Here is a 138,699-nt window from a genome sequence, read left to right as displayed (position 1 = left end):
GAAAATGATCCCAGAATCAATCAGCTAAGTGTATGTAAATACCTGATTTTGTGGCTTGAACTCTGGGCCTGAGCTCTATCCCTGAGCTGTTCAACTCAAGGTGAGCTCTACACCACCTGAGCCACAAAGACACTTCCGTATTTCTGGTGGTTATTTGGAGAGAAAGCTCAGGAACTTGCCTGCCCAAGCTGGCTTTGGACCAGCATCCTCAGATCTCAGCCTCCTGAGTATGTAGGATTACAGGCAGGAGCTACTGGCACCCAGATGCAAATACCTTTTTAAACTGAGAGGAGAGATATTCACATTTTTAAGGCAAAACAGCGACATAATTTATATTCAGAAGAACATACTTTTTGAACAAAAACAAAAGCAATAACCATGGAGTCTCATAACCTCAATTACATTAATAAAACTAAGAATTAAAAAGCCAAATTATCTAATGCTCCTAATACAATTCTTTGTGTTGGTTGATCTCACAATGTTTCAGGAGGTAAACTGATTGTTCAAGAAGAAACTCACCTTAGTTTCCCACAGCTGGGAGAGAAAGGTCCCCATGCATCCATGCACACTTAGGACCCAGTGTCTGGTGCCAGTCCAAACCCTGTAACAAGCCCACTTCCTCTAGTTGAATGCATCCTGTTATGGGGCACAGATTCTTTGAAAGACTGCAGGGGGGCTGAGGTAAAGCACTTGATTCTCCTTGGCTGCCACTGTTGGTGGTTTTAGTTTGCAAATTTGGGTTTCTTTCCTTTTGCCTTGCTGCTGGAAGTGCTCTGAAGTACAGCTTTGCACTCCATAGTCAGAGCCAAAAGGTAGAAGCCCAGTGTCTCTTCTTCGGGGGAACTTGGGAGCTGAAACTTGAAGCGATCTGAGTCACCAGCCAGACTCTGCCTTTAGCATCTTTCCCAGGCTCAGAGTTCAGGCCCCACAACAGACAAAGAGAGAGAGAGAGAGAGAGAGAGAGAGAGAGAGAGAGAGAGAGAGAGAGAGAGAGAGAGAGAGAGAGAGAGAGAGAGAGAGAGAGAGAGAGAGAGAGAGAGAGAGAGAGAGAGAGAGAGAGAGAGAGAGAGAGAGAGAGAGAGAGAGAGATCTCCTATATACGTATTCCAATTCAATTGTTAAAATATAATTTGAATACAATACAATGACCTTGATATATGTGTGCTTGTCCTGATTCTTCAATTCAAGGTCTGGAAACGGACCATGAAATTATTTGGTTCAATGATAATGTTGTACCAATTAAGCCACACCTCCATTTCCAGCTTCTTTGGCTATTTTATTCGAGATAAGACTCTCTGACATTCTTTTACCAATGGCTTCATTTTGTGATCCTTGTAGGGATCCTTCAGGTGCATCCCAGGGGACCACAAGTAGGCATAGGAGAAATTATAAGGTTTACTAGAAGGACCATATTTCCCAGGAGAGGGAGCACATGCGTGTGTCTGTCTTCAGGTAGCAACAGGAGCTGGGGAGCAGGAAGTTAGGTAGATACATGCTCAGGTAGGTGTGGGTAGAGGGAGGGAGTGGTCAGCAGTATGGAGGGAACTGTAGGTCTGGGAGGAGCTCAGGTCTGGGTGGAGCTGAGGAGCAAAGGTGGGGATAATACTAACTTTCCTCAGATCTCAGCCTTCTGAGTACCTAAGATTACAACCATTAGACATGAGAGCCCAGTTACAATGTTCTCTTTAAAATTCAGACCATATTCTAAAAAAATAATATGAAACAGAAAACTTGACAATTTTAAGGCAGGATGTTCAGTCACTAATGTGGATAAGGACAGTGCAAATCCCAAAACAAGCAGAAAATATCCCACTTTGAAATTTGTAACACTCCTCATCTTAAGTATTGTGAATATGAACACTTAGCCTATAATAAATTTACTTAGATTTCTCTCTTTTTGTGGAGGGGTCTAATCGTGGGGCCTGAATTCTGGGCCTAGGTGCTGTCCCACAGTTCTTCAGCTCAAGGTTAGCCATCTAATCAATTGAGCCACAGTGCCACTTCTGGGTTTTTCTTTTTGCTATGTGGTGCGGAGGAATCCAACCCAAGGCCTCAGGTATGCACGGCAAGTGCTCTAGTACTGAGCCACCTTCTGAGCCCCGCTTTAATTTTTAAAAGAAAGAAAACATTCTTATGATGTACAAAAACCCAGTACTTATGTGCAAACACTGCTTTCAAAAGATTCATATTGTGTTTCCTATCAAAAACAACCTCACTGAAGTAAACAGAATAAATTTTTCCCTTTTTGTAAATGTCACTGCAAAGTTCATGCATTTTATATTAACAATTACAATTGTAGGTACATGGAAAAAAAAAAACAGAATGCTGGATAAAAGAATTTCCTGTGTCATCAACCAACAAGTATAAGCAAAAGCACATCCCTATATAAGTTGTTTCGTTTACATTTTATGGATCTACATTTTGGAGTGTATTTTCTGTTAATATTGTTTAGTAACACCTAAGACTTTACTATTCTGTGGATTTGTCATTACTGGATACTTTAAAGCTCTACTTGATTCAGGAATGTTTCTTCTCCCATAAGAAGGCTTCATGCTTTTCCAGCCCACCTATCATGTTCTGACCAGGAACTTCTAGGATAAAATCACACAGGTTCTTTTCTGACTCTCTCATTTGGCTTCTCTCCAAGCCATGGTTCCAGAATCTTTATTCATTGTCAACAGCAAGAATTAATGAAAGGATCTCTGATGAGATTCTTTTATTTCTCACTCTGTTTGACATTCCATTTTATGAACCGATGTCAAAGATTGAAAAACAGAAGAAAAGAAAAAGATTCAGCTTCAGGAACATGTTTCTAAAAAAGCTAAAGATGGCTTGGAGATTTAGCAGATGATCAAAACTTGCCTTCTAAGTTAAGTGCAGGTTTGCTTTTGTTTGTTTTTCAGCTTTTAATGTGAGGACAAAGTTGTCTCCCTTGTTATGTGATTCAATGACACCTAGGAGGTAACTTCTCATGGAAGGCAAAGGTTGGCTAGAAACTGGTCAGACATCATATCCTCATACACACATTAGACTATCCTAATGAAGTTTTCCTAGATTTGCTGAAATAGTGTGGTCAAACATAATTTTGATTGTTGTACAGGACTGAGTGTGTTATAAGTACTTCAATTAGTCTCTGTATATACTCTTGGACTGCTTTGTGATATTTGTCTTTCTTGAAACTTAGGCTGTATTTTTGATGGTATTTATAGAAATCTCTGTTTTTCTCTAAGGTAAGTACAAGTGTAAAAGTGCTGGACCATATTTTTATGTAATTCTATATTAATTTATTTTTAGGACTCTGTCCCATCTTTAATACTTTTACATACCTGAGAGAAATGCAGCAAGGTTCACATTGTTGTCACATCTTTCCTAGCTTTTGTTGAAATTTGGAAGGATTTTTATTCTTTTGTTTAAAACTATGGCCATACTAACATGTGTAAAATAGTTATTTTATTGTACTTTTGATTTGAATTTTACTCATGACTATTGATACTACTTTTATATTTTAATCAGCTATTTGTATATGTCCTTTTTAGAAAAGTCTCTTGAATCTTTTTCCTATTTTAAAATTAGATTTTGTTGTGTGGGGCTTACTTGTAGGATTTTCTTTATATTTTCTAATTCAGATTTGTTAGGAATCTATTTAAAGACATATGCAAATATTTTCTCCTACCATGCTTTTGCTTCTTCGCTGATAGTTCTTTTCATTATACAAGGTTTGGATTATGTGCACTTAATCTTGTTTGGCTTTGTATTTATTTTTTAAGTTTTACGTATTATTCATTACCTTGCTTTTGTTTTGTTTTTGTGGTCGGTTGTAGCGCCTGAATGCTGGGCCTGGGCACTATCCCTCAGCTATTCAGCTCAAGGCTCGCATCCTACCAATTAAGCCACAGCACCCACTTCTGACTTTTCTTGCTTATGTGGTGCTGAGTAATGGAACCCAGGGCCTCATGCATGCAAGTCGAGTACTCTACCACTGAGCCACCTTGCCAGCCCTTATTCACTAATTTATTTATTGTGGGTCATGGGGCTTGAAGTCTGGATCTGAGCTTGTGCCTCAGACCATCAGTTCAAGCCTAGCAATCTACCACTTGGGCAACTGCTTCATTGGAGATAAGAGTTTCACAGGTTTTCTTGCTCAGGCTGGCTTTGAACCATGATCATGAGATCTGACTCTCCTGAGTAGTTAGGTTTACAGGTGTGATCCACCAGAGCCTGGCTTTTGTTTGTTTGTTTGTTTGTTTTTTGCATGAGTCACGTTTGGTGTCTGATTTAAGGATTTACTGTCAAATCTAATGCCATAAGGCTTTTTTCCTTTCCTGTCTTCTTCTCCTCCTTTCCCTCTCACCTTTTTCCCTTCTCTCTACTACTCTTTTGTCTCCTCTTCTTCCTTCTTTTCCCTGACCTTTGGATTCCCTTCTCTCCCTCCTCCATATATTTTCTTTTCTATTTATGTCTGACATGAAGACTTGCTAGTATCACTACTAGTTTAAAATAAAATGAGATCTCCTTACTATATTTCTTATTGTCTTTTTCTCTCTATGAATGACTTCTCTACAGACAAAAAGAATTGCTAACATTAACTACACTGGAACATCAAATTCAGTTTGTCTCCACGAGAATTCTGGATTGACAATCCCTTGAGACAAAGGATCACCTAGTTCTCTTCCATACATGACTCAGGGCACTAGGAATACTATTGCTCTGTAGAGCTCAAGATAAACAGACCCACTGGGCTCTGGACCCAACATCACTATTCAAGATGCTTTAACTCACCTGTGAAATTCTCTTCTGAGTCTTCTCTCATCCATGGTTCTGCACCTTGCACCAGCTTCACAATCAATATAGGTTTAGGCACACAGTGCCCTGTGAATAAGAAACAGTGGAGAACTATTGCTCTTGCTGGGTCATCATTAATGTAATGTTGCACACATCCTGTTCACTGGGTTGCTCCTAAATCTGGTTTCTCAATTGTTCTATTTTTGGGTGGAGGGATCGGTTGTGGGACCTGAACTCTGAGCCTGGGAGCTGTATCACACCTCCTAAACTCAAGGCTAGCATTTTACCACTTGAGCCACAACCGCAATTCTGGCTTTTTTTTTTCTGCTTTTTTCAGGCTGAGGAATCGAGCACAGGGCCACAAGCATGCAAGGCAAGCGCTCTACCACTGAGCCACCTTCCCAGCCCATGGTTTCTCAATTCTTAACAGCTCCATGGTGTACTTTCCCGCAGCTTTGTGTTTATTTTGCCAATGTGTGGCTTGAACTCAGCTCTTTTGCTCAAATCTAGCATTCTACTAGTTTGTGTCTTGGCTACATTTCTAGTTTTTGAATGGTTAATTGGAGATAAGAGTCTCATGTTCATTTTTCTACAGTTGCTGGCTTCAAACCAAAATCTTCAGATTTCAGCCTACAGAGTATCTAGGATTCCAAGCTTGAAGCAATGCAACCTATGTCAGGTTTGGCTTACAAATACACACTTTCACACTTTCAACTACTGATTTTCAGATAATACTGACAGTAGTAATGTATATTCTATCTAGACTGTAGATCCACCTATAATAATCACCCCCAAGACTGGGAAGTCAGTTTCCTGTTAGTGGATCATAGTTTAGAACTTTTGTCCAACAACTAATTTGCCTTCTTAATGAATGAGAATAAAATTAGCTCTTGAGTTACATATAATGAGTTGAAGTTTCCCTTAGAAAGAAATGACACTTCCTATGGACTGGAATCTTTTTTTTTTTTTTAACAAAATGTAATGGTCCAAAGGCTTACACTTGTAACACTACATTTAGGAGGTAAGATCAGAAGAGGCAGGCTTGAAACCAACCTGGGCACAGAAACACAGAATATACCCCAAAACAAAATCCAAAATGGAGTTGTGGCTCAAGCAGTAGTGTGAAAGGCAAACAACATCAAGCTCCCAGACCTGAATTTGCCTGGATTTTATACTAGTAGTTCTTTACCTGGGAATGCACAGGAATCTTATACCTAAATAACATAGTCAAATGTCTACAAAAATAAAAGCACTTGACCTTCCAAATAAAAGTGACCTTTGCTCACCCATGGATATTAGGTTGCTATAGGTCTCCAGCATCACTTCTCTATGAAGGGTCCTCTGACCAGGATCCAGATACTGCCACTCCTTCCAGGTGAAGTCCACAGCCACATCATCAAATGATATCAGCTTCTGTAATGGCACATTTCCATCAAGAAATTAGGCCTGGGTCATGAGAATTCCAATCTGGAATTCCATTATGCTGCAGGTATGCTTTTGTCTTACATAAAATGTTTGCAGCTGGCTATGTTATTTTTTCACAGGGAAAATTAAATAGCAAATTAGAAATATTGACAATACATAAACCTGGTCATTAAAATACACAGATTTGCAGGGCACTGGTAGCTTATGCCTGTAATCCTAGCTATTGAGGAGGCTGAGGTCTGAGGATCAAGGTTCAAGGCCACCCCAGGCAGGAAAGTCCATGAGACACTTATCTCCAGTAAACCACCAAAAAACTGAAAGTAGCACTGTGACTCAAGTGGTAGTAGAGCACTCACCTTGACCTGAAGACCTGAGGGACAATAACCAGGCCTAGAATTCAAGCCCCAAGACCAATAAAAAGTTACAGATTCCCTAATGAATGCAAACACATTTCTGCTGCTAGCAATAAAGACAAGATAAAAATTCTAAGGGGATAATAATCTGGCATGATGACATTAAGTCTAAGGTGGTGTCTAAAAATTATATTATTATTTTTGATAAAATTTTAGTACATATAAGGGTAACAATGAATTAAAAAATATTTTCTCTGCATTTACATTTACTGCTTCACCATAAATTCTATTTAGACCTTCTATTAGCAAGTACTCCCATAAGCAAGCAGAACACGTTCAGGATATCACATGGTATACAGAACATAGAACATTACTAGATCAAAGAAAAGCAGTGTCCACATGAATGCTCAAAAAACAGTAACAGTACTCCAGAACGTAGCTAATGATTTATTGAGCCCTTATAAGATTTGATTTAGTTCCCACATAAAAATATGCTAGGTTAACCATGTTTGGTTTAAATACTAAATATTGAAATGTGGTCATAGACAACCTGATATTTCCTTCCTATGTAAATAAGAACTGCTACCATGAAGTTTTGTGAACTTTCTCTATATTCTACAATACAAAATATAGGTGGGAGGGGAATAAAATGTTCCTTAAGAAGATTTTCATTTTAATAGGCCTTCATGGAAGGTGGAGGCAAATTGATAGAGACTCAGGGAACACTCAAAATGACAAAAATGATAAATATGACCAAATGCTCAAATGTGTTAAATATTCCTGAGTCATTTCTCCAGTAGATCTCTAAAGACATATTTCCACTTTTATTAGTTAATAGCAAAATTCCTCAGAGATCAAAATCAATTCCTGAGCAAACTTCTGTGAGATTTTGCAACAAATGATATTTCTAATAGAGAAATCCTCATCACTGTATTAATTTTTTTAAATCAAAACTACCTATCTTATACTGGCAGTGAATGAAAATATTTAAAAGTAGTGGTATGGAAAAAAAAAACTGAGTACCATGACAAATGAAGTTAGAGCAAAGATAACAGAATCAGGTGAAATCAAATTTTCTTGTAGTTTATCAATTGGAGGAAAGACGTCCTTTTCTGTATGGAACTCTGAAGTTGAGCTGAAGGGGGAAAAAGGTTTGAGAGGTTGGAATTCCAGCCTGACAGCATTGCGAGCACTGAGAGCTGGCTGCAGAAGGCTTAAAAGAGAATTCTGGAGAGGGTTAAGAGACTGGAGTGCAGGCCTTTTCCTTACGGTGGGAAAGATAGCATCTGAAAATGAGCTGCTGTTCACCTTGAAGGCTAGGTAAGGTGAACTTCATGTCTGCATTTTCTCTGGGCGCCAGGCTTCTGTCTCAGGAGAATAAGGAAACATGTTTGCCTAACAACCTGTTGTGGCTCAGATTGTAAAATTAATATAGATACTTCGATTTTGCATGTTATCAATGGGAATCTTCCCTGTGTGAACTCAAGGAACTATGCTTGCTTACTGACAACCAGAGACCAAGTGCCAGAGAGGCTTCAGAACCCTGGTTTCCCCTAAGTCTATCTGTTTATGTTTTTGTGTTTCTCTAATTTTCTTTGTTTCTGGATTCCTGTAGAACTCTCTAGGCAACAATTTTCCTATACAGTGGGTAAGAAAAATGTCAATCCTAAGAGCCATGTCAGCAAACTAAAAATAATCATTAAGAAAAACTAATTTCCAGATAGATCATTGAAGAAATGAAAAAACTGAGAGACATATGGAGGAAAGAGAGAATGAGAAAAGTAAGAAAAAATGATTCAAAGATAGATACAAAGAGAGAGAAAGAGAAAAATAACCAACACAAGTGAGTAGAAAACCAAAAGTAGAGAGAGATTATAGAGGAAAGAAATCTTGTGAGGATACTTTAGAAAACAAACAAGATTTTGTACAACGACCATAAAGTTTAGCAACAAATATAGCCTCAGCTTCAAGTAAGACCAAGACCATGAAGTAGTCCAAGAAGTATATATGGAGAGTAATTTAAATACATATAGGATAATCATTCCTTAAGAACACACGAAGGTACGTATGACCACACTATTTCAGCAATTCCAGCAAAATTTCATTGAGATAGTTTAATGTTACTCATGAGGATGAGATCTGGTTGCAATCTACCCTTCACCTTCCATGAGATTTATCCTGCTCGGTGTCACTACATCACATAACAGGTGTGACTACATGTTATGACAAGATGAAACCTAGACATTCTGAAGCCAATCTGAATTCAACTTAGAAAGAATATAACCATTTAATCTGCTAAACCTACAAGAAATCTTTATCTCCTAATCTACAAGCTGTCTTTATCTGATTTATGAATATGTTCTTGAGGCTAAATCTTTGTGGTTTGTAGGATTTTTAATTCTTGGTCATCTTTAGGTGCATATAATGGAATGGAAAACAAATGAGAAATATAAATAACTCACCAGAGATCCATTCATTCTGTCTTGCTGCTGACAATGAACAGAAGACTCTGGAAGCATGGCTGGGATATAAGGCAAATGACGTATTCAGAAATGAATGCGTGAGAATTTGGGTCCAGAATTTTCTCTTGCAAACATAATACATGAGCTGCAAAACCATAAAGCTGTCTTAAAAGAATCTTTCATATCTCAGACAAAGCATTAAAGTCTACAAGAAACACAAATCCAATCCATTTCCTGACAGATAGATATTATTAAACCAACTAATTTCTATGTTTATGTACACATTAAATTCGAAAAAATGAATGTTCCCACAAATATTATTGAATACTTGAAAGCAAAAACATATCACATTTCCACAAAAAGTATTTATTACTGAATATACTTCGGGATGTAGGAACTGCTTTTTTTAATGCAAAGGTATCCTAGGAATCCACTGGAATTTGTGTTCTGCCTCATTCACTTATATATTTAAACACCAGGGAAAGCATATATGATGTAACTCAGTAGTTTTCACCCAAAGTTAGAGAAAAATTGTATACAGAATAGATTTCTTGTGTTATAATATTTCAACAACAGTTGTCAAATGGCACATTTCACTGTACCCATTGCACATCTATGCAATAACTTGCAATTTACATTTAACATGCTTTGGCCAAAGGGACATGAGTAAAGATGAGGTAAACCCAGGTTTGATAAGTCCCTAATGTTCATTTCCCTAAACAGTCATGGGAAGAACCTTGACCATCCTAAAGATACAACATAAAATACTGCATATGGGAGTGACATACCTGAACATAAGCAACACCTACAAAGCATACAACCTTGAGTAAGACATATAACCTCAAGTTTTCTTCTGTGATTTTTCTTTTAAGGCCAAATGTCCCTGACCAATACTTTCTGTACTACCAGGCACAACCAAGCGATAAGAGCTAGCATTAGCAAATCCTTAGATGGGACATTTAACATGAGTTGGCATGATGACATACTAAAAATCATAGTGGTAACAGGCTGAATAAATTAGCAAGAAGAGGATTAGGGATTACTACATGAATAGATACTTTCAGTCATAACAATTACCCCACCATCCCAAACCACAGCCTCAGGTACCCTCTGATAACTATGCACTGGCTTATTCCTCAATACAGCGCATCACAATTCCTGGGAATTAGTTTAAATCTTGCAACAACACACAGTGATTGAGAGTGCTGTAGGAAAGAGTACCACGTGAATCTGGTGCTCAGGGAAGTAGCAACAATTTTTGCATAAGGCAAGGGAAGCTAGTAACATCTTTCTCTTCCTGTGCTTTTCTGCTTCTTCCCTTTAGGGCTTCTCAGAATTGACAAGGTCTGTCCATTTAGGATGGAAATTCCTATTCATAGGGTGCTCTGCTTCAAACATGGGTAGGCTTCATTCCTAAAAATACAGGACCAACACTCACTACTCCAATATCCCATGTACAACTGTCTCTAGAAACAGAGTCATGTACAAACGCTTGTGAACTCAAGCCAAGAGATTAAAAACTCAAGCCAAACAGATTAACTTATCCCTAGGAAAAACAACACAGAAGCCACAAATACAAGTGCAATGTAAGAGGACTCAAGGCAGTCATATTTGTCACAATTTCAATAGAATTCTTCCTGTACTCCTCTTATACCTGGGCAAAGCAAATAAAGTCACATGGGTTAATAGAAGAATTCCTTGGCCTTGGAGTACAAATGCAGGGCTCTTGGGCTCTCCTGGTCTGGAAAATCACCCAGCTTGCTCTCAGATATTTGGGACCAGGTTCTTGCATCTGAAGGCCCAGAGGCTAATGACAGCACAAACTCCTGAACCTCAAGCAAATTATCAAACCCCAGACTGGAGTAAAGTGTGGAAAGGGAAGTAGCAAGGAGTGTCACAGTAGCAATAATGAGGGCAACCAATATTCCTCAAAATCTGCAGCAATGGCTAAGAGTTCTCTGAACCTCAATAGAAAACAGAGACCCAAACTTATTATACCATTGTTCTATCAACTGAACATACAATGTAAGTTATGGGGATTGCATAGTAAGCTAGGATTACTCATGCAGTTAGTGAGAACACAATTGTTCCTGCAAGAGGCAGGAAAAACCACCCCACCTTAGAAAACCATAGCCAGCCCAACTACTAGCATGTATGGATACATAACACAAGCTTGCACAGTAAATGATACAAAACCATGAAACAGGACAGGTCTCTGAAACAGAGGTATGGGATGGTGAGAGGCATTATGAACTAATAGGCCTCATGGCAGCAGCCAGGCTCAAGATGTCAGGGTGAGCTTGTCCACATAAACTGAAAAACATCGGAGCCAGCAAGGTACCACTGATCACATCACTCCTCTGAGACCAGTCCTACCTTACATACTGGGAGACTCCTACCACCAGAACTGTGGACAAGGTGTGAAATCCACAGGCCCTCCAGGGCTATGATCATCACAACCATTGGAATCACTGGGCATAGTGGAACCCAAGAGGGATGCACCACATCTCCTGCCTAAGGAATTCTACAAGTGTTATGCATAAGCTCCATCTTTTTCTATTGGTTCACCTTTTCCTCCAGAGGAAGTCAGAACCCTAATCTATCCCTGAATACCTTACCATAGTTGTACCTTCTACCTCAGGATCAGCAATTGTCAATAACTGTGATCAATGAAGTAAGAGGATATAATATTTGTATAATAATGAGACTTACATCTGTGAGCAATGAACAATTCAAAAATAATGTACAAAGTAAATTCTATTTAAACTACTATAATAAACATAATGCTTAGAAATAAATGTTTGAAAAATGTAACCAAGAACAATGACAACTACGGGACGCAGCTAGTCCAGGAAGCACCCATTTTTACCTGATCCTTATGTCCTTGCTTCTCAGGAACTTACTTTTAACTTTTACACAAAGAAATAATTATTTTTCCTTCATATTTTATAGGTGCTCCAATGTTGCCGTCTATTCATCCAAAAGTGTCTCACGATCTCCATTTTCATGAGGAAAAGCTCAGGTCCACTAAAAGAGGGATGGAAAACCCTTACGCTGGAGGAATGAATATCAGGCATGAAAATTTCCTACACAATCCTTCCAAATCATGATGTGGGGAAAGGATCATCAACAATCACAAAAAACCCTTAAGAGACAAGCTTAGAATGTCTGATATGAGGGAGGGAGGCAAAAGATTTATTCCATAGTGTAATGGATGCAGTCTGGGAAGACAAGTCTGAGGACCCCTAGATATGTGGCCTAGAGTTGCTGACAAGAGCTTCTAGGTTTCGAGAAGAGGTAGAAAATCAAAACAAAATAGGATATGCAAAACAGAAAAGTAAAAACAGACTGGTTTGGAGCAAGTAATCAAGCTTCACATGAACATAGACCTGCCCTGAACTCTACCTCCTCCCACATTCATCCTGATCTACCTAGACAACCATTTTTTTGAAGAGTCTTGGAGGAGGAGTACCATTTTCTAAGAAAGCCTTGGGAGGAAAGTTTTCACTAGTCCCCTGAAGCAATTAATAAAAGAAAGCCAAGTACAGCACAGCAAATGCTCACAGACAGTGCCCAAGCTCTGAGGTCAAGCCACAGGACCAACAACAAAAGGGGGGAAAAACTTTATAAGGAAAGACAAATTTCAGACACAAATAACCAAAAACTCCTTAAAATTTCATAGATGGAATTTGGGAGTTTCTTGGAAAGTAATGAGTAGAATTTGACAAATCAATTTAATTCAAAGATTATAAAGTATATCTGTCTTCCAATTTTGTTATTTTATTCCAGTATACATATTACAGCAGGGTAAGATGGTGCCAGAATCAATCAGTTTACTGTCGGCAAGTACCTTTTTTTTTTTTTTTTTTTGGTCGATCTTGTGGCTTGAACCCAGCCTGAGCGCTGTCCCTTCATTTTTAGCTCAAAGTGAGCTCTCTACCACTTGAGCCACAAGGCCACTTCCTTTTTTTTTTTTTTTTTGGTAGTTAGTTGGAGATAGGACTTATGAACTTTCCAGGCTGGCTTTGAACTGGGATCCTCATATCTCAGGTTCCTGAGACCTAAGATTACAAGCATGAGCCATTGGCACCCAGCTGCAAATACTGTTGTAAAATGAGAGGGGAGATATTCAAAACTTTAAGGAAAAACAGAGACATAATTTATATTCAGCAGAACGTACTTTTTGAACAAAAACAAAAACAAAAACTACGTAGTTTCATAACCTCAATTATATTAAAAGAACTAAGAATTAAAAAGCCAAATTATGCAGTGCTTCTAATACATTTGTGTTTTTAATTGGTCTCACAATATTTATGTTGGTAAACTGAATTTTCAAGAAGAAACTCACCTAAGATTCCACAGCTGGAAGAGAAAGGTCCCCATGCATCCTTGCACACTTAGGACCAAGTGCCTTGTGCCAATCAAAACCCTGTAACAAGCCCACTTCCTCTAGGTGAATTGTGCATGCATTCTGGGAATTGTAGTTTCTATGGGGGTACAGATCCTTTGAAAGTGTGTGGGCGGGGGAGGGGGGAGGTTGTGAGGGGGGAGGGAGCGTTTGGGGGGGGGGAATCAGGGAGGCAGGGGTGGGGGGAAGAGGCACCAGTCCCTCCTTGCCCACTGTTGGTGTTTTTAGTTTGCAAATTCGGGTTACTTTGCTTTTCCCTTGCTGCTGGAAGTGCTCTGAAGTAGAGCTTTGCACTCCATAGTCAGAGCCAAGAGGTAGAAGCCCAGCTTCTCTTTTTCAGGGGATCTTGGGAGCTGTAACTGGAAGCGATCTGAGGCTCCTAGCCAGAGTCTGCCCTTCCCATCTTTCCCCAGTCTGGGGTGGATGATATTTTATGAGCTCATAGGTTTGTGCTGCCATTAGCACTTGTTCCTCCAGGTGCCAGAAAGTGGCTACAAACCTCTGATTTTCGAGACAAGGAGAGTCAGGAGTTGTGCGTTTATACTCCTGAACCTAGAGATTCTGGTATGCACACATGTGACTTTATGAACTTGGTTTTTTGAATTGAAGCCAATGAATGGTAAACATTCCTTGAAAATGTCTTATATAAACGTATTGATCCTCTTTTAATTCTATGAACTTTCTAGGGCTTTTGAAACTTTCAAAATGCTGCTGGCACCAATATACTCCAATTAATGTGTCTGTTCTTGACAAATTACAATTTCTCCACTAATTTAATTAGCCTATATTACATCACTTAAAATGAGAGAGCCTGGCTGGGCAGGGGGTTCAGTGGTAGAGTGCTTGCATTGCGTGAATGAAGTCCTGGGTTTGATTCCTCAGAACCACATAAGCAGAAAAAGCCAGCAGTGTACTGTGGCTCAAGTAGTAGAGTGCTAGCTTTGAGCTGAAGTTCAGAGGGACAGTGCCCAGGCTCAGAGTTCAGGCCCCACACCGACAAAAAAAAATCAGAGAGATTTCCTATACATGTACACCAAAAACAATTGTTAAAATATAATTTGAATACAATACAATGCACTTGATATGTGTGTGCCTGTCCTGATTCTTGAACTCAGGGTCTGAAAATGACCTTGAAATTATTTGGTTCCATGATAATGTTCTACCACTTAAGCCACATTCCCACTTCCCACTACTTTGGTAGTTTATTGGAAATAAGTCTCTCAGACTTTCATATCCCCTGGCTTCAATCTGTGATCCTTGCAGGGTTCCTTCATGTCCATCCCAGGGGAACACAAGCAGGCACAGGAGAAAAATTATTATAAGGTTTATTACAAGAACCATATTTCCCAGGACAGGGAGCACAAGCATTTGTCCCTCTTCTGGTTGCAATAGGATCTGGGGGGCAGGAATTGAGTTAAGTACATGCTCAGGTGAGTCTGAGATGAGAGAGGGAGTGGCCAGCTGTACTGAGGGAACTCTAGGTCTGGGAGGAGCTCAGATCTTGGTGGAGCTGAGGACTAAAGGTGAGAATAATACTAACTTTCCTCGGATCTCAGCCTTCTGAATACCTAAGATTAAAGCTATTAGACATGATAGCCCAGTTACAATGCTCTTTTTTAAATTCACATTCTATTCTAATGCAATAATATGAAATAGAAAACTTGACATTTTCAAGGCAGGATGATCAGTCACTAAGGTGTATGAGGAAATTTGTAACACTCCTCAGCTTAAGTATTGTGAATGTGAACACTTAGACTATAATAAATTCACTTTAAGTTTTTCAAAGTAAGAAAACTTTCTTGTGATGTAGGAAAACCCATTACTAATGTGCAAAACCTGCTTTTAAAGGATTCATATGGTCTTTCCTATCAAAAACTACCTCACTGAAGTAAACAGAATAGATTTTCTCTTTTTGTAAATGTCACTGCAAAGTTTATGTATTTTATGTTATCAATTACCATTGTGGGTAAGTGTAAGAAAAACCAGGATGCTGGATAAAAGAATTTCCTGTATACCAACAATTATGAGCAAAAGCACATCCCTATATAAGTTGTTTCTTTTAAATTTTATGGATCTACATTTTGGGTTGTATTTTCTGTTAATATTGTTTAGTAAAACATAAGACTTCACTCTTCTGTGGATTTGTCTTTAGTGGAGACTTTAATGCTCTACTTGATTCAGGAATGTTTCTTCTCCCATAAGAAGGCTTTATGCTTTTCCAGTCCACTATCATGTTCTGACCAGAAACTTCGAGGGTAAAATCACACAGGTTCTTTTCTGACTCTCTCATTTGGCTTCTCTCAAAGCCATGGCTCCAGAATCTTTACTCATTGTCAAAAGCAAGAAAGAATGAAAGGATCTCTGATGAGATTCTTTTATTTCTCACTCTGTTTGACATTCCATGTTATGAACCTAACTGTGTCCAAAATTGAAAAACAGAAAGAAAAAAAAAAGATTCAGCTTTAGGAACATGTTTCTAAAAAAGCTAAGGATGGCTTGTAGATTTAGTAGATGATCAAATCTTGCCTTCTAAGTTAAGTGCAGATTTGCTTTAGTTTGTTTCTCATTTTTTAATGTGAGGACAAAGTTACCTCACTTTTTTGTGATTCAATGACACCTAGGAGGTAACTTCTCATGGATGGTAAAGGTTGGCTAGAATCTGGTCAGCCATCACATCCACAAAAATAACATTAGACTATCGTAATGAAGTTTTAATAGATTTGCTGAAAAAGTGTGGTCAAACATAATTTTGACTGCTGTACAGGACTGAGTGTGCTATAAGTAGTTCAATTAATCTCTGTAAATACTTTTGGACTCCTTTGTGGTATTTGTCTTTCTTGAAACTTAGTCCTTATTTGATGGTATTTATAGAAATCTTTATTTTTCTCTAAGGTACGTAGAAGTGTAGAAGTGCTGGATCATATTTCTATGTAATTCTATATTCAGTTCTTTTTAGGACTTTTTGTCCCTTATATGATAGTTTTAGATACCTGAGAGAAATGCACCAAGTTCACATTGTTGTCACATCTCTCCTAGCTTTTGTTAGACTTTGGAAGGATTTTTGTTGTTTTGTTTAAAACTATGGCCACATTAACATGTATAAAATGGTTATTTTATTGTACCTTTGATTTGAATTTTCTCATGACTATTGATACTTTTGTATTTTAATCTTCACAATAAAATTTTTAAAAATGCAAAAACAAGAGAAACACAGAGTAAGTTCTCCAGTGGATGTAGGTAGCAGTTGGTGCAGGGAGGGTGAGCAGACATGGTAAAGGAGAGGAATATGGTTTGATAAAAGTCTATTTGTGTGTGTGCGTGTGTGTCTATGTGTGCGTTTGTGTGTTGTGTTTATCAATGAAACTTGCTGACATTGGGTTTTTTGTTTCATTTGCTCATTTCATCTTGTTTTTGTTGTTCTTGTTTGACATTCCTGGGGTTAAAACTCAGGGCTTGAAAACTGTTCCTGAATTTCATTATGCTGAAGGTTACCACTCTACCATTTCAGCTACAGCACCAGTGCTTTTAGGGTTATTTGGGGGCTGTTCTTGTTTATTAGCTACTGAGATATCAAACTTAGTATTCCATGCATGCTAGGCAAGCATTTTATCACTCGCCAGCATTGCCAGCCCCAACCACACTGTTTTAAGAATGGAGGCAGGGCGGGGAGTGTGGCTCAGTGGTAGAGTGCTTGCCTTGCATACATGAGGCACTGGGTTCCATTCCTCAGCACCACATCAGCAGAAAATTCATTGTGACTTATCACCAATTAAATGCCAGAAAACTACAAGTGACAGTATGGCTAGAAGTGGTAGCCTGCCAGCCTTTAGTAAGAAGATTAGGGAATATACCAGGCCCTCCCTTAGTTTAAACCCCACAGCTAACAATTGAAAGAAAAAAGAAACAATCCCAAACAAACAAAAACCTAATTACTTGCTCATTGCCTTTGTTTTACTTTTCTTTGTAGTTATAACAAAATACTTCCTGTCATTCCATTTTCTACATTCTTCCTTTCACTTTGAGGGGTTGAACCTTTGGAAATGCACATGGAAAGTGGATACTACATACCAACCTATTCTTTCTTCTTTTAACATAAAAAGTGTGCATATAGGACAGGGAAGGTAGCTAAGTAGTACAGTGCTTGCATCCCAGGAATGAGGAACTGGTTCCTCAGGTTCTCATACACAGAAAAAGCCAGAAGTGGTGCTGTGGCTCAAGTGGTAGAATGCTACCCTTAAGCAAAAGCAGCTCAGGGACAGCACCTGACCCCTGAGTTCAAGCCTAAAGACCAGCAAAAAAAAAAAAGTCTACTCATTTAAATTAGTCAGTGCTTCCTCTGGAATTTAAACGACAAACTTACAAGTGACATAACTTCACTTTCAATAGTATAGTCCTCCTTTCCAGAGAGTTCAGGGACCGCACACAGAAGAGACCTTAGGCCTCTGCTGTCATTTATAAACTAGCTGTTGTACAACATTAAGCATCAACACATACATTTCTATTCTTATTATTTTGAACACAATGGGATTTGTAAGGGTAGGTAAAAATAAGTGAAGGAAGCCCTTCCTTTTCACCTTTTTGTTGTGATAGTAATGGATCTATTTTGCTGTGCACCTAAGTCCCACACTTGTCATTGAAGTTCTCTCTGGGCTGGGAAGGTGGCTCAGTGGTAGAGCTCTTGCCTTGCATGCCTGAGGTCCTGGGTTCGATTCCTCAGCACCACATAAGCAAAAAGAAAAAAGCCAGAAGTGGCGCTGTGGCTCAAGTGGTAAAGTGCTAGCCTTGAGCTGAAGAGCTGAGGGACAGCGCCCAGGCCCAGAGTTCAGGCCTCATGACCGGACCCCGCCCCCCCCAAAAAAACAAAAAAACAAAAAAACATGGCTGTCTAAGTTCTGGGGCTGGGAAGGTGGCTCAGTGGTACAGCGCTTGCCTTGCATGCTCAAGGCCCTGGGTTCGATTCATCAGCACCACATAAGAAAAAAGCCGGAAGTGGTGCTGTGGCTCAAGTGGTAGAGTGCTAGTCTTGAGCTGAAGAGCTGAGGGATAGCGCCCAGGGCCAGAGTTCAGGCTCCACGACCGGACCCAAAAATAAATAAATAAATAAATGAAGTTCTCTCTGAACTACTTTTCAATTTGTTTTCTTCTTAGGACACACACATTCACACACATCCTGAAGAATTTTTACTAGTTCATCTAACAATGTTTTACTACCAATTCTCTAGTCCACAAGTAATTGTATCATCTACATAGGACAAGACTATTACATTAGGCCACTGACTTCTCTGACAGGTCCCTGTGTCAACAGTCAGCTCTGCAGGAAACACGTGTACGCCTTGGCCCATGCTGCACGTGCCATACTGTGCTGGTGGTGGACTGATGGGGAGCACATACCCTGCTCTGGGCTTCTCACTCCTGTCCCAAGGGGCTTGCCAAGTTTGCCTATTGCATGAAGACTTTTGCACTGTCCTCCTCTCCTCACCTGGCTCCTTACCAAACTTTTCTTTTGTCTACCTTCCATTTTGAGTTCTGGCATAGACCAGGAGCCCAACCAACTTCCACCACATCAGATGAAGTCTCCACATCAAACTTTTGATAACAAACATTTAAGTTAGAATGCACATATAAAATTTTGGCTGGGTTTGGTTCAGACCCCATATACAAGTGAGGCAAAGATGGTTGGCTGTGGATGCTACAGGTAGTCATCTACTCAAAGTACTGAGACCTCTATAACAGGGACTTCAAACAAGGGTGTAAGTGATCCAGAAAAATGAAAGAGAGAATTTCAAAAGAATTTCTTAATTCAAATTCATTGAGGGAACAGAAAAAATGTATACTTCATGTTAAGCTAATTATGGGAGGAAAAATTACCTAGAGCTGGACAAACATAAAGATATAAGTGTTCCAGGTAACACAAGGGGGCCTTTGTTGGTCACTGGGAGTCTAATGAAAATCCTATGATAGCCTTGTTCAGTACCCACTGTGCTCAGTATCCCAGCTTCTGCTCCTTTCAGTCATTCTGAGGTGCATCATTCCAGGTTAACCTGAGGAAGAAACAAGGGTTCACCTAACATTGGGGTCAAGAGTGCTTGGGAATTGGAGGTTGTTGGTTAAATACTTAGATCTCTGGAGAGCAGACTCTTCAGGGTCCTGACTGAATCATATTAACTGCCCCTACTGATGATATCAGAATTTTCTCTAAAATAAATATGACTTTATTTGTTTACTTTATCCAGTAACATTCACTGAATGGCTATTGAAAATAATCTAATTTAGAGCTGAAATCTTCATACAAAAGCAGAATTCTTCTAAAGCCTAATTTTGAAAAGGGCTACAGGATGAACTGTGTGGTAGGACCCTTGACATTCTGAAAACTTTTGTAACTTAACCCACTCTTAGTGATTGTGTCCATGGTGAATATGTACCCGTCATGGTTGACCACTTCTCTTCTGAACATAGCTTTTAGAATGAGCTGAAACTAGATATCCTGTCAATCACCCCTGGGAGTGGCCTTGAAATAAAGTGCAATCAGAAAGGGAAAAACAACCAAAATGCTTCAACACATCTGAACAGCTCAAACTGAAATGCGTATTTCTCCTACATCTATGTGCACACAGCACAAGACCACAGCCGTCTCGTTCAAATATATTGGTATTCTGGGACCTTAAATCATCACCACTTGATTCCTTCTTTTCTTATATTACTGTTTCAAGTATACTGAAATATTTGGCCACATTTTATATGTTGAGATCTCTCTTTGAAGGACTCATTCTGTACTTTACAAACATGGACCACATTGTCCTGCATAGTAACTTGATCTTCTGCAAGGACCTATGGACCTGACAGAAACATAAAGGTATGTGCATGTGCATTCACATGAAAAAAGATACGAAACTATTCGTGACAATCTACCATTACCCTGGCTTATAAGATATTTCTTTTTTTTTTTAAATTTTATTTTATTTTATTTGAGAGCATACTGTACAGAGGGGTTACAATTACATGGGCAGGATAATGCATACATTTCTTACCAAGAATTGCAGCCTCCTCCTTTGTTTACCCTTCACCTCCCTTCCCAGCCTTCCCCCTCCCCCCCACCCAATCATACCCCCCTCCCCCCCACACACCAACATTGTAAAGCTGGTTTTGACATGACATTTTGTACTTCTCATTGTTGCAACAGGTCCACCTGAATCCTTAAACGACTTGTTTGTCCCCATCTCCTCCACATGTTATACTGACATCAAATATAGTGAAAGCCGGGGTTACACTGTGGGGGAAGGACATAGAAAGCAACAAAGAAATAATCTTATAAATGCGTTAGAAACACATGCATGAAAGAAACAAAAACATTAAAATACATATTTAAGGGTTCATTTTCCTAACATCATATTATCTGACATTTTCCGCTTGACTCATACCTATACTAGATATTGCAAATAAGGGAAACCATGGGACCTATGTTTCTTTGGGCCTGGCTTACTTCACTTAACCTTTCCATTCCTAACCTTTTCCATTTCCTAACAAATGGGGAAATGTCATTCTTTCTGATGGAGGCATAGAATTCCATTGTGTATATATACCACATTTTCTTGATCCATTCATCTACTGAGGGGCATCTGGATTGGTTCCATATCTTAGCTATGGTAAATAATGCTGCAATAAACATAGTTGTGCTGGTAGCTTTAGTGTGGTCTTGTTTGTAAACATTTGGGTAAATGCCCAAAAGTGGGATTGCTGGATCATAGGGGAGATCTATGTGAAGTCTTTTGAGGAACCTCCATACTGCTTTCCAAAGTGGTTGAACAAGTTTACATTCCCACCAACAATGAAGTAAGGTTCCTTTCTGTCCACATCCCCTCCAGCATCTGTTGTTGTTAGAGTTCTTGATTTTTGCTGTTCTAACTGGAGTGAGGTGATATCTCAATGTTGTTTTGATTTGCATTTCTTTTATGGCTAGGGATGTTGAACATTTCTTCATGTGTCTATTGGCCATCCTTCTTTCTTCTTCAGAGAAGCTTCTCTTTAAGTCTTTCGCCCACTTATTTATTGGGCAGTTGTTTCTTTGAGGATTTGTTGTTGGGGGGTTTAATTTTTTGAGTTCCAAGTATATTTTAGATATGAGACCCTTGTCTGTTGTATGGCTAGTAAAGATCTTCTCCCAATCCGTGGGCTTTCTATTGATCTTGCTAGCTATGTCATTTGCCCTGCAGAAGATCTGCAACCTTATGCAATCCCATTTGTCCAACCTTTCTTTGATTTGTTGTGCTTCCGGGTCTCTATTCAGAAAATTTCGGCCTGAGCCAAGGAGACCTAGGGTTTCTCCTATTCCATCCTGTAATGTTTTCAGAATGTCTGCTTTGAGTTCAAGGTCTTTGATCCATTTGGAGTTGATTCTGGTGCAGGGTGATATATAAGGATCTAGCTTTAGTTTTCTACATGTAGTTAACCAATTTTGCCAGCACCATTTACTGAAGAGGCTGTCTTTCTTCCATTCTATTGTTTTAGCTCCCTTATCGAAGACTAGATGGCTATAGGTCTGTAGGTTCATTTCTGGGTTTTCAATTCTATTCCATTGGTCCTGAGGTCTGTTCTTATGCCAATACCAAGCTATTTTGATTACTATGACTTTATAGTAGAGTTTGAAATTTGGTATTGATATTCCTCCAGCAGTGTTCTTTCCGTTGAGGAGCGTTTTTCCTATTCGGGGTCTTTTATTGTTCCATATGAATTTTTGGATTGCCTCTTCTATTTCCTTGAAGAATGAGGGTGGAATTTTGATAGGTATTGCGTTGAATTTGTAGATAGCCTTGGGAAGTATTGCCATTTTCACGATGTTAATCTTGCCAATCCAGGAGCATGGGAGGTTTTGCCATTTTTTAAGTTCTGTGTTGATTTCCTTTTTCAAGATTTTAAAGTTTTCATCATAGAGGTCCTTCACTTCTTTAGTTAAGTTAATTCCTAGGTATTTTATTTTTTGTGGGGCTATTACAAATGGAGTTGCTTTCCTAATTTCAGCCACACTTTTCTCATTGTTGGCATACAGAAAAGCCATTGATTTTTGGGGGTTAATTTTATAACCTGCTACTTTGCCAAAGTTTTGAATCAGCTTGAGTAATTTGGGAGTGGAGTCTATGGGATTCTTTAAATACAAGATCATGTCATCTGCAAAGAGGGAGAGTTTTATTTCTTCTTTCCCTATTTGGATCCCCTTTATGTCTGCATCTTGTCTTATTGCTGTAGCTAGGCATTCTAATACTAGATTGAAGAGAAGTGGAGAGAGTGGGCATCCTTGTCTTGTTCCTGAGTTAAGAGGAAATGGCTTTAGTTTTTCACCATTGAGTATAATGCTGGCTGTAGGTTTGTCATATACAGCCTTTATTGTATTGAGGAATGTTCCATGGATTCCTAATTTTTCCAAAACCTTCATCATAAAGGGGTGTTGGATCTTGTCAAATGCTTTTTCTGCATCTATTGAGATAACCATGTGGTTCTTATTCTTGCTCCTGTTGATGTGATGAATAATATTAATTGATTTGCGTATATTGAACCAGCTTTGCATCCCTGAAATGAATCCTGTTTGATCATGGTGTATGATTTTTTGGATGAATTGTTGAAGTCGATTGGCCAAAATTTTGTTGAGAAGTTTTGCATCAATGTTCATCAAAGAAATGGGTCTATAGTTCTCTTTCTTTGATGAGTCCCTGCCTGGTTTTGGGATGAGGGTTATGATGGCTTCATAGAATGTGTTCGGTAGTGAGCTTTCTCTTTCAATTTCATTGAAGAGTTGGAGGAGTATTGGTGTGAGCTCTGCTTTGAAGGCCTTGTAAAATTCCGCTGTAAAACCATCTGGTCCTGGACTTTTCTTAGCTGGGAGGTCTCTTATTGCTGTTTCTATTTCAATGCTTGATATGGGCCTGTTAAGCTGGTTTAACTCATCTTGGTTTAGTTTTGGCATGTCAATATTTGCTAGGAAAAGGTCCATTTCTGTCAAGTTCTCAAATTTATTAGCATAAAGTTTTGAGAAGTATTCCCTTATAATGTTCTGAATCTTAGTTGTTTCCGTGGTGATGTTTCCATTCTCATCTCTGAGTTTATTAATTTGGGTGTGTTCTCTCCTTTTTCTGATAAGGTTTGCTAAGGGTCTGTCAATTTTGTTAAGTTTTTCGAAGAACCAACTCTTTGTTTTGTTGATTCTTTCTATAGTTTTTTTGGATTCTAATTCATTTAATTCTGATTTAATTTTGATTATTTCTTTCCGTCTACTGGATTGGGGTTTATCTTGCTGCTCTTTTTCAAGGAGGTTTAGATGTGTCATTAAATTGTTTGTTTCAGATCTCTCCAATTTGTTGATGTAGGAGCTCAGAGCTATAAACTTGCCTCTGAGTACTGCCTTTGCTGTGTCCCAGAGGAGCTGGTAATTTGTGTGTTCATTTTTGTTGAATAGCATGAACATTTGAATTTCCTTTCTAATCTCTTCCATGACCCACTCATGATTCAGCAGTGTGTTGTTCAGCCTCCATGTGATACCGGACTTTCTTTGGTGGCTTTTGGTGTTGAGTTCTAATTTTATTTCCTTGTGGTCAGAGAGAATGCAAGGTATAACTTCAATGTTTCTGAATTTAGACAAGTTTGCTTTGTGGCCTAGAATGTGGTCTATTTTAGAAAACGTTCTGTGTGGTGCTGAGAAGAACGTGTATTCTGATGCTGCTGGGTGAAATGTTCAGTAAATGTCTGTTAAGTCTAGTTGATCTATGCAGCTGTTTAGATCTGCGGTTTCTCTGTTGAGTTTTTGTCGAGTTGATCTGTCTAGTGGGGACAGTGGTGTGTTAAAATCCCCAACAATTAATGTATTTGGATCTATATGGGATTTGAGGGAAAGTAGTGTTTCTTTGATAAATTTGGGTGCTCCATTGTTTGGCGAATAGATATTTAGAATTGTAATATCCTCCTGAAGGAGAGATCCTTTAATTAGTATGTAGCAACCTTCTTTATCTCTTCTCACGAATTTTAATTTGAAGTCTATTTTATCTGATATTAGGATTGCAACTCCCGCCTGTTTATGAGGGCCGTTTGCTTGGTAGATTTTGTTCCAGCCTTTAACATTGAAAATGTGTTTGTTTTTATGGGGAAGATGTGACTCCTGCAGGCAGCAGATAGAAGGGTCTTGTTTTTTAATCCAACTAGACATTCTATGTCGCTTAATTGGAGAGTTCAGTCCGTTAACGTTAAGAGATAGGACTGAGAGGTATTTGGGAGTTCCTGCCATGTTATCCACCTTCTTGGGGGCTGCGAAAACTGGGTTCTTCCTAAGGTTCTTGGATTCTCAGTTTGGGTGCAGTTTCTTGGCCTTTGTTGTGTTCTTGTTGGTTTTCTATGTGTAGGACATCTTTAAGAATCTTTTGTAGGGCTGGTTTGGTGGAGATGTATTGTTTCAATTTTTCTTTGCTATGGAAGGTTTTTATTTGGCCTTCAGTTATGAAGGAGAGTTTAGCTGGGTACAGTATTCTTGGTTGATAGTTGTTTGTTTTTAGGGCATGGCATACGTCATTCCAGGCTCTTCTTGCTTTGATTGTCTCTGCTGAGAAATCTGAGGTAATTCTAATTGGTTTCCCTTTATAGGTGATTAACCTTTTCTCCTTGACAGCTTTAAGGATCTTTTCCTTGGTCTGGGTTGATCCTGTGTGGATTATAATGTGACGGTGGGATGTCCTATTCTGGTCTGGTCTATTTGGGGTTCTAAAAGCTTCTTGTATCTGAATAGGCCTATCTTTTTGTATGTTTGGGAAGTTCTCTGCTAGGATCCTGTTAAACAAATTTCCTAGACCATTAACTTCTGTTTCTAGGTGCTCCTCTACACCCATTATTCTTAGATTGGGCCTTCTGATGGTGTCTTCCAGGTGTTGGATAGACCTATCATATTTCTTGGACTTGTCTTGGATGGTTGAATGTTCTTTCTCTATAATATCTAGGCTGTCTTCAATCCCTGAGATTCGATCTTCTGCATGGTCTAACCTGCTGTCAAGACTCTCTACTTTGTTTTTTATCTCTTTTCCTTCTAATTGGTTAGCTTTGATGGCTTCAAGTTCTTTGTTGAAGCTTATAAGATATTTCAATATCAACTTCAATTGAGGACAATGACTATACCCTATGGAAGAGTTTATGCTTATACAAGACTGGTAACTTTTCTGCACGAGGGCCAAAAACCCATTTTAGAAAATATCTTCTCTGGCCTTGGAGTGCTTTCTACTCAGGGCCTGGGTACTGTCCCTGTGCTTTGGTAATAAAGGGACAAAAGTGTTGACAGTCTATCAACTTCATTCACAGCACTACTTGTGGGAAATTTGGTGATAATTGGCCATAACACTCTCACAGCAATTCCTACCTAGTTTGCCTTTCAATTGTGATCTTTAAACCTCATACTCTTGAGCAACTAATAATTCACATGTGAAGTACCAGTGCCCTGTTAGATCAGGAGATCTTAATTACTTGATCCAAGCAGGACTCATGGTGTCCACATAACAGCATATAAAATTCATAACATCATATAGCCCTATGCAAAGGTCCTTTTGCAATCACTTAGTAAAGGACTGTTTACCTATCATTGGGTAAACCACATCCATATTCTTCCATTAAATATTTGGAAGAATGTATTGGTTACACGTATTTTATTATGGCTCCTCAGGTTGAATTCAGGGGCAAAAATTTGTGAGGGTTCCTTAACCTTCTATACCAGATGCCCTTTTGTATCACTGATTTTTCACCTTAGGGTCTTGCTTCTCTGCCTGGGCCTTTCAACACACTAATTTTATAATTACATATCACAAGTAGCAAACAAGATAGGCACATATGACCAGAGCCATGCTTTTATTGGCTAAGATACCATTTTCATGAAGCATTTCCATGGGATGGCCTACAAATACTATCTAATTTCAGCTTCCTGAATAGCAAGGATTCAACACATGAGGGAGTGTAATTGCTCATTTTTAATTGCTAGTCTTAAATTAAAAGAAGGAAAGGGTATTTTACCAATTCAGTGAGCATTTAGTCCTTTAAATTCTGAGTTCAAGCAAAGTGTTGGCCAAATGATAACAGAAATAATAAAAAAATTAATTAAATAAGTTATCATCAGGCATACTTTGAATGAATGTGGCACATTGGTTCATAATTTGAGCTATATAACAAGCCTAGGTAGGACTCTGATCTGTGAACCATCCCTTTTCAGAAAGTATCCAGTCTGTAAATATGGGAGAATGAACTATTTCCAAATGGATGTGGTGTGTGTGTGTGTGTGTGTGTGTGTGTGTGTGTGTGTGTGTGTTTGTGTGTGTGTGTGTATGTGTGGTACAAGTAGGAAGGCCAAGGGCACAGGTGCCTCCGAATACCCCTATTTTTTTAAACTAGGCCTCTGTAGATAAGCAGAAGGGTTGGGCTGGGAAGGTGGGAAGGCAAGTTAGAGCACTTGCCTTGCATGTACTAGGCCCTGTGTTTGATTCCCCAGCACCACATAAGCAAAAAGAAAAAAAAGCTGGAAATGGCACTGTGGCTCAAGTGGTAGAGTTCTAGCCTTGAGCCGAAGAGCTGAGGGACCGCACCCAGGCCTAGAGTTCAGGCCCCACAACTGGACCCCCCCCCCAAAAAAGGAGAAGGGTGAACAATGTGAGGGAAGGGGTTAAAGAGCAACTACTTAACTCTTGCAATGTGAAGTACTCTGTCCTTACTTGCAAATAGAATCATAGGCAGGATTAAAGGATTCTTTTTTTATTGTGAAAATACTGTAAAGAGTAGTTATTATTTTTGAACAATTGAAATAAATACAGAAATTATTGAAGCCACAGGAAGCCTGAGCTGAAGCACTGAAGCAAACTTCCTGTTACCAGAGAGAGATTTCTTCAGAACAGTCCACAGGGCTCATGCTTTGATTCCTAGCTTTTATGGAGGCCAAGATGAGACAATCTACTTTGAAGCAAGTTCAGGCTGGCTTCAACTCAGATCCTAAGTTCAACAACTTATATTGGCACAAAAACATTCCTTCATGAAAGTGTGAAAGTAGAGCTCTTCATGTAACCAAACAGCTCTGGACATATCTAGAATGACTGGCATTTAAAGGATCTGGAGTCTTGGTCTAGGTTTACTAATTAAGCACTTTCTGATATAACAGATATTTTTTCTAAAGACCTCCAGTATATCTTTAATTACATAACTATACAGTGGCATCTATCTTAGCTCTAGAAATTCTAAATTTAGGTCAACCTTTGTGTTTCTGTAAAAGAAGACAGTATATTTGTTGGAAGCCACATTTTGGAAGATGGAATACTGGAGTCTATTACACAGCTAGCAGTCTGCAAGCAGCCTGTTGTAACAAAGATTGCAGTCCACAAATACACTTAGACAACTTGGAAACAGGACAGAAAGGGGAAAAAAGGATAAAAACAACACCAAGAAACCAATCAGCACCAAGAGAGTGCTGAATTGGGACACTATGATGACCAGAGACAAGCCAGGAGACAGGACAAAGGACATGATTACAGAGACATGTGGCATGGCATCTGGTGCCACTGCTGGTCCAGCCTAAATAGGGCCTAAGCAGGAGACAGCGCTACAGGAAATTCCCAGTCCCAGGCACTGGACTATCAGTTTGAGTAACATATCAGCCAAATGCCCATGCCTGCTTGCAGGGATCCAGCCACACCCATCATTTGAGAGGCAAGTGATGGATGGGGCATTTCCTTCCCCCATCATGAAAACAAGGTACCAGATCCCACCATCTACCATGTGGCCAATAGGGCACCAGCCACACCTGACCTCATTACTTAATATTACTGAATTATTAAATCAATTTATAAAATGTTACATCCTCTTTATCATTTTGTAAACAGTTCAAGAATTTGCTTTTTATAAAAGTCATTTTTCTTGCGCGTGAGCTCTGAAAGAATAATGATCACATTCACCAAAAATTAAACATTCTTCTTTTGAATAGTTTATTTCTTCCTTCGTCCTCATTCCTTCCATTCCTCTTTCCCTCTCTGACTTCCCTCCCTCCTTCCTTCTTTTCTTCCTCTCAGGGCCTAGAAGTGATGCTGTAGCTCAAGTGACAGATGGTTTTATTATTTTGTTAATTTCAATTTTTGTGAGAGATTGGTTGATATCTTTGTGAGATTGATTATTTGCCCTAATGTCATATCTGCATTGGCCCTCTATGAAAAAACAGAGGCGTGACACATCGTCCACACCGGTGTTTTATTATAGCTTACTCAACAGAACAGCTAAATGGGCTAAGAGTGAATCAATCACAAGTTGCTCATCACCAGTGATTAATTAAAGAAAAGAGCAAGAACTGAAGACACTTTGGGGTTCTCCCCCAAGGCAAAATGTAGAGATTCTTGTCTTTATTTATCCACCATATTTTTTAGAATATATATTTTATTTTAAAGATACAGTATAGATTGGTTATCCCATTATATGAGTTAGGTCATGAATATATTTCCTATGGAGCATTGTTACCCCTCTGAGAAAGACTTTACTACTATATATGTACTGCAATAAGGACTAATATCTTCCATTAAAAAACTGAACTGGAATAAGTAAGTCATTTGTACTATAAGGCATGAATCACACATACAGAGGGAGACTTAAGTGAGTAGTAGAAAAAATGGTTGTTCTCATGTTCTTGCCTCCTATCATAACAGTCTTTACTCATCTATTGTACCCATAACCATGTTGCAGATGATCTGAATCCAGTCCCGAAGGGCCAGAGCTAATATTTCTAAGAAGAGTTTTTTAAATTACCCTGACACAAAATTCCTTAGTATAAAAGACACAAGTTAATAACTTCAATCTCTGAATTACTCATTGAGACTGGTTGTTTCTACATGCTTTGGATAATATTGAATGACACCATATACACTCAACACGATGACAGGATGAGGAATGTTGGCTCAACGAGAGCTGAAGAGTGAAGAATGGTTTCCCATCACACCTAGCTTACCTCTGCCATGAAGGATTTCTCTGTATAATTTACAGAGGTTTTCTGACAAAGATTTTCCTACACTGGGTTTCTTCCCGAGGTGAATGTTCTAATACTTGCTGAAGGTTGGCTTCTTGTTGAAGGACTTCCTCACATGTGTATATTTGCAGAGATTCTGTCATGTGTCCAGGTCTCGGATACTTGTCCAGATGTGACTTCTGGCAAAATGTTTTTTATACTAATAATTTCTTTCCTGGCTATGCTCTCACATATGCTGAGGACTCAGCTCTGGTTGAAAGTCATTTCACATATGTTTTATGCACTACTTTCTTTTCTCCTATGTGAGTCAGTTCTCTGATGAACATGAGGTATTCCTTTCTGATCAAAGGATTTCCAAATTTGTAATATTTTTAAGATTACCCCATTGTGTATGTCCTATGAACTTGGATCCATGAATACTTCATAAAGAACTTTCCACATTCTTTACATTTGTATTTTCTCACCTGTGTCTGTTTCCTGATGCAAAGTGAGTTAGGACTTTTCTTGAAAACCTTTCCATTTATTTTTCCTACATAAAAATTTCCCTCCTCTTTCTGTGTGAGGGTGTGTGTGTGTCTGTGTGTCTGTGTTTTGTGTGTTCTGTGATGAACCCTGAGCTATGTGTCTTGTAGTTCGAGGACTCCACATCTGCTATATCATAAGGTCTCTATCCTGTATTGGTTCTTTATTGCAATTTCAATTTTCTTACAGATCAAAGACTTTCCCATTTGGTACAATCCTAAGTTATGTCATTTGTGTGAATCAACTTATGTGTATTAACCTGGGACCTCCAGGTCTTTCAACACTGGAACACTGGTTGCATTCATAAGGTTTCTCTCCTTGTGTTCTGTGATGGATATTAAGGTGTGCCTTCTAGGTGAAAGAATTTCTATACCTGCTACCTACATAACATTTCTCTCTGGTGGGTTTTTTCTGATGGAAAGAAAAGTATATGTTCTGGGTGAAAGACTTTCCACATAGGTTACAATCATAAAATTTCTCTCCTGTGTGTGCTCTCTGGTGGACAGCAAGGTGTAGCTTCTGGCTGAAAATCTTTCCACACATATGACATTCATAAGGTTTCTTTCCTGTGTGTTTTCTGATGGACAGTGAGGTTTGACTTCCAGGTGAAAGACTTTCCACACATGTTACATTCATAAAGTTTCTCTCCTATGTGTGTTCTCTGGTGGCCAGTAAGATAGTACTTCTTGGTGTAAGACTTTCCACACATGTTACATTCAAAATGTTTCTCCTTTGTGTGTGTTCTCTGGTGGACAGTAAGGTTTGATTGGGTGAAAGACTTTCGACACTCATTACATTCATAAGGTTTCTCTCTAGTATGTGTTCTCAGGTGGACAGTAAGGTGTACCTTCTTGGCAAAAGACTTTCCACACATGTTACATTCATAAGGTTTCTCTCCTGTGTGTGTTCTGTGGTGGCTAGTAAGATATGACTTGCAGGAGAAAGACTTTCCACAAATGTTACATTCAAAAGGTTTCTCTTTTGGGTGTGTTCTCTGGTGGCCAGTAAGCTTTGATTTCTGGGTGAAAGTCTTTTGACACATGTTACAGTCATTAGGTTTCTCTCCTGTGTGTGTTCTCTGAGGGACAACAGCGTGTGTCTTCTCAGTGAAAGCCTGTTCACTCTCTTTACATTCTTCAACTACAGAAGACACATGAGGAGTATATGCAGCACACATCTTACCAGGTTCACTGAAAACACCCATGTTCTGACAGCCAGTGACCTTTCCTATCCTCATCCCTATGGAGTTCCCATTATACTTAATCAGTTCTGACTTCTGTATGGAGCTCAAATGAAAACTTCTTATAAGTGTCACTTTTTCCTCCCCTGGGTTACTAGTCAGGACTGCTACTTCAGATAGATACTCATTTTGACTTTCCTGACAGGTGCTAATCACATCCTCCATTTCTGGGACATCTAAAATGAATAATAGATAAATAGACAAAAACATAAATGAGATCCATAGATTCCTTAATGTAAAGATATTTCCTCACATTTCGTTGCAAGATTTTCAAATACGAAAGCATTGCTTTATGCAGAATATATACATTTCTCTGCAATGTAGTAATTAAGAAAGTAGTACTGACATTTTACAATGCAAAATAGCATTTTTCTGTATTTCAGATTTTTATATTTTTCTCCAGGAAATATTGACTCATATTATTCATCTACGTACTCTTAATGCTTCCATTCTGAATCTCCCTCTAAGCCCAGCACCACTGATAAGAAATTGTCCCAATCAGAGGATAGCAGCCCTAGCATACTTCTATTTTCTTCCTACCTGCATAATACTAGTTTAATAGAAAATGAGATTTTCTTTCTACATTTCTTATTGTCTTTTTCTCTTTAAGAATGACTTCTCTACAAACAAAGAGAATTGCTAACAATTACTAAACTGTTATACCAAATTCAGTTTGTCTCTATGAGAATTCTGGATTGACAATTCCTTGAGACAAAGGATCACCTAGTTCTCTGCCACACATGACTCAGGGGCACTAAGAATACTATTGCTCTGTACAGCTCAAGGCAAACAGACAAACTGGGCTCTGGACCCATCATCACCATTCAAGATGCTTTAACTTACCTGTGAAATTCTCTTCTGAGCCATCTCTTATCCATGGTTCTGCACCTTGTTCCAGCTTCACAATCAATTTAGGTTTAGGAAGACAGTGCCCTGTGAATATGAAATAGTGGAGAACTATTGCTCTTGCTGGGTCATCATTAATGTAAGGTCACAGACATCCTGTTCACAAGGTTGCTCCTAAATCTGGTTTCTCAATTGTTTTATTTTTTGGGTGGTGGGTTCTGTTGTGGGGCCTGAACTCTGAACCTGGGAACTGTCTCTCACCTCCTAAGCTCAAGGCTAGCACTCTAACACATGAGCCAGAATGCCAATTCTGGCTTTTTTTTTTCTGCTTTTTTGGTGCTGAGGAATTGAACACAGGGCCACAAGCATGCAAGGCAAGCGCTCTACCACTGAGCCACCTTACCAACTGATGGTTTCTCAATTCTTAACAGCTCCATGGTGGACTTTCCCCCAGCTTTGGGTTTTTTTTTTTTTTTTTTTGCCAATGTGTGGCTTGAACTCAGCTATTTTGCTCAAATCTAGCATTCTACTAGTTTGTGTCTTAGCTACATTTCTAGTTTTTGAATGGTTAGAGATAAGAGTCTCATGTTCATTTTTCTACAGTTGCTGGCTTCAAATCAAAATCTTCAGATTTCAGCCTCCAAGGTATCTAGGATTCCAAGCTTGAAGCAATGTAACCTATGTCAGGTTTGGCTTACAAATATACACTTTCACACTTTCCATTACTGATTTCCAGATCATACTGAGAGTAGTAATGTATATTCTATCTAGACTGTAGATCCACCTATAATAATGGCCCCAAGTCTTGGAAGTCAGTTTCCTGTTAGTGGATCATAGTTTAGAACTTTTGTCCAACTACTGATTTGTCTTCTTAAAGAATGAGAATAAACGACTGGGAAGGTGGCTCAGTGGTAGAGCACTCACCTTGCATTCCTGAGGTCCTGGGTCTGATTTCTCAGCACCACATAAGCAAAAAAAAGCCAGAAGTGGCGCTGTGGCTCAAGTGGTAGAGCACTAGCCTTGAGCTGAAGAGCTGAGGGACAGTGCCCAGGCCCAGAGTTCAGGCCCTATGATGGGACCAAATAACAACAACAAAAAAGAATGAGAATAAAATTAGCTCTTGAGTTACATACAATGCAGTTGAAGTTTCCTTTCAAAAGAAATGACATGTCCCATGGAGTGGAATCCTTTTTTTTTAGAAAATTTAATGGTCCAAAACTTTACACCAATAACCCTACATTTAGGAGGTGAGATCAGAAGAGGCAGGCTTGAAACCAACCTGGGCACAGAAACCCAGAATATACCCCATAATAAAAGCCAAATGGCTCATGCAGTAGCATGAAAGGCAAACAACACCAAGATCCCAGACCTGAATTTGGCTGGCTTTTATACTAGCAGTTCTTTACCTGAGAATGGACTGGAATCTTATACCTAACTAACATAAACAGTCAAATGTCTACTAAAATGAAAACACTTGATCTTCCAAATAAAAGTGACCTTTGCTCACCCAAGGACATGAGGTTGCTATAGGTCTCCAGCATTACATCTCTATGAAGGGTCCTCTGATCAGGATCCAGATCCTGCCACTCCTTCCAGGTGAAGTACACAGCCACATCATCAAATGACATCAGTTTCTGTAATGGCACATTTCCATCAGGAAATTAGACCTTGGTCATGAGAATTCCAATCTGAAACTCATTATACTACAGGTATGCTTTTGTCTTACATAAAATGTTTGCAGCTTGCTGTGTTATCTATTCATTGGGAAAATTAAATAGCAAATTAGAAATATTTGACAATACATAAAGCTGGCCATTAAAATACACAGATTTGCAGGGCGCTGGTGGCTTATGCCTGTAATCCTAGCTATTGAGGAGGCTGAGGTCTGAGGATCAAAGTTCAAAGCCGGCCCAGGCAGGAAAGTCCATGAGACACTTATCTCCAATAAACAACCAGAAAACTGAAAGTAGCACTATGACTTAAGTGGTAGAGCACTTACCTTGATGTGAAGAGCTGAGGGACAACAACTAGGCCCAGAATTCAAGCCAAAAGACCAATAAAAAGTTACAGATTCCCTAATGCATACAAACAAATTTCTGCTGGTAGCAATAGATATAAATTCTAAGGATAGGGGCTGGGAAGGTGGCTCAGTGGTAGAGTGCTTGCCTTGCATGCATGAGGCCCTGGGTTTGATTCCTCATCACCACATAAGCAGAAAAACCCAGCAGTGGGGCCAAGACTCAAGTGGTAGAGTGCTAGCCTTGAGCTGAAAAGCTGAGGGACAGTGCCAAGGCCCAGAGTTCAGGCCCCCATGACAACATTAAGTCTAAGGTGGTGTCTAAAAAATTATGTTATCTGTACAACTCAGTATGCTGAAAAATGAACTTTACAACTTTGGTGGGGAGGACCGGGGCGGAGGGGTGGGGGGGAGGATACGAAAGTATCTGAAGTAGAAACAAAGCAGGAGGCTACAATGCTTGATAAGAAATGTACTCGTTATGTTACCCATGTAATTGTAATCCCTCTGTACAGTATTTTCACAATAAAAATGTATTTAAAAAATTTATAATATCATGTTTGATAAAATTTTACTACATATCAGGGTAACAATGAATTAAACAAATATTTTTTCTACATTTACATTTACTGCTTCACCATAAATCCTATTTAGACCTTCTATTAACAAGTACTCTCATAAGCAAGCATAACACATTCAGGATATCACAACGGATACAAAACATATAACATTACTAGATTGATGAGAAGCAGTGTCCACATGAATGTTAGAAAACAGTAACGGTACTCCAGAAAGTAGCTAATGATTTATTGGGCCCTTATAAGATTTGATTTAGTTATCACATAAAAACATCCTAGGTTAACCATGTTTGGTTTAAATACTAAGTAGTGAAATGTGGTCATAGATACCCTGATACTTTGTTCCTATGTAAAAAAGAACTGCTACCATGAACTTTTGTAAACTTTGCTTACATTCTACAATACAAAATATAGGTAGGAGGGGAATAAAATGTTCCCTGACAAGATTTTCATTTTAATAGGCCTTCACAGAAGGTGGAGGCAAATTTATACAGGCTCAAGGAACACTCAAGATGACAAAAATGATAAATACTTATACTGGCAGTGAATGAAAATATTTAAAAGTTGTGGTATGGAAAAACAAAACAGTACCACAACAAATTAAGTTAGACCAAAGATAACAGAATGAGGTGAAATCAAATTTTCTTGTAGTTTATCAACTAGGAGAAGGACGTATTTTTCTGTAAGGAACTCTGAAGTTGAGCTGAAGGGGAAAAGGTTTGAGAGGTTGGAATTCCAGCCTGACAGCATTGAGAGCACTGAGAGCTGGCTGCAGAAGGCTTAAAAGAGAATTCTGGAGAGGGGTAAGAGACTGGAGTGCAGGCCTTTTCCTTACTGTTGGAAAGATAGCATCTGAAACTGAGCTGCTGTTCACCTTGAAGGCTAGATAAGGTGAATTTCATGTCTGCATTTTCTCTGGGTAGCAGTCTTCTGTCTCAGGAGAATAAGGAAACGTGCACCCCTCAAAAACTGTTGTGGCTCTGATTGTAATATTAATATAGATATTTCAATTTTGCATGTTATCAATGGTAATCTTCCCTGTATGAACTCAAGGTACTATGCTAGCTTGCTGGCAAACAGAGACCAAGTGCCAGAGAGCCTTCAGAACCCTGGTTTCCCCTAAGTCTATCTGTTTATGTTTTTGTGTTTCTCTAATTTTCCTTGTTTCTGGAATCCTGTAGAACTCTCTAGGAAACAATTTTCCTATACTTTGGGTAAGAAAAATGTCAATCCTAAGAGCCATGTCAGCAAAGTAAAACTAATCACTAAGAAAAACTAGTTCCTAGATAGATCATTGAAGAAAAGAAAAAACTGAGAGACATATGGAGGAAAGAGAGAATGAGAAAAGTAAGAAAAAATGATAAAAGATAGATACAAAGAGAGAGAAAGAGAAAAATAACCAATACAAGTGAGTACAAAATCAAAAGTAGAGAGATATTGTAGAAGAAAGAAATCTTGTGAGAATACTTTAGAAGACAACAAGATTTTGTAAAAAGACCATAATGTTTAGGAACAAATATAGCCTAAGCTTCAAGTAAGACCAAGACCATGAAGTAGTCCAACAAGTATATATGGAGAGTAATTTAAGTACATATAGGTTAATCATTCCTTAAGAACACACGAAGGTGCATATGACCACACTATTTCAGCAATTCGAGGAATGTTTCATTGAGATAGTTTAATGTTAATCATAAGGATGAGATCTCGTTGCAATCTACCCTTCACCTTCCATGAGATGTAACCTGCTCTATGTCACTATATCACGTAACAGGTATGACTACATGTTATGACAAGATGAACCTAGACATTCTGAAGCCAATCTGAAATCAACTTAGAAAGAATATAACTATTTAATCTGCTAAACCTACAAGTAATCTTTATCTCCTAATCTATAAGCCATCTTTATCTGATTTATGAATATGTTCCTGAGGCTGAATCTGTGTGGTTGGTATTGTTTTTAATTCTTAGACATCTTTAGGTTCATATAATGGAATGAAAAACAAATGAGAAATAAAAAAACACTCACCAGAGATCCATTCATTCTGTCTTGCTGCTGACAATGAACAGAAGACTCTGGAAGCATGACTGGGATATAAGGCAAATGACGTATTCAGAAATGAATCTGTGAGATTTTGGGTCCAGAATTTTCTCTTGCAAACATGAAACATGGGCAGCAAAACCATAAAGCTGTCTTATAAGAGAAGAATCTTTAATGTCTCAGACAGAGAATTAAAGTGTCCAATAAACAGAAATCCAGTCCATTTCCTGGTAGATAGCTATTATTAAACCAACTAATTTCTATGTTTATGTACACATTAAATTCGAAAAATTGAATGTTCCCAAAAACTATTGAATAATTGAAATCAAAATCATATCACATTTCCACTAAAAGTATTTATTACTGAATATACTTGGGGATGTAGGAACTGATTTTTTTAATACAAAGGTATCCTAGGAATCCATTGGAATCAGTGTTCTACCTCATTCATTTACATATTTAAACACCTGGGAAAGCATGTGTGATGGAACTCAGTAGTTTTCACAAAAGTTAGAGAAAAAATGTATACAGAATATATTTCTTGTGTTATAATATTTCAATAATGATTGTCAAGTGGCACATTTCACTGTACCCATAGCACACCTATGCAATGATTTGCAATTTGCCATTTCACATGCTTTGGCCAAAGGAACATGAGTAAAGATGAGGTAAACCCAGGTTTGAGAAGTCCCTAATGTTCATTTCCCTAAACAGTCTTGGGAAGAACCTTGGCCATCCTAAAGATACAACATAAAATACTCCATATAGGAGTGACACACCTGAAGATAAGAAACACTTACAAAGCATACAACCTTGAGTAAGACATATTACCTCACATTTTCTTCTGTGATTTTTCTTTTAAGGCCAAATGTCCCTGACCAACCCTTTCTGCACTACCAGGCACAACCAAACAATAAGAGCTAGCATTAGCAAATCCTTACATGGGACATTTAACATAAGTTTACATGATTACATACTAAAAATCATAGTGGTAACAGGCTGAGTAAATTAGCAAGAAGAGGATTAGGGATTACAACATGAATAGATACTTTCAGTCATAACAATTACCTCACCATCCCAAACCACAGCCTCAGGTACCCTCTCATAACTATGCTCTGGCTTATTCCTCAATACAGCGCATCACAATTCCTGGAAATTAGTTCAAATCTTCAAACAACACAAAGTAATTGAGAGTGGTGTAGGAAAGAGTACCACCTTAATCTGGAGCTCAGGGAAGTAGCAACAATTTTTGCATAAGGCAAAGGAAGCTAGCAACATCTTCTCCTTCCTGTGCTTTTCTGCTTCTTCCCTTTTGGGCTTCTCAGAATTGACAAGGTCTGTCCATTTAGGATGGAGATTCCTATTCATAGGGTGCTCTGCTTCAAACATTGCTAGGCTCCATTCCTAAAAATACAGGACCAGCACTCACTACTCCAATATCCCATGTACAACTGTCTCTAGAAACAGTGTCGAATACAAACACGTGTGAACTCAAGCCAGGAGATTAAAAACTCAAGAGAGCTGGGCGCAGGGCTCCTGGCTCCCACCTATGGAAGGCCAAACTGTACTTCAGGGCACTTCCAGCAGCAAGGCAAAGGAATAGAATCCGGAAGAGGCAGACTTAAAACGCAGGTGGTGGGCGGGGAGACGCATGCGCAAAAGCATCTTCTGCCCCACCTCCACCCTCCAAAAAACAAAAACAACCCAGGACTTTCAAAGAAAATATCCTCCATGGAGACTACAATTCCCACAATGCTCGGTGCCACCCTACTACATACCTGGGAACAAGTGTGATCTTGTGCATTGGGACTTTTCTCTGCCTTCTGTGGAAGTTAAGCTCAGTTTCTTCTTGAAAACCACTGTTTCCTCTTGAAATACATAAGACCAACCAGAAAATGGATATATATGGAGAGAACTGGATACATTGGATTTTTGATTCTTAGTTCTAATAATGAACTTGAGGTTATGAGACTGCGTTGCTTATACTTTTCTGTTTATTCAATGCCTGCCTTCTGCTGAATGTAAATTATATCTCTGTTTTGTCTTAATTTTTTTTTAATATATCCCCTCTTACTTTACAAAGATGTTGCCAGGCACCGGTGGCTCACGGTTCAAAGCCAGCCTGGGCAGGAGAGACCATGAGACTCCTATCTCCAATAAGCCACTAGAAAACCGGAAGTGGTGCTGTAGCTCAAGTGGGAGAGCGCTCACGTTGAGCTGAAGAGCTGAGGGACAAGCACCCAGGCCCAGAGTTCAAGCCCCACAACCGACAAAAAAACAAAACAAAACAAAGCAAAATATTCCCAACCACTAAACTTATACCTGTGTCATTTCCCATTGCTGTAATGAAAACACTGGCATAAAATAGTGAGATTGTGAGGTAAATATGCAGTATAATACTTCTGGTGATTTGGATTTCACAAAATCTATCAATTAATTTTCCAGAAACTTCCCAATTATATCTATTAAATCAAAAGAGTTTTTGTTTTTTTCTAAATTTTGCATTTCATTTAAGGATTTTATGTTTTGTTTTGTTGTTGGTCCTATGGCTTGAACTCAGAGCTTGGGCACTGTCTGTGAGCATTTGCTGTACTCTATGTGCATTTCCTTTAAAACTTTGTTGAAGTAACTAGTGAAAAGTTTCCTCACAGGGATTCTTATGAACATGGCACATCACCTCTATTTCCCTTCAAAGAGATAGTGGTTTAGGGCGTCAGGAATGAATGCAGGAGGGATAGAAGAGTGAAGTTTAGGCCAGGCTATGTTGATGTGAAGCTTAATCACTTGCAAACCAGTCTGCTTTTGTCTTTTCATTTTGCATGTGAAAATCTCTTTATAATTCTTACCTCTTCTCTGATCCTAACAGTTCTTCTCAGTAGCTTTAGGCTACATATCTAAGGGACCTCAGACTTGTCTTCTCAGACCTTATCCACTAAACTGTGGAATAAATCTTTTGTCTCCTGCCCCAATGCCATCAGAGCACAAGCAAAGCTCTGAGAGCCAATGGGATGATAATTAAGGAGACAGAGACATGGCTGATGACACAGTTCTGCTATATTTCTCAAATGCTTGAGTAATATTGGTCTAGACCCACTGTGCCCAAAAGTGCAAAGAGCACACATCTTTCCTCATTCTATTTCAATACATCTTTTCCACCCAAGCCTCCTGTCAGTTAAAGCCCCAGGACAAAAAGCTAGAACACCCACTTCCTCAAACCAATAAAGGGCAAGTACTTGCAGCCCTGAGGGTGGGAGTCAATGGCCCTGAAGCCTTTGCTCACATTTTGTCTTTTCCTGGCAGGCACCCCAGGGTATACAACAGTCTCCCTCTCTCTTATCAAAGAACCTACCCTTGTCTCTTACATGTTTATTGTGATTTTTTGTAATCCCTTCCATAAAAAATAATTGGGAAAGACTGGATTGGAAACTTTCACGTTTGATTTTAGTGTATGGGTTCTCCATGTCTCTATTGTGGACCAGAACTATTCCTCATGAAAATGGGAATCAAAGAGCATATTTGAATGTATAGACTTCAACTTAAAAGCACCTCTAACAATATAAAGAAAAAATAATTTCATTCTTTAAAACTAAATTCCTGGGAAGTGGCACTGTGGCTCAAGTGGTAGAGTGCTCGCCTTGAGCTGAAGAGCTGAGGGACAAGTGCTCAGGCCCAGAGTTCAAGCCCCACAACCAAAAAAAAAAAAAAAAAATTCCTCCCTAAAACTAAATTCCTGTGAGACAAAGAGATAAATCTGGGGTGCTTCCAAGAGTACCTATGAAATGTAGTTTTCTTTTCTTTTCTTTTCTTTTCTTTTTCTGTTAGTCATGGGGCCTGAAGTCTGGGCCTAGGTACTGTTCCTCGGCTCTTCAGCTCAAGGCTAGTGCTCTACCACTTAAGCCACAGTGCCACTTCTGGCTTATTCTGCTTATGTGGTGCTGAAGAATGGAACACAGGGCCTCATGCATGCATGCAAGGCAAGCACTCTACCACTGAACCACCTTCCCATCCCTGAAATATGGTTTTCATTGTTCAAGCATACCTTTGTGATGAATTTCTTTATTCTTTTATCCTTTTGTTTTGTTTTGTTTTGGGTCATACCACTTAAACTGTGAGCCTAGGAACAATCCCTTAGCCCCTCAGCTCAAGTCAAGTGCTCTTCATTGTGAGCTAAAGCACCAATTCTGGTTTTCTGGTTTTTATTGGAGATAAGTGTATCACAGACATTGCTGCCCTGGCTGACTTTGGATGCAATCCTCAGGTTTCAGCCTTTTGAAGAGCTAGGATTAAAGACATGAGGTACCAGCACCTAGCTTGCATTTCTTTTCTTTTATGTCCCAGCCTTGGGGCTTGAACTCAGTGCCTGGACACTGTCCCTAAAGTTTTGCTCAAAACTAGCACCCTAGTACTGGAGCAACAATTTCACATTTGGCTTTTTCTATGTATGTGGTACTGAGGACCTGAACCAGGGCTTCATGCAGGTTAAGTAAGCACTCTACCACTGTTTCAGGACAGCCACAACACCAACAGTGCTCTGGAAGGACAATGGGATGATAATGGAACAGACTGAGAGAAGGCCAATGATGAATCTCTCTTTATTCCAGCAATAACCTTAGCTATAGGCACTTTCTAGATCTGTCCAGTGCTTGCATCACATTTTTGAAGGACTCACTGTGCCAACAAGTGCAGACCATATGCATCCTTCCTCATTCTATTTCAACCAAGAACAATTCAAAAATAATGTACGAAGTAAATTCTATTTAAACTAGTATAATAAACATAATACTTAGAAATAAATGTTTCAAAAATGTAACCAAGAACAATGACAACTATGGGACACAGCTAGTCCAGGAAGCACCCATTTTTACCTGATCCTTATGTCTTGCTTCTCAGTAACTTACTTTTAACTTTTACAGAAAGAAAGCATTATTTTTACTTCATATTTTATAGGTGCTCCAATGTTGCCGTCTATTCATCCAAAAGTGCCTCACAATCTCCATTTTCATGAGGAAAAGCTCAGGTCCACTAAAAGAGGGATGGAAAACCCATACACTGGAGGAATGAATATCAGGCATGAAAATTTCCTACACAATCCTTCCAAATCATGATATGTGGAAAGGATCATCAACAATCACAACAACCCCTTAAGAGACAAGCTTAGAATGTCTGATATGAGGGAGGGAGGCAAAAGATTTATTCCATAGTGTAATGGATACAGTCTGGGAAGACAAGTCTGAAGACCCCTAGATATGTGGCCTAGACATGCTGACAGGAGCTTCTAGGTTCAGAGAAGAGGTAGAAAATCAAAACAAAATAGGATATGCAAAACAGAAAAGTAAAAACAGACTGGTTTGGAGCAAGTAATCAAGCTTCACATAAACATAGACCTGCCCTGAACTCTACCTCCTCCCACATTCATCCTGATCTACCTAGACAACCATTTTTTTGAAGAGTCTTGGAGGAGAAGTACCATTTTCTAAGAAACCCCTGAGAGGAAAATTTTCACTAATCCCCTGAATCAATTAATAAAAGAAAGGCAAGTACAGCACAGCAAATGCTCACAGACAGTGCCCAAGCTCTGAGTTCAAGCCACAGGACCAACAACAAAATGAGGGATAAACTTTATAAGGAAAGGCAAATTTCAGACACAAATAACCAAAAACTCCGTAAAATTTCATAGATGGAATTTGGGAGTTTCTGGGAAAGTAATGAGTAGAATTTGACAAATCAATTTAATTCAAAGATTATGAAGTATATCTGTCTGTAAATTCTGTTATTTTATTCCAGTATATATGTTAGAGCAGGGCAAGATGATGCCAGAATTAATCAGTTTACTGTCTCTAAGTATTTTTTTTTTTTTGGTGGATCTTGTGGCTTGATCCCAGCCTGAGCACTGTCCCTGCGTTTTTCAGCTCAAAGTGAGCTCTCTATCACTTAAGCCACAAAGCCACTTCCATTTTTTTGGTAGTTAGTTGGAGATAGGATTTATGAACTTTCCTGCCCAGGTTGGCTTTGAACTGGGATCCTCATATCGCAGCTTCCTGAGTACCTAGGATTACAGGCATGAGCCATTGGCACCCAGGTAAAAATATCTTTGAAAAGTAAGAGTAGAGATATTCAAAACTTTAAGGAAAAACAGAGACATAATTTACATTCAGCAGAATATACTGTTTGAACAAAAACAAAAATATAAACTACGTAGTTTCATAACCTCAATTATACTAAATGAACTAAGAATTAAAAAACCAAAATATACAATGCTCCTAATACATTTGTTTTTTTAATTGGTCTCATAATATTTATGTTGGTAAACTGAATTTTCAAGAAGAAACTCACCTAAGTTCCCGCAGCTGGGAGAGAAAGGTTCCCATGCATCCTTGCACACTTAGGATCAAATGGTTCTGTCAGTCAAAACCCTGTAACAAGCCCACTTCCTCTAGGTGAATTGTGCATCGCGTTCTGGGAATTGTAGTTTCTTGTGTGTGGGCGGGGGAGGGAGGGGAGGAGTAATCGGAGTGGGGGGGGGGGAAGAGGCGCCAATGCCACGTTGCCCACCGTTGGTGTTTTTAGTTTGCAAATTCAGGTTTCTTTTCTTTTGCCTTGCTGCTGGAAGTGCTCTGAAGTACAGGTTTGCACTCCATAGTCAGAGCCAAGAGGTAGAAGCCCAGCTTCTCTTTTTCAGGGGAACTTGGAAGCTGAAACTTGAAGCAATCTGAGGCTCCTAGCCAGATTCTGCCCTTCCCATCTTTCCCTGGTCTCGGGTGGATGATATTTTAGGGCTCATGGGTTTGTGCTGCCATTAGCAATTGTTCCTCCAGGTGCCAGAAAGTGGCTACAAACCTCTGATTTTCGAGACAAGGAGAGTCAGGAGTTGTGTGTTTATACTCCTGACCCTAGAGATTCTGGTACTCACCCATGTGATTTTATAAACTTGCCTTTTGTGAATTGAAGCCAATGAATGGTAAACATTCCTTAAAAATGTCTTATATAAACCATACTGATCCTCTTTTTATTATCTGAATTTCCTATGGATTTTGAAACTTTCAAAATGCTGCTGGCACAGATATACTCAAATTGATGTGTCTGTTCTGACAAATTACAATTTCTCCACTAATATATTTAGCCTATTTTACATCACTTAAAATGAGAGAGACTGGCTGGGCAGTTGGTTCAGTGGTAAAGTGCTTGACTTGCTTGAATGAAGCCCTGGGTTTGAGAGCTCAGAACAAAAAAGCCAGAAACAGCCAACAGTGTACTGTGGCTCAAGTAGTAGAGTGATAGCTTTGAGCTGAAGGTCAGAGGGACAGTGCCCAGGCTCAGAGTTCAGGCCCCACAAAGACAAAAAAAATGAGAGAAGTTTCCTCTACATCTACACCAAAAGCAATTGTTAAAATATGATAATTGTTAAATATAACAAATGTTAAAATATGTTAAAATTTAAATACAATACAATGCCCTTGATATGTGTCTGCCTGTCCTGATTCTTGAACTCAAGGTGTGGAAACTGACCTTGAAATTATTTGGTTCAATGATAATGTTCTGCCTATTACGCTGCATTTGCACTTCCCAGTACTGTGGTATTTTATAGGACATAAGACTCTCAGACTTTCTTATCACCCTGGCTTAAATCAGTGATCCTTGTAGGGTTTCTTCATGTCCATCACAGGGGAACACAAGCAGGCACGGGAGAAAGATTATTATAAGGTTTATTAGAAGGACCATATTTCCCAGGACAGGGAGCAGAAGCATTTGTCCCTCTTCAGGTTGCAACACAATCTGAGGGGCAGGAAGTGAGTTAAGTACATGCTCAGGTGTGTCTGAGATGACAGAGGGAGTGGCCAGCTGTAGGGAGGGAACTCTAGGTCTGGGAGGAGCTCAGGTCTGGGTGGAGCTGAGCACTAAAGGTTGGGATAATACTAACTTTCCTCAGATCTCAGCATTCTGAATACCATAGATTGCAGCTATTAGACATGATAGCCCAGTTACAATGCTCTTTTTAAATTCAGATTATATTCTAATGAAATAATATGAAATAGAAAACTTGAAAATTTTAAGGCAGAATGTTCAGTCACTAATGTGTATGAGGACAGTCCAAATCCCAAAAGACAGAAAATGCCCCACCCTTGAAATCTGTAACACTCCTGATCTTAAGTATTGTGAATGTGAACACTTAGTCTATAATAAATTGTTTTAAGTTTTTCAAAATAAGAAAACATTCTTGTGACAGAAAAACCCAGTAGTAATGTGCAAGTATTGCTTTTAAAGGATTCATAGTGTCTTTCTGAGCAAAAACAACCTCAATGATGTATACAGAATAGATTTTCACTTGTTGTATATGTCACTGTAAAGGTGATGTATTTTATATTAACAATTACCATTCTACATAATTGTAAAAACTACATCACTACTCGATAACAGAATATCCTGTGTAATCAACCAATAAGTACAAGCAAAAGCACATCGGGATATAATTTGTTGGTTTTAATTTTGATGGATCTACATTTTGGGGTGTATTTTCTGTTAATGTTGTTTAGTAACACATAAGACTTCAATTTACTAGTGCCTTGGCTGGGGATGGTTGACTGGGATTTTGTCACTCCTCTGACCAGCATTTTATGTTGCATCTTTATTAGGCCCTGTATCTCCAGCAGAATGGACATGATTCGTAACATGACTACTGAGGAAAGTGAGGGACTTCTCAATCTGTGTTTATATCATCATTACTGAGGTACCTTTGGCCAAAGCAGGTTCAAACTCAAATTGCAAGTCATTGTACAAGGTATGCTAATTATTTGCATAAAGGATAATGTGCCATATGACAACCATTACTGAAATATTATAAAACAAAAAAATATGTGTTGTATATATTTTATCTCTAAAACTTTGTGTGAAAATACTGTTCATAACATACATGTGTTTGAATATGTAAATAAATGAGGTAGAGTACAAATAATCAATGGAATCCTAAGATACCTTTACATTAATAGAAAAATAGTATATATCCCCAGATGTATTTCAGTGGTAATTACTTTTAGTGAACAGGTGGCATGTTTTCCTTTTTTGGGTTCAATTTTTCAACAATCTTTTGTAGGAACTTTAGTTTTATTTTCTGTTTTTTTGGGAGGTGCGGGGGTCTGGTGGTGGGGCCTGAACTCTGGGCCTGGGCCCTGTACCTTAGCTCTTCAGCTGAAGCCTAGCGCTCTACTACTTGAGCCACAGTGCCACTTGCAGCTTTTTTCTTTTTGCTTATGTGGTGCTGAGGAATCAAACCCAGGGCCTCAGGCATCCAAGGCAAGTGCTCTACCACTGAACCACCTTCCCAGCCCCCGTGCATATGTCTTTAGTGGACACTTTAATGCTCTTCTTAAGACAGGAATGATTCTTCTCCCATAGGAAGGCTTTTCCAGCCCACATATCATGTTTTGAGCAGGAACATCTAGGGTAAAATCCCACAGGTTCTTTCTGACTCCCTTATTTGCCTTCACTCCTAGCCATGGTTCCAGAATCTTTATTCATTGTCAACAGCAAGAAAGAATGAAAGGATCTCTAGTGAGATTCTTTTATTTCTCACTTTGTTTGACATTCCATTTTATGAATCTAAGGGTGTCCAAGATTGAAGAAAAGAAAAGAAAAGAAAAAAGAATCAGCTTCAGGAACATGTTTCTAAAAATGCTAAAGATGTAGCTGGACACCAGTGGCTCACACCTGTAATCCTAGCTACTCAGGAGGCTGGGAGCTGAGGATCACGGTTCAGAGCCAGCCCAGGCAGGAAAGTCTGTGAGACTGTTATCTCCAATAAACCACTAGAAAACCAGAAGTGGTACTGTGGCTCAAGCTATAGAGCGCTCGCCTTGAGCTGAAGAGCACAGGGACAGAACCAAAGCCCAGAGCTGAAGCCCAGGACCGACAAAAAAAATAAATAAATAAAAGCTGAAGATGGCTTGGAGATTTAGCAGATTATAAAATCTGTCATTCTAAGTTAAGTGCAGATTTGCTTCAATTTGTTTCTACTTTTTCTAGTGTGAGAGAAAGTTGTCCCACTAGTTATGTGATTTAGTGACACCTAGGAGATGACTTCTCATAGAAGGTGAAGGATGGCTAGCAACTGCTCAGACATCACATCCTCATATGTAATATTAAACTATCCTAATGAAATTTTACTGGATTTGCTGAAATAGTGTGGCCAAACATAACTTCAAATATTCTACAGGACTGAGTGAGCTATAAGTACTTCAATTAATCTCTGTAAATACTCTTGGACTGCTTTGTGGTGTTTGTTTTACTTGAAACTTAGGCTGAGCTTGATGGTATTTATAGAAATCTCTGTTTTTCTCTATGGTGTTCTCATAGGAGTTCTCTTTCCTATTTTCCCAATTCATTCTATTTTTCATGTTTATTAGCTTTTTTTCTTTCTTTTGTATTACATTTATTTATTGTGAAAATACCATAAAGGGAGGTTACAATTACATGGGCAAGATAGTGAGTACATTTCTTATCATGCATTGTTGCCTCCTCCTTTGTTTCCCTTTACCATCCTTCTTTCTTCTTTTTTTTTTTTTTCAGTTGTAGGTCTGGAACTCTGGGCCTAGTCGCTATACTTAAACTCTGCAGCTCAAGGCTAGTACTCTACCAGTGGTGCCACATCGCCACTTCCAGGTTTCTAGTGGTTAATTGGAGATAAGAGTCTCACAGATGGTCCTGCCTGGGCTGGCTTTGAACTTCTATGCTCAGATCTCAGCCTCCTGAGTAGCTAGGATTATATGCATGAGCCACCACCATGTGAGTTCACTAGCTTTATTTCTCTCTTCTCTTGTTGTCTATTTTTCTCTGTCTCTTTTTCTCTTTCATTCTCTCTGCTTCTCTTTCCTCCACTTGTCTCTTAATTTTTCTTTTCTTCAAATGTTTTATCTGGGAAGTAGCTTCTCTTACTGATCAGTTTTCTTTTGGTGACATGGCTCTTAGAATTGACATTTTTGTTATTCATTATACAGGAAAATTGTTGCTAAACATAAAATAATTTGAGTTTCCAGATTCTATTATCTTTCTCTGGTTTAATCTCATTTGATGTGGTTCCTGCAGTTTTCCTTTTTCTTCTTGCTCTGCTTGAATATTTGCATTCACTGATATTATAACATAGAAGCTTGTTGTGAAAATAAACATACAGTGAATATATGGTTTTGGTATTGGAAATATCACTAATGGAAAATTCTGACATACATTTGCTAAGTAGTAAACTTTAATCTCAGGAACTTCAATACTAAATAGCATGTGTGGCAATGTATCCTTGAGAATCTAGTGGAAGAAATGGTTCAGGAATATGTGACACACTTGAGCAATAGTCAGTGAAATCATCTGCAAAACCTACACAGATTATAATAATTTGTATTTTTCTCCATGTGTGTTTGCTATTAATGCTATTTGTAGTGTGTATTTCCAACTAAACACTGTTTGAGCATGTGTTCAAACACTTTCAGTTTGTTTATTATTTTAGTAGGTAAAATAGATATGTTTGTCACCCATATGTCTTCACAGAATCCAAAATTTGATTTTTCCATGTTTCTTTGGATGAGAGGTCTAGCTATGTAGTCCAGCAAGCTCTTATTTGTTAAATAAGATTATTTATTGTGAAAATACCATACAGAGGGGTTACACTTACATGAGCAAGATAATGAGTACATTGCTTATTAAGCATTGTTGCCTTCTCCTTTGTTTTTCCCCTACCATCCTGGCCCTCCCATCTCCTGGACTACACTCCCCCACCCACCTCCAAGCAAGCTCTTCATCTTTTTATGTAGCCTAGGCTGGCAAATAATCTTTCTTGAGTTTCCCAAGTCCAGGGAGAATACTTGTGTTTCAGACTGTGTGTGGCTACATTAGCCATTCTTATGTGTAGAGTTCATTAATAAAACACTGGGCCACACTGTTGTGAAGCCATTCCATCCATCCATCTACAACACTTTTCATCTTCCATCTGTGAAGCTATTTGATCATTGAATAGGCAGCCCCTGTTCCTCTCTATCCCAGTCTCTGGAATCATCCTACATTTGGGCTCCACAAGTTTGTTGATCCTTGGAAGCTCAGTAAGGGAAATTATACCATGGCTGCTCCTTTATGATTGGTGTGTTTTATTTAGCTTATTTTACTTAAAGTTCATCCCTGCCATAAAATGTAGTAAAGTTTTCTCCTTTGAACACATTTATTGTTTTACATGCTTCAATGTTTTGCTTATTGTGAGTAGATTTTGAGAAGTGATTCTCCAAGCATTTGTTGTACTCCCTGCTTTATCTGCTGTTGCACACAAGCATAGAAATGCTGGACCATATTCCTATATAATTCTATGTTTAGTTCTTTTTAGGACTCTTCGTACCATCTTTCATAGATTATTTGTTTGTTTGTTTGTTAGGTCGATCAAGGGGCTTGAACTCCGGCCCTGAGCCGTACTCCCTCAGCTCTTTAGCTCAAGGCTAGCGCTCTACCTCTGGAGCCACAGCACCACTTCTGGTTTTCTGGTGGTTTTATTGGAGATAAGAGTTTCACGGATTTTCCTGCCCATGCTGGCTTTGAACTGTGATCCTCAAATCTCAGCCTTCTGAGTAGATATGATTACAGGTGTGAACCACGGGTACCTGGCTTCATCTTTGATATTTTTATATACATGACAGAAATGCACCAAGGTTCACATCCTTTTCACATCTTTCCTAGATTTTTTGAGACTTTGGGAATATTTTGGTTGTTTTTATTTAAAACTATGTCCATACTAGCATGTATCAAGTGTTATTTTATTGGAATTTTGATTTGAATTTTTCTCATGACTACTGATATTAAACTACTTTTATATTTTAATGTACTACATGTGTATGTCGTTTTTAGAAAAATCTCTTCAATCTTTTTCCAACTTTAAAATTAGATTTTGTTGTCTGGGTTACTTGAAGGATTTTCTTTATATTTCCTAATTCATATTGGTTAGCAATCCATTTAGAGATATATGCAAATATTTCTCACATACATGCTTTTTTCCCTTTGTTGGTAGTGTTTTTCAATATACAAGGTTTTCATTTGTATTTATTTATTATTTATTTATTTATATATTGTAGGTCATGGGGCTTGAACTCTGGGCCTGAACACTGTCCCTCAGCTCTTAAATTCAAGACTAGCACTCTACCACTTTGGCCAGAGCACCACTTCTGGTTTTCTGGTGACTTACTGGAAGTAAGAATTTCACAGCCATACCTGCTCAGGCTGACTTTGAGACCCGATCTTCAGATGTCACCCTCTTGAGTACCTAATATTACAGGTGTGATCCACCAGAGACTCACATTGTTTGTTTGTTTCTTTGTTTTTTCCAAGAGGTAGTTTTGGAGTTTTATTTATGGGATTACTGTCAAATCTTGCTTTATTTATTTTTTCTTTTCTTTTCTTTTTTCTCAGCAGTGAGTCCTGAACTGTAGGCCTGGGTGCTGTCACTCAGCTCTTCAGCTCATGGTGAGTACATTACAGATTGAACCAAAGGAACATTTCCAACATTTTACTTATGTGGTACTGAGGAATTAAACCCAGGGCTTTATGCATGATAAGCACGCACTCTACCACTGAGCAATCTTCCCAGACCAGTTACTGTCAAATCTGATACCATGAAACTTTCCTCCCCATCTTTCTTCTCTTCTTTCCCCTTTTCCTCTTTTCCCCTCCACTCCACTACTCTCTTGTCCTCTCTTCTTCCTTCTTTTTCCTGACCTTTTGCTTCCCTTCTCTCCCTCCTCCACTCATCTTCTTTTCCCTTTATATCTGAGATGAAGACTTGCTAGTATCACTACAGTTAGGTTTCTAACTTAGAAACACAGTAATAAACATACCTCATGGTTTTCTTGAGCTACTATTGGAGCTTGAACTGCAGGTCTCATAGTCAGTCAACTTCCTCACTCACTGTTGGCATTATCACTTGAGCTATACCTCTAACCTGTTCATTAGCTGCTTAGTTTGAGTTGTCTATCCAGGCTGGCTTGCAGACCTCAGTTTCCTCCTTAGTAGCTAGGCTAAAATGACAGTCTGAGCAAGAAGTACTTGCCTTGATTTTTCTTACTTCAACATTTAACATTAATACTTTATTGGCTACTACAATGAAATAGTTTATTGTTTCTGGTTTATGTAGAGTTATTTTGCAACCTAAACTGAAATAGTTTATCTTTCAAATTAAGTGTTGTATTGTTTTTCTAACAACTGTACCTTTTCTACCTGTGGTAGATTTTCTTCACTAAGCAGATCGTTTATGCTGGAGGTATTGTTTTATAATTAATGTAATTTAATCTTATTATGGAGGTGATGTATAGAAAGATATGTCATGAGTGAGGTAAAAAATACCCTTCGTTTCATACAGTGTCTTCCATGCCTTCATTCTCTCCCAATCTCTCCTTCTTATCTCTACTCTTGAGTTGTATATTTTACTTTCATCACCCTATTTCCCTTACATTCTATGACTTTGCCACACCCACCAGAAGATATACATGTGAATACACCATACATAATCGAAAGCAATTGTTTTTATTTCACAAGTGAAGTAAGAAAGTAGCTCTCTTTAATAAATCACAATGATAGCATACATACATTTTTACATATTCATTCTTGTTTCCTTCTGTTTATTTTACTGTTGGATTATTAGAAATATATCGTTGGATTTTTTTGTATTTATATCATAGATTTATTTGTCATACTGATTTCTAGACAATTTGTCTTTAGATCTATTGTCAGTGTGTCTGTCTTGGTAAATATAACTGCATAGTGCTTTATAAACAGCATTTAGTAAAGATAATACTATCCCTGTCTGTGTTTCTAGTGACCATTTGTCTAGTTATACAGTCATTAAGAGGAAAATTACTTCTCCAATCATAATGATAGATTAAGGAAATTATCATTCTTTGTCCTTTTAATCATGTCTTTGTAGACTTTACTTTTCAGAATAGAACTTTTGTTATACAGATTTATAATTTGCTTGTTATTATCAATGCTCCGTATCTGTGGTAAAACAATTTGTGCTGAGGTTCCTTTCCTATTATGACTACTTGTATTTTTCAATAATGATTGTTGCTTATGGTATGTTTATATTGATTTAATTTTATTTCTTGATAATTAATGTATGTCTGTTTGGCTTATTGAGTTTTTTGAGTATGTTTTCTTCTGTTCAAATCAGACAGTACCTGATATATTTACTATTTTTATAATATAATATTAACATGGTTTCATTTTAGTGATTACTTTGCTATTTATCATGTTTGTCTCATCTGACATGTATTTATTAGTTTGCTTTCATATAACCTGCACACATCGTTCTATACCATGCAAATCACCTCTCATATAATCTCCAGAGAATCTTCTATACTCTGCAAATCACCTCTGATAGCTATTACAATTTAAATCCTACTAAATAGTTGTTACAATGCATTGTTCATAGGATAATACCATTTTTTTCAAAGATTGCATGTTTACTATAGGTGCCATATTTACTATAGGTGCCATACTTTGTCAAGTCTTTGGGTTTTATGGTTTGTTGAATCTGTGCAACAAACAAATATGTAAGGCCTAATATATTCCTTTAAAAATGCTACTGTAGGGGCTAGAAAGGTGGCTCAGTGGAGAGTGCTTGCCTTGCATGCATGAAGCCCGGGGTTAGGTTGCTCAGCACCACATAAACAGAAGAATCTGAAAGTGGTGCTGTGGGTTTAGTAGTAGAGCAGTAGCCTTGAGCTGAAGAGCTGAGGGACAGAGCCCAGGTCCAGAGATCAAGCTGCATGAATAATGAAAAGAAAAAACATACCACAAATAACATAGTGCATATAATAATATTTAAAGGTGCTGGACACAAGTGTCTCATGGTAGTAAACCTGAGACCTGAGGATTGAGATTTCATCCAGCCCTTTCAGAAAAGTCAATGAGACTCTTATCTACAATTAATCACCTAAAAATCCAGGGTTAGAAATTGATAGATGGCTCCAGTGATAGATCTTTAAGATAAAATGGTCAGGGACAGCACTCAGACAATGAGATCAATACCTAATATTGGTATATTATACTGGGTTATATGGAAATAAATGCTACATTTCAAAAGTGGTTGGAATTGTGCAAAAATGCATATTGTTCAATAAGTAATGAAATCAATTAAATCAATCGAGTAATCAATCAAGTAATGAATTCAATACCTGGCTTATGTAACTTTGACATACATATATGCATCTATGTGTATATATATATATATATACACACATATGTATATGTACATAGATGTATATATGTATATATACATAGATGTATATATACACATATGTATATATGTGTATATATACACATATATATATGTACATATATATGTATATATAGACATACATATGTATGTATGTACAGATGTATATGTGTATATATCACCTTTACAATAATTTTTTTTTTGGGGGGGCTGGTCGTAGGGCTTGAGCTCTGGGCCTGGGCACTGTCCCACAGGTCTTAAGATCAAGGCTACCATTCTACCACTTGAGCCACAGCGCCATTTCCCACTTTTTATTTTCTTTTTGCTTATGTGGTGCAGAGGAATTGAACCCAGGGCCTTAGGCATGCAAGGCAAGTGCTCTACCACTGAGCCACCTTCCCAACCCCCACAATAATTTTTTTTTAAATGAAAAACAACAGAAACATAAAATAAGTTCTCCCATGAATGTAGGTAGCATTTGGAGCCCGGTGGGTGAACACACACAGTAAAGGAGGTGAATATGGTTTAAAAAAAATGTGTGTGTGTGTGTGTGTGTGGTGTTTATCAATGAAACTTGCTGACATTGGGTTTTTTGTTTTCATTTGCTCATTTGTTGTTGTTGTTTGACATTCCTGGGGCTTGAACTCATGGTGTGGGAACTGTTCCTGAATTTCATTATGCTGAAGCCTACCACTCTACCACTTGAGCTACAACACCAGTGCTTCTAGGGGTGTTTGGTAGTTTTTGTTGTTTGTTAGGTATTGAAATATCAAACTTAGTGTTCCATGCATGCTAGGCAAGCACTTTATCACTAAGCCACATTGCCAGCCCCATCCACACTGTTTTAAGAAGGGAGGCAGGGCTGGGAGTGTGGCTCAGTGGTACAGTGCTTGCCTTGTATACATGAGGCACTGGGTTCCACTCCTCAGCACCACATCAGCAGAAAATTCATTGTGACTTCTCACCAATTAAATACCAGAAAACTAGAAGTGACATTCTGGCTGGAAGTGGTAGCATGCCAGCCTTTAGTGAAAAGCCTAGGGAATATGCCAGGCTCTCCCTGAGTTTAAACCCCACAGCTAACAATTAAAAGAAAAAAGAAACAATTAGGAACAAACAAAAACCTAAACACTGGCTCATTGCCTTTGTTCTTCTATTTTTCCTTGTTCTTGTATCTGTATACTTCATATCATTCCATTTTCTACTTTCTTCCTTTCACTTTGGGGGATTGAACCTTGGGACTTGCACATGGAAAGAGGATACTACATACCAACCTATTCTTTCTTCTTTTAACATAAATAGTCAGCTTATAGGACAGGCAAGGTAGCAAAATGGTACAGGGCTTGCATTGCATGAATGAGGAGCTGGGTTCTATTCCTCAGTTCCACATGCACAGAAAAACCTGGCAGTGGTGCTGTGGCTCAAGTGGTAGAATGGTACACTTTAGCAAAAGCAGCTCAGGGACAGCACCTGGCCTCTGAGGTCAAGCCTAAGGACCAGCAAAACAAAAAGTCTGCTCATTTAGGCAATGCTTCCCCTGCAATTTAAAAGACAAACTTAAAAGTAACTTTCATTCCCTTTCAATACTACTGTCCTCCTTTCCAGTGAGTGCAGGGGCCACACACAGAAGAGACTCTATGCCCCTGCTGTCCCTTGTAAACTACTGTTGTACAACAGTAAGCAGCAACACATACATTTCTGTTCTTATTATTTTGAACACAATGGGCTTTGTCAAGGTAGGTAAAAATAAGTGAAGGAAACCTTTCCTTTTCATTTATTGGTTGTGATTGTAATGGATCTATCTTGCTGAGGACTTAAATCTCACACTCCTGTCATTTGAGTTCTCTCTGAACTACTTTTCAATTTGTTTTCTTCTTAGGACACACACACACACACACACACACACACACACACACACACACACACACATATCCTGAAGAATTTTAACTCGTTCATCAGACAATAGTTTTACTACCAATTCTTCTTGTCCACAGCAATTGTATCATCTACATAAGACAAGACAATTACATTAGGCCACTGGCTTAACTTGACTAACAGGTCCCTGTGTCAACAGTCAGCCCTCCTGAAACCTGGGCACACCATGTCCCATGCTGGAGGTGCCACGGGGTGCTGGTGGTGTACTGATGGGTAGCACAGGCCCTGTTCTGGCTCCTCACTCCTCTCCCAAGGGGCTTGCATATTGCATGAAGACTTTGGCACTGTGCTCCTCTCCTCGGCTGGCTCCTCGCCAATCTTTTCTTTCCTGTACCTTCCATTTTGAATTCTGGCTTACACTATGAGCCCAGCCAATTTCCAACACACCTGATGAAGTCTCCACATCAAACTTTTGGTAACAAACATTTAAGTTAGAATGCACATATAAAGATTTGGCTTGGGTTTGCTCAGACCCCATGGACAAGTGAAGAAAAGATGGTTAGCTGTGGATGTTCCAGGTAGTGATCTTCTCAAAGTACTGACAACTCTGTAACAGGGACTTCATACAAGGATGTTTCTGATCAAGAAACCTGAACAAAAATATATTTAAAAGATCTTCACAATTCATTGAGGAAACAGAAAAGAGAGGTTAGGGTAACATGTTTCTCAAAGGAGCAAGAAAAATGTACACCTAATACTATGCTAATTATGGGAGGAAAAACAGTGGCATCTATCTTGGCTCTAGAAATTCTAAATTTAGGTCAGCCTTTGTGTTTCTGTAAAAGAAGACAGTACACTTGTTGGAAGCCACATTATGGAAGATGGAATACTGCAGTGTTTATTACACAGCTAGCAGTCTGCATGCAGCCTGTTGTAAAAATGACTTGTAGTCCACAAATAGACAGCTTGGAAACAGGACAGAAAGGAAAAAAAAAGAAGTAAAACAACACCAAGAAACCAATCAGCACAAAAAGAGTGCTGAATTGGCACATTATGATGACCAGAGACAAGCCAGGAGACAGGACACAGGACATGATCACAGAGACATGTACCATAGCAGCTAGTGCCACTGCTGGTCCAGCCTAAATAGGGCCTAAGCAGGAGGGAGGTCTACAGGAAATTCCCAGTCACTGGACTAAGAGATTGAGTAACATATCAACCAAATTCTCACCCCTGCTTCCAGGGAACCAGCCACACCTATCAGTTGGGTGGCAAGTGATGAAGGAGGTATTCCTTGCCCCTGCATGAAGACAAGATGCCAGACCCCACCATCCACCATGTGTCCAATAGGGCACCAGCCAAACCTGACCTCCTTACTTAATATGATTGAAATATTAAGTCAATTTATAAAATGTTACAGCTTCCTTATAATTTTGTAAACAGTTCAAGAATTACCTTTTGTAAAAGCCATTTTTCTTGAGCCCCATCTCTGAAACAATAATTCTCACATTCACCAAAAATTAAACATTCTTCTTTTGAATAGTTTATTTCTTCCTTCTTCCTCATTCCTTCCCTTCCTCTTTCCCTCTCTCACATCACTCCTTCCTGCCTTCCTTCCTTCCTTCTTTCTTTCCTTCTTTCTATCCTTCCTTCTTTCCTTCCTTCCTCTCAGGGCCTAGAAGTGATGCTGTAACTCAAGTGGCAGATGGTTTTATTTTTTTGTTAACTTCAATTTTTGTGAGAAGTTGATCAATATCTTTGTGTGCTCAATTATTTCCCCTAATATCCTATCCACTTTGGCCCTCTATGAGATAACACAGGTGCGACACATCATCCACACTGGTGTTTTGTAATAGCTTGCTCAGCAGAACAACTAAATAGTCTAAGAGTGAATCAATCACAAGTTGCTCATCACCAATGATTAATTAAAGAAAAGAGCAAGCACTGAAGACACTTTTGGGTTCTCCCCCAAGGCACAATGCAGATTCTAGTCTTTATTAATCTATCATATTTTTAAATATATATTTTATTTTAAACATACTGTACAGATTGGTTATACCATTATGAGTTAGGTCATGAATACAATTCCTTTTGAGCATTGTTACATCTCTGAGAAAGACTTTACTACTATGTATGTACTGCAACAAGGACTAATGTCTTCCTTTAGATCTTTCATTCAAAAACTGAACTGGAATAAGTAAGTCATTTGTACTATAATGCATGGATCACACATACAGAGGAAGACTTAAGGGAGCAGTAGAAATATGGTTGTTCTCATGTTCTTGCCTCCAATCATAACAGTATTTACTTGTCTATTGTTCCCATAAGCATGTTGGAGATGATCTGAATCCAGTCCCAAAGGGCTAGAGCTCATATTTCTAAGTAGAGTTTATCAAATTACCTTGACACACCATTCCTTAGTATAAAAGACACAAATGAATTATTTCAATTTCTTAATTCCTTGTCAAGATAGGTTGTTTCTACATGCTTTGGATAATATTGAAGGACACCATCCACACTCAACATAATGACAAATGTTGGTTCAAAGAGAGCTGAAGAATGAAGAATGGTTTCCCATCACCCATAACTTACCTCTGCCATGAAGAATTTCTCTGTATAATTTACAGAGGTTTTCTGAGAAAGATTTTCCTACATTGGGTTTCTTTCCTGGGTGAATATTTTAATACTTGCTGAAGGTTGGCTACTGGTTGAAAGACTTCCTCTCATGTTTATATTTACAGAAATTCTGTCATGTGTCCAGGTCTCTGATACCGGTACAGATTAGACTTCTGGCAAAATGTTTTCTATACTCATAATTTCTCTCCTGTGTATGATCTCACATATGATGAGGACTCAGTTCTGATTGAAAGTCATTTCACATATGTTCTATGCACTACTTCCTTTTCTCCTATGTGAGTCAGTTCTCTCATGAACACTGAGATATTCCTTTCAGGTCAAAGACCTTCCACATTTGTAATATTTTTAAGATTTCTCTGCTGTGTGTGATATGAACTTGGATCTATGAATACTTAGTATAGGACTTTCCACATTTGATATATTTGTATTTTCTCATCTGTGTCTGTCCTCTGATGCAAACTGAGTTAGGAATTTTTCTTGAAAACCTTTCCATTTTTTCCTACATATTTTTTCTCTCCTCTTTGTGTGTGAGAGTATGTGTCTGTGTTTCTGTGTGTTTTGGGTGTTCTGTGATGCACTCTGAGCTGTGTCTTGTAGTTGGAGGACTCCACATCTGCTATATCATAAGGTCTCTATCCTGTATTAGTTCTGTATTGCAATTTCAATTTTCTTACAGATCAAAGACTTTCCCCATTTGGAACAATCCTAAGTTATTTCATTTGTGTGAATCAACTTCTGTGTGTTAAACTGTGAACTCCAGGTTTTTCCATTGCATTCATAAGGTTTCTCTCCTTGTGTTCTGTGATGGATGTTATGGTTTGCCTTCCAGATGAAAGAATTTCCATGCCTACTACATACATAATATTTCTCTCTGGTGGGTTTTTTTCTGATGGACAGAAAGGTGTATGTTCTGGGTGAAAGAATTTCCACATAGGTTACATTCATAAAATTTCTCTCCTGTGTGTGCTCTCTGGTGGACAGTAAGGTGTAGCTTCTAGCTGAAAATCTTTCCACACATGACATTCATAAGGTTTCTTTCATGTGTGTTTTCTGATGGACAGTGAAGTTTTACTTCCAGGTGAAAGCCTTTCCACACATGTTACATTAATAAGGTTTCTCTCTTGTGTGTGTTGTCTGGTGGCAAGTAAGGTATGACTTCTTGGTGAAAGACTTTCCATACGTGTTACATTCATAAGGTTTCTCTCCTGTGTGTGTGTTCTCTGGTGGCGAGTAAGCTTTGATTTCTGGATGAAACACTTTCCACACAGGTTACATTCATGAGGTCTCTCTCCTGTGTGTGTTCTCTGGTGGCTAGTAAGATATGCCTTGCAGGTGAAAGACTTTCCACAAATGTTACATTCAAAAAGCTTCTCTTTTGTGTGTGTTCTCCGGTGGACAGTAAGGTATGCCATCCTGGCGAAAAACTTTCCACACATGTTACATTCATAAGGTTTCTCTCCTTTGTGTGTTATCTGGTGGCTAGTAAGATATCCCTTGCAAGAGAAAGACATTCCACAAATGTTACATTCAAAAGGTTTCTCTTTTGAGTGTGTGCTCAGGTGAACAATAAGCTTTGATTTCTCGTTGAAATACTTTCCACACACGTTACATTCAAAACGTTTCTTTCCTGTGTGTGTTCTCTGATGGACAGTGAGATTTGACTTCCAGGAGAAGGACTTTCCACATAAGTTACATTCATAAATTTTCTTTCCAGTGTGTGTTCTCTGGTGTCCAGTAAGATATGCCTTGCAGGTGAAAGACTTTCCACACACGTTACATTCAAAAGGTTTCTTTCCAGTGTGTGTTCTCTGGTGTCCAGTAAGATATGCCTTGCAGGTGAAAGACTTTCCACACACGTTACATTCAAAAGGTTTCTTTCCTGTGTGTGTTATCTGATGGACAGTGAGGCTTGACTTCCAGGTAAAGGACTTTCCACACAAGTTACATTTATAAATTTTCTCTCCTGTGTGTGTTCTCTGGTGGGTAGTAAGATATCCCTTGTGGGTGAAAAACTTTCCGCAAATCTTACATTCAAAACGTTTCTCTTTTGTGTGTGTTCTCTGGTGGACAGTAAGCTTTGATTTCTGGGTGAAACACTTTTCACACATGTTACATTCATAAGGTTTCTTTCCTGTGTGTGTTATCTGATGGACAGTGAGAGTTGACTTCCGGGAGAAGGACTTTCCACATAAGTTACATTCATAAATTTTCTTTCCAGTGTGTGTTCTCTGATGTTTAGTAAGATATGCCTTGCAGATGAAAGATTTTCCACAAATGTTGCATTGAAAAGGTTTCTCTTTTGTGTGTGTTCTCTGGTGGACAGTAAGCTTTGATTTCTTGGTAAAGGACTTTCGACACACGTTACATTCATAAGGTTTCTCTCTTGTGTGTGTTCTCTGAGGGACAACAGGGTGTGTCTTCTCAGTGAAAGACTTTTCACATTGTTTATATTCTTCAACTACAGAAGACACATGAGGACTATAGGCAGCACACATCTTACCAGGTTCACTGAAAACACCCATGTTCTGACATCCAGTGACCTTTTCTATCCTCATCCCTAAGGAGTTCCCATTATTCTTAATCAGTTCTGACTTCTGTGTGGAGCTCAAATGAAAACTTTTTATAAGTCTCACTTTTTCCTCCCCTGGGTTACTATTCATGACTGCCACTTCAGAGCGATATTTATTGTGACTTTCCTGACAGGTGCTAATCACATCCTCCATTACTGGGACATCTAAAATGAATAATAGAAAAATAGACAAAAACATAAATGAGACACACAAATTACTTACGATAACGATATTTCCTCACATTCTGTTACTAGATTTTCAAATATCAAAGCATTGATTTATGCAGAATATATACTTTTCTCTGCAATGTAGTAATTAAGAAAGTAGTACTGACATTTTACAATGCAAAATAATGTTTTTCTGTATTTCAGATTATTATATGTTGTCCCAGGAAATATTTCCTGAAATTATTCATCTCCATACTCTTAATGCTTCCATTCTGAATCTCCCTCTATGCCCAGCACCACTGATAAGAAATTGTCCCCATCAGAGGATAGCAGCCCTAGCATACTCCTATTTTCCTCCTACCTGCATAATACTAGTTTAAAAGAAAATGAGGTCTCCTTTCTATATTTCTTATTCTCTTTTTCTCTTTATGAATGACTTCTCTACAGAAAAACAGAATTGCTAACACTACCTACACTGGCACACCAAATTCAGTGTGTCTCCACATGAATTCTGGATTGACAATTCCTTGAGACAAAGGATCACCTAGTTCTCTGCCACACATGACTCAGGGGCACTAGGAATACTACTGCTCTGTACCGCTGAATATAAACAGACCCACTGGGCTCTGGATCCATCATCACCATTCAAGATGCTTTAACTCACCTGTAAAATTCTTGTCTGAGCCTTCTCTTATCCATGGTTCTGCACCTTGCTCCAGCTTCACAATCAACTCAGGTTTAGGAACACAGTGCCCTGTGAATAAGAAATAGTGGAGAACAATTGCTCTTGCTGGGTCATCATTAATGTAAGGTCACAGACATCCTGTTCACAAGGTTGCTCCTAAATCTGGTTTCTCAATTGTTTTTGTGGGGTCCGTCGAGTTGTGGGGCCTGAACTCTGGGCCTGGGAGCTGTCTCTCAGCTCTTAAGCACAAGGCTAGCACTCTATCACTTGAGCCACAACACCAATTCTAGCTTTATTTCCCTGCTTATGTGGTGCTGAGATATCGAACACAGAGCCTCAAGCATGCAAGGCAATCACTCTACCCCTGAGCCATCTTCCCAGCCCATGGTTTCTTTATTCTTAATAACTCCATGGTGGAGTTTCCCCCAGCTTTGAGTTTATTGTGTCCATTGTGTGGCTTGAACTCAGCTCTTTTGCTCAAAGCTAGCATTCTACTAGTTTGAGTCTTGCCTATGATTCTAGTTTTTGAATGGTTAATTGGATAAGAGTTTCATGGTCACTTTTCCACAGTTGCTGGCTTCAAACCAAAATCTTCAGATTTCAGCCTCCAGAGTATCTAGAATTCCAGTCTTGATGCACTAAACTCTGTGTCAAGTTTGGCTTACAAATACACACGTTCACCTACTGATTTCCAGATCATACTGTCAGTAGTAATGTATATTCTATCTAGACTGTAGATCCACCTATAATAATTACCCCAAGTCTGGGAAGTCAGTTTCCTATTATTGGATCATACTTTAGAACTTTTGTACAACTATTGATTAGAAATGTTAAAGATTGAGAATAAAATTAGCTCTTGAGTTACATATAATGAAGTTGAAGTTTCCCTTACAAAGAAATGACACTTCCCATGGACTGGAATCTTTTTTAGTTTTTTTGTTTGTTTGTTTGTTTGTTTGTTTTAGAAAATGATATGGTTCAAAGGCTTATAACTTTAATCCTTCATTGACGAGGTGAGATCAGAAGTGGCAGGCTTGAAACCAACCTGAGCATGGAAACCCAGAATATACCCCCCAAAAAAAGCCAAAATGGAGTTGTGGTTCATGCAGTAGTGCGAAAGGCAAACAACACCAAGCACCTCGACCTGAATTTCGCTGGCTTTTATACTAGCAGTTTTTTACCTGGGAATGGACTGGAATCTTATACATAGATAACATAAACAGTCAAATGTCTACTAAAATAAAAGCACTTGATCTTCCAAATAAAAGTGACCTTTGCTCACCCAAGGACATGAGGTTGCTATAGGTCTCCAGCATCACATCTCTGTGAAGGGTTCGCTGACCAGGATCCAGATCCTGCCACTCCTTCCATGTGAAGTACACAGCCACATCCTCAAATGAGATCAGCTTCTGTAATGGCACATTTCCATCAAGAAATTAGACCTAGGGCATGAGAATTCCAATCTGGAATTTCATTATGCTGCAGGTATGCTTTTGTCTTACATAAAATGTTTGCAGCTTGCTGTGTTATCTATTCACTGGGAGAATTAAATAGCAAATTAGAAATATTGGACAATATATAAACCTAGTCATTAAAACACACAGATTGGCAGGGCACTGGTGGCTTATCCTCCTAGTTATTCAGGAGGCTGAGGTCTGAGGATCTAGGTTCAAGGCCAGCCCAGGCAGGAAAGTCCATGAGACACTTATCTCCAATAAACCACCAGAAAACTGAAAGTAGCACTGTGACTCAAGTGGTAGAGCACTCACTTTGCCCTGAAGAGCTGAGGGATAACAACCAGGCCCAGAATTCAAGCCCCAAGACCAATAAAAAATTACAGTTTCCCTAATGCATGCAAACACATTTCTGCTGCTAGCAATAGAGACAAGGTAAAAACTCTAAGGAGACAATAATCTGGCATGACAACAATAAGTCTAAGGAGGTGTCTGAAAAATTATATTATCATTTTTTGATAAAATTTTAGTACATATAAGGGTAACAATGAATTAAACAAATATTTTTTCTGCATTTGCATATACTGCTTCACCATAAATCCTATTTAGACTTTCTATTAACAGGTACTCTCATCAGCAACCAGAACACATTCAGGATATGACATGGATTACAGAACATAGAACATTACTAAACCTATGAGAAGCAGTGTCCACATAAATATTAAAAAATACTAACAATACTCCAGAAAGTAGCTAATGATTTATTTTTCCCATATAAGATTTAATTGAGTTCACACATAAAAATATCCTAGGTTAACCATGTTTGGTTTAAATACTAAATATTGAAAAGTGGTCACAGATACCCTGATATTTACATCCTATGTAAAAAAGAACTGCTACCATGAGGTTTTGTAAACTTTGCCTACATTCTACAATACAAAATATATGTGGGAGGGGAATAAAATATTCTTTACAATATTTTCATATTAATAGGCTTCATGGAAGGTGGAGGAAAATGTATAGAAGCTCAAGGAATACTCAATATGACAAAAATGATGAATATGCACAAATGCTCCAATGTGTCACATATTTCTGAGTCATTTCTCCAGTAGATCCCTAAGGATATATTTCTACTTGTGTTAGTTAATAGCAAAATTCCTCAGAGATCCAAATCAATTCCTGAGAAATCATCCGTGAGATTTTGCAACAAGTGATATTTCTAATAAAGAACACCTTGTCACTGCATTTTTTTAAATCAAAACCAGTTCCTATCCTATACTGGCAGTGAATTAAAATATTCAAAAGTAGTGGGAAGGAAAGACAAAACAGAATACCACAACAAATGAAGTTAGTCCAAAGATAACAGAATCAGGAGAAAACTGATTTTCTTGTAGTTTATAAGCTGGGCGAAGGAAATACTTTTCTGTGGGGAACTCTGAGGTTGAGCCAAGGGGGAAAAGGTTTGAGAGGTTGGAATTCGAGCCTGACCGCAATGAGAACACTGAGAGCTGGCCGCAGAAGGGTTAAAAGAGAATTCTGGAGAGGGTTAAGAGACTGGAGGGCAGGCCTTTTCCTTACTGTTGGAAAGATAGAAAGATAGCATCTGAAACTGAGCTGCTGTTCACCTTCAAGGCTAGGTAAGGTGAACTTCATGTCTGCATTTTCTCTGGGCACCACTCTTTTGTCTCAGGAGAATAAGGAAACATGTTTTCCTCACAACCTGTTGTGGCTCTGATTGTACTATTAATATAGATACTTCATTTTTTCAGGTTATCAATGGTAATCTTCCCTGTGTGCACTCAAGGAACTATGTTTGATTGCTGGCAGCAAGGGACCAAGTGCCAGAGAGCCTTCCGAACCCTGGTTTTCCCTAAGTCTATCTGTTTATGTTTTTGTGATTTTCTAATTTTGTTTCTGGAATCCTGTAGAACTCTCTAGGCAACAATTTTCCTATATAATGGGTAAGAAAAATGTCAAACCTAAGAGCCATGTCAGCAAAGTAAAACTGATCACTAAGAAAAACTAGCTCCCAGATAGATCATTTGAAGAAAAGAAAAAACTGAGAGACATATGCAGGAAAGAGAAAATGAGAAAAGTAAGAAAAAATGATAGAAAGATAGATACAAAGAGAGAGAAAGAGAAAAATAACCAACACTAGTGAGTAGAAAATCAGCTTGAGCCTAGAAAATGCAGCAGATCATACATCTCAATAAGAATGGAAGAAAAAGGAATACGAAAACAAGAAACAGGAAAATGCCTAAGAAATGGAAAAAGGAGTGCTATTTCCCAGGTTGTATCCCTGCAGATAATGGAGAACTGATGCAGCTAAGTCTGCAGGGTGTGCTACCTATAGGGTGGAGTGACGAATATCAGATTTCTGACTCTGTAGCTGCCTAATGTCTAACCTTAATTTATCAAAGGAGGGCTGGGAAGGTGGCTCAGTGTGGCTCAGTGGTAGAACCCTTGCCTTGCATGCATGAGGTCCTGAGTTTGATTCCTCAGCACCACATAAGCAAAAAGAAAAAAGCAAGAATGGCACTGTCGCTCAAGTGGTAGCCCGCTAGCCTTGCAGCACCCAGGCCCAGAGTTCATGCCCTATGACCAGATCCTCCCCCCCAAAAATTATCAAAGGTCCGGATTCCTCAAATATGTCACTGGATATTGGCCCATATCATATTGAGGGATAACACAGACGTACTAACCATTAGCATGTCACATCATTTTTAACCGTGTCTTTAGCACATCTACTTGATTATCAATATACATCATTGCTGTTTCCAAATCATAAAACGTATCACAATCTTATCCAAGCCCACCTGCATCCCAGGGCATCAGAAACATATCAAGCCAAACTATTAACATATTGTGTTGTATATATGGTTTGGATAAGGTTCACAGCAGAAGCAGTAGCACTAGCAAGAACATTTAGGGTAGCAAAAATGCTGGCAACCAATATTCCAAAAAATCTTCAGCAATGGCTAAGAGCCTATAAACCTCAATAGAAAACAGAGACCCAAACTGATTATACCATAATGGTTATATCAACTGAACAAGCAACATAAGTTAAGGTGATTGCATAGTAATCTCAGAGTATTTATGCAGTTAGTGAGAACACAATTGTTCCTGATAGAGGCATCAAAAACTACCCCACCCAGCCGGGCGCTGGTGGCTCACGCCTGTAATCCTAGCTACTCAGGAGGCTGAGATCTGAGGATCGCGGTTCAAAGCCAGCCCGGGCAGGAAAGACCGTGAGACTCCTATTTCCAATAAATCACCAGAAAACCGGAAGTGGCGCTGTAGCTCAAGTGGTAGAGAGCTTGCCTTGAGCTGAAGAGCTGAGGGACAGCCCCAGGCCCAGCGTTCAAGACCCAGGACCGACAAAAAAAAAAAAAAATAATTACCCCTCCCTTGAAAACCATACCTAGCTCAGCATGTATGGATACATAACACAACATTGCACAGTAACTGATACAAAACCATGAAACAGGACATGTCTCTGATACAGAGGTATGGGATAGAGAGAGGCATTAGTCCAAAGGCCTCAGCAGCAGCCATTTGCAGATGTCAGGGTGAGCTTGTCAAAACAGGCTGACAAACATGGGGGCCAGCAAGGTACCACTGATCACGTCACTCCTTGAGCCCAGTTATGCAGTGCATACTGGGAGACTTCCACCAGTACAACAGTAGACAAGATGTGAAATCCACAGGCTCTCTATAATCCACATGCCCTCCATGGTGGTGCATCAATGCAACCACAGGAATCTCCGGGCATAGTGGAACCCATGAGGGGTGCACCACATCTCCTGCCATAGGAATTCTAGAAGTGTTATGCATGAGCTCCATGTTTTCCATTCATTCACCTTTTCCTCCAGAGGACATCAGAACCATAATTTATCCCTGAATACCGTACCATACTTGTACCTTCTACCTCAGCATCTGGAAGTCAATCATTGAGATGAAGGAAGGAAGAGGATATAATATCTGTATAACAAATAATGAGACTTACTCTGTGAGCATTGAACAATTCAAAAATAATGTAGGAAGTGAATTCTATTTCTACTAGTACAATGAACATAATACTTAGAAATGAATGTTTGAAAAATGTACGCTTGAACAATGAAAACTATGTGACACAGCTAGTCTAGGAAGCACCCATTTATACCTGATCCTTATCTCTTTGCCTCTCAGGAACTTTTAACTTTTACAGAAAGAAAGTATTATTTTTCCTTCATATTTTATAGTTGCTCCAAAGTTGACGTCTATATATCCAAATGTGCCTCATGATCTCCATTTCAATGAGGAATAGCTCAAGTCCTCTAAAAGAGGCATGGAAGGACCCATGCAATGGAGGACTGAATATCAGGGATGAATATTTCCTACACAATCCTTCCCAATCATGATGTGTGGAAAGGATCATCAACAATCACAACAAATCCTTAAGAGAAAAGCTTAGGATGTCTGACATGAGGGAGGGAGGCAAAATGTTTATTCCACAGTGTAATGGATACAGTTGGGAAGACAAGTCTGAGGACCCCTAGCACGCAGAAACTTCTAGGATCAGATAACAGGTAGAAAATCAAAACAACAGGATATGCAAAACAGAAAAGTAAAAACAGACTGGTTTGGATCAAGTTATCAAGCTTCACATGAACATAGACCTACCCTGAACTCTATCTCCACCCACATTCATCCTGATCTACCTAGACAACCATTTTTGAAAGAGTCTTGGAGGAGGAGTACCATTTTCTAAGAAACCCCTGGGAGGAAACTTTTCACTAGTTTCCTGAAGCAATTAATAAAAGAAAGGCAAGTACAGCACAGCAAATGCTCACAGACAGTGCCCATGCTCTGAGTTCAAGCCACAGGACCAACAACAAAAGGAGGGAAAAAATTATTAAAGAAAAGGCAAATTTCATATGCCAATAACCAAAAACTCCTCAAATTTTCATAGAGGGAATTTGGGAGTTTCTGGGAAAATAATGGGAAGAGTTTGACCAATGTATTCAATTCTAAGATTATAAAGTATGTCTACCTTAAAATTCTGCTATTTTATTCATATATATGTATATATAATATATAATATATATTATATATACATATATGTATTAGGGAAGGGGAAAATAATTCCAGAATCAATCAGCTCAGTGTATGGAAATACCTGATATTGTGGCTTGAACTCTGGGCCTGAGCTGCATCCGTGAGCTGTTCTGCTGAAGGTGAGCTCTACACCACCTGAACCACAAGGCCACTTCCGTATTTTTAGTGGTTAATTGGAGAGAAAGCTCATGAATGTTCTTGCCTGAGTTGGCTTTGGAGCAGCATCCTCAGATCTCAGCATCCTTAGTACATAGGATTACAGGCATGAGCTACTGGCACCCAGCTACAAATACCTTTTTAAAGTGAGAGGGGAGATATTCAAATTTTGAAGGCAAAACAGTGACCTAATTTATATTCAGAGGAACATACTTTTGAACAAAAACAAAATCAATAACCATGGAATCTCATAACCTCAATTACATTAATAAAACTACGAATTAAAAAGCCAAATTATCTAATGATCCTAATACATTTCTTTGTTTTGGTTGATCTCACAATGTTTCAGGAAGTAAACTGATTTTTCAAGAAGAAACTCACCTTAGTTCCCGCAGCTGGGAGAGAAAGGTCCCCATGCATCCATGCACACTTAGGACCAAGTGTCTGGTGCCAGTCCAAACCCTGTAACAAGCCCACTTCCTCTAGTTGAATGCATTGTGTTATGGGAATTGTAGTTTCTATTGAGGCACAGATCCTTCGAAAGAATGGAGGGCTGCCGGGGTAAGGCGCTTGAACCTGCTTGGCCACTGTTGATGTTTTTAGTTTGTAAATTCAAGTTTCTTTCCTTTTGCCTTGCTGCTGGAAGTGCTCTGAAGTACAGCTTTGCATTCTAGTCAGAGCCAAGAGTAAGAAGCCCAGTGTCTCTTCTTCAGAGGAACTTGGAAGCTGTAACTTGAAGCAATCTGAGTCGCCAGCCAAAGTCTGCCCTTACCATCTTTCCCCAGTCTGAGGTTGAGGATATTTTTTGGCCTAATGGAATTGTGCTGCCATTAGCACTTGTTCCTGCAGGTGCAAGAAACTGGCTGAGAATCCTCTGGTTCTCTCGACAAGGAGAGTCTAGAGACTGCACCTAGAGATTCTGGCACTCACCCATGTGGCTTTATCAACTTGGTTTTTGTGCTTTGAAGCCAATGAATGGTAAACATTCCTTGAATATGTCTTATATAAACATAGTGATCTTCTTTTCACCCTCTGCACTTCCTATGGTGTTTGAAACTTTCAAAATGCATGTGGCACAGATATACTCCAATTATTGTGTCCTTTCTTGACAAATTACAATTTCTCCATTAATATAATTAGTCTATTTTACATCACTTAAAATGAGAGAGACTGGCTGGGCAGGTGGTTCAGTGGTAGAGTGCTTGCTTTGCATGAATGAGACCCTGAGTATGATTCCTCAGAACCACAGAAGCAGGAAAAGCTGGCAGTGCACTGTGGCATAAGTAGTAGAGTGCTAGCTTTGAGTTTAGGAGCTTAGGAACAGTTCCCAGGTTCAGAGTTCAGGACCCACAACCAACAAAAAAGGAGAGAGAGAGAGACTTCCTATCTATGTATTCCAATTTAATTGTTAAAATATAATTTGAATACAATACAATGACCTTGATATATGTGTGCTTGTCCTGATACTTGAACTCAAGGTCTGGAAAATGACCATGAAATTATTTGGTTCAATGATAATGTTGTACCACTTAAGCCACACCTCCCCTTCCAGCTACTTTGGCTATTTTATTGGAGATAAGTCTCAGACATTCTTTTACCAATGGCTTCATTTTGTGATCCTTGTAGGGATCCATCATGTGCATCCCAGGGGACCACAAGCAGGCACAGGAGAAAGATTATTATAAGGTTTACTAGAAGGACCATATTTCCCAGGAGAGGGAGCACATGCATGTGTCTGTCTTCAGGTAGCCACAGGAGCAGGGGGCAGGAAGTTAGGTAGGTGCATGCTCAGGTAGGTGTGGGTAGAGGGAGAGAGTGGTCAGCAGTATGGAGGGAACTCTAGGTCTGGGAGGAGCTTGTCTTGGTGGAGCTGAGGAGCAAAGGTGTGGATAATATTAACTTTCCTCAGATCTCAGTCTTCTGAGAAGCTAAGATTACAGCCATTAGACATGAGAGCCCAGTTACAATGTCCTCTTTTAAATTCAGATTATATTCTAATAAAATAAGATGAAATAGAAAACTTGACAATTTTGAGGCAGATTGTTCAGTCACTAATGTGGATGAGGACAGTCCAAATCCCCAAACACACAAAAATATCCCACTTTGAAATGTGTAACACTCCTCATCTTAAGTATTGTGAATGTGAACATTTAGGCTACAATAAATACGTTTTAAGTTTTCTCTTTTTTTGGGGGGGGTCTAGTCGTGGGGCCTGAACTCTGGGCCTGGATGCTGTCCCTCAGTTCTTCAGCTCAAGTCTAGCCCTCTAACCACTTGAGCCATAGTGTCATTTCCGGCTTTTTCTTTTTGCTTATGTGGTGCTGAGGAATGCAACCCAGAGCCTCTGGCATGCAAGACAAGCATCTACCACTGAGCCACCTTCCCAGCTCCACTTTAATTTTTCAAAGAAAGAAAATATTCTTATGATGTAGAAAACGCCAGTACTAATGTGCAAACACTTCTTTTAAAAGATTCATATTGTGTTTCCTATCAAAAACAACCTCACTGAAGTAAACAGAATAAATCTTTTCACTTTTTGTAAATGTCACTGTAAAGTTCATGTATTTTATATTAACAATTACCATTGTGGGTAAATGGGAAAAAAAGACAGAACGCTGGATAATAGAATTTCCTGTGTCATCAACCAACAAGTATAAGCAAAAGCACATCCCTATATAAGTTGTTTCTTTTAAATTTTATGGATCTACATTTTGGTGTGTATTTTCTGTTAATATTGTTTAGTAACACATAAGGCTTTAGTCTTCTGTGGATTTGTCATTACTGGATACTTTAATGTTCTACTTGATTCCGGAATGTTTCTTCTCCCATAAGAAGGCTTTATGCTTTTCCAGCCCACCTATCATCATGTTCTGAGCAGGAACTTCTAGGGTAAAATCACACAGGTTCTTTCTGACTCTCATTTGGCTTCTCTCCAAGCCATGGTTCCAGAATCTTTATTCATTGTCAACAGCAAGAAAGAATGGCAGGATCTCTGATGAGATTCTTTTATTTCTCACTGTTTGACATTCCATTTTATGAATCTAAGTGTTTCCAAGATTGAAGAACATTAAAAAAAAAAGATTCAGCTTCAGGAACATGTTTCTAAAAAAGCTAAAGATGGCTTGGAGATTTAGCAGATTATCAAAACTTGCCTTCTAAGTTAAGAGCAGATTTGCTTTAGTTTGTTTCTCATTTTTTATTGTGAGGACAAAGTGGTCCCACTTGTTATGTGATTCAATGACACCTAGGAGGTAACTTCTCATGGAAGGCAAAGGTTGGCTAGAAACTGGTCAGACATCACATTCTCATACACACATTAGACTATCCTAATGAAGTTTTACTGGATTTGCTGAAATAGTGTGTTCAAACATAACTTTGATTGTCGTACAGGACTGAGTGTGTTACAAGTACTTCAATTGTCTCTGTAAATACTCTTGGACTGCTTTGTGGTATTTGTCTTTCTTGAAACTTAGGCTGTATTTTTGATGGTATTTATAGAAATCTCTGTTTTTCTCTAAGGTATGTACAAGTGTAGCTGGACCATATTTCTATGTAATTCTATATTAAGTTCTTTTTAGGACTCTTTGTGCCATCTTTGATACTTTTACATACTTGAGAGAAATGCACCAAGGTTCACATTGTTGTCACAACTTTCCTAGGTTTTGTTGGAGTTTGGAAGGATTTTTGGTATTTTTTTTAAAACTATGGCCATACTAACATGTGTAAAATAGTTATTTTATTGTAATATTGATTTGAATTATTCTCATGACCATTGATTCTACTTTTATATTTTAATCAGCTATTTGTGTATGTCCTTTTTAGAAAAGTCTCTTCAATCTTTTTCCTATTTTAAAATTAGATTTTGTTGTGTGGGGGTTACTTGTAGGATTTTCTTTATATTTTCTTATTCAGATTTGTTAGAAATCTATTTAAAGACATATGTAAATATTTTCTCCTACCATGCTTTTGCTTCTTCCTTGATAGTTCTTTTCATTATACAAGATTATGATTATGTGCACTTAATCTTGTTTGTTTTTTTCTTTTTTGGTTTTGTATTTATTTTTTAATTTTTACTTATTCATTTTCTTGGCTTTGTTTTGTTTTGTTTTGTTTTGTTGGTCAGTTCTGGGGCCTGAACTCTGGGCCTGGGTGCTATCCCTCAGCTATTCAGCTCAAGGCTAACACTCTACCACTTAAGCCACAGCACCCACTTCTGACTTTTTCTGCTTATGTGGTACTGAGTAATGGAACCCAGGGCCTGATGCATTCGAGGCAAGCACTCTACCACTGAGCCACCTTCCCAGCCCTTATTCATTAATTTATTTATTGTCAGTCATGTGGCTTGAAGTCTGGGTCTGAGCTTGTGCCTCAGCCCATCAGTTCAAGCCTAGCACTCTACCATTTGGGCCACTGCACCACTTCTGGCTTTCTGGTGCTTCATTGGAGATAAGATTTCACAGGTTTTCCTGCCCAGGCTGGCTTTGAACCATGATCCTCAGATCTGACTCTCCTGAGTAGTTAGGATTCCAGGTGTGAGCCCCGAAAGCCTGGCACTTGTTTGTTTGCCTCTTTGTTGCATGAGTCACTTTTGGTGTCCTATTTAAGATTTACTGTCAAATCTAATGCCAGAAGGCTTTCTTCCTCTCCTGTTTTCTCCTCCTCCTTTCCCTTTTCCTCTTTTTCCCTTCTCTCCAGTACTCTCTTGTCTCCTCTTCTTCCACCTTTTCCCTGACTTTTGGCTTCCCTTCTCTCTCTCCTCCACTCATTTTCTTTTCTCTTTATGTCTGAGATGAAGACTTGCCAGTTTTCACAACCATTAGGTTTCTAATTAAAAACACATGTAATACACATAACTCAGACTCCACCATAGGTTTCTAGAGCTACTATTGGAGCTTGAACTCCAGGTCTCACAGTCAGTCAGCTTCCTAACTCACTGTTGGCACTATCACTGGAGCCATACCTCTAACCTGTTCATTAGCTGCTTAATTTGAGTTGTCTATCTAAGCTGGCTTCCAGACCTCAGTTTCCTCCTTAATAGTTAGGGTAAAATGACAGTCTTGAACGCCAGAAGTGCTTGTCTTGTTTTTTCTTACCTCAACATTTAACATTAACACTTAATTGAATACTACAATGAAACAGATTATTGTTATTGGTTTATGTAGAATTAATATTCAACCTAAATTGAAATAGTTTATCTTTCCATTTAACTGTTGCATTATATGTCTAATAATTGAAACTGTTCTTCTAACTATGGTAGATTTTGATCACCAAGCAAATGGTTTATGCTAGAGGTATTATTTTATTATTAATGTAATTTAATGTTATTATGGAGGTAATGCATACAGAGATTAATACTTTTATTTTTATACAGTGTCTTCCATTCCTTCACTCTCTCCCAATCCCTCCCTCCTATCTCTACTCTTGAGTTGTATACTATATTTTCATCTGCCTATATCCCTCAAATTCTATGGCTCTGCCACACCCTCCAGAAGATATACATGTGAATACACCATACATAATTGAAAGCACTTGTATTTATTTCACAACTTAATTAAGAGAGTGGCTCCCTTTAATATTCTATAAATCATAGTGATAGCATACATTTGTTACAGATCCATTCTAGTTTCCCTCTGTTTGTTTTACTGATAGATCACTAGAAACATATTGTTGGATTTTATTGTGTTTATAACATAGATTTCTTTCTCATACTGATTTCTGAAGAGCTAAAGTAACTCTATTTTAAGATCAAGCCCCTTGAGCTGTGCTGCGCTCAGAGTAACCACCAAAGAGAGCTGTGCTGCCAAAGGAAAAAATAGTTCTCAGAAAAACCACAGGTTGCCACCAACCCTGCCCAACCTTAAGGAACAGAACAGTTGCCCAGGTGTTCCATCAGAAAAAGGGAAGTACAGTCCGGGTGTACTTAAAACCCCTGAACTTATGAACTTGTTTGTGTGGAACCCCCCTGAACTTGCTTGTGTGGAAACCCCCTAAACTTGTGAACTTGTTTAATACTATAAAAGTTGTACTAATTTTGTGCTCGGGGCCTCTTAGCATTACCAGTTACTGAGTGCACGGAGGACCAAGCTCAAGTTTGCAAAAAATGACTCTTTGTTGTTTGCATTGTTTGTGGTCCCTGGTGGTCTGTGAGGGGGCATCTGAAACCAGGTACTTCAATTTCTAGACAATTTGTCTTCAGATCTATTCTCAGTGTGTCTGTCTTGGTAAATATAACAGCATAGTGCTTTATAAACAGCATTTAGATAAAGATAATGCCTTCCACATGTGTGTGTGTGATGACCATTTATCTGGTTGTTCAGTCATTAAGAGGAGTATTAGATGCCAGGCCCCGGTGGCTCACACCTGTAATCCTAGCTACTCAGGAGGCTGAGATATGAGGATCACAGTTCAAAGCCAGCACGGGCAAGAATGTCCATGAGACTCTTATCTCCAATAAAGCACTAGAAAACTGGAAGTGGCAGTGTGGCTCAAGTGGTAGAGCACTCACCTTGATATCAAGTTGAGGGATAGCATGCAAACCCTGAGTACAAGCCCCACCACCAACAAAAAAAAAAGAGGAGTATTAATTCTACAATCATAATTATAGATTAAAGAAATTAACATTCTTTGGCCTTTTAACCATACCTTTGTACACTACTTTTCAGAATAAAATTTTTATTATATAGATTGATGAGATACCTGTTATTATCAATGCTCTGTATCTGTGGTAACACAATTTGTGCTGATGTTTATTTCCTCTCATATTATCAGTATTTTACTTTTCATTATTGCTTTTTGCTTCAGGTATCATTATTGATTTATTTTGATTTCTTAATAATTAATGTATATTTCTTTGGATGGCTTATTGAGTTTTTTGAGTATATTTTCTTCAGTTTAAATCAGAAATTACCTGATATATTTAGTATTTTTGGATTACAATATAAATATGATTTCATTTTAGTAATTACTTTGCTATTTATTATGTTTGCTATTTATTATGTCTCATCTGATTCTTCTTTCTTAGTTTGCTTTCATGTAACCTACAGACAGCATTCTATACAGTGCAAATCACCTGTAATATAATTTCAGGCAATCTTCTATACACTGCAAATCACCTCTGATACCTATTACATTTTAAATCCTACTAAATAGTTGTTATACTGCATGGTTCATGATAATGCCAGTTTTATCAAAGACTCCATGTTTACTATAGGTGCCATACTTTGTCAAGTATTTTGGTTCTATGGTTTGTTGAATCTGTGAAACAAACAAATATGTAAGTCCTAATATACTCCTTTGAAAATGCTACTAGAGGGGCTGGGAAGGTGGCTCAGTGGTAGAGTGCTTGCCTTTCATGCATGAGGCCCTGGGTTCGATTGCTCAGCACCACATAAACAGAACAAGCTGGAAGTGGTGCTGTGGTTCAAGTGGTAGAGCAGTAGCCTTGAGCCAAAGAGATAAGGGACAGAGCCCAGGCCCAAAGATCAAGCCCGGTGACTGATGAAAAGAAAAAAGAAAAAAATGCTCTTATACAGTAGCTGTAACCTAATCTTGTAGTTTGACTGTTTCTTTAATAAAGAAGTAACCCCAAGCAAATCGTTTAAATGGGGATGCAGGTGGACCCATTGCAACAATGAGATATACAAGTCGTTATGTCAAAAAACGACCTTTACAACTTTGGTGGCGGGGGAGGATTGGGTAGGAGGGTCGGGGGAATGGGCAGTGATGGGAAGGGGAAACTAAGGAGGAGGCTACAATGCTTGATAAGAAATGCTCATTATCTTGCCCATGTAATTGTAACCCCTCTGTACAGTATTTTCACAATAAAAATAAATAAATAAAATCTAAAAAAAAAAAGAAGTTACCACAAATTTTGTGTACAGAATAAAGACCATCCTTAGGATGAAGCACAGAACTTCTAAATATGTAAAACATGCATCATAATTGTTGCTATACTATAGAACTGCAAGAAAGTAAATTTCCCAAACAGTCTGATTTTCTTATGACAGACATAGGTAGTTAAGTTACTGGAGGTACTGCATTGCATTATTACTAGGTACTCTAAGAGTTTACAATATTGTCACAATACTAGCCTATGACATTATATAATATAGTTACTTTTCAATGGAATAATTCCATTGAAAATCTGAATCAATTACACTTTTTAATTTTTTGTTGGTATTCTTTGAACACTGGTCCTCATATTTGCCAGGCAAGTACAGTACTAATTAATGCATATTACTAATCCACATACTTTGTTTTGATTACACTTATTTTTTTATTGAATCTTCATGCTTTATGAATCATGAATATGGTGCTGTGTTTTCCCTTCACAAATCATTTTAGACAGATTACATTAAATATATGTTCTATACATTCCTTTATATTACCTACACATTTATAATTTTCATGTGTAGTTTCATGTTGACATTTTCTGATTGTCTTGAAGCAGGATAAATTTCTTGTAACACTTTCAGAGAGAGATGTGTTATTTCCTGAAAATAGCCATAATTTGCATTTTTAGAAGTGTGAATTGACTAAGAAAGAAAAACTTAAACACAGAAAAATATTATTTTCCATCATAAAATATCATTATTACTTTCATAATACCTTAGAGAGAAAGGCATATAATTCTCATAAATCAATTCCAACTTTGCTATTTTAAAATCTTAAATTTAAAAAGATAATGTGTCATCTTTACAATGAAGAGTTTTGGGATATCAATTAAGTTTTTGTATTTTTTTTCCTATGAATCATTTTAGAGGTGCAAAAAAATAGATGCTGTGATTAAGTCTTTCCAGGATAAATCTCTGTGTGAAATAGTCACAACTACTGATACAGTTGAAGGAAGAGTGTGATTAGGAACAACTTTTATTTTGAGCTCAAAATATAAGGAAGAGCTGACTAGGACTAATGGGAACCCTGAAGGATGAGGACTGAGGATTTCAGTGAACCTAATGAGATGCATGCCCAGGGTGTCTACTGAAGTTGAAGAACCCCACAGATATTTTGAGCATTTTTATCCAAAATTGTGAGAATCCAAATGAGCTGCAACATTTGAATATGGTAGAGAATGGAAGGTAGTACAATAAGAGACCATATTCTTTAGACAGTATTGGAGGACACTCCAGTAAACATAATGAATATAGAGAAGAGTGTGATAATTCTACTGTCCTTGCCCAAGAAATATTTCAGGGAGGGAGGGAAATACCTGAATGTACTGTATGTGCAAAATCATTCCATTTAAGACCTACAGTAGGGCTGGGAAGGTGGCTCAGTAGTAGAGCACTTGCCTTGCATGCCTGAGGCCCTGGGTTTAATTCCTCAGCACCACATTAGCAAAAAGAAAAAAGCCAGAAATGTCACTATGGCTCAAGTGGTAGAGCACTAACCTTGAGCTGAAGAGCTGAGGGACAGCACCCAGGCCTAGAGTTCAGGCCCCCATGACTGGAGCCAAAAAAAAAAAAATACCTACAGTCAGTTCACATAAAAAAATGTACACAGGAGAGAATCTTTATATTTGTACTGGATTTGCAAAATCTTTCAATAAGGACATACACCTAACAAAACCTCAGAGGATGTATCCACAGGAGAAGCTTGATGAGCATCAGCAGTGTCCAAAATCTATGTCTGAGAAAACAGAACTGATTTTCCCTCCACAAGAGCCCACAGTAGAGAAACCCTATAAATATGAGGAATGTAAGAAAATTTGATGTACAAGTCAGTTCTCAGCACGCACCACAGAATTCACACAGAAGAGAAACCTTATTTTTTATTTTATTTTTATTTATTTGTTTTTTTGGGTCTGGTCGTGGGGCCTGAACTCTGGGCCTGGGCGCTGTCCCTCAGCTCTTAAGCTCAAGGCTAGTGCTCTACCACTTGAGCCAAAGTGCCACTTCCGGCTTTTTTCTTTTTGCTTATGTGGTGCAGAGGAATTGAACCCAGGGCCTCATGCATTCAAGGCAAGCGCTCTACCACTGAGCCACGTTCCCAGCCCAAAACCTTATGAATGCAAGAAATGTAGAACTCACTTTTGCATCAGAGAGCACACAGGAGACCAAAATTATGAATGTAACAAATGTGGAAAGTCTTTCCACCATTAAGTCAAACCTTCATGTTCATCAGAGAATGAACATACAACTATCAGGAAAGTAGAAAGTCTTTCAACTGGAAGGTACAACTTGCATTTCATCAGAGAACACATAAAGAAGAGAAACCTTATGATTGCAACAAATGTGGAAAATCCTTCAGGCAGAGGTCACAGCTTTGCAGCCATAATAGAATTCACACAGGTGAGAAACCTTATGAATGTAACAAATGTTGAAAGTCCTTCTCCTGGAATTCAGATTGCAACACACATAAGAGAATTCACACTGGAGAGAAACCTTATGAATGTAACAAATGTGGAAGTCCCTTCAGATTGAAATGAAAGCTTACTTTGCATCAGAGAAGACACATGAGAGAAACCTTATGCATGTAAGAAATGGGTAAGTCCTTCACCCTGAATTCACACCTCCATTCACCTATGAGGATTCACACACCTGAGAAACCTTAGGAATGTAATAAATGTGGGAAGTCTCACCTGGAAGATAACTCATTTTGCATCAGAGAAACCAAACAGGTTACAACAAGTCTTACAGCTTGAACTCAGAGAGTAGGCACTTTACATTTTTTAATTGGGCTTGGGTCTTGAACTCTGGGCCTGGGCACTGTCCATGAGCTCTTCAGCTCAACGCTACTGCTCTACCACTTGAGGAGCCTCACCACTTCGGGTTTTCTGAGTTGTTTATTGCAGATAAGAGTCTCCTAATCTTTTCTTGCCCAGTCTTGCTTTGAACCATGATCCTCAGATCTCAGTCTGCAGAGAAGGTAGGATTAGAGGCCTGAGACACTGGTGCCTAGCAACACTTTCCTGAATCATTTCTTCTCAAGGCTAACAATGCTCTACCACTTGAACCATAGCTACACTTGCACTTTCTTGTGATAAAGACAAGAGTCATAAGCATTTGGTTTTGGATTAGTAACCAAATGGACTTCAGTGCTTACTTTATATTTAATTAATCACTAGTGATGAGCCTCTTATGATTGATTCACTCTTAGCCCATTGTTTTGTTCTGCTGAGTGAGTTATAATGAAACACCAGAGTCCCTGATGTGTTTTCTTACTTTCCTAGAGGGTGAAAGGGAGTTCTCAGGAGGATGAACGTCCCCCTTCCACCACTACTATTCCTTTCTCCAGCTCCCTTTTGATAGTTGTACAAAAACACAATTAAGACATAGTAGCAGTAAAAAAAAGTAATGTAAAATATTGGAAATATGTTAAAAATAAAGTGCAGAAGCTAGCTAGAAGATGGTTACAGGAATCCATAAATTGAGAGACACTAACAGATAGATGTAGGATTGTTCTTAGATATTCGATAGGTAAAATACAGGTAAAAAGTGATCCTCATCATTTTGTATTCCACAAATAAGTAAATACAGTATTTTGAAGTATAACTGGATGTTGATCCATCATGCCTACAATCCTAGCTACTCTTGAGGCTGAGCTCTGAGGATCACAGTTCAAAGCCAGCCTGGGCAGGGAAGTCTGTGAGACACATCTCAATTCATCACCAGACAAGCAGAAATGGTGCTGTGGCTCAAGTGGTAGAGTGCTCACCTTGAACTGAAGAGCTCTGGGACCACTTAGGACCTTTAGTTCAAGCTCAGGACCAGCACAAAAACAAACAAAAAATTCATTACTAAATACCACAAATAACATAGTACGTGTAATAATATTTAAAGGTGCTGGACACAAGTGTCTCATGATGGTAATCCTGAGATCTGAGGATTGAGCTTTGATCCAGCCCTTTCAGAAAAGTCAATGAAACTCTTATCTATAATACATCGCCTAAAAATACAGGAGTAGAAAGAGTGAAAGAGCCTTAAGATAAAATGGTCAGAGATACCACCCAGACAATGAGATCAATACCTAATATTGGTACTATTAATGTGATATATGGAAATAAATGCCAGTTTTAATAAGTGGGTGGAATTGTGCAAAAATGCATACTGGCTCATGTAATTTTCACCCATATATATATATATATGTATATATATATACATATATATATATATATATATATCGATACGTGTGTGTGTGTGTGTGTATAAAATCTTCAGAAAAAAATTTTAAGAATGAAAAAACAACAGAAACATAGAATAAGTTCTCCTGTGGATGTAGGTAGCAGTTGGAACAGGGAGGGTGAGCAGACAGGGTAAAGGAGGTGAATATGGTTTTTAAAAAGTGTTTGTGTAGGTGTGTGTGTGTGTGTGTGTGTGTGTGTGTGTGTGTGTTATGTTTATCAATGAAACTTGCTGACATTGGTTTTTTTGTCTTCATTTACTCATTTGTTGTTGTTGTTGATGATGTTGTTTGATATTCCTGGGGCTTAAACTCAGGGCTTAAGAACTGTTCCTGAATTTTGTTATGCTGAAGACCTCCACTCTCCCACGTGAGCTACAGCACCACCTCTAGGGGTGTTTGGTGGTTGTTGTTGTTTATTAGATACTGAGAAATCAAACCCAGTGTTCCATGTATGCTAGGCAAGCACTTTATCACTAAGCCATATTGCCAGCCCCAACCACACTATTTTAAGAAAGGGGGCGGGGCTGGGAGTGTGGCTCAGTGGTAGTGTGTTTCCCTTACATTCATGAGGCACTGGTTTTCATTCCTCAGCAGCACATCAGCTGAAAATTCATTGTGACATATCACCAATTAAATGCTAAAAGACTAGAAGTGCCGTTATGGCTGGAAGTGGTAGCATGCCAGCCTTTAGTGAAAAGCTTAGGGAATATGTCAGGCCCTCCCTGAGTTTAAAGTTCTCACACAACAATTGAAAGAAGAAACAAATGGTCCCAAACAAACAAAAACCTAATTACTTGCTCATTGCCTTTGTTTTTCTATTTTTCTTTGTAGTTGTAACTGAATACTTCATGTCATCCCATTTTCTACTTTCTTCCTTTCACTTTGGGGGACTGAACCTTGGGAATTGCACATGGATAGTACATACCAACACATTCTTTCTTCTTTTAACATAAAAAGTCAGCTTATAGGACAGGGAAGGTGGCTAAGTGGTACAGTGCTTGCATCACATGAATGAGGAGCTGGGTTCTATACCTCAGGTTCACATACCCAGAAAAAGCCAGAAGTGGTGCTGTGGCTCAAGTGGTAGAGTGCTACCCTTGAGCAAAAGCAGCTCAGGGACAGCACCTGGGCCCTGATATCAAGCCCGAGGACAAGCAAAACAAAAAGTCTGCTCATTGAAATTAGTAAATGCTTCCTCTGCAATAAGTGGCTTTAGTTCACTTCCAATAGTACTGTCTTTCCAGTGATTGCAGGGGACACTCACAGAACAGACCTTATGCCTCTGCTGTCACTTATAAACTAGCTGTCGTACAACAGTAAGCATCAACAGATACATTTCTGCCCTTATTATTTTGAACACAATGGGATTTGTAAGGGTAGGTAAAAATAAGTGAAGAAAACCATTCCTTTTCACTTATTTGTTGTGATTGTAATGGATCTATCTTGCTGTGCACTCAAGTCCCACATTCTTGTCATTTGAGTTCTCTCTGAACTACTTTTCAATTTGTTTTCTTCTTAGGACACACACAAACACACACGTCCTGAAGAATTTATACGAGTACACCTAACAATTGTTTTACTACGAATGCTTCTTGTCCACAAGCCATTGTATCATCTACATAGGACAAGACTATTACATTAGGCCACTGACTTGTCTTACAGGTCCCTGTGTCCACAGTCAGCCCTGTAAGAAACATATGCACAACTTGGCCCATGCTGCACGTGCCATGCTGTGGTGGTGATGGACTGATGGGTAGCACAGGCCCTGCTGTGGGCTTCTCACTCCTGTCCCATGGGGCTTGCCAGACTGGTCTCTTGCATGAAGACTTTGGCACTGCCCTCCTCTCCTCAGCTGGTTCCTTACCAAACTTTTCTTTTTCTGTACCTTCCATTTTGAGTTCTAGCCTAGACCATGAGCCCAACCAACTTCCACCAAACCAGATAAAGTCTCCACATCAAACTTTTTGTAAGAAATATTTAAGTTAGAATGTTTTGGCTGGGATTTGCTCAGACTTCATATGCAAGTGAGGCAAAAGATGGTTGACTGTGGATGCTCCAGGTAGTCATGTACTCAAAGTACTGAGACTTCTATAACAAGAACTTCATACAAGGGTGTAAGTGATCCAGAAAACTTAAAGAATAAAATTTAAAAGAAATTCAATATTCATTGATGGAACAAAAAAATGTACACTTAATGTTAACCTAATTCTGGGAGGAAAAATGACCTAGAATTTGAGAATCATAAAGATATAAGTGTTCAAGGTAATGCAAGGGAGTCTTGGGTGGTCCCTGAGGGTCTAGTGAAAATCCTATGATAGCCTTGTTCAGTATCCACTGTGCTCAGTATCCCAGCTTCTGTCCCTTCCAGTCACTCTGAGGTGCATCATTCCAGGTTAACCTGAGGAAGAAAAAAGGTTCACCTGACATCCTGCTCTCTCATTGGGGTCAAGATTGCTTGGGAACTGGAGGTTCTTGGATAAATACTTAGATCTCTGGAGAGCAGACTCTTCAGGGTCATGACTTTGGGTCATATTAACTGACCCTGATGATGATAACCCAATTTTCTATAACATAAATATGATTTTATTTGTACACTTTATCCAGTAACATTCAATAGATGGCTGTTGAAAATAATCTAATTTAGAGCTGAAATCTTCATACAAAAGCTGAACTCTTCTAAGGCCTAACTTTGGAAATTACTACAGGATGAAAGTTGTGCTAAGACCCTTGACATTCTGAAAAATTATATAACTTAACCCACTCTTAGTGATTGGGTCTAAGGTGAATATGTACCCAAGTCATGGTTCACCACTTCTCTTCTCAGGACATCGGAGCTTTTAGAATGAGCTGAAACTAAATATCCTGTCACTCACCCCTTGGAGTGGCCTTGAAATAAAGTGCAATCAGAAAGGGAAAAACAACAAAAATGCTTAAATACATCTGACAGATCAGACTGAAAAGAGTATTTCTCCTGCATCTATGTGCACCTAGTACAAGACCACAGTCTTCTCGTTCAGATATATTGGTATTCTAGGATCTTAAATCAACACTATTTGCCTCCTTCATTTCTTATGATACTGTTTCAAGTATACTGAAATATTTGGCCACATTTTATATGTTGAGATCTTTCATTGAAGGTCTCATTCCACTCCATACAGACATGGACCACATTGTCCTACAAAGTAACTTGAACCTCTGCAAGGACCTATGAACTAGTCAGAAACATAAAGGTATATGCACGTCCATTCACATGACAAAAGATACCCAAATATTCGTGACAATCTATCTTTACCCTGGCTTATAAGACATTTCAATATCAAATTCAATTGAGGGACAATGACTATACCCTATGGAGTACATTAGGCTTACACAGGAATGATAACTTTTCTGCACAAGGGACAAAGAGCCCATTTTAAAAAATATCTTCCCTGGCTTTGGAGTTTTTCTACTCAGGCCTGGGTACTGTCCCTGAGCTTTTTAAATAAGTAACCAAAAGTAATGATAGTCTATCAACTTGATTCACAGCACTACTTGTGGGAAATTTGGTGATAATTGGCACTAACACCTTCACAGCATTTCCTACCTAGTTTGCCTTTCAATTGTTATCCTTAAAACTCATACTCTTGAGCAACTAAGAATTCAGATGTATAGCACCAGTGGCCTGTTAGATCAGTAGATCTGAACTACTTGATTCAAGCAGGAGTCATGGTTTCCACACAATAGGATATAAATTTTATAACATCATATAGACATATGCAAAGGTCCTTTTGCAATCACTTGGTAAAGGACTGTTTACCTATCATTCTGTAAACCACATCCAAATTCTTCTACTAAGTATTTAGAAGAATGTATTGTTTGCACAGGTCATATTAGTAGCCCTCAGGTTGAATTCAGGGGGAAAATTTGTAAGTCTTCCTTTACCTTCCATGCCAGATGCCCTTTTGTATCACTCAATTTTCACCTTACAGTCTTGCTTCTCTGCCTGGGCATTTCTAGACTAATTTTTATAATTACATGTCACAAGGAGCAAACAAGATAGGCACATATCACCAGATCCACCCTTTTATTGTTTAAGATACCATTTTCATGAAGGTTTTGCATAGGATGGCCTACAAATATTACCGTTCTAATTTAGCTTCCTGAGTAGCTAAGATTCCACACTTGAGGGAGTGTAACTGGCTAGTTTTTAATTGCTGGTCTTATATTAAGTGAGCAGTAAGTCTCTTAAATTTTGAGCTTAACCAAAAGTATTGGTGAAGTGATAGTAATAAAAATGATTAAAGCAATAATTAAATATGTTATCATCAGACCTATGTTGAATGAATGAGGTATTTTGGTTCCCGCCTTTTAATTTCAGCTATATGACAGGCCTAGGTAGAAGGACTCCAGTCTGTGAACCATCCCTTCTCAGAAAGCATCCAGTGTGTAAAGATGGGAGAATGAGCTATTTCCAAATGCCTGGTGTATATGCCTCTGTGTGTGTGTGTGTGTGTGTGTGTGTGTGCCACAAGTAGGAAGGCCAAGGGCACAAGTGCCTCCCAATCCCTCCATTTTTGTACTAGGCCTGTATAGACCACCAGAAGGGTGAACAGTGTGAGGGAAGGAGTTAAGCTAGCAACCTAGCTAAATCTGGCAATGTGAAGTCCACTGTCCTTATCTTGTAAATGGAATCGTGGCCAGGATTTAAGGATTCTCTTTGAACAATAAAAACAAATACTGAAATTGTTGAAGGCACAGGAAGCCTGAGGTGAAGCACTGAATGAAACCTCTTGTTCCAAGAGAGAGAAGATTTCTTCAGAAAAGCCCACAGGGCTCATGCTTTGATTCCTAGCTTTTATGGAGGCCAAGATGAGAGAATCTCCTTTGAAGTCAGCTCTGGCAGAAAAGACAGTAGAAATATCTCTACTTAACCACCAAAAATCAAGATGTGGCACAAGTGGTTGAGTGATAGTGTTGCTTTAAAAAAAGAGAAAATATCAAGTATGTTAAATCAGTTCCTGAGGTGAAGACCTCATATTGTCACAAAAACATTTGTTCATGAAAGTGTGAAAGTAGAGCTCTTCATGGAAGCAAACAGCTCTGGACTTATCTAGAATGACTGGCTTATATAGGATCTGGAGTCTTGGTCTTGGTTTACTAATTAAGAACTTTCTGATGTAACACAGACATTTTTTCTAAATGCATCCAGGCTATGTTTAAATACATAACTATACAGAGGGATCTATCTTGGCTCTAGAAATGCTAACTTTAGGTCCAACGTTGTGTTTATGTAAATGAAGACAGCATATTTGTTGTAAGGTGAATTATCCCAGAAGTCACATTTTTTATTGTATAAATGATGTAATTAGGCTCTTGGTACGTTTAGAACACTATTTTGTAAAAATATGGAACGTTTCACGAATTTGTGTGTCATTCTTAAACAGGGACCATGCTAATCTTCTCTGTATCGTTCCAATTTCAGCCAATGTGCTGCCAAAGTGAGCACAGAAGCCATATTTTGGAAGATGGAATACTGGAATCTTTATTACACCGGTAGCAGTCTGCAAGCAGCCCGTTGTAACAAAGTATTGCTGTCCACAAATACACTTAGACAGCTTGGCAGCAGGCCAGAAAGGGAAAAAAAAGAATAAAAACAATACCAACAAACCAATACAGTACTGAATTGGGAATTGGGACACCATGATTACCAGAGACAAGCCAGGAGACAGGACACAGGACAGGATCACAGAGACATGTGGCATGGTGTCTGGTGCCACTGATGGTCCAACCTAAATAGGGCCGGAGCAGGGGGCAGGTCCACAGGAAACTCCCAGTCCCAAGCACTGGAATAACAGATTGAGTAACATATCAGCCAAATGCTCACCCCTGCTTCCAGGGATCCAGGCACATCCATCATCTGGGAGGCAGGTGATGAATCTTGTCATTTCCTTCCGCGAGCATGAATACAAGATGGCAGACCCAACCATCTATCTTGTGGCCAATATGGCACCAGCCAGGCCTGACCTCCTTACTTAATATTACTGATTTTTTAAAATCACTTTATTAAATGTTACAGCCTCTGCATAATTTTCTAAATAGATAAAGAGTATACTTCTTGTAAAAGCCATTTTTTTACTTTTTTTGTTGTTGTTGTGAAAATACCAAACCCAAGGGTTACAATTACAGGAGCAAAGTAATGAGTACACTTCCTATCTAGCATTGTTGCCTCCTCCTTTGTCTCCTCTTACCATCCCTGCCCTCCCATCTCCCACACCCCCCACCAAACTTGTAAAATTCATTTTACAACATAAAATCTTGTACTTTTCATTATTGGAATGAGTACACCTATATCTCTATTTAAACAATTTTTCCCTTCCCCTCCACAAATTATATCAATATCAAATACAGTGAAAACAAGGATTATACCATGGTAGAGACATACAAAGCAACAAAGAAATCATCATATATATATATATATATATATATATATATATATATATATTAGCAACAATAGGAAGCAAGAAAAAACATTGGTGTCCTTATCTTCAGTTTTATTTCCCCTAACATCAACTTATCTAACCGTTTCTGCTTGTCTCACACACATACCAGTTATTATAAGGGAAACCATGGAACCTATGTTTCTTTGGGCCTGGCTTACTTCACTCAATATAATTTTTTCCAAGTCTTTCCATTTCCTAATAAATGGGGCAATTTCATTCTTACTGATGGAGGCATAGAATTCAATTGTGTGACACATTTTCTTGATCCATTCATCTACTGAGGTGCATCAGGGTTAGTTCCATATATTAGCTATGATAAATAATGTTGCAATAAATGTAGTCATTCTGGTAGCTTTAGGATATTCTTGTTTGTGATCATTTGGGTAAATGCCCAAAAGTGGGATTGCTGCATCACAGGAGAGCTCTATGTGTAGTCTTTTGAGGAACTTCTATAAATCTAAAATATACCTGGAATACAAAAAATGAAATCCCCCAACAACACATCCTCAAAGAAACAACTGCCTAATAAATAGGTGGGCTAAAGTCTTAAAGAGAAAATTCTCTGAAAAGGAAAGGGTGGCCAATAGACAAATGAAGAAATGTTCAACATCCCTAGCCATAAAAAAATGCAAATCACAATATTGAAATACCACCTACATTTTGGGGTGTATTTTCTGTTAATATTGTTTAGTAACACTTAAGATTTCACTCTTCTGTGGATTTGTCTTTAGTGGATACTTTAATGCTCTACTTGATTCAGGAATGTTTCTTCTCCCATAAGAAGGCTTTATGTTTTTCCAGCCCACCTATCATGTTCTGACCAGGAACTTCTAGGGTAAAATCACACAGGTTGTTTTCTGACTCTCTCATTTAGCTTCTGTCCAGGCCATGGTTCCAGAATCTTTACTCATGGTCAATAGCAAGAAAGAAGAAAGGATCTCTGATGAGATTCTTTTATTTCTCACTCTGTTTGACATTCCATTTTATGAACCTAACTGTGTCCAAGATTGAAGAACAGAAAAAAAAAAAAAGATTCAGCTTCAGGAACATGTTTCTGAAGAAGCTAAAGATGGCTTGGAGATTTATCCAATTATCAAATCTTGCCTTCTAAGTTAAGTACAGTTTTGCTTTAGTTTGTTTCTCATTTTTTAATGCAAGGACAAAGTTGCCTCACTTTTTATGTGATTCAATGACACCTAGGAGGTAACTTCTCATGGAAAGTAAAGGTTGGCTAGAATCTGGTCAGCCATCACAGCCTCGTACATAACATTAGACTATCCTAATGAAGTTTTAATGGATTTGCTGAAATAGTGTGGTCAAACAGAACTTTGACTGTTGTATAGGACTGAGTGTGTTATAAGTACTTCAATTAATCTCTGTAAATACTCTTGGACTGCTTTTTGGTATTTGTCTTTCTTGACTCTTAGGCTGTATTTCACGGTAATTATAGAAATCTGTTTTTCCCAAAGGTATGTACAAGTGTAGTAGTACTAGATGATATTTCTATGTAATTCTATATTCGGTTCTTTTTAGGACTCTTTGTCCCATCTCTGATAGTTTTACATACCTGAGGGAAATGCACCAAGGTTCACATTGTTGTCACATCTTTCCTAGCTTTTCTTAGACTTTGGAAGGATTTTTGTTGTTTTGTTTAAAACTACGGCCACACTAACATGTATAAAATAGATACTTTATTGTAATTTTGATTTGAATTTGTCTCCTGATTATTGATACTACTTTTACATTTTAATCAGCTATTTGCATATGTCCTTTTTAGAAAAGTCTCTTCAATATTTTTCCCATTTTAAATTAAATTTTTTGTGGGGGGTTTACTTGTAAGATTTTCTTTATATTTTCTAATTCAGATTTGTTAGGAATCTATTTAAAGACATATGCAAATATTTTCTCCTACCATGCTTTTGCTTCTTCGTTGATAGATCTTTTCAGTATACAAAGTTTTCATTGTATGCACTTAATCTTGTTTTGTTGGTATTTATTTTTTTGTTCACTTATTTATTTACTGTCGCTCATGGGGTTTGAACTCTGGGTGTGAGCTTGTACCTCAGCCCTTCAGTTCAAGGCTAGCACTCTACCACTTGAGCCATGCCTGCACTTCCACTTTCTTTGCTGATAAAAACAAGAGTCATAAGCATTTGGATTTTGATTAGTAACCCCAAAAGGATTTCAGTGCTTACTTTATGTTTAATTAACCACTAGTGATAAGCCACTTGGATTGATTCACTCTTAGCCCATTTTGTAGTTCTGCTGAGTGAGTTATAATGAAACACAGGTGTGCCTGATGTGAAGAATTTGTTTTTTCTCACTTTTCTAGAGGCTGAAACTTAGTTTTCAGGAGGATAAGCCTCTCTCTACCACCACTACTATTCCTTGCTCCAGCTCCCTTTTGATCATTGTACCAAAACAAAATTAAGACATGGTAGCAGCACAGAAATGTAATGAAATCATTAGAAATATGTTAAAAAATTGAAGTGCACAAACTAGCTAGAAAATGGTTACAGAAATCCATGGAATGAGAGACACAAAGAGACAGAAGTAAGATTGTGCTTAGATATTCGATAGGTCAAATACAGGTAAATAGTGATCCTCATCTTTTTTTTTTTTTTTTTTTTGCAGTCCAGTTATGGTGCATGAACTCTGGGCCTGGGCACTGTCCCTCAGCTCTTCAGCTCAAGGCTAGCGCTCTACCACTTGAGCCACAGCACCACTTCTGGCTTTTTTCTTTTTGCTTATGTGGTCCTGAGGAATCGAACCCAGGGCCTCATGCATGCAATGCAAGCACTCTACCACTGAACCACCTTCCCAGCCCCATTTTGTATTGCATAAATAGGTAAATACATTATTTTGAAGTACAACCAGATGCTGATGGATCACGCCTGCAATTGTAACTAGTCTGGAGGCTGAGATCTGAAGATCACAATTCAAAGCCAGCTTGGGCAGGGAAGTCAGTGACACTCTTATCCCCAATTAATCACAGGAAAAACAAAAGTGGTGCTGTCACTCAAGTGGTAGGGTGCTCACCTTGATCTGAAGAGCTCTGGGACAGCTCTGGGACCATTAGTTCAAGCCCAGGACCAGCACAAAAACAAACAAAAGTCCACTACTAAACACCACAAACAACATAGTGCATGTAATACTATTTAAATGTGCTGGACAAAAGTTTCTCATGGTGGTAAACCTAGGATCTGAGGATTGAGTTTTCATCCAGTCCTTTCAGAAAAGTCAATGAAACTCTTATCTATAATTAATCACCTAAAAATCTACAAGTAGAAATGGTGATAGAGCCTTAAGGTAAAATGGTAAGGGATAGCACCCAGACAATGAGATAAATACCTTACATTGGTACATTTTAATGTGATATAGGGAAATAAACGCCAGGTTTAATAACTGGATGGAATTGTGCAAAAATGCATACTGGCTTATGCAATTTTCACTCATATATATAATCTTCACAATAATTTTTTATGAATGCACAAACAACAGAAACATAGAATAAGTTCTCCAGTGGATATAGGTAGCAGTTGGAGCAGGGAGGGTGAGCAGACAGGGAAAAAGAGGTGAATATGGTTTAATAAATGTGTATTTGTGTGTGTGTGTGTATCTATGTGTGTGTTTCTGTGTTGTGTTTATCAATGAAACTTGCTGACATTGGGTTTCTTGTTTTCATCTACCATTTCATCGTGTTGTTGTTGTTCTTGTTTGACATTCCTGAGGCTAGAACTCAGGGCTTGAGAACTGTCCCTGAATATCATTATGCTGAAGGCTACCACTCTACCATTTGAGTTACAGCACCAGTGCTTCTAAGGGTATTTGGGGGCTGTTGTTTATTAGGTACTGAGATTTCAAACTTAGTGCTCCATGCATGCTAGGCAAGCACTTTATCACTAAGCCACAGTGCCAGCCCCAACCACACTGTTTTAAGAAAGGAGGCAGGGCTGGGAGTGTGGCTCAGTGGTGGAGTGCTTGCCTTGCATACATGAAGCACTGGTTTCTATGCCTCAGCACCACATCAGCAGAAAATTCATTGTGACTTCTCACCAATTAAATGCCAGAAAACTAGAAGTGACATTCTGGCTGGAAGTGGTAGCATGCTAGCCTTTAGTGAGGGAATATGCCAGGCCTTCCCTGAGTTTAAACCCCACAGCTAAGAACTGAAAGAAAAAAGAAACAATCCCAAACAAAAACCTAATTACTTGCTCATTGCCTTTGTTCTTCTATTTTTTTTTTTTTTGTAGTTGTAACTGAATACTTCTTGTCATTCCATTTTCTACTTTCTTCCTTTCACTTTGGGGGGTTGAACTTTGGGACTTGCACATGGAAAGTGGATACTGCCTACCAACCTATTCTTTCTTCTTCTTCTTCTTCTTTTTTTGGGGGCACGGTCGTGGGGCCTGAACTCTGGGCCTGGGCGTTGTCCCTCAGCTCTTCAGCTCAAAGCTAGCGCTCTACCACTTGAGCCACAGCGCCACTTCCGGCTTTTTTCATTTTGCTTATGTGGTGCTGAGGAATCGAACCCAGGGCCTCAGGCATGCAAGGCAAGTGCTCTACCACTGAGCCACCTTCCCAACCCCTATTCTTTCTTCTTTTAACATAAAAAGTGTGCTTATAGGACAGGGAAGGTAGCTAAGTGGTACAGTGCTTGCATTGCATGAATGAGGAACTGGGTTCTATTCCTCAGGTTCTCATACACAGGAAAAGCCAGAAGTGGTGCTGTGGCTCAAGTGGTAGAGTGCTACCCTTGAGCAAAAGCAGCTCAGGGAAAGCACCTGTATCCTGAGTTCAAACCAAAGGACCAGCAAAACAAAAAGTCTGCTCATTTAAATTAGTCAATGCTTCCCCTGCAATTTAAACAAACTTACAAGTGACATAAGTTCACTTTCAATAGTATTGTCCTCGTTTCCAGAGAGTTCAGGGGCTGCATACAGAAGAGACCCTATGCTTCTGCTGTCACTTATAAACTAGCTGTTGTACAACAGTAAACATCAACAGAAACATTTCTGCCTTTATTATTTTGAACACAAAAGGATTTGTAAGGGTTGGTAAAAATAAATGAAGGAAACCCTTCCTTTTCACCTATTTGTTGTGATTGTAATGGATCTATTTTGCTGTGCACTCAAGTCCCACACTTGTCAATTGAGTTATCATAGAATTTCTTTTCAATTTGTTTTCTTCTTAGGACACACACATTCACACAGATCCTGAAGAATTTTTACTACTTCATCTAACAATGTTTTACTACCAATTCTTCTAGTCCACAAGCAATTGTCTTATCTACATAGGACAAGACTATTACATTAGGCCACTGACTGCTCTGACAGGTCCCTGTGTCAACAGTCAGCCCTGCAGGAAACACGTGTGCACCTTGGCCCATGCTGCAGGTGCCGTGCTGTGCTGGTGGACTGAGGGGTAGCACATACCCTGCTCTGGGCTTCTCACTCCTGTCCCAAGGGGCTTGCCTGGTTGGCCGGTTGCATGAAGACTTTGGCAGAGTCCTCCTCTACTCAGCTGGCTCCTTACCAAACTTTTCTTTCCTGTACCTTCCACTTTGAGTTCTGGCATAGACCATGAGCCCAACCAACTTCCACCACATCAGATGAAGTCTCCACATCAAACCTTTGGTAACAAACATTTAAGTTAGAATGCACATATAAAGTTTTGGCCGGTGTTTTTGGGTCTGGTCGGGGGGCCTGAACTCTGGGCCTGGGCACTGTCCCTCAGCTCTTCAGCTCAAGGCTAGCGCTCTACCACTTGAGCCACAGCACCACTTCCGGCTTTTTTCTTTTTGCTTATGTGGTGCTAAGGAATCGAACCCAGGGCCTCATGCATGCAAGGCAAGTGCTCTACCACTGAGCCACCCACCCAGCCCCAAGGCCAGTTTCTTAATGTTTGTAGTAGTTAAGGTTCAAACCTTGGGCCTCACCCATGTAGAGCACATGCTTTACTCCTGAGCCACCATCCCCATCTCTAGAGTAGTAGACAGTAAGGTTTTTAATATGGTTGAATAATTTTGTTTGCATTTGTGTGGCCTGCAGGTGAATTCAGGGCTTGAGGGCTTTCTGAGCTTTTTTTCCTCAAGGCTAGTGCTCTAATCCTTGTGCCACAACTCAGCTTCTACCTTGTTTTATAAACTCAGATTTTGTGCTTGTTGAATTTCCTTGCTCAGAGCTCACTACCTCTTATCCCATGTCCACAACTCAGCTTTTTTGGTGGCTAATTGGAGCTAGTCTTGTAGGCTTTTCTGTCTCGGTGGCTCTATTCCTTGATCTTCACATCTTAGTTCATGAATATCTAGACTTAGAGGCAAACACCACCTTTGGCTGTTTCTTTACTTTTATGTCTGTTGCAGCATAAAACAAGATGAAATTTCAAGTGCTCAGTTTTACAAAAATATGTCTACTTCTATGTGGACCAGTATATATATATAAAGAGGATACTAAGCACATTACCTGGCTCACCATTGCTATGAGCATTCTTTACAATAACCTAGCAGTATTTTATCTATGTGCACATGTATGCATGCATGCTTGAATGTGTGGATATATACAAACATCCACATATGCACACAAACAGAAACTTAGTTTGGAGGCAGGATCTTAGTATGTAGGTTGGGTTGCTCTCAAACTAGTGAACTTCCTGACTTCACCTCTTCAATTAAAATTATAAGCCTACTCCATCACAATTGGTTTACTGTTATTTGAAATGAGTTCACTGTCATCCTCAAATGAATAGTGACTTAATGAAATACCCCCACAACCCTATTACATCTAAGAGCAATTCTTTTTTTTTTGGGGGGGGGGTCTGGTCGTGGGGCCTGAACGCTGGGCCTGGGTGCTGTCCCTCAGCTCTTCAGCTCAAGGCTAGCGCTCTACACTTGAGCCACAGCACCACTTCCGGCTTTTTTCTTTTTATTTATGTGGTGCTGAGGTATCGAACCCAGGGCCTCATGCATGCAAGACAAGCACTCTACCACCAAGCCACCTTCCCAGTCCCTAAGAGCAATTCTTAAAAGTGAATTTTGCCAGGTGCTGGTGGCACACACCTATAATCCTACTCAGGAGGCTGAGATCTGAGGATCATGGTTCAAAGCCAGCCAACAGAGAAAACTCTGTGAGACATCCTATTTCCTATAAACCACCAGAAAATCAGAAGTGGCATTGTGGCTCAAATGGTAGAGCAATAGCCTTGAGCTTAAGAGCTGCAGGACAGTGCTCAGGTCAAGTTCACGCCCCACAACTGACACATATGTGTGCATTTTACACATGTATACACACTATATTAATTTCTATACATCACAAACATCCAATTTTAAGGCTTGAACTCATTGCCTCAGGGCTGTTCCTGAGCTTTTCCCAAGGCTACTGCTCTACCAGTTGAACCACATCTCTAATTCTACTTCCCACATTTGTGGTGATTATTTGGGGATAAGAATCTTATGGAATTTTATTCTGAGGCTGGTTTCAAGGCTCAATCCGCAGACATCAGGTTTATAGTCATGAGTCTCCTGTGATCAACAGCTTTAGATATTTTTACTTACATGTGTTAGGTTATTTCTGGTATTTAGGATGGGTGTGCATTGCCCTTCCCATGGACTATGAGAGTTCCCATGGTGTTCATTACACTGCATACAACTGACATGTTGCTCATCATCTGATTTTTAAAATGAGAAATAGTATTTTACTGATGTTCCAATCTCAAGAAGCTATTTAAGTTTAGCTCGTTATAAATCATGTGCACATAGCAGAACCCATGTATACATTGTTTATTTATTCAGTCAATAAACATTCTCAGTCTCTTAGAAAGTGAGATGGTTATTTTTCTTTCTGTTTCTCTTTTGCTTCTTCTGTGTGTCTGTGTTGTGTGCCAGGAATGGGACTTGAATGCATGGCTTGGTCACTGTCCACCCTCAGCTTTTTTCATTCAAGGCTGGCACTCTACCAGGTGACCCACAGACTCTACTTCCAACTTTTCATTGGGTAATTGAAGATAACTATCTGTCATTCTTGGGTTGACTGGCTTTGAACTGTGATCCTCAGATCTCATCAACAGGTGTGAATCACCAACCTGAGGGATGATTTATTCTTTTCTTGATCAATCCTGGGCTTGAACTTGGAGCTGGAGTGTTGTCCCTAAGCTGTCTTACTCAAGTGGTTTACCATTTTGAGCCACAGTTCCACTTCTGGATTTCTTCTGATTCACTGGAGATGAGTTTCCTGTTCAGGATCATTTTGATCTGTGATCCATTGATCTCTAACTTGTTGAGTAGCTTGGATTCTAGGCACAAGTAATACTCTTTGTTTTTTTTTGCTTTTTGTTATTTTTGGACCTGAGAAATGACATCTACTTAATTTCTTTCTTTTGTAAACCAACTTATTGCTTGCACAGTAAATTAGTCAAGGACTGCCCCAAGACATGGAGGTATGCTCACACCATTTAGTTGTAAAAACAAGATCTTGTTCCAGGTTTTTTAGGCTGAATTTACTCCAGATTCCTGATGCAGTGTGCATAGGACACGTGTACCGCAAAAGTGCCATGATGGGGTTCTAGAGCAATGATTGAATTGAAAAGCTCAGACATCCTGGCTCTTCCACCCACACTGAACATTGGTAACTCTCCAGAGAGGCAGGATAGAGCCCTCATCTCAAATGGCCTAGCCTGCCAGTGTGGCTCAAGAGGTTCTGCAGGGAGGGCATGGAGATGTTGGTTCCATAGGAAATGAATGAGCTGGGAGCACTGGCTCATGGAGAGCAAGATGGCTCACTGGCATCTTTATAACCCAACCCCACACAGAGTATCACATATGAACCAATCAGAGAGTAGCTTCTGATAGGATTTCTAAGCCACAGCAATTACACCATGGTTGGAAGTTGCACTCCAGATTAATTCAAATAGTGGATTTAACCAAAAGTGATAGGATTAAAGGGGTGACAGTATGTTGGAAATGAACTTGACAACTTCAAGGTGGGAGTGGGAAGGGATAGTAGGAGATAAAGAAAGGAGAGGGTAATGATGTTCAACAATAAATGTACTCATTACTTTACACGTGTAACTATAACTCCTTTGTGCTGCACTTTTACAATACAATAAAATGAAAATGAAAAGAAGAGCACCCAGCCCAGTCTTGATATAGTCAGAGAAATAGCTATTTACCATAGAACCAAATAAACATAGTAAGAATGAGAAGGCACAGGCCATAGAAAGGTGGGTAACATAGCAGGAATTGCCAAAACTTTTCACTCCTGTCAATACTCAAGGACTTAACTCCCAATTAAATGAAAAAGATTGATAAGTTGAATCAAGAAACAAGATCCATCTATCTGTCTTCAAGAGGCACACCTTGCCCACAGAAATAAGTATCCTGAATATGAATGGGTAGAATAAATTCAATCAAGGAAATACTCCCAAGCAGGCCAGAATAGCAATACTAATATCAGATAGAATATATTTCAAATTATAATTAGTAAGAAGACTAAGAAGGCCATGACATACCAATAAATGGACCTTTCCTATGAGAGGATATAATAATCCTAAATAGCTATACCCCAAATGAATACCCCCTTCATCAAACAGATACTACTTAACCCGTAATATGCACAGATCCAAACACATTGATTTTTGGCAGCTTTAACAGACCAAAGTCACCTACAGATAGATCATCTGTGGTTTCCAGATCATCTTTCCAACAGTGATATACATTATATTCTAGATTGTATAACCATTTACAATAATATGCTCAAGGTTGGGAAGACAGTCTTCTGGAATGCTACATCTAAATAACATAAATATTCATATATTTACGAAAAACAAAGCACATGACCTTACAAGTTAATGTGACTTTTGCTCACCCAAGGACACAATGTTACAGTAGATCTCCAGCATTACATCTCTATACAGGGTCCTCTGAGCAACGTCCAGGTACTGCCACTCCTCCCAGCTGAAGTCCACAGCCACATCATCAAATGACACTAGCTTCTGTAAGGACACATTTCTGTCAAGTAATTAGCCCTGAGTCATGAGAACACGAAGGCTGGAATTTCATTCGTCTACAGGTATGCATTTTATATTATATAAAAATGTTTGGAGCTTGAAGTGTTATCTATACAGTGGGAGAAAGAATGATCAAAGTAGAAATGTTTGCCACTGTATTAACTTGGTAATTAAAATACAAGGTTTCCTGCTGGGAAGGTGGCTCAGTATTAGAGTGCTTGCCTAGCATGTATGAGACTCTGGGTTTGATTCCTCAGTACCACATAAGCAGAAAAAGCCAGAAGTGGCTCTGTGGCTTAAGTGGTAGCGTGCTAGTCTTGAGCTGAAGAGCTCAGGGACAGCACCCATGCCCAGAGTTCAAACCCCACAGACAACAAAAATAAAAAAAAATAGTTTCCCAAAGGAGGAGGCTGCAATGCTTGGTAAGAAATGTATGCATTATCCTGCCCATGTAATTGTAGCCCCTCTGTACAGTATGTTCTCAAATAAAATAAAATCATATTAAAAAAAAATTAAAAAATAAAAAAATAAAAAAATAAAAAAAAATAGTTTCCCTAATACATCACCACACATTTCTAAGGAGATAATAATCTGGCATGCCCACATTAAGTCTAGGTAGTAAAAGAGTATGTTTAGCTTACTTTGATAAAATTTCCTATGTATCAGGGTGACAATGAAGTAAACAGGAATCTTTTCTTGCATTTTCATATTCTGCCTCACTTAAAAAGTGCTCTCACATGGGCTGGGAAGGTGGCTCAGTGGTAGAGCGCTTGCCTTGCATGCTCGAGGCCCTGGGTTTGATTCCTCAGCACCACATAAGCAAAAAGAAAAAAAGCCGGATGTGGCGCTGTGGCTCAAGTGGTAGAGCGCTAGCCTTGAGCTGAAGAGCTGAGGGACAGCACACAGGCCCAGAGTTCAGGCCCCATGACCGGACCAAAAAAAAAAAAAAAGTGCTCTCACATAAGCAAGCACAACACATTCAGGATATTATATCGAATATATACCATATTCATCAACCTATGAAAAGCAGTGTTCATGTGAATGTAAAAGAGAGTTAACAGTACTCAAGAAAGTAGCTAATGACTGATTTGGACATTTTAAGATTTGACTTAGCACATAAAAATATTTTTGTTAACTGTTTTTGTTATTAAAATTTTTATAGTAGCATTGACTTTTATTTATTCATGTTAAGTCACCTGAAATGATATCTGCTGCATTTAATGCTCATTAATGTAAATGGCTGAACAAACCCACGGATGCCCAATATCTCATGGTTATAGTCAACACAGCCTCATTACGACTCCCACAACAGTACTTTATTTTGTAAACTGTAACCTACTATTACTTCCTTTTTCCCTCCCCCCCACCCCCCAGCTTCAAATGCACATGATAAAGAGGTTTAGTTAGGGAATGTACATGGAAAATAATAAAAACAGCTTTCCATTTACAAAATATACTCCCCATACTGATTAATTCAGGCAGCTAACTGGTTTATGAAACTTTATTGAAGAAAAATAAATCAATTACTAGCAGAGCTATCCATCACTTATCTAGTAACAACTTGCATCATTTATTCAGTGCTATATTAAGCAGTGTATTGGAAGACCGTTTAACTAATAGCTCCAAGCCTCCTAAGAATTTAAATGAAAATTACAAAATGTTTGACACCCTATTTTGAAATACAAAGGGTGTTTGACTTCTAATTTCCACTCTCTGGAGAAGAACAGCTCACATCTTTATTGACCTGTATAAAATACACCACATTTTCTGTTCTGCTGATACTATAAATTCAATATCAATTCTCCAGCCACATCAGTTAGGAGCATAAAGTACATGTAACCTCAAATCTCTAACAGTGGAAGGCTTCAACAAGAATGGATGCTGCTAGAATGTTGTTTCCTTTGATGTGACAACTGAGAATCCAGCTCCCGCCCCCTCAGGTGGCTTCTTCATCATGTTAGAGTAGTGAGGAATGGTTTTGTTTCATAATCAGGTTAAGAGTGAATATAGGTTGGGTGGGGGTTGTGGGGCAGATGGGAAGGGATGGGAAGGGGAAACAAAGGAGGAGGCTACAGTATTTTCACAATAAAAAAAGAAAAGCACACAAAAAAAGATAAAAAAGAGTGAATATAGGAAGTAGTGCTGTAGCGCAAGTGGTAGAGCGCTAGCCTTAAGCTGGAGAGCTGAGGGACAGCGCTCAGGCCCAGAGTTCAAGCCCCATGACCGACCAAAAAAAAAAAAAAAAAAAGTGAACATACTGGCTGTATAATACAAATGCTGAACTTTAAAAAAATTTTTGAGTCTTGGGCAACTGCTTTCTTGTAACTACAGTTTAAGTCTACTCAGATGAGAATCTAAATGAATGGAGGGAGGGAGCTAAGTGAAAAATAAAATTTAAAAGAAAAGATGACATCTAATAGGGGAGCAGCCAGATAAGAAATCAAAAAAGGAACAGTAGTTTCAAGTTCATTCCAGCTATAATGCAGGTTATTCTGACTTTTAGGTATCATCACATGACATACTTTTAATTCTATTTCCAAGATACTCTGTTGTATTTGTCTCTGTCTGTTTTATTGTCCATGCAATCTCTAGGATCAGATCACATAGCAGTAAATAAATGGATAAACAAACTTTAGAAATAGTTAAAGCAGGAGACCACTGTGACCTTAGAATATCAAGACAAATACTGTCAATATTGTTAATATTTGGATGCTAAATTCTTGTTGTAAACGCAACCTCAGGTGGTTTGTTGGGTAGTCTGTAGGAAAATGAATTGTTAAAAAAATACACCTCCATGATATGGGCTGTCATTACATAACAGAATATAAGAGAACATTATTCCTTATTAATCCATTTCAACACCATACTCTGTGCTTTTCTCCTGGCTCCTCACTATCGAAGGATCTGTCCCAAACTCTTGATTATCCAGGTGGCTGGGGAAAGACTATCTTCATCTTACACTGGCTTTCCCAGACACAGGCACAGAGGGGCCAGGGGCTCATGGAGCAGTGGCCGCAGCCTCCTCCCCATGCAGCAACTGATGCTTCCCCAGTCTGAAGAAATTCTAATGATTGAAATGTGGTCATAGATACCCTGATACTTCCTTCCTCTGTAAGAACTGCTACATGAACTTTTGTGAACACTGCATACCTCCTACAATAAGAAATTTAGGTGGCAGAGGAATAAAATGTTCCTTGACTACAATTGCATTTTATCAATCTTTTATTGAAGGATGGAGGCAAAGGGCAAAAGGCTTATGGAACATTAAAAAATGACAAAAAAAATTGTGAAATATGACCACAGCACAACAGAGAATAAAAAGGATAAAAAGTGATGCTACCTAAAACCTACAGAAGGAAATTTTAAAAGTTGGAATGAAATATAGTACTATTTTGTTTTGCAGAGGCTAAAAGGAAAGTCTTTTGATTCCCATTTTGAACCCCATTACAAAGGAAGAATGGCCAACGATCATCCTATCAATCCAGCCATGCGTGACAATACTAGTGGTGAATGCTGACTAGCACACAAAAAAGGAAATATATGTGTCAAGTGTTGAAAGAAAATAATCTTCAATAGATAATCCATTGGGTAGCGGAACTCTTCAGAAAATGTAGATTGGAGATATTTAAATGGAAAGATAATTCATTAATAACACATCTGCATTTTAAGACTGTTACAAAAAATTATCCTGCTTCAAAAGAATAAGATGCCAACATGCATGTACACATAGGACAAGGTCATTAAAAGGAAATCTGTAGAACATATGTTAGATTTTAGGTAATCTTTCTGAAACAATTCATGGAAGAAAAACTAATTTATTAAGATTCAATACACAAATGCACAAGTGTATTATACACAAAGTATTTGCACTAGGCATATGTATCAATTAATACTTTACTTGCTTGATAAATATGAAGGCCTGAGACCAACGAATTAATTCTACCAAAAGAAAATAAAAAGGCAATAAATTTAGGGCTGGGAACATGGCTTATAAAGAGTGCTTGCTTAGCATGCATGAAGTAATGGTTTTGATTCCTCAGTACCACATGAACAAAAAAAGCTGAATGTGGTGCTGTGGCTCAAGCAGTGAGTGCTAGACTTCAGGGAAAGAAGCTTAGAGAGAATGAATGCCTGAGATCAAGGAACTGTGCAAAAAAGGCCACAGAATTGTAATTTTTTAATCTTCCATTACTATTGGAAAAGTAATACTCCTCTAATTTATAAACATCAGGACAAAACATCAGCAGGAACATACATATCACTGGCATTATTTCAAACTAAATGCTGTTTATAAAGTACTGCAGTGTTAATTTTACGAAGACTAAAACAATGAGAGTAATTCTCAAGACAAACTTCCTAGGAAAAAATGAGATATAAAGCTAGGTTATAAACACATTACAGTTAAGTAATATATTTCTAAAAATCTATGAGTGAAATAAACACAGGGAAATTAGCATGGATATGGGAGAAATGTACATTATCACTATGTTTTATAGGCTATGAAAAGCAGTCACTTTGTTACTTCGCCTTTGCACTAAAAACAAATGCTTTTAACTATGTATGATCTATTCACAGGTATATTTTCTGGAGGGTGGGGGAAAGTCAGAACTCCAGGGAAACAGGGAAAAAGTAGAGCAGTGGAATTCATTAGACACTAATAAAAATAAACTATACAACTCATGATTAGAGAAGGGAGGGAGGAATTGTGAGGGAGTAAGGCAAGGAAGACACTCTGTGAAAGAAAATATACTCATTACCTGACTCATGTAATTGTAATCTCTCTGTATCTCTATAACAATAAATTAAATTAATTATAAAACAATCCTTCCATGTAGTTGTGCTAGCCTAAACTGTTTGCTTAGTGAAGAAAATATACCAGTTACAATAGTTACAACTATTAGAAATAAAATACAAGACTTAATTTGAAACGTGAAATATTGGAATTGAGGTTGAATATTAATTCTATATAAACCAGTAACAATAATCTTGTTTTAGTATCGAATTAACTGTTAGTATTAAATGTTCAGGTAAGAAAAAAGCAAATCAAAACAAGTGCTCTAGCTCAAGACTGTTATCAGACACTAGCTACTCAAGGAGGCTGAGGTCTGGAAGCCAGCATGGTAGACAACTCAAATTCATTTGAAATTTTGGAGTTGAGGTTGAATATTAATTCCACATAAGCCAATAACAGTATATGCTGGTAAGAAAAACAAAAACAAGTGTTTCAGGAACGAGAATGTATCCTACTTACTAAGGAGGTTGAGGTCTGGAAGCAGCCTTGGTGGACAACTCAAATTAAGTCGCTAAAAACAGATTGGAGGCATGGTTTAAATGAGTGTGTCAACAGCGATTGAGGAAGCTGACTGACTGAGTTCAAGATCTAGTACTAGCACAAGAAAGCATGGTTGGGGCTTTGACACTAATTGTGGCAACACAGTAAGTCCTCAGACATAAAGAGAAATGAAAATGAATGGGGTGGGGAGAGGAGAAAAAAGGGGCAGAGAAAAGAAGAGCTGACAAGACAGTAGTGGGAAAAAAGGGAAAAAGAAGGGAAGGGAAAGGAAAAGAAGAGAGGAAGGGAGGAAAGTTTCATGACATTAGACTTGCCAGTGACTCATTTGATAGGACACCAAAAGTGTTTAATACTAAACAAAATCAAATTTAGTGCATATAATTAAAACATTGTATATCAGAAAGCGTGATCAACAAGGAAGAGAAAGCATGGTATTAGTTTTTCTCTAAATAGATTACTAACCACAGTGAATTAAAAACATAAAAAAATGGGGCTGGGAAGGTGGCTCAGTGGTAGAGTGCTTGCCTTGCATGCCTGAGGCCCTGGGTTTGATTCCTGAGCACCATATAAGCAGAAAAGGCCGGAGGTGGTGCTGTGGCTCAAGTACTAGCCTTGAGCTGAAGAGCTGAGGGACAGCACTCAGGCCCAGAGTTCACATAAAACAAAATCCTATAATTAACCACACCCACCCCCTTCCCTCCTCCCCCCCACAGAAAATCTAATTTAAAAATGGAAAAAACTGAAGAGACTTTTCTAAAAAGTATACAGGTAGCTCATTAAATATAAAAAAGTTCAATGTCAATAGTTATTAGAAAAATTCAAATCAAAATGAAATATCTACTTCTTCATACACACTTTTAAACAAAAACAAATATGTTTCCAAAGTCTAACAACTGTTGGGAAAGATATGAAAATAAAGTGAATTTTGATGCATTTCTGGCAGGAATGTAAAATAATCAACGATGGTATGGAGACTTCTAAAAGAACTAAATATAGAATTACATAGGAATAATAGGTTCCGGGAAGATGGCGGAGGAGAAGCTGGAATCTGAACAAGCTCTCGCATAGAAAGTAGTATTAGAGTTCCAGTGAACAGTCCCAAGCCAGAGAATCACACCAAATGTGCCATCACAGGACAGAGAGTTAGACAAGAGAGGGGAAGCCAAGGAAACGCATCAGCTGCCGCTCCGGCGGCGGGGCCGCAGCGGCGACCACTGCCGCGGAGTCATACCTGAGACACAGAGAGTCGAGGACGAAGGAGCCAGACGCAGCAGACGAGCGGATTCTACTTAACACCAACAAGAACTGACAAGGAGCGAACATCTTCATCCTGCTGTTTGCAGACCAGAGACGACCCAGGATCCAAGACTCGGCGTGAGTACAAGCCCGACATCCTCACTCCTCAGGGAGCAGAGGAGGGAAGGCCACCCCTTCCCCCCCCCAGCACCGGTGATCTCCATCTTGGATACCGACAAAGCTCGGAGGAGCTGCTAGCTCCAGCTCAGGCCTTGGAATAAAATGAGTCATTTAGCAGGTCACAAGAACTTAACGGCAAAGTGACCTGCCAGACTCAGCTCCATCCAGGGAAAAGTCACCCAGCTCAGGCGCCAGCCATCGGAGTGCCTTGCCTCACTGGGTAACCAGAGCCAGAGGCTGCCCCTCCCTCTAGCAGCCACCACAATCAATTGAAAAACAGAAACCCTGAGAATGGCTCCAGGCTGGGCGCTGTGAGCTTTATCACAAAATAGCCCCAGGGAAAAGCTACTGTTTGTTGAAAGGCCTCAACTCTACCCAGAACCTAGCCTCATCACCACATCCCCCTCTTTTGTGACTCTCAAAGCAGACCACCCTCCCAGAAAACTAACCTGGGAGGGGGATCTCAAAATCTTGGGTAAAGCAGAGCATTTTTCTGCCTCTTCCAACCAACCGACTTAAGAAACCAATCAAGCCACAGGACCTCAAGCTGACCAGAGACTCCAACAAGAGACTGGTTGCAGACAAAAGGGAGATACAGGATTCTTCCCACTCCTCCCCCCCCCAAAAAAAAAATCAAAAGACTTTTTTTTCTTTTTTTTTTTCTTCTTCTTCTTTTCTTTTTTTTTTGCTTGTTTTTTGTTACCTTATATATATATATTTTTTTTCCCTTCTAAAACTTTTATTAATCTTTAATTTTTGCCTCTTCTGAAAAAATGATTGTTTTCCAGTAACTTTTTTTTTTCTCATCTTATAATTTTTATTTTAGGAATACGTGAATGAGAGTTTTCCTTTCTTTTCTTGTCTTCTTTCTCTTTTTCTTTCTTTCTTAATTATCTTTTTGTTTTTTATCTAGCTCTACTGAACTTCTGATCTTTTCTTCTCCCTTTCCCATCCTTAAAGCTTTTCACATCTCCTCTATGTCCCTCCCCTTCTCTGAACATATTCACATTCCTCTCTAAATAGACGGTCTTTTAACCTCTATAATAACATTAATTTTTACGTTTCTATTCTTTTTCTGGTCTCTCTTTATTCCCCTTTCCGTCTCTTCTTTTTCTCTCTCTCTCTACTTGCATCCTACCCAACCCATTTCCTGCACTGTGATTAGGACATAGTTAACTCTCCCTGGGCCTCCCCACACCAATCTATTCCTATTTTTTACCCACATCTCTCCCTAATCCTAATAATTTCTGGTTTTCCAAATTCTTTTCTGCGGTTTGAAGTACTTTAACATATAGTTGTTTGATGTTGAATAGATGTATCTGTTGAACTAGATTGTATCTGTAGACTATTGACTGTACAAATGCAAACTTTGGTTGATGGTTGCCTTAAGATAGTGTTCTAGCACAAAACTGGTGCAATCTTTATCTCAAATGGGCCGAGTAAGCCGGAAAAACACAAGAAAAAATGGCAAATTCGGGTATCTCAATTCCCAACCTTGATAATCAGGGATTAGAACAGATAAAGAATAATCCAGAGGAGAGTTCCCAAATAGCTCTACAAACACTAATAGCAAACATGATAAATGAGAAGTTTGACAATGTACAAAGGACTCTGTATGAGCGTGATAGGGAGAGAGAGGAGGCATCCCAGAAGTTTATACAGGAATATCATAAGCATGAGGAAGCTTCTCAAAAACTGATACAGGATTTGCGTGAACAACTTGAGAATACTCAAAGAGAAAGGGAGGAATGGCGTGAGCAGGCAGAGAACACTCAAAGAGAACTGCAGGAATCCCACAGAAGAGAGGAAACTAATCAAAGAGTAATTCATGAATTAAGAGACCAGGTAGAGAATACACAAAGATCACTAAAGGCATTCATGGAATCCATTAACAAAGAGCTGAAGGAAGTCAGGGAGACCACAAAGGGAATGCTGAATGGAACCCAACAGAAGGAATGGGAGTCCAAAGAAACCATAACCAATCAACTAAGTGATTTGAGAACAAACACTGAACACCAAATTAAGGAAGTAAAGAAATTCATACAAGACCTAAAACAGAGCTTCAACAAAGAACTTGAAGCCATCAAAGCTGACCAATTAGAAGGAAAAGAGATAAAAAACAAAGTAGAGAGTCTTGACAGCAGGTTAGATCATGCAGAAGATCGAATCTCAGGGATTGAAGACAGCCTAGATATTATAGAGAAAGAACATACAACCATCCAAGACAAGTCCAAGAAATATGATAGGTCTATCCAACACCTGGAAGACACCATCAGAAGGCCCAATCTAAGGATAATGGGTGTAGAGGAGCACCTAGAAACAGAAGTTAATGGTCTAGGAAATTTGTTTAACAGGATCCTAGCAGAGAACTTCCCAAACATACAAAAAGATAGGCCTATTTAGATACAAGAAGCTTTTAGAACCCCAAATAGACCAGACCAGAATAGGACATCCCACCGTCACATTATAATCCACACAGGATCAACCCAGACCAAGGAAAAGATCCTTAAAGCTGTCAAGGAGAAAAGGTTAATCACCTATAAAGGGAAACCAATTAGAATTACCTCAGATTTCTCAGCAGAGACAATCAAAGTAAGAAGAGCCTGGAATGACGTATGCCATGCCCTAAAAACAAACAACTATCAACCAAGAATACTGTACCCAGCTAAACTCTCCTTCATAACTGAAGGCCAAATAAAAACCTTCCATAGCAAAGAAAAATTGAAACAATACATCTCCACCAAACCAGCCCTGCAAAAGATTCTTAAAGATGTCCTACACATAGAAAACCAACAAGAACGCAACAAAGGCCAAGAAACTGCACCCAAACTGAGAATCCAAGAACCTTAGGAAGAACCCAGTTTTCACAGCCCCCAAGAAGGTGGATAACATGGCAGGAACTCCCAAATACCTCTCAGTCCTATCTCTTAACGTTAACGGACTGAACTCTCCAATTAAGCGACATAGACTGTCTAGTTGGATTAAAAAACAAGACCCTTCTATCTGCTGCCTGCAGGAGTCACATCTTGCCCGTAAAAACAAACATATTTTCAAGGTTAAAGGCTGGAACAAAATCTACCAAGCAAACGGCCCTCATAAACAGGCGGGAGTTGCAATCCTAATATCAGATAAAATAGACTTCAAATTAAAATTCGTGAGAAGAGATAAAGAAGGTCGCTACATACTAATTAAAGGATCTCTCCTTCAGGAGGATATTACAATTCTAAATATCTATTCGCCAAACAATGGAACACCCAAATTTATCAAAGAAACACTACTTTCCCTCAAATCCCAGATAGATCCAAAGACATTAATTGTTGGGGATTTTAACACACCACTCTCCCCACTAGATAGATCAACTCGGCAAAAACTCAACAGAGAAACCGCAGATCTAAACAGCTGCATAGATCAACTAGACTTAACAGACATTTACCGAACATTTCACCCAGCAGCATCAGAATACACGTTCTTCTCAGCAGCACATGGAACGTTTTCTAAAATAGACCACATTTTAGGCCACAAAGCAAACTTGTCTAAATTCAGAAACATTGAAGTTATATCTTGCATTCTCTCTGACCACAAGGGAATAAAATTAGAACTCAACACCAAAAGCCACCAAAGAAAGTCCGGTATCACATGGAGGCTGAACAACACACTGCTGAATCATGAGTGGGTCATGGAAGAGATTAGAAAGGAAATTCAAATGTTCATGCTATTCAACAAAAATGAACACACAAATTACCAGCTCCTCTGGGACACAGCAAAGGCAGTACTCAGAGGCAAGTTTATAGCTCTGAGCTCCTACATCAACAAATTGGAGAGATCGGAAACTAACAATTTATTGACACATCTAAACCTCCTTGAAAAAGAGCAGCAAGATAAACCCCAATCCAGTAGACGGAAAGAAATAATCAAAATTAAATCAGAATTAAATGAATTAGAATCCAAAAAAACTATAGAAAGAATCAACAAAACAAAGAGTTAGTTCTTCGAAAAACTTAACAAAATTGACAGACCCTTAGCAAACCTTATCAGAAAAAGGAGAGAACACACCCAAATTAATAAACTCAGAGATGAGAATGGAAACATCACCACGGAAACAACCAAGATTCAGAACATTATAAGGGAATACTTCTCAAAACTTTATGCTAATAAGTTTGAGAACTTGACAGAAATGGACCTTTTCCTAGCAAATATTGACATGCCAAAACTAAACCAAGATGAGTTAAACCAGCTTAACAGGCCCATATCAAGCATTGAAATAGAAACAGCAATAAGAGACCTCCCAGCTAAGAAAAGTCCAGGACCAGATGGTTTTACAGCGGAATTTTACAAGGCCTTCAAAGCAGAGCTCACACCAATACTCCTCCAACTCTTCAATGAAATTGAAAGAGAAAGCTCACTACCGAACACATTCTATGAAGCCATCATAACCCTCATCCCAAAACCAGGCAGGGACTCATCAAAGAAAGAGAACTATAGACCCATTTCTTTGATGAACATTGATGCAAAACTTCTCAACAAAATTTTGGCCAATCGACTTCAACAATTCATCCAAAAAATCATACACCATGATCAAACAGGATTCATTTCAGGGATGCAAAGCTGGTTCAATATACGCAAATCCATTAATATTATTCATCACATCAACAGGAGCAAGAATAACAACCACATGGTTATCTCAATAGATGCAGAAAAAGCATTTGACAAGATCCAACACCCCTTTATGATGAAGGTTCTGGAAAAATTAGGAATCCATGGAACATTCCTCAATACAATAAAGGCTGTATATGACAAACCTACAGCCAGCATTATTCTCAATGGTGAAAAACTAAAGCCATTTCCTCTTAACTCAGGAACAAGACAAGGATGCCCACTCTCTCCACTTCTCTTCAATCTAGTATTAGAATGCCTAGCTACAGCAATAAGACAAGATGCAGACATAAAGGGGATCCAAATAGGGAAAGAAGAAATAAAACTCTCCCTCTTTGCAGATGACATGATCTTGTATTTAAAGAATGCCATAGACTCCACTCCCAAATTACTCAAGCTGATTCAAAACTTTGGCAAAGTAGCAGGTTATAAAATTAACCCCCAAAAATCAATGGCTTTTCTATATGCCAACAATGAGAAAAGTGTGGCTGAAATTAGGAAAGCAACTCCATTTGTAATAGCCCCACAAAAAATAAAATACCTAGGAATTAACTTAACCAAAGAAGTGAAGGACCTCTATGATGAAAACTTTAAAATCTTGAAAAAGGAAATCAACACAGAACTTAAAAAATGGCAAAACCTCCCATGCTCCTGGATTGGCAAGATTAACATCGTGAAAATGGCAATACTTCCCAAGGCTATCTACAAATTCAACGCGATACCTATCAAAATTCCACCCTCATTCTTCAAGGAAATAGAGGAGGAAATCCAAAAATTCATATGGAACAATAAAAGACCCCGAATAGCAAAAACGCTCCTCAACAGAAAGAACACTGCTGGAGGAATATCAATACCAAATTTCAAACTCTACTATAAAGCCATAGTAATCAAAACAGCTTGGTATTGGCATAAGAACAGACCTCAGGACCAATGGAATAGAATTGAAAACCCAGAAATGAACCTACAGACCTATAGCCATCTAATCTTCGATAAGGAAGCTAAAACAATAGAATGGAAGAAAGACAGCCTCTTCAGTAAATGGTGCTGGCAAAATTGGTTAACTACATGTAGAAAACTAAAGCTAGATCCTTATATATCACCCTGCACCAGAATCAACTCCAAATGGATCAAAGACCTTGAACTCAAAGCAGACACTCTGAAAACATTACAGGATGGAATAGGAGAAACCCTAGGTCTCCTTGGCTCAGGACGAAATTTTCTGAATAGAGACCCGGAAGCACAACAAATCAAAGAAAGGTTGGACAAATGGGATTGCATAAGATTGCAGAGCTTCTGCAGGGCAAATGACATAGCTGGCAAGATCAATAGAAAGCCCACCGATTGGGAGAAGATCTTTACTAGCCATACAACGGACAAGGGTCTCATATCTAAAATATACTTAGAACTCAAAAAATTAAACCACCCAACAACAAATCCTCAAAGAAACAACTGCCCAATAAATAAGTGGGCGAAAGACTTAAAGAGAAGCTTCTCTGAAGAAGAAAGAAGGATGGCCAATAGACACATGAAGAAATGTTCAACATCCCTAGCCATAAAAGAAATGCAAATCAAAACAACATTGAGATATCACCTCACTCCAGTTAGAACAGCAAAAATCAAGAACTCTAACAACAACAGATGCTGGAGGGGATGTGGACAGAAAGGAACCTTACTTCATTGTTGGTGGGAATGTAAACTTGTTCAACCACTTTGGAAAGCAGTATGGAGGTTCCTCAAAAGACTTCACATAGATCTCCCCTATGATCCAGCAATCGCACTTTTGGGCATTTACCCAAATGTTTACAAACAAGACCACACTAAAGCTACCAGCACAACTATGTTTATTCCAGCATTATTTACCATAGCTAAGATATGGAACCAACCCAGATGCCCCTCAGTAGATGAATGGATCAAGAAAATGTGGTATATATACACAATGGAATTCTATGCCTCCATCAGAAAGAATGACATTTCCCCATTTGTTAGGAAATGGAAAGGTTTGGAAAAAATTATATTAAGTGAAGTAAGCCAGGCCCAAAGAAGCATAGGTCCCATGGTTTCCTTTATTTGCAATATCTAGTATAGGTATGAGTCAAGCGGAAAAGGTCAGATAATGTGATGTTAGGAAAATGAACCCTTAAATATGTATTTTAATGTTTTCGTTTCTTTCATGCATGTGTTTCTAATGCATTTATAAGATTATTTCTTTGTTGCTTTGTATGTCCCTCCCCCACAGTGTAACCCCCGCTTTCAGTATATTTGATGTCAGTATAACATGTGGAGGAGATGGGGACAAACAAGTCGTTTAAGGATTCAGGTGGACTTGTTGCAACAATGAGAAGTACAAAATGTCATGTCAAAACCAGCCTTACAATGTCGGTGTGGGGGGGGGGAGGGGGGTATAATAGGGTGAGGGGAGGGGGGTAAAATTGGGTGGGGGGAGGGGGGAGGCGGGGAAGGGAAGTGAAGGGTAAACAAATGAGGAGGCTGCAATGCTTGGTAAGAAACGTATGCATTATCCTGCCCATGTAATTGTAGCCCCTCTGTACAGTATGTTCTCAAATAAAATAAAATACAATTAAAAAAAAAAAGAATTACATAGGAATATGGTCTAGCACTTCTATTTCTAGATTTATACCAATGGAAGTGAAAGCAGGGACTAGAACAAATATTTGGAGAATCACTACACAACAACAACTCACAATAACCAAAAGACAGAAGCCTGGAAAGAATAGATAAATGTGTTTAACAGGAAGAAAACTTTAATACATTTTACAGCAGGGATAAATCTTGAATACAATAAGCTAAATAAAATACACCAGGCATCAAGTATCAGCCATGCTATGATTTCCCTTACTGCTCTTCCATGGATCAACAAACTCACAGACCCAGTAACTATAATGGTTCCAAAGACTGGTAGGAGCTGTGTATTTAATGATTTTTACAGCTTCATTTATGGAAGGTAAAAAATGCTGTAGATGGATGGAAGGCATAACCATAAAACAATGTGGCCATATGTAATGAATGGTTAATGTAGCCAAAAAGGATGGAATATACCTATACTCTCTGAATTTGGGATTACCAGCCAGCCTAGGCTACATAAAATTTCAAGAGCAAGCTAGACTGCATAGCAAGACCTGTCTTCAAAGGGAATACGGAAAAATCAAACCATAAGAAAAATGTCAATTCTAAGAGCCAATGCAGCAAAGGAAAATTTGTAAGAAAAACTAGTTCCCAGACACAGCATTCGAAGAAAAGTAAAAAGTGAGAGACAGATGGAGGAAAGACAGGCTGGGAGAAAAAAAATACAGAAAGAAAAATAGATACATAAAGAAAAATACAAATAAGCAAAGCTAGAGAGCAGAAAACAAAGATTGAAACAAAATAGTAGGGGGAGGGGGGAATCTTGTGAGGACACCTTAGAAAAAATAGAGGGATTTCTAGAAAAATCATAGACCGTATCATCGCCTATAGCCTAAGTTTCAAGTAAGAAAATGACCATGAAGCAGTCCAATAAGGTATGAAGAGTAATTTAAGTACATATTGCTTACTTACTCAGTCCTCTAAAACATTCAAAGGTGTGTGTGACCAAAGACTTCATTAAGATAGTTCAATGTTACTTATGAGGATGGGATCTCTGACAAGTTGCTAGGGAACCTTCATCTTCCATTAGATATCACCTCCTCTAGGTTACTGAATCACATAACAGTGTGAATACTTTTTCTTACATAAGAAAAACTAGAAACAAGGTGAAGCAAATCTGCACTTAACATAGACAGAATGTCAGATTTTATAATATGCTAAACCTAATAGCCATCTTTATGTGATTTATGAACATGTTCCTGAAGCTGGATCTGTTTTTCTGTTTTTAAATCTTGGACACTTTTAAGTTCATAAGATGGAATGTAATACAAAATGAGAAATAAAATGCAACTCACCAGAGAGTCTTTCATTCTTTCTTGCTGTTGACAATGAACAGAAGATGCAGGAAGCATGGCTGGGAGAGAAGGCAAATGAGGTAGTCAGGAAAGAACCTGTGTAATTTTACTGAAATTTTCCTGCTCGAAACATTATACATGGGAGGAAAGGCCTTCTTATGGGAGAAGAATCTTTTATGTCTCAAGTAAAGCATCAAACTCTCCACTAAAGACAAATCCACAGTCCTTAGTTGCTAGATACTGTTAGCCCAATAAGCTTCTTTCCCATAGCTAAGCATGCTCCTTCCCTTTTCCACAGCTTGGCATGCTCCCTTCCTGGTCAACACTAGGCAGTTAATAATCAGCCTCCCGTGCCGGGCGCTGGTGGCTCACGCCTGTATCCTAGCTACTCAGGAGGCTGAGATCTGAGGATCGTGGTTCAAAGCCAGACCGGGCAGGAGAGACCGTGAGACTCCTATCTCCAATAAACCACCAGAAAACTGGAAGTGGCGCTGTAGCTCAAGTGGTAGAGCGCTTGCCTTGAGCTGAAGAGCTGAGAGACAGCGCCCAGGCCCAGAGTTCAAGCCCCATGACCGACAAAAAAAAAAAAATAATAATAATAATCAGCCTCCCTCCAAGCCCCCTTTATCTTGAGATGGCACTCTTCTGGGGTAGCTACTACGATATAGGGCAGCAAGAACTCCATAGAGTGACCTTAAGGTCTGGGCAGCTGCAGAGCCCCTTATCTACTATTTGGGTAAGCAGCCATAAATCCTAGTCCACCATGATGGATCCCTTGGTCCACATGTCCACACTGGGGTTTCCACCTCCTAGCCCCGAGTTTTATAGGTCACCGCAAACAATAGCCGGTACTTCTTCTCATTCTTCACTTGTGAGAAGGGGTCTTGCCAGTTCCACTGCTGTCAATAATACTTTCTTTGTTCTTTGTACCTGGATGTTTGCATGGTTCTCTTGCAAAGTCTAATATACCCTAACAGATAGTACAAAAGCAATTCATTTCTCCATTAATGTACATACAGAATTAATAAAAACTGATGTTCCTACAAAAATAATTGAATAATCAAAAAGTCACATCTTCACTAAAACTAGCCATTACTCAAATACACTTAGAGATGTATGATCTATTATTCTACTAATGCAAAGATATCCTAGGACTCCACTGAGCATTTGTATTCTAACATTCATTTACATATTTAAACACCATGGAGAACACGAATATTGTAACTCAGTATTTTTCACCTAAATTTATAGAGGGAAAATGTACACAACAATGATAATTGTCAAATGGCACATTTCCTTGTATCCAAATACTCAGAGCGCCCTCATGAGGGCAGAGAATCAAGGACAGTTCTGATTCCTGGAGAGTTGTCAGATTGTCTGAAGAACTCTTGGGCTTTCAGTGACCTTGAAGGTAAATTAAAAAGGCTTAGGGACAGGCACTGGTGGCTCATGCATGTAAACCTAGCTGAATCAGGAGGCTGAGATCTAAGGATCATGGTTCAAAGACAGCCTGGGAAGGAAAGCAAGTGGAATCTTATCTACAATCGACTACCCAAAACCTGGATATGGAGCTGTGGCTCAAGTGGTAGAGCACAAGTTTTTTTTTGTTTTTTGTTTTGTTTTGTTTTGTTTTTTTTGTCGGTCGTGGGGCTTGAACTCTGGGCCTGGGCGCTGTCCTTCAGCTCGTCAGTTCAAGGCGAGCACTCTACCACTTGAGCTACAGCACCATTTCCGGTTTTCTGGTGGTTTATTGGAGATAGGAGTCTCACGGTCTCTCCTGCCCGGGCTGGCTTTGAACCACGATCCTCAGATCTCAGCCTCCTGAGTAGCTAGGATTACAGGCGTGAGCCACCAGCACCCGGTAGAGCACGAGTTTTGAGCCAAAAAACTCAGGGGCATCACCCAGATTTGAGTTCAAACCCTAGGAATCACACACACACACACACACACACACACACACACACACACACACACACACACACACACGATAGATCTGTCAGACAGTGACTCTCATTTACATGCCTATGTCCCTTCAATGCACTTCCATGGAGACTGAAGGAATGCTGGGGAAGAGGGATATACTCAGTGAAGTCAGTATGTGGACAGAGAAGAACAGACAGCAATGAAGGAGTGATGCTTCCTCAAGGTTTCCAGGGAGTCCATGAAATGATTATATGTAAGGTGTATGATGTTCCAGGGGATCAGCAGCAGAAGCAAAGTATAACGGGGTGATATGGGGTTCTGTGCAAACCTGAACTTGGAGAGCCTTGAGTTGCAGTGAACAATCTCCTCCTGCTGCCCTAATCCATTTGGTCATCCCTCTATTTTGCTTTCTCCTCTAAAGAAAGCCACAGGTGTTGAGGGCTGAGGAGCAGAGCCATGGAAATGGTAAAAGGGTCAGAGGGCATTGCTCAATGGGCATCATTGGCACCCACCAAGGCAGCAGTGGTTCTGAATCTACACCAGCCATGCTTCATGGCCTGCATGCAGAGGCCAAGAGAACAGAGACCATAGGAAAAAATTGTGCATGTGTGCCAATTCTGGGGCTTGAAGTCAAGGTCTGGGCCCCCTCCTTGATCTTTTGTTTAAGTCTAGTGATCTACCACTTGAGTGACACCTCCATTTCTGGCTTTTCAAAAGGTGGTTAATTGGAGATAAGGGCCTCACAGACTTTCCTGCCCAGGCTGGCTTTAAACCTTGATTATCAGATCTCAGCTGCCTGAGTAGCTAGGATTATAGACGTGAACCACTGTTCCCTGGCTTAGGAAGGAATCTTAATCACACTCAATCCTCTAAGTATTGATTAGTGGTATGTACTGTCACTTCTGCACAATGCAGGAATTTTTTTTTCTGGTCCTGGGGTTTAAAATCTTGATCTGGGTGCTATCCATGAGTTTTTGTTCTCAAGGCTAGCACTCTACCACTTGAGCCAAAAAGCTCCACTTCCAGTTTTACAGTGGTTCATTGGAACTAAGAGTCTCACAGGGACTTTCCTGCCCAAGCTGGATTTGAACTGTGATCCTCAGATATCAGCCTCCTGAGTAGTGAGGATTACAGGCATGAGCAACTGGTGCCCAGCTAATGAAAGAATTCTGGAGACAGTAAGTAAGTGAGGAAAAATGACTGCTGTTAAAAGGTAGAGCCTGTCACAGGGCTCACACAGGAGCTACGATTACAGACATGAACCATGGGTACCTGACATGACATGTGTATTCTTGTTTTGGATGTAAGCATATTTGTTTTGGTAAAATGTACCTTTCTCATTGGTGGCTTAGGCCTGTTTCTTAGCTACTCAACTAATTACCAAAAGGCCAGCAATGGAGCTTAGACTCAAGTGGTAGAGCATTAACCTTGGGCAAAAAAACAAAACAAAACAAAAACAAACAAAAAAACAGCTTAGGGAGAGTACTCAGGCCTGGAGTTCAAGCCCCAGGACCATTAGACACAGACACACAGAAACACAAAATAACAATACTTCAAATGTACTCAGAACATCACTATTCTACAAACAGAAAAACTTGGGCTCAAAAAAAAAATGGCTGGGAGCTGGTACCTCATACCTGTGATCCTAGCTACCCAGCAAGCTGAGATCTGAAGATTACAATTCAAAGACAACCTGGGCAGGAAAGTCCATTAAGACTCTTATCTTCAATTAACCACCAGAAAACCAGAAATGGAGCTATGGCTCTAGTGGTAGAGTAGCAGTCTGGAGCCAAAGAGCCCAGGAACAGTGTTCAGATACTGAGTTCAAGCTTGGCCAGTGGTGAGCAGAAGAGCCACAAGCAGGCACATCTCCTTCAGTGAAAGGCCCTCTGGCAATCCATAAATCCAGCTAGGTCCTGCTGATCCTGTTTACTGGATTAGTTGACTGAATAACTCTATATACAACATCCCCCCTGTGACTTACAGAGCTGCTCTGGAAGGCCCCAAGGTCTGACCGATGTGGACCCCAGGGGAGGGTTAACAACTGTTGTCTAAGCCACTCAGCTTGCAAAGATGATCAGTTCTGCCCTTTCCATTGGGCAGAGCCACTCTACACCCAGCTTTGACCCTGTTCTGCATCTTGCAGGCTCCATTCAAGGCAAAAAGTTCTGGCAATTTTAGGAACATCCATTATCTCAGAATTTAAAAGCTGGGTGCCAGTGGCTCACATACACCTGTAATCCTAGCTATTCAGGAGCCTCAGATCTAAGGATCACGTTTCAAAGTCAGCTCAGGTCAGGCAAGAAAGTTCATGAGAGTTTTCAGGGGTTTTTTTGTTGTTGTTTGTGGAGTTTGAACTCAGGGCCTGGTTGCTGTACCCACCAGAACTCCTATTCCTCAGGGCAAGTGGTCTACCACTTTAAATCACAGTAGGTTGCTAATTGGAGATAAAAGCCCTGCTCTGGCTGGCTTTGAACCTCAACATCAGATATCAAGCCTTTTGAGTAGCTAGGATTACAGTGTGAGCCACTTGAGCCTGGCCTAAAAAACCAAAATGGAGGCATGGCTCAAGTAGTAGCATCAGCCTTATCTTGAATACAAAAGGAAGAACTCACTCACAGAGGCTGAGTTCCAGCCACAGTATCAGCATGTGTACACATGCCTGCAGGTGCATACATACACACACACACACATAGTAGTTTAAGAGTGCTTAAAAAAAACCAACAATGAAGCTGGGTGCTGGTGGCTCATGCCTGTAATCCTAGCTACTCAGGAGGCTGAGATCTGAGGATCATAGTTCAAAGCCAACCCAGGCAGAAAAGTCTGTGAGACTCCTATCTCCAATAAGCCACTCAGAAAACTCAAAGTGGCACTGTGGCTCAGGTGGTAGACTGCTAGCCTTAAGCTGAAGAGCTTAGGGACAGAGCCCAGGCCCAAGCCCCATAACCAACAAAACATAACAAAACAAAACCCAACAATGACAAATTATAGGTGAGTTGTGAGAGAACAAGTAAGGTAAATCTGGAGGCAAATGAAGCTGACATCTGTGATGGTTAAATCTTGAGGATGAACTTAATTGAGATCGATTGGTTTAGATGCATCCAGCTGATGAGTAAAGCATGCCTTTGTGTGTGGGGGGGGGGTTGGGCTGGATATCAGATTAACTGAATCTCTCCTGCATATAGGTCGCACCATTCCATAGGCAGGCTTGCCATATGAAATTAAAGTAGGGTGGGGGAGAGAATACTGCAATGCAGGCAGGCATTCTCTTTCCCACTCTTACCCCTTCCCCTAACTCCCTGGCTACCATGAGTTGTTCTGCTTTGCCAAGATTGCCTCTGACATGAAGCAAAAGAAATCCTTTTTCCTTTAGGTTATTTCTGTCAAGTATTTTGTCGCAGCAACAACAAACTATATTACTAACACAAAACCCTATCTTTTCTACTTTTGTCTCTTACTTTTTCGCTAGTCTTGGGGCTTGAACTCAGAGCCTGAGCACTGTCCATGAGCCTCTTTGTGTTCAATGAAGGCTAGTGCTTTGGGGCTGGGAAGGTTGTTCAGTGGTACAGCACTTGCCTTGCATGCATGAGGCCCTGGGTTCGATTCCTCAGCACCACATAAGCAAAAAAGAAAAAAGCCAGAAGTGGCGCTGGGACCCAAGTGGTAGAGTGCTAGCCTTGAGCTGAAGAGCTGAGGGACAGCGCCCAGGCCCCAGGACCAGACCCCACACACACAAAAAAAGGCTAGTACTTTACCACTTGAGCCACAGTTCCACTTCCAATCTTTTCTGAGTAGTTTGAGATAAAAATCTTGGCGGGTACTCGTGGCTCACGCCTGTAAATCTAGCCACTCAGGAGGCTGAGATCTGAGGATCAAGGTTCAAAGCCAGCCCAGGTAGGAAAGTCCTTGAGACTCTTATCTCCAATAAGCCACTAGAAAACCGGAAGTGGCGCTGTGGCTCAAGTGGTAAAGCGCTCAGCCTTGAGCTGAAGAGTGCAGGGACAGCGCCCAAGTCCAGAGTTCAAGCCCCATGACTGACAACAACAACAAAAAAATCTTAGACTTTCCTGTACTGGCTGGTTTGAACTATCATCTTCAGATGTTAGCCCCCTGAGTAACTAGGATTTCTGGCTCCAGACACTGATACCTGGCCAACTTCCACCTCTACCTCTTCCTCTTGGTTCTTCTTCCTCTATCCTCACCTCCCTCCTCCTTCCCACCATGCTAAAAATGTACAGAATACCACTGAATGAGATACTCAGCCCAAGGTTGCCATCTTCACTCAAATGAACTATAAAGCTGACTTTAATGGGTGAACTTGGTAATAAATTATCCTAGTCTTACAGACCTGGCCACTGGAACACAGAACAAATGATTGGCCAGGGCCAAGATCATAAAACTTGAATCTTGGCCATACAAACATCTCAATCCAAATTCAATAGTGAACATGAGACTCGAACCCAGGCACTCTCCTCACCAGACAGGGCCATGTTCTTAATCACACCTGTGGGTGTTGATTCCTTGCTACAGGAATATGATGGGATGACAAAGGCCACACACAAATGGAGTATTATTTGAGGGTGAGCTTTGCTAAAAGATAAAAGTCCCAGCTCTGGCATTTACTAACTCATGACATCATAGACAAGTCATTTTAATTTTTTTGCCTCTGTTTCTACATCTGTAAAATGGAGATAATCCGAGCCCCTTCCCTCATAGAAGAGCAGGTCTCCAGCAAGGTGCAGGGGCTCCTGCCTGTAATCCTAACTACTCAGGAGGCTGAGATCGGAGGATTGAGGTTCAAGGCTAATGAGCAGCAAAGTCTGTGAGACTCTCATCTCTAATTAATCACCAGAAAACCAAAAGTAGTGCAGTGGATCGAAGTGGTAGAGAACTAGCCTTAAGCAGAAGAGCTCAGGGTCAGTGCCCAGGCACTGAGTTTAAGCCTGATAACCAAAAACAACAACAAAAAAAAAGAGCAGGCCGGGAGCTGGTGGCTCATGCCTGTAATCCTAGCTACTCAGGAGGCTGAGATCTGAGATCTGAGGATCACGGTTCAAAGCCAGCCCGGGCAGGAAAGTTCATGAGACTCTTATCTCCAATAAACCACTAGAAAACCAGAAGTGGTGCTGTGGCTCAAGTGGGTAGAGCGCTCGCCTTAAGCTGAAGATCACAAGGACAGCGCCCAAGCCCCATGACTGACAAAAAAAAAAAAAAAGAGAGAGCAGGTTCCACTCATGAGTTTAAGATAGTATGTTAAGTTCAAAGCCAGCCATGGCAGCTAAATCTGAGAGATTAATCTCCAATTAACCTGCAAAAAGCCAGAAGTATAAGTGTGGCTCAAGTAATAGACCACCAGTTCCAAGCAACCACCCACTGCCTTTGTTCCAACTTGGCACAGGCCCAGCACAAATGGTCCAACAACAGATATTTGGTGGTGAGAAACTGATGAGTGAACTTTACACCTCCTGCCAACCCTTCTTGTCCAGCCCCTCTCTGGCTGCAATGTTAATTATTCTCTCATTGTGTGAAAATAAGTATAGCATAAAACATGCTATACAAACCAAGTAGAAGTATACACTTCAGTGGCTTTAAGTACAGTCACATTTCAAGCAACCTCACTGATACCAACTTCTAGAACTTTCTCAGTATCCCAAACTGAAATTGGGTACCTATTAATTAGCAGCACCCATCCATGCCTTTTCCCAGCCTCTGGAAGCCCACCATTCTACTTCCTGAGGTTGAGATGAGAGGATTGCAGTTCAAAGCCAGCCTGGGCAGGCAAGTCTGACACTCTTACCTCCAATTAACAAGAAAAAAAATCAAAAACATAAAACAGAAATAGAGATGGGGCTCATCTGGTAGAGCACCAATTGTGAGGGGAAAAAAAACAATAAAAAATATGAGGTGGGGCTGGGGATTTAGCTCTTGGAGAAGCCTGTCCTGATAAGTACAAGGTCCTGAGTTCCATCCCCACCTCTGACGTGATAACAACAATAACAACAACAAGTAGTACACAAACTATTTATGCCCAGAGGCAAGCTTTATGATAAAAGATAATCATTACCTCATCCTTCTTTACAAATATGAGCTGGGACCTGCTGGCTCATACCTGTAATCCTTGCTGCTGCTACTCAGGATGCTGGGGATCACAGTTCAAAGCCAGCCTGGGCACAAAACTCCATGAAATTCTATCTTCAGTAAATTACTCAGAAAAAGCTGGAAATAGAGCTGTGGCTCAGTGGTAGCCTTGAGAAAAAGACTCTCATGGATATTTCCCTAGTTCCTGAGTTCAACCCCAGCATCAACAACAACAAAATAGAATATGAGGTCCTGTGTTTAGGCAACTACACAAGCACGTACAGACACACAGACACAGACACACAGCATAGTGCCAGCCCCAACCTGACCAACTAAATCCAAGTCTCTGGGGCTGCCTCCAGGTGGTTTTTGCATTTTAGCCAGCTAAGCCAGGTGCTGGTGGCCCACATCTGTTATCCTAGCTATTCAGGAGAGGCCGAGATCTGAAAATCATGGGTCAAACCAGTCTGGGCAGGAAAGTTCATGAGACTCTTACCTCCAATGAGCCACCTAAAAACCTAGAATTAGAGCTGTAGCTCAAGTGGTAGAACTGAGCAAAAAAGCTCAGTTTATAGTACCCAGGCCATGATTTCAAGCCACAGCTGGCACTATAAAGTACAGAAAGACCCACTAGTTAGTAGGCAAAGGAGCACAACTGCATTCACTCCAACACCAGTCTCTCCATGGCTCATATAGGTGGAAAAGAGAGTGCGTTTATTTGTGCCAGTGCTGGAGCTTGAAGTCTGGGTCTGTGTGCTCTCTCATAACCTTTCCTCTCTAGGCTGATGCTCTTACCACTTTAGCCGCAGCTCACTTGCAAGGAAATGAAAGTTAAATTAAAAGGCTGTACATGCCCAATAATTAGATAGCCTTGGGCACAAGTCCAGGAAGGCCAATGGTAATCTAGCTCATGGTAGGGATCTTAAACAAGTTCAAGCCCCACAGAACCCTAGTTTCCTTATAGGTTTCTGGAATGAGAGTCCTACTAGCACCTAGAATTGCCAGCCATAGCACAGAGTAACTTTGTGTTTCAGTTCTGTTTTATTTTGGGGACTGGTCCTAGGGCTTAAACTCAGGGCCTGGATCCTGTCCCTGAGCTTCTGTGCTCCTATCATTTGAGCCATAGATCCACTTTGTGGCTTTTTGGTAGTTAATAGGAGAGCAAAGTTTCAGACTTTTCTGCCAAGGCTGTTTTTGAATCATGAGCTTAGTTCTCAGCCTCCTGAGTAGCTAGGATTACAGGCATGAGCTACTGGTGCCCAGCTAACTAACTATATTCCTTTATTAACTAGCACTCTGGTAATCCATAAGGCCAGAGCCCACTGAGAGACCCTGGAGCTAGGCTCATACCTAGGACCCATCACCCTGAAGTGGGGGTGAGCTTCTCTAGAGGCTCCTGAACCTCCCCTGCTGCCAGCTCCATTCCTCCAGGATAAGGCCAGACCTGCTAATCATCCCTGCTGAGGAGAGCTTAACCCTGCCTGCAGGCCCTGGGCTAGAGTTAGTAGCTCTGGAGCTTAACCCTGCCTGCTGGCTCTGGGCTAGTGTTAGCAGCCCTGGTTACCAGCTTTCCTCCAGTTCCCATATGAAGTTGGGAAAGAGGAGAGGTCTCAAAGAGAGATCCGGGCTAGGTTATCTGTGGCTCACCTCCTTTCCCCACTCCACTGCACATGCTACAGAGGCTCCCTCCATTCCCAGTTCCATTGTGGTTGTTAGGAAGCAACAGTTTCATTTAAGTCTTTGTCTTTCTGACTCTGACACATGTATGAAAGGCAGAGGGTCCGGCATATGCAAAATACAGAAGACACACAACTCACACAATTCAAACACTGACAAGGGCAATTAACTGCTACAGGACATACTTCTAGCTGCCAAGTTAACCTCAAGGTATTAACTAGAGCATTTGCTAATCTCCATTTGATTAGCCCTGTGGCAAAGAGCCCTCTGTACTCAACACACCAGAATGGCCAGAGACCAGCCAGAGACTGAGGAGAAAGGAAAAGCATCAACCTCAAAAATTCAGTGGTAGAGGGCTTGTCTTGCATGCATGAGGCCCTGGGTTCCATTCCTCAGCACCACATAAGCAAAAAGAAAAAGGCCGGAAGTGGCGCTGTGGCTCATGTGGTAGAGTGCTAGCCTTGAGCTGAAGAGCTGAGGGACAGCACCCAGGCCCAGAGTTCAGGCCCCACGACAGGACCCCCCCCCAACAAAAAAAAATTCAGCCTCTTCCTTTGAGTCCAGCCAACAGTCAGTCAAGTCAGATCCTGATACACAAATTACCCACTTCTTATGGGACCAGGAAAAATCCCATAAGCAAATCTGAAATGCCCCACTATAGGAAGCAATTTAAGTATCCATAGACTTGCTAGGAGATAAGGGAGTTGGAATGATGTGAGGGAGCAGTCAAAGCCAGGTGCCAATGGTTCACACATGCCATCCTAGCTACTCAGAAGGCTGAAATATGAGAATCCTTGTTCTAAGCCAGTGAAATCTGTACGACTTATCTCCAATGAACCACCAAAAAGCCAGAAGTGGAGCTGTGGATCAGGCGGCAGAGCACGGGCCATGAGTGAAAAACACTAAAGGACAGCACCCAGGCCCTGAGTTCAAGTCCCAGGATCTGAACACACACACACACACACAGAAAAATGCAAATTTAGCCTAATGCATGTACACAGGTACAGGTACATGATTAAGTTTCAAAAAGGCAATAACAAAAATGATCACAGTTTGAAATGCAAAAAATACCAAGTCCCGTCAATTCAGAGGAGAGGAGGAAGGCATGTGGCATTCTACCCTCAAGGAATTGTGCTTTGGGACATTTTGGGGGATCCCTCCACCAGGACACTTCCATACTCCTGGAGAGTTAAAGGTGGCAAGTTCCTCAGGAACCAGAAACTCACCTTTCACCCTATCCAAGGCACCTGAAGCTCCAAGAGAATCTCTGCACTCACTCCCCAAGGAATCCACAGGATCTGAGAAAAAAATAGGAATGGGGAAAGCCAAATAGGGAGAGGGGAGCAGGGAGGCCCAGGGGCCCCTGTGCAAATGGTAAAATGAAAAAGGGACTGACCTGAGCAGAAACAACAGGATCAGGTGAGGTGGGGGCGGGGATGAGGGAGGAGAGCAGAGATGAGGAGGGAACCAGTCCTACAGAAGGCATCACACCCTGGGATACAGGGTTCTCTCCAGAAAGAGAACATTGGATGAGGTCAGGGGACGAGAGAGGGCAACAGAAAGGAGGACTGACTGTAAAGCATGGAAATTTGAAATAAGAGTCCCAGACTGGGGCACCAAGGGCCCTGGGTTCTAATTCTGACTCAATTGAGTAGACACATTTTCATCCTTGGAGCCTCAATTTGCCCCATCTGGGGAAAAAAAGCAGGAAAAAATGCAGATGTTCCCCCTGCTGCCTCTGAGGACTCCGACAGGAGGAGAAGGAGCAAGAAGGGGCAGTAGAAAAGTATTTGGAGAAGGGGGGGCGCAGCATTCCATGCCATACCGGACCGAGGCACTCACCTGCCCGCAGCTAGAACCAGCACTTTTTCTGAACCCCCACGGGTGCCACCGAGCTGCCTCTCATGGTCCAAAGGCCACGGCCCCACATTGGGCAGGAAGACCAGGGCCATCAGTACCACCACCTGAAAAAGCCCCTTCAGAGCCCGGCAGCCCTGCTCCACACTAGCTGTGTTGTGAGCTATCCCTGAAGCCACATTCTGGAATATGAAATACTGGAGTCTTTATTACACAGTTAACAGGCTGCAGGCCGCCCGTTGTTACAAAGGCCCACAGCCCCCCAAATACACATAAACCAGCTAGCAAACATGCTAAAGAGGAAAGAAATAAAACCAATACCAACAAGGCAATTCAGCTTCCATGGAGATCTGAATTACCATGGCATGATGACCAGAGATGAGACAGGACCCAGCACTCGACTAGGGAGACACACGTGGCAAGACTTAAGCTGGTCCGGGCCTAAAAAGATCGGAGCACGGGCAGATCCACCGGAAATTCGCAGTCCCAGGCATTAGACTGACAGGTTCAATAACCTATCAGCCAAGTGCTCACCCCAGGGATCCGGACACGCCCACCACCTGGCCTAAAAAGATCCGAGCACGGGCAGATCCACCGGAAATTCCCAGTCCCAGGCATTGGACTGACAGGTTCAATAACCTATCAGCCAAGTGCCCACCCCTGCCTCCAGGGATCCGGGCACGCCTCTCATCTGGGAGGCTGGTTTTCCTCCCCCAGCATGAAGATTAGATTCCAGACACTACAATCACCATGTGGCCAATATGGGCAGTCAGACCTGACCGTGTGTCCACGTGGTGGCAGCGGCAACAACTAACCAAACCCAAGACAGCAATGGCGCTGTCCACACTCTGACTCTATAGCATTTCCACCGCTGCCTGACTAGCAAGCTGGGCCATACCACTGAGTCACAGCTGCAGCGTAAGTTGGTGCCGCCAATGCAAGTGTTGGGCACTGTGAAGCCACCACAGACCCATGATTCCCTATTCTTCACTTGCTAGCAAATGCTTGTATCACTCGCCTCCACCTTCGCGTGGAGATTCAAGTCTATCTGGGTGCCAACTATGGGTCCAACATTAGAGGTCCTGTTATACCGAAATTCGGGGACCCCCAGAAGACCACCAGAGACCACGATCAATGCAAGCAACAAAGAGCCAGTTTATTGCAAGCTCGAGCTTGGTCCTCCGCGCACATGGTAACCAGTGATGCTAAGAGGCCCTGAGCATAGAATCAGGGCCGTTTTTATAGTATTGAACCAACAACTTTAAGGAACTTTTACATAAGAAATTACATGATTGGTTAACATTTACATTTAAAGCAAGCTAAACTGGGCAAATAATGATTGGTTGACCTTTACAGAAAAAATGTCCTTTGTCCATAGCTTGACCGAAAAAGGTTATGTCACACCGGGACCAACAGAATGCATGGCATGCCTTGCCCCGGGCTCTGAAGAATGGGTTGGTTAACAACTCTTAGTCCTAGGTGTGTGGGGGGCAACACCACTTGGGGGCTAACACCTGCCTTAAGCAAATGCCATCTATGGCTCCAAGAATTGTGCATGGCTTTCTGTCATAAATTCCTAGCATTGGGGCTAAAGTGGATCACGAGTCAAGTCGCAGAACTGAGATGGAGTGTTAAACAAAAATGGAGTTGCTTAGGTTTCTTAAAACATTATAATTCTTCCCTAGGGCTTTACTGCCTCAGCCTCCAGGAGGGGCGTTGCAGCTGTGGGGATAATTCTGAGGACTTTGCCCCCTTGGTCAGGGCTGTAAACCCTTTGAAGTCTTTTACTAAGCAACTCTAGGCTCCCAGGCTGACATTCCACTACTAAGTAACTAAAACCAGTCACAGTTAAAATCATACAAAAACCATACAATCATCCAGTACAAAGCAATTCATACAGAAGCAAAAATGGCTGTTAGGTGCTGTCATTATATATATATATATATATATATATATATATATATATATATATGATTTTTTTGCGTTCTTCAGTCCCTCTTCTGAAGCTGCGACCGTGCATCCTGCTCCTCGGTAGCTCCCTCACCCACTGGGCAGTGAGAAAGAGGCGGAGTTGGGTTGTTGGGAGCTAATTGGTGCTCCCTGGGCATTGGTGCTCCTGGTGCATTTTGGTGCAGTTGGAGTGCACTCCAGTCTGATCCCTGCCTCCTCTGCTGCTGCTAATGGTCACTGGAATCGAGTTCCTTGGGCTTTGGAGATAATGCTGGAGTCGCACCTTTGCTCAGCCCCCGGGGTCTGGGGCTCCCCTGAAGGCTTGGGTCACCTTGGTTCCAGTGCATATTCCTGGGGATGACACACAAGAGTTAATGAAATGGGGGGGAAGTAGTAGCTCATGCCTGTATGCCTAGCTACTCGGGAGGCCGCGATCTGAGGATCAATCTCTGAAGCCAGTCTGGCAGGAAGTCCATGAAAGTGTTATTTCCAATAAAGACTCAGAAAAAGCCAAAAGCAGGGCAGGGCTGTGGCTCAAGTGGTAGAGCACTAGCCTTAAGCACAATGAGGGTCAGGAGCAGGACCCAGGCCCTGGGGTCAACCCACAGGGCTGGCCAATAAAAGTAATCAAACTTCTGCTGTCTTTTCTGCCCTTCCTCATCAGCCTAGGGCTGGCTTTGTGTGCTCTGCTCTGCCACAGTGCTGTTGCACCCAGAAAGCTTGCTCTTTCTCACCCGCACTGACCGACTCATTCTCCACTCGAAGTTGAATTTTTTTTGCGCAAGGCTGATATTCTACTGTTGAGTCCCACTTCTACTTCTGACTTTTTGGTATAATTGGGTTAAGAGCCCCAGAGATTTTTCTGCCTAGCCTGGCTTCAAGCCTCCATCCTCAGTTCTCAGCCCACTGAGAAGCTAGTATTATAAATGTGACCCATGGGTACCCAGCAAATTTGACTTTTATTTATTTATTTTTACTATTGTTTAACTATGGATGTGGAAACAAATTGTCGTTTTTTATATCTGGTTTATTTCACTTACAATATATAGATTCATTCATGTAGCATGGGTCCGAATGCCATTCCTTTTTAAGATTGAATAGTATTTCATTGGATGCATAGATCACATTTTGTTTATTCATCCATGGACATTTGGGTTGCTCCTACCTTTCCACTACTGTGAATGATGCAATGACTAATATTATAGTTCTTTTATATTGGGCACACTGCTGTAACAGAGTAGCCAGAGGAGCGGCTAGAACCCCAGGTGAACTGTGGGGACTCACCAGTACTTTTCCTTCACATTAACAATCCACAAGAATCCTTACAGCCTGCAAGGTCCATATGATATGACCGATTTACACCTTTTGCTTTTCTCCTAGTTAGGCTGATCTTGCTGTTTTCCTAACTAAATAAATACCCAAGAAGTTAACAAATCAGGCAGGGCCTTTGCAAACGTCTAGAAATTTCTTCTCTAAACATTTGTGTGGACCTGGATACTTGAAGGCTTCTGCTTATAACCCTAGCTACTCAGTAGGCTGAGATCTGAGGATACTTGTTAAAAGCCAGACTGGGCAGACAAAGTTGACAGACTCCTATCTCCAATAAACTAGCAAAACACCTCAAAGTGGAGGTTTGGCTCAAGTGGTAGAGGATCTGCCTTGCACGAAAAGCTAAGCAAGGGCATGAGACCTGGAGTTCAAGCCCCCTGGCATGCATACACACACACACACACACACACACACACACACACACACACACACACACACACACACACGTAAAAATAAACCTTTGTGTAGTTCTCTCCATTTTCTCAGGAACAGGAGCAGAAGTTCTATCTCAGCAACCCCTTCCCTTGCCTGCTGACCTAAAATATTCATTTTCTCACTAGTTCTTTGATTTCTCCACAGAGCAGGTCTCAGTTTGGGCCTCCCTCCTGAGGATGTGAGCTCCTAGGTCACAATCTATTCTATACCATCCTTATCTCTAGCAGCACCTGCTACTGTTTATTGAGAATAAACTAGAGCTCTTTCTGGGCAGAAGAATTTTCAGAAAAGGTCCTCCTCTTCCCTGAGCCAAGCAGCCTAAGTAAAGCTGAGACCTGAAGATTTTAGCTCATATACTTCTCCACCTTGGGAAAGTAAACTGAGGACCTTCCCCAGCTAGGTACATTGTAGCTATTGTATTCAGTAATTACTGCTTGAGCGAAGTATAGCAGTCGAAGTCATAAAAGGAAGGAAATTATTTAGTCTCTCTCCCCTTCACCTCTCTTCAACTAGCTTCCTAGAGTACTCTGAAGGAAATTGGATTTGAGGTGTGTTTTGTTTTCCTTTTATCTTCCCAGAGTCACTTTTTAATCAAAGTTGCAAACCAGGCCAGGCTTCCCCACAATACTTTAAGAACCCAGATTTAATCTCATGCCCTTTCATCACTTTTTTTTTTTTTTTTTTGGTTCTGGTCATGGGGCCTGAACTCTGGGCCTGGGCGCTCTCCCTCAGCTCTTCAGCTCAAGGCTAGCGCTCTACCACTTGAAGCACAGCGCCACTTCAGCTTTTTTCTTTTTGCTTATGTGGTGCTGAGGAATGGATCCCAGGGCCTCATGCATGCAACGCAAGCACTCTACCACTGAGCCACCTTCCCAGCCCCTTTCATCGCTTTTGTAATATAGGATGCACCAAACAAGGGAATTTTATCCTCCTCCCAGAGACAAGACTACTTTCAGTGGGAAAACAGACCTGATCATTGACTGAAAGTAAATGAGAACTGATACTTTCAGACTGAGCCCTCCTATTGGGGCAGCCATGGGCATTAAATGAGATAATATATAGTAAAAGGTTGCCTGGCTGTGGTGGCTCACATATGTAATCCTATCTACTCAGGAAGCTGAAGTCTGAGGACTGGGGCTTGAACTCAGGGCCTGGGTCCTGTCCTTGAGCTTAAGGCTAGTGCTCTACCACCTGAGCCACAGCTTTTTTGAGTAGTGTATTGAAGATAAAAGTCTCATGGACTTTAGTGCCTGGGCTGGCTTTGAAACAGGATCCTCAAACCTCAGCCTCCTGAGTAATTAGGATAACAGTGTGAGCCATCAGCACTTGACTCACAATGACCCCTTTAAAGCCCTGCACTGTTGATCTTGCTATGGTTGCTTCACATATTTGTTTATTTACTTGGTTGTCACTGTGCTTCCTCAAATAGATGATTGGTTGTGACTTGGGTCAGCACCTTGTCAGCTTCTAGACTATTGTATTTGATGAATGGTAAGTCTCTCCTCCCGCTGTCCCCTTGCTACTTCTCTCTTTATTATTTTTGTGTGGTCCTGTGCCTTGAACTCAAGGTCTGGGTCCTGTCCCTGAGGTTTTATTGCTTAATGCTAGCACTCAACCTCATGAACCACAGCCCTCCATTCAGCTTTCTTGGTGGTTAACTGGAGATAAGAGTCTCAGACAGCCTATTCTGGTGGCTCCCACCTGTAATCCTAGCTACTCAGGAGGCAGAGATCTGAGAATCTGGGTTTAAAAGCCAGTAAAGGCAGGAAAGTTCGGGAGATTCTTATCTCCAGTCAATCACAGAAAGAGCCAGATGTGGCTATATGGCTCAAGTGATAGAGCGCAATTTTTAAGCAAAAGTTTAGGGACAGTGCCCACACCTAGAGTTTAAGGCCCAAGACTGGCAAAAAATAAAAAGGAAAGCAAGCAAGCAAGCAAGAAAGAAACTCATAGACATTTCTGCCCAGATTTGCTTCGAATAGTGATCCTCAGATCTCTGCCCCGCAAGTAGCTAGGATTACGAGCATGAGCCACCAACATCCACGTCCCTTTTTATTTAAGTATTTATTTTAACAAACTGTGGTCTGTGTCTTCAACCTTCCTGGTGGGATACAAAATTTCCTACCAGGTGTCCTTACTTTGGCTTTTTTAGGGATCTTCAGTGTTGATGCTATTTATTCTGGGACCTCAAGCTGATGAAGCCAAAGCCTTAGCCAAGGGTTTTGAAAAAAGAATAGATTCACCTAGAAGTGCTGGTTTATGGGTCAGTATTTAAAACACATTTTATTGTGTGTGTATGTGTGTGTGTGTGTGTGTGTGTGTGTGTGTGTGTGTGTGCGCATGCATGTGCGAGTGCTCTGATACTAGGGCTTGCTCTCTTGCTTAGCTTTTCTGCTCAAGTCTGGTATTTACCACTTAAGCCACACTTCCATTTCTGACTTTTTTTTTTTTTTTGGTCGGGTCGTGGGGCCTGAACTCTGGGCCTGGGCGCTGTCCCTCAGCTCTTCAGCTCAAGGCTAGCACTCTACTGCTTGAGCCACAGCACCACTTCCGGCTTTTTTCTTTTTGCTTATGTGGTGCTGAGGAATCGAACCCAGGGCCTCAGGCATGCAAGGCAAGCGCTTTACCACTAAGCCATCTTCTCAGCCCCCATTTCTGACTTTTTAAAACTTAATTGTCGGTAAGAATCTCACAAGCTTTTTTGCCCAGGCTGACTACAAACCAAGGTCTTTAGATCTCAGCCTCTTTAAGTTGCTTGAATGGCAGGCAGGAACCAGTGCCTGGCTTGTTCTTAATATTCTTTTTTTTTTTTTTTTTTTTTTTTTTGTCGGTCGTGGGTCTTGAACTCTGGGTCTGGTACTGTCCTTGCACTCTTCAGCTCAAGGCGAGTGCTCTACTGCTTGAACTACAGCGCCACTTCCATGTTTTTAATATTCTTTAACAAACTGATTCAAAGACTGGGTCTCCATTTTCCCATCTCATCATCACAAACCTTTAATCCCCATTCATTCTCTTCTCTATGAAGAAAGGATGATGATAATGGTGTGATTTCCAGGCTGGCACCAGACAGATCGGCTTAGCCAAAAGCAAAGCCCAAAAATCATAAGTATGAGACTTCTGGCAAAGATCCAGGAGAAAGGAGAAGGGATTGGAATGCAAGGGTTTAAGGACAATGTCTGTGAACTATGGAGGAAATGAAGGCTCAGAAGACGGAGGTGACCTCTCACAGTCCCAGTGGTGGCAGTGGAGTACAGGAGGAGCCTTAGTGCCCTGCGCCCCAGGACTTGGCATGCCTGCAGTGAGTGGGCATTCATCTAACTCCTTGGAGGTCTCCAAGAGGGCAGTGGCATTATCAGAAGCCCCAAGATCACTCATACTGTGGCAGATGTAAGAGGTAGCAGGCTCAGATTCCATACTGTCTATCCCTGGCTTATTTCCTTATGTTTGCCCTAGTCATCATAATAGCATTGCAGTAGATTCCTAGGACCAGAGACTGAGTGATTCATTCAAAATAGGAGGGAGTGACAATCAACACCAATGATAGCAAGGGAGTGAAAAGCCAGGGCAGGAAGCTAGGGAGGTTGGCGGGACTGAAAAATGGACAAGAAGAGAGCTGTAGCCAGGTGCTCGTTACTCACACCTGTAATTCTCACTACTCAGGAGGCTGAATTCAGAGAATGATGGTTTAACGTCAGCCTGGGAAGAAAAATCCAACAGACTCTTATGTCCAGTTACTCAAAAAAAACCCAACAACAACAACCTGGAAGTGGAGCTGTGTCTCAAGTGGTAGAGGGCTGTCTTGAGTGAAAAGTCAAGTGAGGTAGATGCTGGTGGTTCACACCTGTAATCTTAGCTACTCCAGAGGCTGAAATCTGAAGATCATGGTTCAAAGCCAACCTGAGCATGAAAGTTTGTGAGACTTCTTTTTTTGAGTTACTACAGGGGGTAGGAGGGAGTCAGTACCGAGGCTTGAACTCAGGACCTAGGTGTTCCTGAACTCTTTTGCTCAAGGCTAGCATTCTACCACTTGGAGCTATAGCAACACTTCTAGTTATCGTTTGGTTAATTATAGATAAAAGTCTCATGGAATTTCCTGTTTGGGCTAGCTTTGAACCATGATCCTCATATCTTAGCTCCCTGAGTAGCTAGGATTACAGGCATGAGCTATGAGACACTCATTTCCCTTTAATTACTAAAAAGCTGGAAGCACAGATGTTCCTCAAAAGGTAGCATGCTAGCCTTGAGCATAAACAGCTCAAGGTCAATGTCCAGGCTCTGAATTCAAGCCCCAGGACCTGCATACATACACACCAAGGACCTGCATACACACCAAGGGGGTCCACTAACAGCCAGAGTGATGAAGGCCATGAAGAGAACATTCATTCACCTGCCTACCACACTAGGACCTTACAGAACAATCTAGAACTGTGTAGAGAGTTCTGTCTCCTCCCCGTTTGCTGTTCTCCCTTAGATTTGGATGCTGGCTCTTCCTGTTACTGAAGTCCCCATTCTTAGGCCTGTAGGAGACCCTTCCTCCAGTTCTGTCCCCAGCACCACACCCAAAACACGGCTCCCAGTCAGCCACCCCCTCTATACCCCACACCCTATGGTCATACTACTGTATCTTCCTGTGTGTGTGTGTATGCACGCATGCACGCGTGTGTGTATGTATGCATGCATGCATGTGTGCACGCTCATCCTGGGAATTGAACTTAGGACCTGCACATTGTCCCTCAGCTTTTCTACTCAAGGTTATCTCTGTATCTCTTGAGCCACAGCTCTGCTTTCAGCTTTTTGATAGTTAATTGGAGATAAGTGTCTTATGGACTTTCCTGTCTGGCTGCACACCATGATTCTTGCCTCACTCCCAGTCTCCTGAGTAGCTAATACCAGTACACAGAAAATCTATCTATCTATCTATCTATCTATCTATCTATCTATCTATCTATCTATCTATCTATCTATCTATCTATCTATCTATCTATCTATTGCTGGTAATGAGGCTTCAATTCAGAACCTAGTCACTATCCCTTAACTTTTTTGATCAAGGCTGGAACTCTGCCACTTTAAACACAGCCCAACTTTGGAATATTTGCTGGTTCTTTGAAGGTAAGTCTAGGGACTTTTCCTACCCAAGTTGTCTTTGAACCAAGATCCTTAGTTCTCCGCCTCCAGAATCCTTCCTATGTTATTTTTCCATATCTGTTTGTTACTATTTATCTGCTTTTGTCCAGAGAAGCTGATCTGAGACCCTTCCCAGATCACGCATGCTGCCATGTGCAGTGTGGCAAAGGAATGGCTTGCAGAATGAAGGAATGAAGTCTGTGTGTCCAGCCTCCATCTAGGGATGTGGCAGGTTTCAGGTTAAGGCAGTAAAGGTGGCTAATTTATGATCCCTGGCTCGTGAGCCCATGTTCTTCCCATAATGAGAAAGCCTACAGCTGGAAAGAAAGACATGAGATCTTGGGGGTGGCAGCCCTGAACTCCCATTCTGGTAGAAAGGATGTTCTCCCTAGGAGAGTTTTGGGAGTCTGTGATGAGAAACAAAGTAGTCACCAGGAAGGAATAGGAATAGCCCAAAAGGCAGGGAGTAACAGAACACTCCCCTCCCCTCACCCAAAATCTAAGACCACTGGACAATAAATGGTTGGTGTGAACATTGCTCTGTCCTTTGACTGGGCTTGGACAATGTCCCTGCTTCTCTGTGTGTGTGTGTGTGTGTGTGTGTATGTGTGCACGAGGGTACACACACACACACCATGGATGAACACAGAAATATTATCTTATAAGAAATGTACTCATTATCTTGCCCATGTAATTGTAACCCCTCTGTACAGTATTTTCACAATAAAAAGAAAAAGAAAAAAATATTACTTTAAAAAATCATCTCTAAAACAACTCACTGATGGCTTACGACTGTAATCCTAGCTATTCGGGGAGGCAGAGATCTGAAGATCTCAGTTCAAAGCCAGCCCCAGCAGATATATTTGAGAGATTCTTTTCTCCCATGAACCAGCAAAATCCCAAAAGTGAACATATGGCTCCAGTGGGAAGAGTGCCAGCCTTGAGAAGAAAAGCCAAGTAAGAGTGACAGACTCTGAGTTAAAGCCCCAATGCTAGCAAAAATCAGGCAAATAACTAATTTTAAAAATCCGCTCAGAGCTTTCCTCATCTGTAAAATGGAATGATGAGCAAGATAATGGAAGAATGAAGGAATCCTGAAGGGCCTCAGTTCACCCCATTCCACCCCCAACACCTAGCAAATATACAAAATCACCTGCTCATTACTTAGAGCCAACCAACTAGGCCTACCTAACCTTGTTGTTTTAGTGCCACCTGCTGGTACAGATGCAAAATGCTGCATGTTGCCATCCTAGGAGACACTTAGGCAAGTGTCTTACCTGCTCCACAGACCTCTGGCCTCATTGGGTCTCACCTTGTCTATCTGCTACATAAACACAGTAGACTCCTTCTGCTCCATATCCTGCATCTTCCTGGCTTGTGATTTTCAGATTATTTCTTTTCTATTCCTTCTGTTGATCCTGGGGCTTGATCTCAAGCCAGGGTGCTGTCCCTTAATATGTATGCTCAAGGCTAGCACTCTACCAATTGAACCACACCTCCACTTCTGGCCTTTTGGTGATTACTTGGAGATAAGAGTTTCGTATGAGCTAGGTGTCAATTGCTCAGGCCTTTAATTCTAGCTTCTCAGGAGGCTGGTAGCTAAGGATGTCAGTTCAAAGCCAGCCTGGGCAAGAAAATCTGTTAGTTTCCTATCTCCAATTATTTACAGAAAAATCTAGAAGTGGTGCTGTGGCATAGAGTGCTACCTTTGAGCAAAAGAGCTCTGGATAGCTCCCAGATGCTGAGTTCAAGCCATAGGACTAGCAAAAAAAAAAAAAAAGTTTTATAGATTTTTTTTTTGCCTGGGCTGGCTTTGAACCCTGATCCTCAGATCTCAGCCTCCTGAGTAACTAGGATTACACACAAAGGGCCCCTCTTATAGAGGTTCTGCCTCCTATCACCTTGACCTTCAGCCTTCCTGTATACAGGCTCCCAGACTTCATCTCATCCTGCCTTGAGCAGTTAAGCATGTGGGCCCCTGGGCATCACACTGTGGCCCATCACCCCTGGAAGACTTGTACATGAACACTGGACTGATTGGACCTCAGAGGTGTTTCCTTTCTTTTTAGTCCTCTTCTTTGTAGAGATCTTCATTTCTTTGATTTTCAATCCCAAATAATTTAATAATCTTACTGATATCCATCCCTTCTTTCAAAACTGATCACACCTCTTTTGTGGGCCTATTTTTAAGGCCCTGATAATACACCTTGTGTCCTGTTGTGGCTTCTCCTGACCAGCTAACTCAGGAGGACTAATGCTTGTGCAAAAGATCTGATAAGTTTACAGGTGTTATAAAGGAGTCTGGATGGATTCAATTGACTGGATGAGTTTGTACTGATTTATACAAAACACTGATTTAATATTTCATATTAATGAAATGTAATCTGATTACTCCAAAGCATTGTATGTGTGTTTATATACACATATGTGTCTATGTTTGTCTTTGAAAGAATGGCAGTTTTTATTTTAGAACTATATCAAACTCAAGAATAGTAATTGGTATAGTTGATATTTCCAATGACAGCAGATTTTTTTGCCTCCAATAATCAATATTTATTGAGCATTTACAGTGTACTGACACAATAGAACATACAGAAAATATTGTCCCTGCTCTGGAGGATCTTACATTCTGAAAGAAAAAAATATGTCTTTTTTTTCTTGGTCGTGGGGCCTGGGTGCTGTCCCTCAGCTCTTCAGCTTGAGGTGAGTGCTCTACCACTTGAGCCACAGCACCACTTCTGACTATTTCTGTGTATGTGGTGCTGAGGAATAGAAACTAGGGCCTTATGCTTGTGAGGCAAGCACTCTATCACTGAGCCACCTTCTCAGCCCCACCTGTCTTTTAAAATGGCACTTTTATTTGGTGTCTTCTGTAATATTCTGAGGAAATACTCTGTAGGGTGAGATTTGGTATAACTCAGACCCATCATTACTTAGAGAAGATTTAAAGGCAAACAATGGCAGACCATTTGGGATAGAGTTTATAGGAGATATACAGTCTCATCAAGTAAGGTGAGATGTGCTGCAGTAGAGGATGAGGTTAATAGTTTGTGGGATGCAAGCAAAGAAAGCAAGGGATCTTAGACAGTAAGTAGAGCCAGAAAAGTCATGTGACCTTTTCCAAAGCACATGGCCACCAAGGAGGAATGGTTGGTGACAAGACAGAAGACTAAAAAAAAGGAAGGTAATCCTGTGCACCTGACAAATAAAATGACCAAAATCAGAAGGCAAACAGAATCAAGAAATTCTCAAAAACCAAAACAGAATTTATAGTTAATGCTAACCAATGTCATGATGGGTCAAAAACGTAGTGGCTTCCTAAGTTAGAAAATGCTATATATCAAAATTTTAACTGGAACATATTACTTTTCAAATCAATTTTCCCCTCCCAAAGGAAAAACTTGGCTCTGTAGGAGATGGTCATTAGATAGATTAGTATTTTTGCTATTGTGATAAACTTTGCACTTTAAACTTGGTGAAAGCCCATTAGCTGCCAAAAGGGAGTAAGGAACAAGTTTATAATAATGTACAATTTCTTTTGAGGTGTTTCAAAACCAAAAGACTAATTTACATGAAAGTTGTAGAGAAAGTAGTAATAATGATTACCAAACAGTTCATTTTCACTGCATCTTTACTTTTACATTTGTTCGTAGGTTGCCTAAAACATTTAAATACAAATAAAATGTGTAGCAAAAATAATGAGCAAACATTACAAATAATGGAATGTGAACCATTTCTGCCATTATCCAGAGTTAATTGAGACACAACTTTGTGTCAAAGAATACTTCTAGTGCTGTACTCTAAGGTGTGCACACTGAGATAACTCTTCCACAGAAATACATGATTCCAGCATGTAACAGCCATGGAATATGTTTGTACCACAGCCCTGCAAGTGCGCCCAAACTTTCTAATATCCAGAATAACTACACCTGTGCCTGGAACCAATTTTCCCTTTTATTCTCCACCAGTACAAACCAATATGTAGGAAGATTTCTTCACTTTGACCTGGAAGCAGTTTTAACACTGGCCTTTGTGAAGTCACCATGTACCAAAGTACATGCCAAACATTTACAACTTGTATAAAAATTCTACATCCTCATATTGGTCATCTCAAGATGAAAACAGATAGCTTACTAAATGTTAATGGGCAATATCTATTCCCCTAATATTAAGCAACAAAAAAACCCCTGGGAAATATAGAAATTCAAATAGAAGCAACGTAAACCTGTCATAAATCATAAACAACAAACTATTTGTGGGACAGTATGGATGACAAATGGTCTACTGTATAAATTTTAGAATGAGGCAGACAAAAGTTGGAAAGCCATTTAATTTTCCCCTCCTTCTCCTGCTTTCACTTCATCTTATATCTACAATGTCAACTTTTCACTCAGTAACTACGTTATTAGCGTGCAGTCTTTGAACCACTCTTCACTGAATGTATCAAGTTCAGCAATGACTTCATCAAAAGCTGTCTTTGCAAGAAAGCTAGCTTCCTCTAGGGAGTATAGAATTTCATAATAAAACACCGAGAAGTTAAGGGCCAGACCCAAACTGATAGGTTTATCAGTTGTGAAGCTTGAACTCTGGATCTGGGCGCTGTCTCTCAGCTCTTCAGCTCAAAGCTAGTGCTCTACCACTTGAGCCACAGTACCACTTCCACTTTTCTGAGAGGCTTATCAGATATAAGAGTCTCAAATGTTTCTTTCTTGCTATTGTTTCTAACATATTTATAAGATTTCTTTATTGCTTTGTATGTCCCTCCCTGATGGTATAACCCCTGCTTTCACTGTATTTGATGTTGTATAATTTGTGGACGGGAAGGGAAAAAACAAATTGTTTAAATAGGGATACAGGTGGACCCATTGCAACAATATGAAGTACAAGACGTTATGCCGAAAAACAAATTTTACAATTTTGGCACATGGGGGTGGAGGGTGTGATGAGATGTGAGGGGGGGATAGGAAGGGATGGGATGGGGAAACAAAGGAGGAGGCAACAATGCTTGATATGAAATGTACTCATTACCTTGCTCATGTAATTGTAACCCCTCTGTACACTATTTTCACAAGAAAAACAAAAGTCTCTCAGACATTCCTGCCCAGGCTGGGCTGGCTTTGAATGGTGATGCTCAGATCTCAGCCTCCTGAGTAGCTAGGATTACAGGTGTGAACCACCAGCACCCAGCTTGCATTTCCTTTTGGCTGATCTCAAAAGCTTCTTGGTATGCTGGTTATGAACGATTCACAATCCCTTTCTTGTCATCAGCAGCAGCAATCTCAGCCAAGTAGTGGTAGTAGTCTCTCTTCATTTTCAAATACAAGACTGCTTTCTGCTTGTGAAGCACTAGGGATGGAGAACTTTTCCAAAAGTGAGAGTGCATCATTGTAGCTATCTCCTAGCTCATTCTTTTTCTTTTTTTTGTCGGTCGTGGGGCTTGAACTCTGGGCCTGGGCGCTGTCCCTCAGCTCTTCAGCTCAAGGCGAGCGCTCTACCACTTGAGCTACAGCGCCACTTCCGGTTTTCTGGTGGTTTATTGGAGATAGGAGTCTCACGGTCTCTCCTGCCTAGGCTGGCTTTGAACCGCGATCCTCAGATCTCAGCCTCCTGAGTAGCTAGGATTACAGGCGTGAGCCACCAGCGCCCGGCTTCCTAGCTCATTCTTGATTCTATGTTCTTCATCATCTGCTGTTTTTCTCAGCACCTTCCATTTTTTTGCTCAATACTTGAAATGACCCTCTAAGATGACCTATAGGCATCTATAACATTTCTGTAAGCAACTGAGAGAAGATTCCTTTAATCATTAGACAATTCAGCTCTTTGCTCAGTGACAGACTTCATGTCACCATATTGCTCAGCCTGCTAGGTCAGTTTGGCCTTCTGTACCAGCTCATTACCCATGACTGGATTTTGTGTCCTGAGTAGGTGGTGGAGGACGGACAGGGTTTCAGTGGCTTCTGGGTGGTGACAGGAGTGGCATCAAGGCTGAGACTCGGCCCTGGATCTTGAAGTTCACGGGCTCCAGTGATGGGGTTTCCTCCAATCCAATTTTATTGTTTTTTTTAAAATTCACACTGAAATTTTCAATCAATGAAAGTACATTTTGATTGAAGCTCTCTTTTGCCATTTTAAAATGATTTCATATCCAGACATTATAGTAACATGTGGTTGTGGGATTTATTTTTGAAACAATACGATGTCAATGTGTATGTTGGCAGGTGCTCAGTGTGAACATTCTATGACCTCTTACCACAATGATGAGATGAAGAATGAAGTCTTGCCCTCAACTCCAACTGTCATTCAGCGCCAAGAGGTTCACATTTGTGAACAGTTGGGATATGCTCAGGTTCCTTCTAAAATTCTGAGAAATGGGAAATCTTTACTATTGTTATGGAGGTATGTTTAGAGTTTCTGAATGCTGCTTTTACAAGAGACTGCTCAATGTTACTTAATCTATATTCCTCATCTTTTTTTTTTTTTTGGTCAGTCGTGGGACTTGAACTCTGGGCTTGGGCTCTATCCCTGTGCTTCTCAGCTCAAGGGGAGCTCTCTACTGTTTGAGCCACAGCGCCACTTCCAGTTTTTGAGTGGTTTTTATTGGAGATAAGAGTCTCATGGACTTTCCTTCCTGGGCTGGCTTTCAACCATGATCCTCAGATCTCAGCCTTCTGAAAAGCTAGGATTACAGGTGTGAGCTACCAGTGCCCAGCTATTCCTCATCTTTTTAAAAATTCTCTAATAGGGGCTGGGAAGGTTGCTCAGTGGTAGAGTGCTTGCCTTATATGCATTAGGCCCGGGGTTTGATTCCTCAGCACCACATAAGCAGAAAAAGCCAGAAGTGGTGATGTGGCTGAAATGGTAGAGCGCTAGCCTTGAGCT

The 138,699-nt window shown here is 39.9% G+C and overlaps 1 protein-coding gene and 1 non-coding gene across 2 annotated transcripts; both read right to left on the bottom strand.

Moving 5' to 3' along the window:
* Positions 1-30,505: 30,505 nt before the first annotated feature.
* LOC138811665 (zinc finger protein 420-like) lies at positions 30,506-130,110 on the bottom strand. Its single transcript, XM_069999367.1, is given in 9 exon segments — positions 30,506-30,985; positions 58,501-58,629; positions 58,632-59,663; positions 60,048-60,148; positions 62,119-62,245; positions 93,698-93,810; positions 96,006-96,148; positions 122,968-123,164; positions 129,949-130,110. Coding segments are annotated over 9 exon segments (2,484 nt in total).
* LOC138811677 (U6 spliceosomal RNA) lies at positions 85,045-85,151 on the bottom strand. The gene has a single exon (XR_011367473.1). It is a non-coding gene; the product is annotated as a U6 spliceosomal RNA (small nuclear RNA).
* Positions 130,111-138,699: the final 8,589 nt, after the last annotated feature.

This window comes from Dipodomys merriami, unplaced genomic scaffold, assembly GCF_024711535.1.
Source record: "Dipodomys merriami isolate MVZ:Mamm:240054 unplaced genomic scaffold, mDipMer1.0.p SCAF_547, whole genome shotgun sequence".
NCBI lineage: Eukaryota > Metazoa > Chordata > Mammalia > Rodentia > Heteromyidae > Dipodomys > Dipodomys merriami.
Note: the sequence above shows the minus strand (reverse complement) of the source record. Positions and strands in the feature narration are given on the sequence as shown.